General features: G+C 43.3%; 7 protein-coding genes across 12 annotated transcripts in view; 3 read left to right on the top strand and 4 right to left on the bottom strand.

The window, feature by feature from the left end:
• LOC128300393 (uncharacterized) overlaps positions 1-8,459 on the bottom strand; it is a 9,164-nt gene extending 705 nt beyond the window's left edge. The window contains exons 1-3 of one of the 2 annotated variants that reach the window (XM_053036427.1): positions 8,022-8,459; positions 1,872-2,444; positions 1-1,802 (exon numbers count right to left, since the gene is read on the bottom strand). The exon at positions 1-1,802 is cut by the window's left edge and continues 705 nt beyond it. In XM_053036427.1, coding sequence (XP_052892387.1) covers positions 730-1,802; positions 1,872-2,444; positions 8,022-8,115 — 1,740 coding nt within the window. In that variant the 5' untranslated portion in view covers positions 8,116-8,459 and the 3' untranslated portion in view covers positions 1-729. Of the gene's footprint in view, positions 1,803-1,871; positions 2,445-5,869; positions 6,287-8,021 lie in introns of those variants that run through there. The other variant, XM_053036428.1, reaches the window with a different exon arrangement.
• A 2,495-nt stretch (positions 8,460-10,954) lies between these two features.
• Positions 10,955-13,934, bottom strand: LOC128303727 (activating molecule in BECN1-regulated autophagy protein 1A-like). The gene is made up of 9 exons (XM_053040782.1): positions 13,473-13,934; positions 13,338-13,399; positions 13,171-13,241; positions 12,515-13,095; positions 12,205-12,425; positions 11,921-12,132; positions 11,712-11,822; positions 11,379-11,621; positions 10,955-11,297 (listed from the first exon to the last, which is right to left on the bottom strand). Exons 1-9 carry the CDS (start codon positions 13,752-13,754, stop codon positions 11,161-11,163), a joined length of 1,920 nt encoding a protein of 639 aa, XP_052896742.1. The 5' UTR covers positions 13,755-13,934; the 3' UTR covers positions 10,955-11,160.
• A 213-nt stretch (positions 13,935-14,147) lies between these two features.
• LOC128302628 (uncharacterized) lies at positions 14,148-15,822 on the bottom strand. The gene is made up of 2 exons (XM_053039494.1): positions 15,668-15,822; positions 14,148-15,594 (listed from the first exon to the last, which is right to left on the bottom strand). Exons 1-2 carry the CDS (start codon positions 15,820-15,822, stop codon positions 14,148-14,150), a joined length of 1,602 nt encoding a protein of 533 aa, XP_052895454.1.
• Positions 15,823-16,265: 443 nt separating this feature from the next.
• LOC128300788 (eukaryotic initiation factor 4A) lies at positions 16,266-22,585 on the top strand. The gene is made up of 4 exons (XM_053036979.1): positions 16,266-16,332; positions 19,474-19,708; positions 20,752-21,589; positions 21,667-22,585. The coding sequence occupies exons 2-4, from the start codon at positions 19,474-19,476 to the stop codon at positions 21,809-21,811; spliced, it is 1,218 nt and encodes a 405-aa protein (XP_052892939.1). The 5' UTR covers positions 16,266-16,332; the 3' UTR covers positions 21,812-22,585.
• A 687-nt stretch (positions 22,586-23,272) lies between these two features.
• On the top strand, positions 23,273-45,147 carry LOC128305820 (profilin). 3 transcript variants are annotated; one of them, XM_053043434.1, is made up of 4 exons: positions 23,273-23,436; positions 24,617-24,912; positions 42,513-42,684; positions 44,418-45,147. In XM_053043434.1, the coding sequence occupies exons 2-4, from the start codon at positions 24,802-24,804 to the stop codon at positions 44,513-44,515; spliced, it is 381 nt and encodes a 126-aa protein (XP_052899394.1). In that variant the 5' UTR covers positions 23,273-23,436; positions 24,617-24,801; the 3' UTR covers positions 44,516-45,147. The 3 variants fall into 3 exon arrangements, with proteins under 3 accessions (XP_052899394.1, XP_052899395.1, XP_052899396.1); XM_053043435.1 differs by lacking the exon at positions 23,273-23,436 and adding an exon at positions 23,964-24,036; XM_053043436.1 differs by lacking the exon at positions 23,273-23,436 and adding an exon at positions 24,107-24,128.
• A 6,107-nt stretch (positions 45,148-51,254) lies between these two features.
• Positions 51,255-143,263, bottom strand: LOC128301407 (mucin-5AC). Of its 3 annotated transcripts, none has more exons than XM_053037857.1 (17): positions 143,119-143,263; positions 112,041-112,232; positions 108,887-109,081; positions 96,699-96,891; positions 91,890-92,082; positions 87,748-88,373; positions 80,438-80,603; positions 79,997-80,357; positions 78,688-79,295; positions 77,282-77,437; positions 77,073-77,206; positions 76,783-77,003; positions 76,495-76,716; positions 76,304-76,428; positions 75,709-76,008; positions 66,879-67,049; positions 51,255-53,866 (listed from the first exon to the last, which is right to left on the bottom strand). In XM_053037857.1, exons 1-17 carry the CDS (start codon positions 143,157-143,159, stop codon positions 53,742-53,744), a joined length of 4,029 nt encoding a protein of 1,342 aa, XP_052893817.1. In that variant the 5' UTR covers positions 143,160-143,263; the 3' UTR covers positions 51,255-53,741. The 3 variants fall into 3 exon arrangements, with proteins under 3 accessions (XP_052893817.1, XP_052893818.1, XP_052893819.1); XM_053037858.1 differs by having other exon boundaries at positions 76,783-77,000; XM_053037859.1 differs by lacking the exon at positions 75,709-76,008.
• LOC128301408 (uncharacterized) lies at positions 89,971-90,951 on the top strand. The gene is made up of 3 exons (XM_053037860.1): positions 89,971-90,137; positions 90,220-90,533; positions 90,617-90,951. The coding sequence occupies exons 1-3, from the start codon at positions 90,005-90,007 to the stop codon at positions 90,656-90,658; spliced, it is 489 nt and encodes a 162-aa protein (XP_052893820.1). The 5' UTR covers positions 89,971-90,004; the 3' UTR covers positions 90,659-90,951.
• Positions 143,264-143,794: the final 531 nt, after the last annotated feature.

Raw genomic sequence — 143,794 nt, 5'->3', positions numbered from 1 at the left:
TTGAGAAAAACCAACAAAACTATTTTTTTACATATTTTTGCACACATTACAAATAAAAAAAACCATTTGCTTTGTTTATCGTCTTATTGTGTTATCCCTGATGCTAGATTCCTGACGTGTGTTGTATTTCTTTTGTCGTTTGTTTTAATCTTTGTCCTACTAATTATCTTTCTTGCAACTACTGCCGACTAGCTTGTGTAATGAGTTTATAATGTTCTCTTTCAATGTTTTACCGTTCGACATTTTTTGGACGCATTTCGCATTACAGGTGATTATAGCGAAACTTTAAAACCGTAAGGGATAAGCTTTAAAATATTAAAACAGATTTGTTTCTTGTACTTATTGCACTTTCGGTTTGGCTATTAATCTCACTTTAATCTAGGGTCTGTCTGTGCCAATCCTTTACTTCGCCATTCTACCAGATTCTTAAAGGAGTTCGACCCTATCGTATTGCACCTAGTGTCGCTTCAATTACGCAATAAAATCAACCGTTGCGTGGATATTTTTTGGCTAGCCTACTGGTGTCAATTTTACATCAGCTTACTAAGTAAATCAACGAATGCACTTAACATTAATGAGCCCTCAATGTTTAATTTCCCACGGCGATTCGGATTCGTATCCATGGTTAAATCATTCTCTTTATGGCACCTTTCCAACCGTTTGTGCGTATCCCGTAGGATGTACGATCGCCGCCTCCAATCAAACGCCATACAAAACATCCCATGTTCCTTACAAGAAAGCACAAGTTAACACAAGAATTAGCACGCTGACGGGAAAGATAATGTAAATGGCCATTCGCGGATGGCATGTCGATACGAGCATAGTAATATCATCATCCTCATGCTCGATACCGTCCCGGGTCGGTACTTCCACGATCACGCGCTCGTTCGACCAGAAAGTGATCGGGAACGAACAGTGCGTACTGTTAATGCATCCCTTCGAATCCGATATGTTCGAGTACTGGAACGTTGGTTTGTAGATGTCAAACATTGCGTGTATATCATTCTGCACGTAGTCGTTATCGCTGTAGAAAATGTAATAGTAATAACCGTCCGATACCACCTCATGCTTCGTGACGGTATGCGAGGCACCCTCGAGATACTGCACGCTCTGGCACGATTTGCTCGGTGGGAAACTGTGCGCGAGCAGTATGTCACCATCGTAACAGGACAGCAAACTGTTCTCAAAGCTCGATACCGAGTCGGACGTGTTGTTGGAATAGTTCATTGCCGTGCCACCATGATTGATCGCACGATCGTACACAAGATCGCGCCTTCGGCGACGTCGTCTCTGTCGCTTACCGGTCGCCGGTTGCTGATCCGATCGATCCACACTATCAGGCGGCACGATTTGTTCACCTTCCTTCGACGACACCGTTTCGGACTGCTGTCGATGGCCGGTTTTGTTGTGATTGTGACGCTTCCGGTGGACGCTACCATCGTCCATTTCCGCCAAAGGTCCCGCTTCGGTGGCGCGGAAGTTTCGATACTTTTTAACGAGATTTTCTGTCGTGCTTGTTGGCACCTCGGTGGTCGTGGTGGTTGTCGTTGTTGTCGTGCTCGCCTGCGTTGGTACATTCTTGATCGTAACTGACACCGGACGGCCGATGCGCTTAGTCGTCGCGTGTTGCACTTTTCTTCCCGAAGTGTCGTACACCGGTGCCGTCGTTCGCTTGCTCTTATCGAGCTCATTGTCAGTGGTTCTTGTGGTTTGGGCACGTGCCTCTTTCGAAGTGTGCAAACGATGCAACATTGAGGCCGTTTCCTCCGGCGAAGGGCGTTCATCCGTCACATCTTCCCCACCTTCAAACGGGAAACAAAGAAAACAATTATTCACAACCGTTCTATATGCACCAGCCTATCACCACTCACCATGATTTCCATCGGCAGGTAAATTGGACGTTCCCTTCTGCTCACCCGAATACTCGATAAACTCGGCCGCCGATTCAAAGGTGACCAGCACCTGGCCGTGCTCTTTGTTGAGGTAATTGTCAATTTTATTGCTGTTGTGCTCGAGCAAACCACAGGTACGCAGGTTTCGTTCACCCTTCACCACCAATATCCGGGAACCGTCGAAACGGGAGCAAACCCGAAGCGCCACCGTCGCCCCTTTCAGCAGGTAGAACCCCCAGTACTCGAGCGTATCGTCCGGCAGGGACATGGATTTTTTCAACCGTATGTGCTTCCTGTTCTTCGACACCTCCGGCTCGTGATCGAGCTGGAACGCATTGAACGTGGTGTTCATCTGTAGCGTGTGCTTCTGGCAGAACACGGACGAGATTCCATCGCGGATTTCGATGATGTCCGATTCGGCGATCGGGTAGACAACGTCCGCAAAAACCGTGTGCCGCAAGTAGAGCGGCAGTATGATGAGCGATGCCGGCAGGATCGCGGTCAGTATGCAGAACGCGATCACACGCTTGACGCCGTGCATGCTTTTGGTCTCTGTAGTGGGAGATGGCAGTAAATGGTCATTATTAACATGCGAGAAGAGCCACGTTCTTAAATTAATAAACGATCGATTAATAAAAATCACCACAAACATACCATCACCAATGATCTCAATATGAATAATTACAATAAAATTGATTGTCTTCTAATGAACTTATTACTTCTGCACAAAAAGCGGCCATCATCATCATCTAAATAAATAGCCGCCTAAAAAAAAATGCCGCGCAATCATGCACCGGATTTTTACAGCGGCGATAAGACAAACGTGCGCGCGCCTGTACGCAACACGATAGGGGCACCAAGCTTCTAAAGGACTTCATTTAAGACCACGAAATTATACTGCCCGGTTATCACCATCAGATGATCAGCAAACGAGTAACCAACGTCTTCGACGGTAAACCCATTGCCGTCGTCGTCACCGTCACCGTCTAATCTAATTGTGTGTCCGAACGACGTCAGTTTTCCAAACTGTTCCCGCACGAAACAATTTAATGAACGTGATAGTTATTCAAACCCACAATGCTACCAGGCCATTACACGCGTGTTTGTGGTGCATGATCGGTTCATGATCCACAAGCACGATCCGCTTTGGCTTGTGGTTACAGTAAAGTCTGTTGGTAACTCCATCTCGTCCGCCTATTCGACATTCGACAGCTCAAAAATGTCCCCCCCACACTTGAATTGAATGTTATCACACAACGAAACCACCTGGAGCACACCTGAGGACTGCGTGAGATGGGATGGGAACGTCGCCAAACGAATGCCTTCCTTTGTGAGCCTTTATTCCACCTTCAAAAGCGGGGTTGACGCAAATTGCGTCACACGTTGGGCAGAAGCACATCAAGTGACAGAGTGTCGGAAAACGCGGAACCCGGAACAGAGGCAGTATCAGCGTCCTCAACGGTCAATTATTATCTACAATAACCATTGAAATTATGTAGTTTTTCTGAGGGGCTTCCAATGAAGGTAGTGTTTAAAATGGAATGTTTTCTTCTCGACCACACATGCTTCAATATGCTCGAATCACACTTGTGAAACACACTTCACTCGGTTGCAGATGTCTCATATTTCGTAACGGTTTTATGTTTACCGGCTTGTTCGCCAACGTACAAGGGCAGATGTACAGGGTGTGTACGTTGAAAAGCAGTGAACTTGTTACAATAAATTTTTTTTTTCTTGTTGAAATTGGATGTTTAGAATTACGTTGGTAGCGATTTGAAGAAGATATCGACGAAGTGGCCACAAGTGATGGACATTCGATGCAATTCACGGATCGACTCGGAGGATTCCTATAGGTTTACCTCAAATTATAAGCCAATCTCATAGGTTCGAGGTAACGAGCTCGGATAGAACTAAAGGAACTTACTGGAACTCAATTCTGCTCCCTCTACGCTATTAACTTAATGTATTATATTGGAATCGTTGAACCTACAGGGCATACATTTATAACTACAGAACTTAAACCTAAACCGCTTCTAACCTTACATGTCCTTACGGACAGCTCCCTCTAAGTGATTTCTAACAAAAGTGACTAATTTTAAAAATATGTTTCTTCAAAACTGTCGATCTTTTGTGCAAAAATGGTCTTAAATTGATTAATCGATTAAGGTGTCTAATCAATCGACATAAACTTTTTCATTCTGATGTCGTCCACATGGACAGAGGAGGTGTGGTAGGTCAAGACTAAAAAGGAGTGATGGCGTAAGTATACCCACTCGGAAAATGAACCTGCCAGTCAATATTTGTGCAAGCAGTAGGAATCGGAAGGCAGTTATTCGTACCTTCGTGCTTCGTCTGCCATGAGGTTCATTTCTAAGTGCAAAGGTAGCCAAAAATCGTACGGTGTTAAATGTTACCGCTATTGTGCTTTAAAGTTATGTATTTCCCTCTATCATTCACCACTACTATGTGGTACACCCTGTACTTGCTCCAAACCGCGGTAACTACTAGCAAAACGTGAAGGTCGTGGAAAGAAAACACACCGCAACAAAGCAAGCCCTTGGCCATGGATATAACTGCATACGTAAAGAATGGGGCATTTATTATTTATAGCTTGATCGTGTGCCAAAATTATGAGCCCCATTCTGTGCTACATTGTTGTCTTCTGTTGTGCGGCATCGTGTGGAAGATGCCATCCATTCATCGATTAAATGTCTTGCACCGGGAGTCGGTTTTGCATAGGAATATTTTCTTGTGCGAGAACACCTTATAGCGAAACACAAGCTGGCAGCGGTGGATAAACAAATCCCTGCTGCTACACGTCGCTATCTATAGTTGTTTGTTCATCACACTTCCATGCCGTCTGTGGTGCTTGCTCTGTTGCCGGGCAACAGATTAAGGATGTTCTTCCGCGTCGTCTCTCTGTGTGTGTCAACGTATCATTCAATTAATTCCATGGCCATTTGACCTGCGTCTGTAAGTGGGAAAAATGGCACCAAGGGGCCGGTTGATTTATCCGGTTCGATCCGGTACGGGTGCAAGTTGACCCGAATAATAAACCCATCAAATCACCCTCGCTAGTAGACAGATGGGGGAAGCTATTCAATAATAGTCAACGAAGTTTCTACAAAACTCCCCACACCAGATGGAATGCTGCCTGGTCGCAGCTTCATCGCTGTGAGCAAAGTAGCCGACGATACCACAAGACACGACGAATGTGGGGGGTTTATTTTTATCATCGAGCGCATCTTGTTAGTGTCTCATCGTGGAGCAACGTGTTGCCACATAAAATCATCAACCCGCCCACAGTACTGCGTACTAGATGTGTTCCGTACCACCACATACCAAGCCCGGTCCGAGCATTCGGTTCGTTGGGCATCCCTCGGTTGAGTCTGATTAATGTGCAGTGAAATCGATACCATCCTCCCACTTATGATAAAGGGACGATGATGATGATGACGATGATACTTATTATTGCAACAATGTCACTCGTTGAGGTACGTTATTATTTTTAATTTAAGGGTTAATACATGGCCGGAGCCGACACTGCACATGTTACGGATTGTAATTCAACACCTCATGGTTTTTGCTCACCGAATTCATGCATATTTGTGCGTAGGGGACTTTTTACGATTTTCAGAACACAATGAGGAAAGATTTCTTAATGCAAATCACGGCACCATTCTAAAAAGGAATATGGGTATTCCCCAATTTCGCGTTTGAAGGTACTACACTGCCCGATAGACCGCACCGGGAACGTAACACACCTGCTGCACGGGGTTTCCACGCTATTTGTCTTCTAGAATAGCAAGAACCGGGCGAGATGATAATGTCATTCGGTTTCCCCGATATGGACTGTCTTATCTGCCACACTGTATCAAGTCACTAGAGTACGTTGTTCGTCTCACAAAATCCCCCTTAGGGTGGGCCACCAGCGTACTAAAATGTATGATATTTCAGTTTTGGAACGCCACAACTACCTGGCTGCTGCTGTGGTTACGTGTCACGCGTTTCACGATTGATACGCTGCGGTTCTGTGTGTTCACAGAATGATCCAGTGGCCTGCTGCGTTTCTGCCTAGCCAACACACAAATCTGCTTTCCCGTCACGGAGCAAACCTGCGTCTAACCCGCAGCTAGTGCCCGGTAAGCAAACAAAGCCATCCCTTGGCCATTGCTTTGTTGCAACACACTGCGATACCGCGGCTACGGCTGTTTGTCTCCGGCGTGTCGTGTACGTTGCTCTTTATCTCCTAACTCGTAGTCGAATGCGTTCCACGCGCACCATATTTCACGGGATCGTTTTTCGTCCCTTCACATACGCAACGCGCAATACAATTAGACAGTGCGACCACAAGCACACTGCATTGCACTGGTTAGAAGTTAATCGGATGGAAAGACAGCTTGGTTCAGCTGGAAACGTGAAAGTGAACGTAACGCGCAACTAAAAACTGATTCGGTACTGTTTGTATGCGCGCAGTGAGAAAAATCCTCTGATTCCATATCGCATGGTTTTCAAAACAAACCGCCCCAACCTCCCACCACTATCCTCTGCTAACCTTCCACTACGCGTGCTTCTACGTTGTATGCTTGACAGCTCGGTTTGACAGGTTGGAACAGGGTTGATGCGAATGCCTTCCGTGGGGGGTTTGAATAAGTTCAAAATTGTACGAAACGGTTATTTTTTAACTTAAAATTGAAGTAAGGAAAATAACAGGATTTTCACCACTGTTTTTGGTTAACTTGTTCTTAGCGTGTTCTTTCTATTTTCAAACACTTTTATATTGTTAAATTTGGAAATAGGGGATAACCAAAGAAGAGGTCAAGCTCAATGTCTAAAATTACGCCACGTACTCTTCTCAAGAAACAGTGCTACAACAAATTTAATTTTTCTTAACAAAGGATATAAACAATAGTTTTATTATTTCCTTTTTTCGTCCCTGCAACTATTGTCATCTGTTGAATGTTGCCTCCAATGTTGTGAAATCCAGCATTACTGACTATAACATTTGCCTGACTGGCGTCGTGTTCACTTTAGTTTAATACAAACATTTTAAACAATAATTATTTCCCTGCTTCCATTGTCAGTTTTCAATCCAATTGTGGCGTTTATCATGACCCAACCTCTTTATTACCACTGATTATCCTTATCGCAATGCTTTAGACATCACAAAGCTGCACTTAATCAAAAGGAACCCCGTTCAAGATAACAGCTTCAGTGGTAGCCAAGCAGCTCCCGATCACGCCCCAATAGCGTATCGAATTCTGGCGTTAACCCGACCCGTTCACGTTCCGACCATCTGTACCGGGTTGCATAATACCCCTTCAGAGTTATCACTGTGTATCATACATCAATGATATGGGACAGTCTCAGTTGTTTTTTTGCAAAGCAACAACGATAAAGCCGATGACGGTGCCAGTAACTAATGAAGTTGCAAAATAAAGCACTTCCAAACGATAAATTAAATCACTTTACAGCTCAACGCACAGCCTAGCAATAGCGCTTGGTATGCAAATGTGCTTCAGAACAGGATTTCGCATCCATTAATCCTTCCCGATGCCCCAATGCAAATGGACCTGTTGCCGTGTGAAACTGCGACAAACAATACGACACATCCACACTTCAATCAAATCCGTTGGCGTTGGTTTAGTTCAGAATTCGCTCATGCGAAAATCTGTGGCGTCTCGCTTACATATCCTTACGCTTCTGATTAGATGACTAACAGCCCAGACTATATGAAGCACTTGAGATGAAGCTGAAACGCAAAACACCACACAACGTGATTGCGCCCAAGTGTGTTCGCCTCGCCAATGTAAAGGATGGCTCTTCAAAAACAATGCACTCTAATGCGCGAATCTTCACCTCGGCTCTTGTTTGTGGTGCAATAAAATGGCTTTCCTCTGGTTGCAGCAAACAGTTCTAAATCTTAACCAGCCGTCACGGGTACTGGGTCTGTTGGCGACTGTCCTCTTGTGCTACTATTGAGAGCGGCACATATAGTGTTTACCATCAAACGCGTCCGCACCAACATGTAATGCGCAAAGATTAATGCATAACTGGAAATGCATCCCGTTGCGACTCCTCTAATATCTACAGCTATGTAAAGCAGTTGTGTTTTGGTTATATACTCACTATTTAATCGCTGCAAGGAATTGTATTTGTACACGTGGTAATACGCCACGTTGTCCGCGTTGTTCGCATACCGAAGTCGCTTGTTTTGCGCCATTTTCTTCAACTGTGTCCCACCTCTCCGTTAAGCAATCTTATACTAAATAATTTAACCCGCTCCAACACGCGTGCACGCTGCAAGATTTAGTCGGTCAATCACGATGAGCCATTCTAAACACTTTGTTTCCTTATGATACTAACATCACATAGAGAGTATTTAACTCATTGACTGCCACTTATGCACTAAATTCACAACCACAAATAATCTTCACTCGTTCCGCTCTAGTAATATGCCCTTTTTCTTCTATTTGTATTCTTAATGCCTTCCTATCATTAAATTCACATAAATCAAACACTGTGCAACCGAAAACAAAACCATATGCAAAAGTGGCGCCCTGTAAAATCGCCTAAAACACGCGCTAAATGTTGATAACGAATCGCGCCTAAAGTGCAGAGCGCGGTACCCGATTAGGTACTAAACGCGCGACTCGAAATCACGAAGAAACAACCATTCCGAACGCCGTCCAGACACCGATTGCGCTGGTGACCCGTCGCGTACGGTGAGCAAGCCGGACGACCTGCGTCGTTTGTTGTTAGGAAAAGCATTCATACAGACACACGCCGTGCGTTGAGGCGCGCAACTGTTTCGGCAGAGGGTGACACGCCAAAGGGGGAAGCGGCGATTTATTATCTGTTTGTCCCTACTACCCTAGCGCCCGACGCCCACGCCCACCCAACACCCCGCAATCTGGTGGCGATGCAATCGCGCTTGAGCTGTTTACTCCGGGGGCGCTTCTAAAAGACCCAGGCAGGGTCATCTTCTTCTCACTCCATACCCGAATTGTGCGACAGTACCGTTTGGTGATAATGCGACGACAACTGAACCGGATATGGGATGTTCGGGATCAAGCCGACGGGATCGTCAGACAAGATGCCTTTTATTCGCACACCGGGCCCGAAATGACCGCCCGGAACAGCACCGAGAGCTAGACAAGGGCGATATAAAAGAATCAACTATTTGCAAACTCACATCAAACAGTGAGACCGGCCGATGAGAGCCGGCACATTCAAACAGAACGCTATGTACATGCATAAGTGGCCATCGTTTTCTGTTTTCTTTAAGATTTGTGTAGGGCGCGACGACCCCCAATACCCGTCGTTACAAGTGATAAAATTATATCGTTCCGTTTCGTTCCGTTGCTGGAACGTTTCCGGAAGGACGGGGTTTTCAAATGTTGTTAGACGGTGGTTCGAAACAGCCCTCGGTTTGACCGATCGACCAGCGACTAATGAAGGTTGTGAAGAATTTCAAGTAGTTTTTGAGTGCGGTTTGGCCTTCGTCTTGCCGAAACTGGATTTTGTGCGACGCAACAACGAGGAACCTTTACATTGGAAAGGGCGGCCCTATTGCCTGTGTGTGTCGCTCGTAAGGGCCGCAGCAGTCTTCGCATTATGCCCACATGTATCATGTATGCACTACGGCTATTGGTGTTTTGTGTGTGTTCATGACTAAAACATGTGTCGATGAACCGATCCGCTGGTGCTTAGTTTACCCTGACGTTCGATAATGACTCAAAAGTTCCATAATCTCAAGCTGTTACCAATGAACCACGTTTACAAACAATAACTAATTGAGACTTATCGATAAACGAGAGGAACTTTCGGGTGCTTTGCGCTGCAGATGTTCTGGGATCACGAAATTTGATAAACATTATCTGATTAGCTGTAAGACAAAAAGGCGCTCCATTCAGCTCTAATTGCCCTCTGTTTGACAACAGCATCTGACCAGAGTGATCGATATGTATCGCAACATCTTCAGACAGTCCAATCAATTTCATACTGATTTATCTGAAATGATGTCTACACGGAAGGATCGCTACACGTAACGATATTACGTCTAATTTCAATCACATCACCTCAACCATCTGTTCCAACAAATGATTTCAGATCGGAATTAGTACACGATTGGGACATATGTTACGGACAACTAAACTTGTGTATCGCTTATCAACCAAAACAAGCTGAGAATGATTTACGTCTTAGCAGAAGATAGGACGACATAAAAGTGCGCCTGTTGGTAAACGCGATCGTATGCGATGGTATGCAATTAACCATTTGATAACTGTTTACCGAATCAATTGAAGAAACACAGGAAACTGCGATGAATAACATTGCACTCCATAAATAGCAGATTGTGTATTGCTAGAAGATGTCCCCCGATAAGACGCATGGTTCTCTCCACTTTAGAGTTAGCCCTCAGATAAGACACGCTTTCCCAAACGGCACGCTTATTTGGGGAACTTCAGCATACCTTCTTATCTGACGCCGAAAACAGCTGTGGTGCGATTAAAATGGTGTTAATTTACAATCGTATTATTAAAAGAGGTTGCAAATCATGTGTTTTTGTTGCTGCCCAATTTTACATTGTTGATGCAGCTCCAAGCGCAACATTGCTGCAATACCCTACGGATGTCTGTATTTGTGAAAAGAGGTCTCAAATATATGCCGTACACCATACTCTTTCAGCTCTAGTACCCTAGATAGTAACTGCTTACTACTGCAATTTCCTACTTACTCGAAACGAAACACTTCAAACCGGACGAAGTGGAAAGCGTGATGGTGTGGCGGCGTTTGTTCTCTATCGACGAAGGATCATGGCTTATCAGGTATTGGCATTTGTTTTCGCTTAATTTCACGTGATTATCACGCCCAATGAAAGCGTGTGTAAGGTGTGGTTAGGTCAAGAGCACATCCCATAAATACGTTCCCGTTTAGTTAATTAAGCTGCCCATTAAACTGTTAGTAAACCTATCTGAAGCTACTATCGGATGTTTTCGGAGGACGATCACAGAGATTACAATTCCTAACCGGATTGTAGAAATCTCCGGCTTCGGGGCTGTATGATTTATTATACAATTCATTAAATCGTGAAAATGGTTTATATCTTTGTGTACCGTTGCTACTGCTGATCTATGAATGATCAGAGGTTGAGTATCATATGAGTGCTTTCATAATAAGAGGATATATGTGTTAGTTTGTAGCTTCTGTTTTCTCCATATTACTTACTAGTATGCTGCTGCTGTTGTTGCTGCTGCTTGAGCAACTACCGGCAGACCTGAATGAAATTCGATTTCAATCCAAGCAAAAGCCCATACCCCGGTAAGGAGGCCCATTTTATGCAATTTATCTCGAGATAGTTATCGGGGTCGAGTGGTAGACACAGTCGAATTCCTACACGATCTACAAACAAACGAAGGGGAAGAAAAAATAAAACACCGATCAAACAAAGCTCAATCCGGAGTCCCGTTCGCTTCAACTTACCGTTCTGTGATACTGATTCCGTTTCCGAAACATCGTTCGAATCGTTCGAAACATTACATCCGACCCCTATCCGCCAGCGTGTCTCCTTATCGAGGATGTACGCATATTTGAGATTTCGGCGGCAACGCAACCCAACGGCAACGTACCGACCGGATGGTGAGAAGGAAAGTGATACAAAGCTGGCCGTAAACTTAAATGCATAGATCAGCTCGCCGAAATTATCCCTTCGAAGACTTCTAATTTCTGTTGTGAAACGAAATATGACAGACAGACAGATGTTGGTCGTAACAACCGGACTTACATTTGAGGGAATGAAATCAATGTGATACGTACCCATTTCATTCACGGAACGAAACCGTACGGAAGCGATAAACTGTTCACACTGTGAGATAGCAACGTTGGAGTCGTTGTTAATCAAACAAATAGTGATCACATTTTTCCAATCTGAAAATAAATTAATTACATCCGTGTGTATGTGTGTGAGTGTTTAAGAAAAAAAACCTTCGGAAGCTTCGAAATAGGGTCGTTGCATGTAAATGTACCTTCCTTGAAATCGGGCAAATCGTCCACATCGCCCTGGAATGATTCCAGATCCCAGGCTTGCAGGATGCAGTGTTTCTCGGGTGACAGAGGTCTTCCATAGAGCTGGGAAATGTAATCCCAAGTGTCCGGTAGTTCCGACGGAGCGAGGGTATACAGCATATGGCATACCTTGCGCAGCAATTCGCTCACCAGACTGAGATCAAATATGTATCTGAAAATGCGAGAGACAGTTGATGGTATCGATCGGGAATGTATTGGTACAGAGTCCAGAAAATATACTTACTTTATGTAGCTTCTATGGCCTTGGCAGATGTAATTTTGGCATATGTTTCTGAAGTAGATCAATGGTTGTGTTAACAGTACAGCACCAGGTGACCACAAACGCTGACTGATTTCCGTCGTGATACAGATTGACGTGTTGTGTGTGTTGCGTGTCAGTAACCTATCTTCCAGCGCATCGATCTTGCGGATCAGTGACATCAATGTGAGATTGAGATTAGATTTCTGCAATGAAACAAAACAAACAAACAGGACACACATTTGAGTTTTGTGTTATGGCTTCAGCGCGTCATATCACACCTAGCTATCCTTACCGTGCACTTATCTGCAGGACTAACGGTGGAACTGCATCGGACTTGTCCTCGTTTGCGGTTGATCGTTTGCAACAGATGTATCCAAATGAGACACTGTTTGTTCATTTCAAGTTGTAGCAGATATTCGACCTGCGTTGAGAGCGTTAGTTCGAGTTTATCCAACATTAAGCTAACACTGCGCAGGAACGACACCATCAGATACTCCGGTTCCACTTCCTCCACATTTTTGCCCACGCCCGCCATCAGATGTGTCTTTGTTTGTGTAATCCCGGTAATTAGCCGCAGGTCCTGCGTTACGTGCAGGAACCGACACTTGCAGTCACTATACATGCCGGTCGTGTACGTTTTGTTATTGACCCAATCCCAGAAGATCACCTCGTTCATGCTGGTGAGCAGCAGAAAGTTAAGCGTCGGATGAAAGCATAACGATCCAATCGGTTCCGGTTCGTTCAATGTGCCGGCAAGGCAATTATCGACGTACACCGAAACCGCACCACCGAGGGTACCAAAGGCGATAATGTTCTCGTTCGTCGGATGGAACGCCAACGTCCATACGGACCGATCACCGGTGGGATATTTCGCTAAAAAACAGACAAGCGCATGTTAGCACACTTACGGGATATTGTTTTATGCGCTGTGACTGCTTCATTTCTTACCAACTTTCTGCATGGAAGAAGTTTTAAACACGTTAACACTTCGGTTGGTCTGTACGGTAGCCGTCAGTAGTCTAGAAACGATAACAAATCAAGTAAATGATAAGCACGGGATCCAGTAGAACATGGAAAAAGGAAGCAGTACCGAAGCAGCGCCTTGACATACATACCCATTATGGCTTTGTTCAATGTTAAACACGGACTCCGTTTCACTGGCCAAGTCATCAATGGGCTTTAACGGTAGTTGCAAATGTGAAACATAAATAAAAACATTCGAAACTTTACGATCAACACCTCACACTTACCTCGCACAGATCGGTCGTTTTCAACCGTTCCATCAACGCCAACTCGGCCAGCTCGACGGCAAGCTGACGAAAGACGGGCTCGCCACATGCACCGCTGATGATCGTCGTTGTGGCCGACATCATCGACGCATTTCTACGTATTCGTCGCGTTCGGTAGCCCCGTTCACGGTTGTCCAACTGATACACGATATTCCGATCAATTTTTAGCATTTTTTCGTCCGATATTACTACGATTGGTGAATGTGGCAAGGGTAGTGTAAATGTGGTCGGTTGCACCATCATTATCTGCCTTATTTATTAAGTTCTGATGGAACTACGTAACGGAACAAGCGTGCACCAGGTGTAACATCCATCCCTACTACCGCGGGAAAAAACTAAAAACTAATTTTCACCCGAAGCAAGCCGATTTTCTGCTCTATAATCTCGCGGTGGTGGAAAATGTGTAAACAAAACCGCGTCCAACGGAGCCCTTTTATCAACTGACAACACGTCAAAGGGCGCTGTTTTGCACAACCTGACCGCGTTGAGAACTGTCAGTGCGTTTTGCGCGGCAATTCCAAACGAGTCGTTTGCATAATTGTAAACTATATGAAAACGATCGCTATGTTGAGGGAAATTCAGCTTTTCTACAGTTCAACTATATAATTCAGCATTTTACTACATTGCAATCAATAATTAAACGAAACTTTTAGAAGATGTTTCCGAACAAACATCGTCGAAATTTAAATCTTCAAACTGCTGTGAAATGTCGCTGTTTCGAAACGGGACATCTTCGTACTCGCACGCCATTTGCGGTATGCGTACTATCGGACAGTACCAGTTGTTTTGTTTTTCCAATGCCCATCCAATGTAATAGCAACGGAATTGTTCTCCATCCACGAAGGTACAAAGTCCGGGCCACGTTTCCGAAGTCCAGTACTGCATTCCTTGTTCCTTCCGTTCCCACCAACGTTCAGCCCGTTCTTGAAGCAGCTCTTGGTTGTAACCAGTCATGGAAAAAAACATGCCCGAAAGGCATCTGACGAGCGAAATGTTTGTTTCCGAAGCATCTAGATGACAATCTCGATGGGAACTGATTCTACAAATCAGTGCGCGCAACAGATTTTTCTCCAGCCCATTAAATTGTTTCACAATATGCGGTACCGGTGCTTCTAGGTTTCCGCTCAAGAATACTCGCAGCCCTTCCGTTGCTTCAAGCTGCTCCAAGGTGACATCTGGCAGCTCCTGCCACGGTTTGGTGCGTGGATTCTCCGACACCCAATATTTACGATTGTTTAAACGATTTTCAAGTTGTATTCGCTCAAGACGAATGCGCAACATCGAGGCAGTGGAGTGCACGGATAAATGTGAAGTGGCGCAGGGATCGGTTACCATTCCGGAGAATGAATCTTCAGATTCAGAGGAGGACATGCAAGATAAACGGTCGACCAATTCTGTGAGTAGAGAGGCTACGTGTAGGCGACAGAACTGTTCTTCGATTTCTCTGTCCACCAGCTGAAGTTGGTCAAGTATGTCATTCATCACCCACTGAGTTAGATCATCCAAAGATTCGGCCGTCAGCTGTGGCAAAATGCTCAGTGATTTGGTTTGCTTTAGAGTTCTTTCCAGCACGCCGTCGATAATGTTGGTTATAATTTCCGGATGTGTACCAACCACGCCGCGATACTTGCAGTACTCGACACTCTTGTCTCGAAGTTCCGTTTCCAGTACGTAATAATCGCAACCCAACGATCTCACGACGCCCCAAAATTCGCATGACTTTAGATTGGAGTTATTGTGAAGTGTTTGGTCAATTTGAGTGCTGATAAAATAATCATACCCTCTGGGAAGATCCAAACCCATCATCTTTAACCCGCGATCAACGAACAGGCTGAGCTTCGTATAATGGCACCCATTTTCGTATTCAATCTGGGTTAAGGCTTTGAGAGTTTGTTTGGCCAATAGCGCTTGTTTCTGCACTGTACTGTCGTTTTCGCGAGGTTGATCAAAAGGATTGAGGAATAAGCGATCCGGGGAGAGGAAATCGATTTGGGCTAGTCGGCAATATTCCTCAAAATGATCAACTACGTTTGGCGGTGTATTATCGAGCAAATTTGAAACTAGTCGTACCAGTAAATCATACCTTAATCAGAGAAAGAAATGAGAAAGTGCAAACTTTCGGAATTTTTTTAGCTTTTAAGCAGAAGAATACTTACAAATTATCACCATTTCTGCCAACCTGGCGACGCAAAAGCGCTTTTGAGCCGGAGAAATTACTTTCGAGCGAATAATTTTCTTTCTTTTTGATAGACTTCAGCAGTTCCTGTTCCGTGCGATAGGCATCACGGGAAACAAAGTCTTTACACGCCATGTTTTAGTTATCCTATTCCTAAACTAGTGCAGAATTGAATAGCTTCAATTTAATCTTAAAAAGTCCAATGTTTGCTTGATCGAAGACTGCAACTGTGGAAGATTTGAAGTATACATTAGAACAAGAATTAGAATACCCTTATTTCGTATTTTATCAACACATTTACTAGTGTAGCTACTAGTAAATGATAGTAATCTCTGGAATGGTATTTTTCTGCATATGGATTTTATTTTATCTCATTTGTATTATTACGAGCGAAATTTCGTCCCATCCCTTGTCAAACTACTGTCAAAATGACACCAGGGCGAAACAATCGCTGTTCACTCGACACGAGCGAAAAGAGCCACCTGTATTTCGCCTATTCTCGCCTGCTTCACCGCCCCTCGGGCCTAAAAGCTGCTCCACCGACAGCTTCTTGCTGCAAATCTTTCAATATGGCGACCTTTCGCTTGGTTTATAAAAATCCAATTCAGCACGTGTATAAAAGTGCCAAACTTCAATCGTGAAAACGTACGTGAAAAACGGGTGAAATTGGGTCGAAATTGGTGGCAAAAGTGAGAGAAAAGCAACGCAAATCGGTAGACGTACGAATACGGACGGAATTTGGTGAATTTAGCGTGAAAATTGCAATTGTAAATTTTCCCTGCCTCGGAACAAACCCAGAGTAAGCGCCGCGAAGGCCGTGTGGTGCAAACGCGGCGCTGTCATTGCGCTCGTGTTCTTAGCGAACTCTATCCAAAGTTGGATCTTCCTGGAAGCGTCTCGGCAGTAAAATTAAGGCATTTAGCGGTGCAACTAAGTTTCGGATGTGTTGTAAAGAAAGGACAGACCAGCCCAGGAACGAGATTCACATATGCAATAATGTGGCTTTTTATTCTAGCTTCCAGCGCTTCCTGGCCTTCCATCAGGCGCAGTTGCAGTGCGCACTGGGGTGGAAGGACCATTAAATGAAACGTACCGAGAAGTGGTTCTTTTGATAGTTTTTGGTGATATGGAAAAATGCACAAGCGGAGCATTTTTATTGGAGAAAGCCGCACTTCTTGATTAGAGACTTGTGTTACCATTAGCACTGTTGCGCATCTCGTCGAAAAGAATGCACGATCATCATGTTTTTCTTTGTTAGATTCCTCCGATTATCCTGTGGTCGTGGAGATGACAAGATGATGATACGGTCGAACGCTAATTTTAGCGCATTTCATGATCATGACTGCTACTCAGTCTTGCCATCGGGCTCCTTTGATAATGACATAGAAATTACTCGATACACCGTCGTCGTAGCTCACGGCGATTGAAGTGACAACGGTATAGCCTGAAGATGCTTGAGACCCCATATTCTGGGCGACTTGGTCCAAGATCTTCGCAGTGCGTGAATAAGCAATAAGCGTTGAACGATTTTGCAACCAAAACGGTCCAGAAGAGAGCACGACTTTCCGTTTCTTATGGATTGTACTTTGTGAGGTTAGGTTTTGCTGGATGGTACAGAAAGTAACTACCGCTGATGGTATAAACGAGACAGAAGCTATAGAAACGTACCGTGTGAAACAGAGAGAGAGAGGGAGAAGGAATGGAAAGTTACGATTCATTGGACGACGACGACGACGGGTAGCTTTGTTTCTCGTTCCATACTGCAGTCATAGCCGATTCATGTCTGTACCGTTATCGAAAAATTACTGATGCATAAGCCCCCCCGTTTGAGGGACTTCAGCTGAACATATTGTCAAATACGGAAAGCAATTCGAGGCAATGTTGCTTGAAATGTTGATTTTCGTGGCCATTGCCATTGAGCCCTTGGTAGAAGGTTTAGAGTAGTCTTTTGTGCGAACCAGAAGTATGTTACGTACCCCCTAACATAACAGCGCAAGATTTAAGATACTTGCAGAGATGTAATCGTGTTCTGTGTGTAGAGAAGAGCAACGTAGAGTGTAATTCAACAATGACTGGTTCGCTGTACTACTAGTCGAGAAATCTAGTACTTGTTCGAATAAGAAATAATTCAGTCACGTTGCTAGGTGCATATGATAAATCGTCTCCAGTGTGTGTGTAGGTCCGGTTAGTCATCGATTGCTTGGTCATTCGGTAAAGTGCAGTGGTCGGCACTTTTGCCAATGGACATGTTTTAACAGCATTGCAGTTTTCCATTTCCCTCCTGTTTTGGTCCAATTTGGTCTGGTATCGTTTGCCGGGAGGATAATGAGAATTTTCTCGTGCATTGCACTGGAAAAATATTCCGCAAAATGTGCATGTTACCCATTGTTCGTTACTAGCACCACGCACAACGGGCAGTTATCTTGGAACACACGAAGGTACAACCGGGTCGCGTGAAGAAAAGATTTGAGCAGGAGCAACGCAACGTGAGTGCGAGAAAGACAAAGATTGCACTACAAACGTGACAACTAGCGAGACGACGGATGTCGATTCCGGCCGGTATTGTGATACGGCAAGGAGGCAGCATGAAAGAGAAAACAATAGCGTTCAGTTAGTCCCAAATCTGATAATCGGTCCCGTTTCTTCGCCCTGTCTGTGAAGGATGTTGAGTGGAATCGCCCTTTCTCGCTCTCATATTAATTCTGGTTTGAGTCATGGTGGAAGCTATCTTCGTGGCTTCACCATGCTTAGCAGACTTTGACAGAACGAAGTTAACAAGGGTTACACGCTAAAAAGAGGTTTTGTAATAGTTTTCTTGTTATAGAAAAGGTATAGAATATTCACGTGGGTGTGTGAAATTATTTTCGTTGCTATTTTATGTTAATATAAAAGCATAATCACCAAACAGCTTGGGGTTGCTGGCTTTGTGTTGCGTTGATTCCGAGACCTGGAAACGGAATTCATCTATACCCGAGATGCAGAGGACGGATTGAGAAGCGATTTGATAAGCAGTGGAAATTCAACCTTTATCGAAAGTGTGAAATATAGAATAAATTAACCGGAGGTAGTGTAATTTCGCATCAGACGAACACACGTACTTCTCCGAGTTTTCGTATTTGACCTGGTACAATGATTAATACGTCATCACCCGATGGCATCGCAGTAGAGAAAGTCTATGCTTCTAGAAATGTGATGTGATGGAAAGTAACGATTGCACTTCATTCGCCTTGCACAAATAAGCAAACACGGCTCTTATATATTCCCATTATCATCCAAGGTCGTTGTGTCCGTGTTTAGCCGCTACAGCATTTGTGCTAAATAGCTGTAGAAATAAGTGGAATAGTTCAACGCTAGAAACATAAAATAACCATCGTTTGTCACATGCGCTAAACGGTATACCTCGCGCTAGTTCTTTCTTTTTTTCACATCATCTTCCAGCCTGAACAACAATGAAACGATGCCAATAAGTTGTAATACACACAACATAGTAGGCTAGGAATTACATTCAGTAGGGCTCTTCATACTTTTCAACGTATCGGTGCTTTCAAGAAGAATAGAACCAAGTGAAAGGATTGCAAAAGCGAGGTTGTTTCTTTAATTTAAGGTTGTTCTGAATCCGGTTTTGTGTGCTTTTTTCTCTACGAATCGCAATGGAACGGGGCCATAAAGGCAACATATTTCTCTGAGTATGGTAGATTCAATTCTAATATCTGTTATATTTATTTTCATTTTCGGAATGTGTTCGAATGGTACTCTCCTCGGTAAAATGAATCCTTGATGATGCAGATGGATGATAACCGCCAGGAGCAGCAATCGCACGATGGACCCGCCGGCATGAATCCAGATGGCGTTATCGAGTCTAACTGGAACGACTCGTATGATAACTTCGACCAGATGGGTCTCCGTGAGGAACTCCTGCGTGGTATCTACGCATACGGTTTTGAGAAACCGTCTGCCATCCAGCAGCGCGCAATTGTGCCGTGTCTGAAAATGCGCGATGTCATTGCCCAAGCTCAATCCGGTAAGTGGTGGCGTGTACCACTGGCGCCGCCGAGCGTGGAGTCTTCCAAGAAGCACGTTTATGTTTGTGGTCACGCAATGTACGGGCGCACACACACGCCTGAGGAAAAGGCTCACACAAGATTTGGGCTGCGAGACGGTATCGGAACGAACAAACAGGTCAAAATATGTGTAAAGCATGCGTTCTTCATGAATGGTATGTTTCGTGTGGTTCGACTAGAGACCTTAAATATTATCGATTTTCTTCGACCGGAATATATCGAAGAAATCACATTGTTGGAACCTAATACATCCATATTTCTGGTCATATGATATAGATTCTAGTTCATTCAGGCATTTAAGCATTTAAACGTAGTTCTTGCGGACCATAACGAAAGACCATGATTGGTCTTTCAGTTTTTGACATGTGTGGCCGAATTGTAGGACATGTTTAGGTCGTGGATACATGGTTCTCATTTTTATCTGACAGAGTCGGTATCTGTTGAGATATAACTTCATAAATAAGCTGATTCTGTTCTAATGAAGCGTAGAAGAACACAAACTAAATAAGTTTCTTTTTGGACAAGTTTCAAAATTTACGAAAAAGTCCAGATTTAACTCAGTACATTCTGGTTCTATTACATTGAATGAACAAAATGATACTTAATCTCGTTTTCGAATCGAAATCAATTAGATTATTGCTTTGCTATATTGATTCCGTACTCGCATACCAAATTTCTTGTGGATATTTTTAATTGGAGATGTTTCACTCGTGTCATGTGTGTTGCGTTGCTGCATGGTAAGCAAAACGTGTATATGTTTAGCATCATTTTTTGAACACATAGGTAAAATCGCTCTATCCATTCTTACCTCAAAAAGTGATGCAAAATTAAATAAAATAGTACGCTATTTTGGAAATGTATGATCCGCATTAGTTATAACATGGTCATACGTTTGTACATGCGTTCTACAGATTCTATATGTCTTACATACGGAATCTATTCTGGTCGAAAATAAAAGGTATGTGCTAATTCTCTCTTGATTGATCTTGATTCTCGATTACAGGTACCGGAAAGACGGCTACATTTTCGATCGCGATTTTGCAGCTGATCCAAACTGAGCTGCAGCAATGTCAGGCGCTAATTCTGGCCCCGACTCGTGAGTTGGCGTCCCAGATTCAGAAAGTGGTCATCTCGCTGGGCGACTTCCTGAAGGCCCAGTGCCACGCATGTATCGGGGGCACCAACGTGCGCGACGATATGCGTCGCCTAGAGCAGGGATGCCACATCGTCGTCGGTACGCCCGGTCGTGTCCATGACATGATCACTCGTAACGTACTGCATACGAATGAAATCAAGCTGTTCGTCCTGGACGAGGCTGACGAGATGCTGTCTCGTGGTTTCAAGGACCAGATCCAGGACGTGTTCCGGAAGCTGCCCGAGGATGTGCAGGTAATTCTGCTCTCCGCAACGATGCCCGCTGATGTGCTCGAGGTGTCAGAGCATTTCATGCGCAACCCGGTAAAGATTCTGGTGAAAAAGGAGGAACTGACACTGGAAGGTATCAGACAATTCTACGTGGATGTGAAGTTCGAGGACTGGAAGATAGGTACGCTGTGCGATCTGTATGATACGCTCTCGATCACGCAGGCAGTTATATTCTGCAACACCCGTCGCAAGGTTGACCAGCTGACGGAGCAGATGACGGCGAAGACGTTCACCGTGTCCGCCATGCATGGCGACATGGAACAACGCGACCGTGATCTGATCATGAAGCAGTTCCGTACCGGTTCTTCGCGCGTGTTGATCACCACGGATCTGCTCGCTCGAGGTATCGATGTACAGCAGGTATCCTTAGTTATTAATTACGATCTCCCAACGCTGCGGGAGAATTACATCCACAGGTAGGTCTACAAGCTAGCCATAAGGGCCGAAATGCTAATGCTAATGATGCTAATGTTCCGTTGTTTTGCCATTTCAGAATTGGACGTGGTGGACGTTTCGGTCGTAAGGGAGTTGCTATCAACTTCGTTACCGAGCAAGATAAGCGGGTTCTCGCCGATATCGAGAAACATTATAACACTACTATTGAGGAAATGCCAGCCAATCTGGCTGATCTGATTTAATTGCGGACGATAGTGTATTTGTTTTCCCTCTGAAGAAAAACTAGCAGCAGGCCAGCGCCGCACCGCAAAACAAGTGTGTTGTCTCTTTCTTCCTTCTTCCGTGTACTGTGGGTTGTGTGTGGGTGGTGTGTGGTGGGAGGTGGTGTTGGTGGTAACATTGTGTCCACGAGAGCGCGAACCAAACCAGGATTCCAGAGACATTACCGAAAGAGGGAAAGTAATACGATAGCGAAAGAGGAAGAGAGGGCGTAGGTGATTACAGAGAGGAACGTAAGGATTGTCCGTAGCGTGGAAAAGAATCGTGCGAAGAGCAGTCAACACCATTTTTTGCGATACAACATCAGCAGCAGGAGCAGCACCATCAGCAGGAAGGTGGTAAGGAGGTGAGCAGATAGAGGCAAAACCCGCGATTTTGGTAGCCGATGATCGAAGCAAAAACCCGCCAGCAAAAGGAAAGATACACAAGAAGAACATACATAACAGAGTCGCAGTAGCAGCGCCTACGGAACATCAAGAAAATCCACGTCCCCTCTATATAAACAAAAATAAAAAAGAAACAAGGTGTAAAAGGAATTAATAACAGAAACCTTAATCTACTACTTTTATTGCTAATAAAATTATTCAAACCAACAAACAGAACAACAACCAGATATCGTGGGTGTAATAAAGCCGGAGACAGAAACTGGAACCATATTGCGGCTGAATCGCACAAACAAACCGAAACCTCTGTGGGACTGAATGAAATAAAAGAAAAAGCATTGTACGGGGCGAGCAGTGTGAAATTGTAGCGCTTCCTGTTTCTTTTATGCTGTTTGTGCTGGTTGTTCTGAGTGGATGAATAATATAGTGGGTAAATTATCGTGCTATGATACAGTGAACGTTTGTGCAATAAATAAGGTATTGTATTGGTGAATGGTTGGGCTTAGCAAAAAATAACTTATTTACAATTTTTTTAGACCGTCGGGTTTGTGGCCAACCGACCATTTGAATAATTGATAGTTGTCCAGATATAATCCACGCTAGATGGCGCTGATGATTGTTGATTTGGAAATTCACTTCCGGTATCAGATAATCCTATGGGTTACCAAATTAATGATTATTCCATGCTAACGTGAAATGAAATTCTGATATAGTTCATCTATTTTAAATTACTTTTGCTTAATGCATTATTCTTAAATAGTTTAGTAACGATAATTACGCTTTAAGGAATGTAAAGTTACGAAAACGTGTGTTCGACTGTTGGAACGTAAATGTAGTTAGATTATTTTGAGCTCACACATTTTTGAAAAACATTTAATTACTGTTCATTATCATACGATAATTATTGTAGAACGATCCTATGGAAGTTTTGAGGTGATATATGGCACAAACTGTCATCTTGTGATGACCAATTTGACCGGATATCCGATGTTCAGACTTGGTGCTTGGTGGTGATATCCTTTCACCATGCAGAAGTGTGAATCAGATAAGAAAACAGTGAGCATTGCTGGAACGCTCTTCAGTCGCTTGGGTTTTTATTGAGATTTATAGTGGAATTCTTCAACTGAGCACGCTGTAGCAGAGTGCGTTGAATAGTGATTGAACAGTTCTGAGCAGTGGTGGTGTGCATATTGGTCAAAGCACAGGTAAAGTGTCGCAGGACGCACATTTCGCAAAGCAATTCTATTTCCTATGTCAGTTATTTCGGCAATCTAAAACCGTAGCGGCCGCGTACATTCACGCAAGTCATTGGGGCAGAGCCGGTTTGGATGGAAAACTGAGTGGGTATGGGTGAAGTTGAAGAAGAACTCGCTTGCAGAAAAGGGAGAGAACGATTTTTACCAGCGTGGAATGGAGAAGAGCGCAAATCGCTACCGAACGGCCTTTGGTGTGACAAGGAGCGAATAGAGAAAGAAGAAATGAAGCTGTAGAGCGTGAGCGTGTGTGCGTGAAAGAATGCGTACCCATGCACGCACCGTGGTGGTGTGCATAACAGCAACGCAGTAGCAGTTTGCCGTGGACCCGTTGCGAAGGTGTTGGTGAGGTGTGTTTCACACAGGGCTTGGAGTTAGTGTGCGTGTGTACAACGTACGAGTGAAAGAGAAGGAGCGAAGAGTGCGTGAAATTGTGCACAACAGCGGCGCAATGGCAGCTCGATTTGCGGTGTGGTAATGTTAGTAGAGAGTGATCCTTGTCATCGAACGGACGGCTTATTCCTGGCTCCGGGTGTTGTGCGCTGTGTAAAGGTCGGAAGATTTTTAGGTTATAAAATACTCGGGGGGTTTTCTTGGCCTTCTCCTAAAGTACGCGGCCGGCGAGTGAGAAAAGAGCAAACCGGGTCAGTTAGAAAACCAGCCCAAGCGTATTGGACTTGGAAGCGCATTGACAAAGTGTGGTGTGGTTGTGTACACGGTGCAAATCCTACCGAAAAGCCAACGTGGTGTAGTGAAGCGCAAAGACGGCATTCCCTATGTGTTCTAAGTAGGCGGGGATGTTGGTTTTTTTTTCAATATGGGAAGATATTCCAACTACGGGCACTACTATTTGTGAAACTGTGAGCGCCGAATACCCTTTATTGGACTTTGACTGTGTTGTGTGCTAGAGACCCGGCAAATGTACTTCTGGTGTGCACTTTTTTCGTGGATTGTGACGCAAACTGTTCTGCCCCATCCTTTCGCATCCTTCCCAATTTGTAGTCAACAGGAGTTAAATCGTTCATTTCCCCGTTTCCGTGTTTTTTCTCTTCTTCTTCGTCGGCTGGATTGATGTATGGTGCATCATCGATCTCCCTCTCTCTATCTCTCTTTCTCTCTCTGTTCAATATAGGCGATAGAAGTATTCGAAGTAGCGCTTTTGAGCAATACTGACCAAAAAGGCACAGTTTCCGGAAACTGAAACGATCCCTGGCAAACCGGAATCAGCAGTTAAGCACCAGCACCAGCACCAGCAGTGACAGCAGTACGTTATTTTTTGCACTCAGAACACCGGAGTAATTTAATACAAGACAGAAAATGAGCTGGCAGGATTACGTCGACAATCAGCTTCTCGCTTCGCAGTGCGTGTCGAAGGCAGCCATCGCCGGTCACGATGGTGGCGTTTGGGCCAAATCCGAAGGCTTTGAGGTAAGTGTGAGTGTGTGTGTGTATTTCGAATCGGGAGATTTATGTGATCCTTTGTTCTACGCGTGAAAAAGTGTAAGGAAGTGTGACAAGAGCGGGTTTAAAACGGTCAGAGTGGCGAAATGAAACAGTACGGTACGGTTGTAAGTGGAAATAACGCCCAAGGATCGTAGCAGCAAAAAAAAAGGATGTCGTCGGCATTTTTTTCACCAACTCGAAAAAAAATTGTCCAGAAGGGGGTCGTAAGACAAAAAAAAGTACCTTTCGCGTGAGTGAGAAGCGAGCAAAAGTGAGATAGACCTGACTGTACCGCTAGAAACGTTTCATTTTTGTTGGATTGTGCGTGAGAGCGAGCGGGCGAGCAAAGTGTCCAGGAAAGCGAGCGTGAAGGCACTTTTCTTCTTCTTTCTCCTTATTACTTGGGTTTGCTCAGCGCGAAAAAGAAGGAAAGGGATGGCTAAAAGTGATGTGAGCATATGAGAGTGAGAAGCGTAGTGAATTTTATCGTGGCCTTTGCTCATCAAAGGGTGTGACCGATGAGATGATGATGCGGCGGCGAGATGGACGAATTTTTGATATCTTATTCTCCACCAAAAGGATAATCATATAAGCAGTTCAATGAAGCTGTGTTATTGGAGTTACTTTCAATGGGAATGAATGTATCTCCGGGTGCAGTTAATGTCTCCGTTCTGTGACTATCTGGGGGAAAGATTGCTCATCCTGCAAGAGAATACGCTGATTCACATCCGGAGTTCCAGTATTGAAGTTTACCATTACGCGTTTTGTAATCGTCGTTTTATCGAGTTCAAAAGGATGAAGTGTGCATAAATACACCTTTTGCTGTAATGAGTAATATATACACCTTCTAATCGTGAAACGTGCACAATCGACAAGACACCAAAAACTGCAATAATGAGTAGTGAGAAGAAGAACGATCTTTTGCCGGCTCACTGAACGAATTTTCAAAATGGCGCCCTCTTCCCTCCGGGGAGTTTGGTTTGTGAATGATTTGTCTGTTCTCTGTTGTTCGTTAGGCAAAAGATGGGGCTTCAATACGCATTTTGTACCATAAATTTTGATTATTCTCCAAGCTTGGTTTAATTGAACTTTTGTAACAATTTTATTCATGTTTTCATTGCCTCCCCGGGGGTGTTATGTTTCTCACTCACGCGTTTTTTTCTGTCTCACTTTTTGCAACACTCACTGCTATTGTATTGTGCACGCACGGAACGATGATGTATGTGTGGTGCAGGATGGACGGCAAAAGTGTGTTTCTTTCACGCACACACCTCTGCTTGCGGTACGGGCCACAGAGAGTCACACCCATACAAACATTTGCTCAACACTGCTTAGCAACGAGTGCGCGCGTGTGTGGAAAAGGGCAATCTTTATGCTCCCAACACACACACGCACGGATTTTGAATTTCGCATACGGGGGGCATACAAAAGATGCGTGCGTGCGTGTGTAGTGGTGCGGTGTTCTGCACTAGCGAAAAAGAAAGAACGGCAAAAAATGCCGGTGAATTTGAAACCGGTTCGCCGCGTACTTGACTCTCTACCAGTTTGGAAGTAGCTGCGGTGCGTGCTTGCGTGTGTGTGGGGAGTATTGTTGGTGGGTTGGTTGGTTGGTTGGTTGGTTGGAAGAGAGGAGTGTCTGGTGGTTGGCAAGAAGGAAATATTCACCTTGATTGCACTGTCACATACTATCCAGGGGTCTAGATTTATATTTTCAACAAAAATTGAAATAAACATGCTTAGACTATGTTCGGGAATTGAAAGAGGCGAATGAAGCTGATAAACTCAAAGTCTATAAAAATAATGAACAACAAGGCTGAACTAATAGTCAACTTTCGCCCTTTGCAACGGCGCATTCGATGCGCAAAAGTACGTGTTTATCTTATCTACTCGAGAAGAGAGGTGTTGCTAAAACTGCCCTTATGAAAAGGCAGATAAAAAACGCATAGACGTGTGTGTGTGTGTGTTGAACAGCTAGAGGAATACATCGATTGCACTGAGAATATGTCATCTACGGCAGTTGTTAATGCAAGAGCAGTTAGCACTCATCGCAGCTTTACATTGTTTCCCTTTGTAGTGTTCCCCTCCGTTCGTCGTGCAACTGTAATTTATTTGCATCTGGGACCATATTTGATAAAGTGTGCGTGCCATATTTAAGTAACGCGTGCTGGCCCTTCCTTTCTCAACGGGGTGGTATGGTCCGCCCTTCCGCCTGTGTCCGGTTTTGAAAATAACACGCACAAAACAAACATGACATTCTCCGTGCACAATATGACTCATCGTTGAGTTGGATGGATGATTTTTTTTTTAACTGGATTTAAACACTAATCATGCTCTATATTCTATTTATATATTAACACTGTCTTCAGCTTATGAAAAATGGGACAAAATAGTATTTCTAAAGCTTCTACATCATCTTGGGCTCCGATGCTTCCTTTGCATGAAATTTAACAGCCTTATCCTTCTTGTTTTTAGCTCCCCTGTCTGCAGTATTCTATGGGGGAGTAGCGGCGTTACGGTACTGTGAGGAACACATTTATCATGTTCTTTTACCCCTCACTGAGCGAATCCAGGACCAGGCGGATGAACAAGAGTTAGCGAAAAATGTACCACCGGAAGCGGAATAAAATATGAAAACCCGTACAAAAGCACAAAGCGACCAATATTTGGTGTAGAAATCAACAATATCTTGTTTATTGTCTACATAATGCAACGCGATACGATTTATGCATACTGGCGATTGTCCTTGGCCAATAACTGTTGTTAAAAACGTGTCGAATGCTCCATTCATGGTTTAGATTGGCTTAGGAGCCATTAGCACTGAGATGTTATTGGCGTATAAGCATTAGCACAAGACCCATTCCATCGCTAAACAAAATCAAAAAAGTTTCTTGGAAAATAGATTAATTCAACGTCTCCGGAATTTGCATTTGATGAATGGGTGAAGGTTTAAGTCATTCTCGAAGGAAAGGAGACATGCGCCATGCCACTATAAAGCCATAAGAACCGTAAAGGGGAAGTGCAAACATTAACTGTTCATTACTTCCAGAAAGTGTGCTTCTAACGCACTTCCCAATGATTGTACGGGAATCGTTTGCTAACACATAGAGACAGTGTTCTGAGAGCTTTACGATTGTGTGGATCAACGATCCTCCGTAGCAATTGAAAACGTGAATCCATGAGGAAAACCTTGGCGAGGAACCCCCCACTTTTGCTGGCCACTTCTCTACATGGAAGAGCATCATTCTTTACCACTCACCCGGACGGACTGCCCCAAGTACCCTATTTGGTGCGATTAAATGAGTTTTAACATATGGTAAGCAAATTTATTTCCTTCTCCTTGCGATAGCATATTCGCTCTTTGTGTGCCGTCTTTCGGGTGCCGTTTTTCCCTTTGGTGAGGTTGTTTGTTCTGTTCATTTTTTCGCCTTTTTTTAGTGTGGCATTTTCCGCCCATTTGGTTTTGGTTAGGAAGCAGCATAGAACTGTTATTGGGTACTTCTATAGAGCGCTTTTTGGAAGTTTCTGTTGTGTGCCAGCCCAGGAGTGTTTGTTGATTTAGGTGTGTTCGGTTCCGTACACTGTCCTTCTTCTCCCCTGTCTGGATCGTCTCGTTAGCAATCGATGCTGCCGGGCTTCATCAATAGGGTGGAAAATGGGAAAAGAACAATATGCTGAAGTTTCGACGAATATTTTCTCATAAAACACACACACGACGACGGGGCCGTCCATATGGTTCCTTAACGTGGAGAAAAAACAGCGCTGTGGTGGGATCGGTGGATCGATTACTGCCGGCTGCCTGTCGTCGTTGTTAGCGAAGAAGAAGAGTGGTTGGGTAGAATACATGCACTCCCTGATAATGCTGCAACTTTCCATTCTTCTACTTCCACACACTGCCTGCTCTTCAATAAAGTGACGATTGTGCGAAAGGAATGAGTAATCCATTTCCAACCGGATCTATCAAGGGCAACGGCATAGCGTATCACAAAAGGGAAATGATTTGAGCATATCCTACTGCTACACTGGAAGGAGGAAATGGAGGTTACCCAAAAAAAAATCGTCCGTTAGAACGCCTGCATCGGCTGGTGGAACGGAACTCCCTGCGCCGCAGTCAATTTGTCAAACGTTGATTCAGAAAAAGAGCGATGAATAGTGGCCGGAAATGGCAAATACAGACTCTGATGACGGTCGGGAACACCAGCAACCACCAAAACGCACGGTTATCGCCGGGGTCCACACGAGCCTGATGATGGCGATTTGGTTTACTTGCTAAAGCGCATCCAATACTGTGGTGTGTGCTGCTTGCTCATCTATTGGAAGATGATATGTCGTGTCAGACTCGGGACAGATCCGTTGGGCTAATGAATGTGGAAATATATGACATGGACAAGGTGCAGTAGTACTAGGAGCAGTATTTTAGAGGAAGTAAGGTAATTTTTCATAGTCACCTATAAGCTCCAATATTTACTTCCAACAAAGAATGACTGATGATGGAGTTATTTTGTAAAAGAATTCGCTAGTTAGACACTTTTATTGACTGTTGCGAGTGTTTACCATGCAAACAAACGTGGAACAAACCAAACTGAGTGAGTGTGTGTCTGTTGGGTTGAGTCATCTTCATTTCGCATTCTCAATTTTGCTCTCTACGTGTTTTTTTCATGCATTAAGAGATGTGCATTTCATCCGGTGTATTCTGAATAAATAGCACAATTTCTCCAATAGCTCTCTTTGCCAAACATTACAAACCGGAACTGTGCTCTCATAAAACTCCATTTGTTGTCCGCTCCTCGGTAGAGAAAGAGTTACTTCCAGCAGGATCTTAGATGCGATTGGGGGGTTTTTTTTTGGTCGCGATTGCTTGCTCGTATGGAATAAGGAAAGGGAAAGAGAAAGTTACCAGCGCTTCGACAGTTTGGACGAAACTTATACACATAAAAGAAGGAGCGTACAGTGATGGGTGATTGGCGATTTCTTTTCCCTTTTTTTCTTGCGGTATTTACGGGCCACGTCTGTCGCCTCCGGAGGAGATCCAAAGGTTAGCCATCGGAAGTATCTAAAAGTATCCGGCACGCATTATAACCTGTGCGACACACGTCCCTCGGCTGACTTTTTCGTGTATCGGTAAAGGGATACACGTGGAGCGTATGGAGAACGTGCAACAACAACCGGGGAAGGGCTCATAAATATTCGAACTATTCGAATACCGGTTTGTCTTGTCTTTTCTCCATTTTTAATGGTTAATGGATGAGGTATGAGATGTGCGGTATATATGAGAAAAAGCAATCGTTTAAGTCACCGTACCAAATGAGACTTTTTTTTGTCGAAGTTTGTTTTGGTATCTTCAATCATGCGTTCGCTTTATCACAAAAAAGGGCGGAAGAAAGTTAGACGAGAGTTACAAAACCACGAACCATCCATATTCATGTCGGGTGTTTCGAAGGGTTGAGAAAGCTCTACACTTAATATGTCTCCCAGGGAATTAAAAGTGTTTTGGAGAATTATTAAACAATCGCTCAATATTATTTATCAATAGTAATTATTATTAGTATCATGTTATAAAAGCAATCTTCTCACGCTAGGTTGTGGTTAACTGCAATTAATTATCGGCTTAATCCTCAGAATGTCTGTAACGAGTCATCATCTCCCAAATGGGTTTTTGCGTCGCCTAGAACGGGTGGGGGAAATCCCATGACCAATAATCGTAAAAACAAGCACTGCATCGAATCATCGGCGAAGACGACGACGACGACGACGACAATGACTGTGTCTCTGTCAAATGATCACCAGGTTGGCCTCTAAAACGGGTCAGTGTGTTCATGGCACACATTGAAGTTGCACTTTCTGTTGCTGCACCCCATGTGCGATCGAAACCGTTTTCCCCCTGGTTGGTTCTGGCATAATACACAGTGTAGAGTAGGTGAAGGTCATAGACTCGAAGGTTGCTGCCTCCTCGCAGAACGCGCCGATATTGGGTGCAGTGAGACCTGGCCTATTCGAAGTCGTCAATTTCGACCTGGAAAGGTGCGAGTTGTGTTGTCTAGCCAACTTGAAGAAGGTGGAGTAAGGGATCCCATCAATGTGTGTAGGATGTAGGAATCGCGTGTCCAATTTTTATGTACATATTTTTACCATAGCCCGAAACAGAGACTATAGACTCGGGGAGCGTCTGTCTATCAGCTGTCGTAAGGTTATGACCCCCCCCCCCCCCATACCTATACATATATATTGATTTTGAACATTCTACTTTGCGTCAGTGTTAAGGGCCCGGGAGGGATTATACATTTAAACCGGGAAGGAAACGCGAGTAATGAACCGGTGAGTGGAAGGGCCAAGAGTGGGACGTAGGCGCATTTCTAAATTTCACAGGAAATCCAATTACCCTTGGGCAAGGTCGGCGATGTACTAGAATGTAGTCGAGTTTTTCCCTTGCTTTGAAGGCAATCGTTCCAAGGTGAAGAACCAAGCGGCCGCGGGAAACAACAAGCAAAATGGGACATGAGAGTGTGGTAGGTTTTGTGGGTCTCCTCCGTACCCGCATATATCAGCTGTGCTAATGTGGAGGATACACGGAAGCGAGACGGAGAAGAAGGAGTCGAAGGGCAATTGAAACAGAGCTAGAGATAGTGGCGAGCATCATACCCTTCTGGACATGATAAACACAATAAAAACCAGCATCAAACCAGCCCAGCTAGTTGTTGTTGTTAAGTAATGTAAGCCCGGGCCTGGAGGTGTTTGTGTGTGCTGTGGTCTGTTGTAAGTACTAATACCAGCAATATTGGTGCACTTGTGCCACCGCTATCGGTTTCGTTAGTCGGGCCTCAGATAACTAGTTTTGTTGTACACAATCGGTGTGTGTATTGAAGAACACAGTGAGATAGCTGCAATGTCAGTTGGGCAGCAATGTGCGCACTTGACACATTCTTGGGTTTCTGAGTCGAATTCTGGCGAGTCGCGCGCATTTGCTTATTACGTCCATTCTCCCGGACTGTCCATTGGTAAAGAATGCAGGGATGATTAAGGAAACAGTTTATCGGGATTGGGCAGTAGTAAGAGGTGGCTTATAAGCTGGCTCGAGTATGTAGATCTTCAATTCGTCTATGGGTATTTTCTATCATTACATTTATGTTTAAGTTTGGGCTAGGATTTGAAAATTATTCGATTCGCTTCTAAATTACTTCTGTTAGAGAATTGTTAAATTGAATATTCAAACATCTTCATCCATTGATCGATTGTCGGAAGATCACAATGGAGCGGACCGAAAAAGAACCATCATGCTTGAATTATCAAAAATTATTTCTGCTTGATGATGATTTTTTCTTCACTTTTGCTGTTTCCCTTGCTGCAATCGCTTCACATGTTCGATGGATGCAAGATCCTATCACTTCTCGCTATCGTCGCTCGTTGGTGACCTTCAACCGAGCAAAGTGAAGACGGAATTCAGACACAAGCGGAGTGTTCGTCGTGCAAAACAAAGGTGTCGCGTGTTTGCCATTTTAATAAAGAGCCGTGAGTGAACAGCCTAACGTAGCATATTGATTAGCGTATGTTGATGAATGGCGAAGGAAGCGGACATGGATCATCGCTGTAGGGGCGAGGTTGTCGAACGCGGATGATCAACAGATCGGACGATTAATAATGCGCCATGCATAGATGTTTGAATAATTACGGCGGGGAATGTCTAGCACACGAGCATCCCAAGACTAATGTGATATGTGTTGTATTTAGTCCCGTTTGGAGTACGCGTGTCGAGGTCGAGAAGTTGTTCTGAGACACAGCAGGGAACTTTAAGCTCCGGGTCCGGGTGGTGCCATTAACACTCACTGGGGAGGAGCGAGGGATGAATCGTATGGATTTCTCAATTAGTCCGACGGTGTCGATTGATGCGCTAATAAAGGGTGGATGCACAACGGTTGACCTTGTCCTGCGATTTTAGCAAGACATTATAGGCGTCGTTTCTAGGGTTGGGTTTTTTTTTCGAATAGTTGATGTTTAGATGTTGAATAGTCGATAAAGTTGATGTTTTCAGTAGTCACACATAGATTTTATCTCGCAACACGTTGTGTTGATGTGGATACCATTAAAACAACCAATTAGCTACTAGAGCCTTTTCACATTCTTCCTATGGCTTGGAGTAATTCTTTCCTATGTATAAAAAAGCCAAATGATATAGAAACAAACGATGCGAATGTTGCGTCTTTCGCATTTAATTCAATCCGTTCGACTGAGTAAACCGGACGTACATGTTTTCGTTGACTGCTTCATTTTACTTAAGGAAGGTTACCGTCCCACCGGGACGGGACTTCTTGTTCTTTCCGTCTCGCGGAACTGGTTGAACCGGTGTGTTCCGGTGGGAAGAGTGGAGACAAGCGATCAAAGATGTTTTTTTGCCTCATTTTTGCAGGTTGAGCTGATGTGTCACCCGAAGTATGTGCGCATTCAAAATGGAGCGCAACAGGGATGGGGAGTAGTTTGCTGGCTCCACCTGTACACGCACAACGCGGTCCTCGACCACCGCAACCCCTGAAGCAGAAATTGCAACGCATCATCGGTGGCCGATATGGGTGGTGTAGTAGTAGTGGTGTTGGTAGAGAGCCACCTTTGGAAATGGTTTTTACGTTGGCTAAATTAAAGTTGATATGCGGACGAAGGTAGAGAAATGTGAAGAAAGAAAGCCTTAAAGGAGAACTATAGAAAACCAGATAACGACTTTACAATACCTTACCGTAGTTGGGACATTTTGACGTGTCTGAATACGTATATGTGCGTGCGGGGTGCGCGCATACCGGCGTCACATGTTTTGCATTTGGTGTGGGAAGGAGGGGGTCCGTTGGGGGTGAGCTTTATGCAGTTGCAATATCACGTTTTGTTGCTAACCAATAATACCCTCGCCACGAACGACACAATACCCAGTGTGGATTGTTGTAGTTTTCATCAACAAGGGCGTTAAATGGTGGAATATTAATATCGATAACATGCGTCATCATAATCATGATTGTTAATGTTTCAAATGCACTGGAACACAAACATTGAAGGTTCCAAATTGCTTATCAGTATTGGTTACTTGTTATCTATAATTAATATTTTTTGAACGGTGTAATATACAGTTTTTAATACCAGTAGCGGATTTGGTTCAGTTTCATTATTGTTGTTGTGGCAAATTTCATCTGAATGTATTCTTCTTCATTTTAGGTGATCCGAACAGCAACGGTATTTCTGTGGTTTGGTTTTGCCCCAACATCAAAGATCAATGATCGATGATTGATCGATCGAACGAAAGCGAAACCGCGATGGGTTTGCGGTGATCGTGTGGGACGAAGGAATACATCAGAAAGTAAACCTTCCTTTATTTACCCTCACAGAGAAGAGAAATTTCCTTACTGGCAGCAGAGAGCACCACTAGGATACGGGATCATAGCAACGCGGTCGTTGGCAGAGACGATGGCGAGCGCTTCTATTTTTTGCCACACATTTTTGTCGAGACCGTTTTGCATATTCTTAGCTACGCACGTTGCGTTACCATTCGGTTCTGCCATGCTCACTGTAGCAATGAGTGAAAGGGTACGGTAGATAGTGGTTCGATTTTGATCTGGTATCTTACGCTGTGTGATTGGTAAAAATTTACCAAAGCGACCGATTGTGGTGATGCAATAACGTTAGTATCTACTGTGGCGCGTAGTGACATTTTGCACTCGAAATACGGCATATGACGTAATGGCCCCTTCGCAAGTGAGACATTCAACGTTCGATTAGTCATCTTCGCGCGGTGGCACTCCGTATCTACCCTGCATGGTGGATCGTTTAAAATCAATGAGTTAGCGTGTGTTGACTCAGGAAATGGTATTATTTTGTTGTTAAATTGTTTGTTATTCATACACGAGATGACTAACGCTTGTTTACGATAGCAGTTTTCTGAGGAAAATGAATATTTACTGTATGAATCTGATCATCGAAATGTGTACTAAAGCTGGGTGTTCTGCGGAAGGTTAATTCCCGTTATTGTGAACGTTATAACGTTATCGTAAAGAAACTTACATTTTGTGTATCAATTGCTTTGCCACGAGACGTCGTGGCACACAGTTGCAATCGGCGTCGAAACATGAAACCGAAATTATTCCATCGGTCTGGTGAGTTTCCTCTGGATCTTTTCCGCACCAAAGCAAAGACAGTTGGCAGACGGCGGAGAGATCGCTCTTTCTGCTTGCGAGTTGGTTGCATTTTTGTTTCCTTTCTACATCTTCACCACACACATCAACTTTCAAAAAATTACATCCCCCTCGATAGTGTGTAGAAACAGGGAGGAAGGGCCGTGATTTTCTTCCCTTCCCTTTCCCGACTTCAAGTGCACTGGATGATTAGTTAAAGAAGGAATGATTTTTCTTCCCCATCCGGCGGTGCCACATTCCTTCATCGTTAACCGAAGTGGTGGGACCATTAAGTCATGCTCGTTGAGTGCGCGGGGATGATTCTGCGCTAATGATACGGAAAAATGGACTTCCGACACACTGTGGCTCCACCGAAGCTCCATCCCGCTGCGGTTGGACAGTAGGAGCAGCGAACAATATTGCTTGCGTTTTTAACTCTTCTGTTCTTGTTTGTCCTTATCTACTCCAATTTAAGCTGTACGTGCGCATTGTTTGCGTTGTTTTGCACGCAATGACGTGATAATTGATTAAATGGTAGCGCCTAAAGACAACTCACTAATTTCTTCCTGTGTATCGAAGCGTCCTGGCCGAGAGTTGGCGTACTGCAGGTGCTAGTAATAAACGTTCTTTTTCCCTCTTACCTCGCTAGTTATATACTGAAGTAGTAAACGACCACGAATAAAAAAGAACACACGAAATGTGGTGTGCGCTTTGTGTAGATGCTTTGGCTGTTAGGCTTTGTTTTCTTCCTGGCACTTCACATAAATCCATCCGTGTGTGCAATTTTTATGAAATTGTTACAAAATAATAAACTCTGGTGCCGCGCTGCGCATCGATGTGGATGGTGATGTGTTGCTGCACGGTGAATGAAAAAGTAAAAATGCGCAAAGCTGGCGCAAATGCTGCGTTATGTGTCTCTGAACTGAATCGGCATTTTGCTTGTTTTGTTAGTCGTTTTTTACCTTCTCATTTCTGAACCCACCGCATGTATCCGCTATGTTGTGATTGAGGGGGTTTTTGGTTGCAGGAGGAGTTGGTCGGAAAGATTGAATTTTATTTATTTTGGAGTAACCCGTTTGGGTGCCTTCGAGCCGCCCCCCCCTTCTTGTCCAGACTTTAGTTATCCACCTTTTTTTTATCCGAGTTCATCGTGAAACGGTCAAGTGCCCCGAGTCGGAGTCGTGCCTTGGCTGCGATTTCATTTCTTTCATCCGATTCTTCATTACGGTTTTAGTTTTCTTGTGGCGTTTTTAACTCATTATCGCTAGAAAGTGGAAAGATCAGAGTACAATTTTTGGGGAGTGTTGATGAATGCGCACCGGTTGGCTGGAAACGGTGTCACGAACGCTAGCGAAGGGGTATCTTTATAGGAAGGTCATTGAATAGTTGTTTTTTTTTGCACCGGCAAAGAAAGAAGTTAGAAACGCGCAAGAAGATAGCGCACCCAGATCAAACAAAGCGCAGCAGACCGGGAGGACTTGTGGAATTGTCCTGTCTTTAGTGGGTTGGGAGGGAGAAGGTCAATGGTTGCGAAAGTGAAGTGTTATGACCCTATCAGAGCTGGCTGATTTTTGGACCATTTTTTCAGCAAGGTGAAGGTGGTTATGATTCATGCACCACGGCTGGCAAATATTCCATGACAACTATGCAGAAGATTCCTTTCAAAACGAACACGAACCCGATCGGCAGTAGTAGGTAGCTGTGATCTACCTGGAAAACTCGTTGGCCCAAATCGAACTTAATTGCCCGGAACGTCCACACGATATATAGCAGTGTGTGTTTGGTGCTTGGTTTCTTTTTGGTCTTTTGCCCGATTGCCGGTGGCCGAGTTCGTCGGCTCGACGAATCATCCCCCTTTCGATGTGGAAGAAGATGATGGTGCTATATCCTTCTTTTTCGACTTCGCGTCGTCGGTCGGCGAAAGCTATCGTGGCAGCGAGGCAAAGGTGGAAATATGATATCATGAGGCAAAGCTCTAGTTCGTTACGCTCCAAATTGCTGCAAGTCATAGACGCACCCGAGCGCCAGCAGTAGCATCAGCAGTTGAAATTGGACATCCGCACCAGCACGCGAAAACTAAAAGAGTGTGCTTTGGAGCACAAGTAAGAGGAGAAATGGAAGAACGTACACGTTTAGTACGTATGGATGCTTTCGAATGGATCCCATCTTCAGCACGTTTACGACGATTTAACCTGCTTTTTTGACGTACTTTTGTTTGTTTCACTAAAATTAGGACCACCTAGTAAGATTAAGATGATTTAAACTCTTTTATTAGCTTAGAGCTTTAAACTTAGAGGAATTTGAGAGATTGTGTGATCTACCGCGCGGAAGATTGCACATTCCACCGTGAATCCGTGATCCTGGTCACGGCACCACCATGGCACAATTAGCGTTCGTGTAGTAAAAATAGGACTAGCAGGAATTTAGTGAAAGTTGTTACCTCATGGTGATGCATAGAATTAACTTTTTTCTTGAATTGCTATCGCCAAGCCACTCTCTGGTGGTGCGTCCGTATCTAATGGGGAAAGATCGATCCTTAAATGAAAACGATGGTACCAGAATTGCGATGGAATGCCGCCGATCACACATGGTTACGAAAGTCTTCACCATGTGTGTGATGGGACCCCCTTCGGAGGCCAATCATTACTCCTTTTTTGGCATCCAAAAGACACAAAATAAGTTCCCTCTCTCACTCTTTCTCTTCCTAACATCCAACAGCGCACACTTCACTCCATTTTGGTCGCAGGAATTTGGTGTCTACCAAGAGCAACTTTCTTCACCGATGCCGATGACCTTCACAACAATCCTACGATGTGCGAGATCAGTGTTTCTGGCTATTCGCACTCCGTAACGGCTACACGCGGCTCCTGCAGCAGTACACGTTTTCCTATCCCGCCGGTTGGGGGTTGTTTTCTTTGGATCTTTTCGAAGCGTGCCAATTTCTTTGTGGTGTGCTAATTTTAGATGTGCGTGTATCAGTGGGGTGCGTTTTGCATTCGGCTTATAGCCCTCTGAAATTGGAAATGCTGTGCGAGAGTTGGTTTGACGAAGAGGAGGAAGATCAATGTGCAATCTCGTTCACTGTGCAAGAGGTGCGCTTCAGAGTGCCATAAATAGGCTGAATGCTGCTTTTTTGCTTCTCTAGGTTTTTTTTATCGTTTTTGGTGTCCATTACGGGGTAAACGGTACATCGACGGACGTCATCAGTCGGTGATTTGCTCCGTGTGTCCATTTCTTTTCTCCGTGTGTCCATCCAGCATCTTTAAATATTGCCCTTACACACGTATTGCCCAGGGGGGTGTGGGGGGGGGGGGGGGGGGGGGGGTGGTAAGGGAAAGGTATTCACTGGGAGAAAAATTAGCTACTTAAAAGGTAAAAAATGGGGACCTCCAGCGTGTGTGTGAGAATGGAAAACAGCGGTACCACCAGACAGTGAGGAGGAGGAGAGTGTGCCACACATAAACGCCCTTGCACGTCATTTAAAGCACGTTTCATTTCCCGCGATATTACCACATTTGGGCAGTGGAGTGCGCGCTCGCACTCGATCCGTGTGGTGTGACGATGATTCAGAACACGATCGCGTCTCGCAGTGGTGGAGGTCTCCTCTGTCTCTTTTTCAACCCACCACCAGCAACCAACAGCAGCGAGGGGAGGGTGTCTCTGGTTGGTTTAGCGTTGTTGTGCCAACGGCGCTTTATCTTCTGCGTGCGGTTCTGGTGTTTAAATCCTATTTTGTCAAACCCACAGCGAAAGAGAAGGCACAGGTCCCGCTGTCTGTCATCGTCGCCAGTAGGTTAAGACTCAGAGACACACTGTAGTAGAATCGAGGCGACGATCGTTGATCCCCCGTGTTCGCGTGTGTGGTGTTCTCATGTCGTAGGTTAGGTTCTGCTTAGGAGCGGAGGTTGGATGCCAGGTTTTTCTTCTCGGAAACAAGCGGCCCGTGGAGTTCTGGTCGGGGGTATGACACAAACAATGCTAAATATAGATGTATCAAAGAATGTGGATGGAGATGGACGTCGATGGTGGTGGCGGCGGTATAGTGGAGGTGATGGTAATGCCCGTGGAGTTTCTCATGTCCCGCTTAGGAGATGTTGGCCTGTGAGTCGTGAATGCACGGTTGATCAGTGCTATGTGTTGAACGGTATTTCTCGGCGAGGATCAAACCTTTTATTGTGTGTTGTTGCACTGGATGCTTTGAAGTTAGATTTATGTCTTAAAGCAGGGTATTAGGAATCTCACATTATTTTAACGATTTCTTTCTTCAGGGATCGATCAGTTATGATCATACGTTTTACATACATTGTAACAGATTCGACCATGAAAACCATGGAGAGAACTGGGTCCTGTTGACTTGTTGACCGGTTGACAGAACTAGCATTAGCATGAATTAAAAGAATCATATTTCAATGATAACATATAGCTGTTATCATAATCCGTTTTCAATTATGAAACAAGTTACTTTAAAGTTGATAGTCAGATAGTGCAGACATAGGATTGAGTTAAAGATGTATGTTATTGACTAAATAAAAGTAACATTGGATGTGTTTCTATTCCTACTGAGTTTAACAAAAGCGATCAGCATCGGTAAATCTGCTCAAAGGTAGCCACAAAAAAGTAAAAGTAAGGCCAGGGTCCTAGCTTCTCGCGTCAGTTGAAAATGTAACCCTTGCTGTGAGACATCCGTTGACCGAATGCGGAATAAGGTGAAAGTTATTACCTCTGTTCGCCTCCATCACAACCTTCGTGTGTGTATTGTCCCTCTCCCAAGAGTCGCCGGTAGCAGATGTTGTGCATGGAACGTAATGCTCGTTATATGATCAAGATATGATTAATGGTGAAGAGCTCCCCCTGGTAGACCACAGACCACAGACTGTCGTATCGCGGGCAGGAGAGCATCATAACCCGTTTCATGAACTGTGGACGTTACCCCTCGTCCACAGTTTACGCGCATATAAACTCTTTGATTTGGAAATTTGATTGAGCGAAATTTCTCTGCAGCAAATGACTGTGCGGTTGTCACATCACTATTTTATCAAACACACTCGGTCGCTCTCGCGGGGGTACCCTTGAACGACCTCGGCAATAGCAATGACTCCATCAGTTTCCAGTTGGATGGCATAAGAAATTGATGACTTGGCGGGTGGGTGAATAAATGGAGTAGTGTAGTGGGATTGTTTTGATGTGTTGACTTCACTCGCGTAGTTGAGGACCTCATTTTGGTCGTCTCTCGGGATCATACAGACATTATAAAAATAATAAACTTATGTGTTCTTCACCGGGTAGATGACCCAAGGTGCTCTAGAATATGTCTTTCAAATTGCGTGGTAGGACAGGCGGCACAGATTTACGAATTGCGGGAGTTGATGCTGTTAAAAATAACATTTCGTCGCTGGCAGTTCCCACTTTCTTCACGCACATATTAGTGTTCACGCTGTTTTCACGCTTTGCACCGCCCCGTATTCCGTTTTGGTTGGACTAAGGCACACCGCGCCCTAGTCTCTTCTTGAGGTTGAAATTCGGCGATGAACCACCACCTCCTCCAACACGTGAAAAATGTTGGATACGCGGTGCGCGCACTCGCGTGTCCGTGGAGGAGAGAGTATCGTGTGCAACGGCTCGGTAACGAATGACGTTTTGTAACCAACCCGTGGTTGTGCGGCACCTTTTGGATTTTGATTGCGATACTAAAAGCGGTAATAATTTAATGTGCGTTGAACTCCATCCTCCTCACACCCTCCTACCCCGTTTTTGGTGTAACGATCCAAATTTGTATGCCACACGAGGATAGAGTGCGGCGGAGGTTGAATTAATCGTCCGAAGAAGCTAAAAACACCCGACCGATAGAAAAAGTGTGTGTAAAAGGTGACAAAATGGAACGCGCGGAGTAGTACGCAGTTTCTGTTGTTCCTGCCGGTCTTATGCGTCCCCCATCATGCGTTAATCGATTTGTGTAACCAAAGGAAGACAAAAAGCTTTACAACAGCCAGCAGCAGCGAACGCAGTGCAAGACATATCATCCGTAAACCCCAATATCTTCGCCTGTTGTGTCTCTCTGCGAGTGGCTAGTAGCTTACGTGCGTGAAAGAAAATTGTGCGCACTGTTACAGTTCGTTAGGTACGCTTCCGTTACAATTCGCAACATTTAGCCACTAATGTGCACGCTTTTAGGAATTTAGCACGTGTGTGTGTGGCTGTGGTGCATTTAATTTACTTTGTTCCATTCGATAGGTTGAGAGATGAGGTCTGATATGGGGTCTCTGAGGATTAAGTGGGTGGTGGTGTTGTGGACAACTGGAAAGTGTCGTTTGATGTGGGAGATAAAGAAATCCAAAGACCAATACCATACGACATAAGGTTTTGATAAGTTGACAGGAAGTTGCAGATATTATTCTGTTTTTTGTATTTTTGTTTTAAATTATCTTTCTTATTTATTGAAATGTACTACATGTTGTTTTCCCCGCTTATGTGTTGATATTTTGAGCAAAAACTCCCTTCTTCTACTCACTCACATTTGCAAGAATGTTGCTGAACGTGAACCCCTTATAAATGGCATTTTAATTAGCTCCGTCCAAAAGTGATGTCCTTCAGTGAGGTCTCGCACGACGAGGGAAAGACATTAGCGGGGTGTGCTGTGTGGCATGTTGGTACACATGGTTTGAAGGAGTGCTATTAATGCTATTTTTAAAAACTGTGTCAATTGAAATGGTTATAGCCCTAGACCCAGAGAATAGAACGAGTGAGTGGGGGAGAGCATACATGAGGGATAGAATTTCTTCGTGTATTCAGGGACAATTATTCATTCGCCAAAGTACATTGAGCATAGCCTAATTTATTGTCACCTTGGCTTTGTTGATACACTTGGGGTGTGCGTGTGTAAGCATAAGGACCATTTCGTTATAAGTGGAAGCAACTGTTTTGGAAGTGAAGGAATATTTAAACACATTCATTGTGTCTAGCAAATGTGGGATGCAGATTCCGCCCTGTGTAGTGGGAATGAATTTCCAACAGCTGTTTAGCGACATTTAAATCATGTAAATGAATTGCCGTTTGTGTATACACCCTGTAGACATGGTCTCTGGATGGTCTTATTCCAACATCACTTCACACGGTTGATGGATCCATTTTTTTCATTAATTTCGAGGTAAATGAGCAGTTGCAAAGTAGGTCAAACCCTGCCACTAAACCCCGGGAGGGGGGAGGAGGCCACGAGTTGACTGATGGTGACATTTGTGGAGGTCTCTCTGGATTTTGGACGGGCGTCAGTCGTCAATCATTTCATCCTCAAGGTCCCGTTCCTCCTTTCCCGTTCTTGTCACCAATTCACGCGAACTTTAATTAATACACATTTAATGTTGTTTACCATCATTTTACCAATATGAATCTTCTTGTTTTACTAATCTCCTTTTTTGTTTTGTTTGGTGGCCCCCATTTCTTTTATTACAGGTGTCGAAAGAAGAGGTGGCAAAAATTGTGCAAGGATTCGACAAAACCGAACTGCTCACATCCGGTGGTGTGACACTAGCGGGCCAGCGTTACATATATCTTTCCGGTACTGACCGAGTGATCCGTGCCAAACTTGGCAAAACCGGTGTGCATTGTATGAAAACGCAACAGGGTAAGTAGCGATTCGGCAACAGACCGACCCCACTGTGGTTAAGTATCAGCAACAGCTCAGGAACATTGTATCGAGTCGGTGGAGTGGAAATTTTGAAACAAAAATTCCCATCAAAATTTGATTGGAAATGTAAATTTAAATTAAGCTTGTAAATTCATGACAAAGAAGAGGTCACACATAGGCTTCACTTTGCTGTCGAAATTGATTTGCTGCTTATACGGGCACAAAAGCAACGGATGTTGTTGACGAAGTGCGCTTGAGTAGGCTAAAAGATAGAACCATAATGCATTTGTCACGTTGCTATGTAATAATGCCAGTAGGATTTGTTTGCTTATCAAACATATAATGCTATTTTTTATCGCTCGCCCTCGCCTCTGTGCACAGCTTCTGAACATATTGTCTCCCCAAGCATAACAACAATCTAAAACACGTAGTGCAACGTGTGTGTCGGCACAATGGAGGCGCGTACCACCTGCACACGATGATGGTGGTTTTGTTTGACTTTTGTACCCATCACGACGAAGCTTTGTTTGTGGCATATCAGAATAGGAATGCAATCGAGTCGCTGGAACGACGAGTCGACGGAATCGAGACGTGTAAGATTTTTCTATAAGGGTTTAACACCATTTAGTCGCGCTGCACTGATAGATATAAATCATGCAGAAAAAACTGGTTAGAGAGCTATCATCATCTATAACATTACTCATCCTTAGAAGATGAACCAGTTATTGCTGACAGTGCGTTTACCATTTAAAGAGCCAGGGAAATGTTGCATTTTCCTCTTATTTCTTGAGAAAAAATGGGAAGATGTCATTGCCATATAATTGACTTAATGTGTGTGCAATGTATTCTTTTTTTTCAATTCTCTCACATCTGTGTACCAGATTGAAGCAAGGCAAGATGGGAACAGTTGTTAAGGAATGGGGGATTGAATCTGGATCCAATTCCATGATGGAACTCAAACATGATTTCTTGCATTTTTTTCATTCTCGAACCGGTTCTTCGGGGAAATATAAGTAGTAAAATACGAAAGGATTAAACACAGTAAGGATTTTGTTATGTTGCTTCATAAACAGTTAACGAAAAGAAGCTACATTATGTTTCAATAATTGGTGGGGTTCGTACAGATGCAGTCGTTGTGCTAGAGAATATAATTGTTTTATTTCAGGAATTATTGTGATTACTGTTTGTAGCGTTACCAGTCAAGCCTAGATTGATTTTCTAACACTTTGATATGTTTCTTCATCTAATCTCGTTGTTGAATGTTATTGTTGCTACTACTTGTTCCAAATGTTGTTTTCAACATGTTGCAAACTGCATTATTCATTAAGGTTGTTTTCTTTTCTTCCATTTTCTCTTTCTATTCTTTATTTCTGGATGTGTTGTTTGGGGGTTGGTGCATTGCGTTATCTCATCTTCGTCACACTTCTCGCCGTCACTGGTCGTCACCGGACACGCTGCCTTGTTTACTTCTTCATGGGAATATATCTACTAAACTGCCGGATCAAACGCAACTTGCGCCAATCCTGGCGAATAACAACATCATCGGTTTCGCATTAACAACGATTTCCCTCTGCTGGATTGGTTGGTGCCGTCTATCGTGTGGGGATTTGCGTGCGTGCGTGTATCTGCCGCGGGGTATGTGTATGTGTTTATGCATTGTTTGTTATGTGTTTAATTCGGCCGGTCGTTGCTGCTGGTGCTGGTGTGTGCGTCCGTGTTCGATAATGTAGCTGTAATAGTATCAATCTATGAGGAACCCGTGCAGCCCCAGCAGGCGGCATCCATAGTAGAAAAGCTGGGCGATTATCTAATTACCTGTGGTTATTAGAAGGAAAAACCAACCGTGTAGGAGGTGTGAAACGGTCGAGGAAATTGGCAGAAGTGTGTGTGTGTGTGTGTGAGTTGATAAGACGGAGGAGAGAGAGAAGGCGAGAGCAGGAGTGATGAAGGAACCTAAATAGAATAGAGAGAAGATTGCCGTGAAGAGGATTGCTGCCGCCTCCCCCCCCCGTGTCCGCGCGAGTTTAGTGTGGGGTGTGCGTGTTTGGTTGAATGTGGTTGTTGTTTGCTAAATAATAATAATAATAATAATAATAAGCAAACCGTTCGCGTGTCCCCCCACACAACGCCATGTGGGGGGGGTTTGTGAATGCACCGGGAATGGCACACATACACAACACTGTACAAGCACACATCATCATCACACCCGACATCCGCAACAGCGCCCCGTAATGCAGCATCAGAGCATCATCTTTGGGACGGGCATGATCTCTCGAGCATGATCAGCACAGCAGTGATCCAGGTGGAAGGGGGTGGAGGATGAGAGAAGGGGGGAAGTACAGAGGTGAAATCCAAGAAGAGAGCGCAAGAACGTACAGGCATAAAAAAAAACACAGAAGAGAAGAAAACGGAGAACGGAGTGCGGAGAATGGTAAAACACATGTGTGTGAGGAAATATACTTTCATACTGCTTTTTTATAATTTAAACACTAGAAACACACTTGAATAAAGAGTCGAAGGATGAAGAAGATACAAAACAACAACAACAACAACAAAACTTAGATCGAAACATATGAACCCATGCCATGGATTGGATATGGAATTTGAAAACTTCATCATCATTCATTGGTGAGAGAGTAAATGGAAGGAAAGAACATACTGTTTCGTGTGAATGTGCGCGCGCGTGTGTGTGTGTGTGTGTGCATGTTTGTAAGTGGAAAATGGAGATGAAAATTGGCTTCGGATTATCGGAAAGTTCGCTATCGACGAGTGTGTAGAACTACTACACGTAAGGTAGTGTTTGGTAGCGGACACTATCGGGCTATCTGCATGGTATTTCCAACCTCGTTCCTAATGATGACGAACGACAGCCATCTTCCAAACCCGATAAAACATGTGCCGTAAAAGTCTCTCGCTAAGCAAACATACACTATCATGCCCACACATGCCCACGTAATGCGCGATCACTAGTAGAATGGATTTGTCGAAATGACAGAACAAACTAGTGTTGTTTGGTTAGGAAAGGAAAAGGTAAGTTTGCAGGAATGTATGCTCTGCTTTACGCAGTACTCTAATGCACTAGGAGAAATACAATTAAAATGTAAAACATCCAGCAAGAAGGAAGAAAGAAACCATCTTGTAGCAGAGGAAGTGGTAACGATACCAACAAACACGAGAGCCAGCAGTTCAAGATCACGTTCAGATCTCTCTATAAACGCGGAAGTGAATATTAGGGAAAGGGAAACGGTAGCAGGGAAGGCTGATGAGTGGTGGAAGAAAAGGTAAGAGGAAGGTGCACAATAGATACGAAAATACGAATACAAAAGTGGACTATGGACATATTCTTCGACTACACACTACTATACAGAGAGCGAGAGATTGCATAATTAGGATGAACATAAACGGTGTTTAGAATACAGAGCGAAGACTGCGTAGAGGGAAGACGGAGGCGAGACGGACGAATAAGGACACACTCACACACTTACTGCTTAGAAAACGCGCAACAGAACAGGACAAGAAGGACACATTACGCCGGACAACGGACACTGCAGGACACGACGAGTGGAAGTTGGATGTGGAGTGAACACAGACCAAGACGCCAGACAGCAAAACTCCAGACGACACGCGAACGAGAAGAAGGTGTACGGTACGGAGAAGGGAATAATAATAAAAACAAAATATTGATAATACTGTGTAAGCTTAAAATTTTGTTTGTTTTTTGCCTAAAATGATGTGTAAAATGTGGCTAAAGCGAAGAATAAAGGTAATGAAAAGCTCTACAAAAAACAAAAAAAAACAAACACAAAAACCTGGTTGGTTTGGTCTGCTGTCCGAGGAAAGATAATGTTTTGGTGTGTGATAAGAAGTGAAGTGAGGAAAGGCTTCTCGAGGCCGATCTTTGTGGTGGTTGTTTTTTTTCCACCACTACAGACTGCAAATTGCATCATGTAAGTAACGATTTTCCCTTTGTCTATTTTCTCCAAAACACACTACCTTTACACCCTCATATTGAACTCCAGTTTTTCAAGCGTGTGATAAGCGCTGGGTCCATTGCCAGAAAGAGTTCCATTCCACACACGGTCATTTTTTCCCATTCTTCTCAAAACACTCTCTTCTCTTCCGGTGGTGCGGTGTCGTCTTGCTTGCTTCTTGATAGTTGAGATCGGGAATTTACCTTCTTGAAGGAACCGTTCTATTCCCTTACCCTATACAAGCTGTGTTTCTTGACGATTAACGGCGGGAAAAGATACACCAGATGGCGGATGTTGTTTAGCCCCACTGGTCAGAGTGGATGGGTCTCGTGTTTGTACATTTTTTTATTTGGGAGATTTCTAGTCAATTCTTCCCGTGAGGTGCGCGAGCACAGTGTTGGTTGGTGTGAAGTGAATTCTTACAAAACAAAAAAACGTGTGGGTTGTTTGTTTGGTAACTTTTTCCCAAAAGTGAAAACAATTGGAAAAATAGAAAACGTAAAGATTCTAGCAAAACAAGATTATAGAACCGTAAACTGTAACCTCAGACAATGGAAAAAAAAATAGTAGAAGAAGATGAAAAGATGAAAACCTCACATATACAGCAGAAAAAGAAACGGGAAGAACGAAATACTAACATTAAAAGACTAACACCATAGCGAAAACTAAAAACAGAGAAAGGGGGAAAAAAGAAACAGATAACATAAAGTGCGAACGACATATTACGCGCAGCGTTAATGAAATATGGGTGAAGAATGTGCGCAAAGTAACGCAACATAAAGAGCGATCATAAGCAAAACCACAAACACACAAATCGAGTGATAATATACTAAAAACAAAGAAAAGTGAAAAAAAAACGGTACGACGTTGACGAAAGTGAAAGTAAAAAGGGGGATGTTGATCATGGTGGGAAAAGCAAAAGAGGGCCATCGGAAGCAAAAGCATCAAACACAATAAGACAAGTATATGCAACAAAATACATACACTGCGTATAGTAATACCGCACAATGCGTAAGCGAAAAAACTAAAACAAAATCATCATCCATCTCTCCTAAATACGACAAACCGAACCGAACCGAACAAACCGAAAAACCCACAACAAAAAGAAGGGTGTTTACCACCGGCTGGTGAATGAAGGAGCGCAGAAGCGCGGCACATCAGAAAAGGTAATGTGAAACACTTGGCAGAACGGTGCTGCAAGTACAGTAAAGAAAATGTAAAAAAGGACCTGTTTTGCTCTAGAATTGTGTCACTAGTAAGAGAAAAGGAACATTCGAAAGTAGTTGAATTAGTTGCTAAATATGTTATGACTTTTGGGCTCATTTTTCCCCTTTGTTGTACCTTCATGTTTTCTTTCGCTGTGGCAGGGTCACGAACACACCTTTTAATCAGCTGATAAGCAGCACACATTCGACACACACTCTGCTGGTCATCCAAAGGTGTGTGCGCTGTTATCTAAAGTGAGTTTGATTTAGCGTTGGTCGATTTTTTGATAAGAAAGTTGCGATTGTTTCTTTTTTTTTTTGTTGGTGTTGAAACTTCGACGTAACGACGAGTCTTCAGAGTGTCTTTTTGGGGTCGACAAATGTCGTGGCTAAACGTTCGATTAAATACGTCGAAGATATGTGTGTGGATCGTATCTTATCAGGGTATATCCGGGTAAATCGGTTAAAATAACTCCCACTTATCGGAGACCGATCAAGATCAGCAGATCTGCTTGATTTAGCAGATGATCTTACACCTTTTGTTGTTCAATGTGTCGCAGAAGAGATCCATCAATGCATCGTAGAAGGGGAGCTCTCGTGAACCAGGCCTACTATGATGTTGGCTAGCCCTCGGGTGTTGTTCCTTTTTTCATTGTCGGAGGTAGAGGTGCGATTTATCGTCATCATCATCCACAAGGGAATATATAGCTCATATGGTATTATGGTCGGGGCACTAAGAGGTTGGGAATAATACATTTTTATTTTATTACCCTTTTTAATTTCATAAAAACATTTTAAACCGTAACGCTTACCACAATGTACCGAAAGAACAAACCATGCATGATTGTTCGATAGTGGAGCCTTACGGGTTAATGACACAATTCATCCCCCCGAAAAAATAAAATCCAATTCCACTCCATTACACGCGCGCGCACACACGTATGCGCTTTCCGATCGAATGCTTTTTGCAAACGCGGCGCACCCTCTACCAATCACGTGCAAAAAGATGCTTCTGCTTCCTTTTTTCCGATCACTTTTATTAGTTGGCCACTTGCTCATTGGCCTTCTGCTACCCATAACACGATGCTGTGGCGGCGGCAGCACAGCAAACCGGAAACAGCTTCAGTGGAATATTGATGTGGGTTGCGCTTCTTCCCAGCGTATCACTTTGTGCGTTTGTGATCGATATACCCTTGTGGTTTTGCAGTATCGAAGGAAAAGCTTCATCATCATCATCGTTACCTAGCAACCGATTATCCGATGTGGAAGGCAAAGAGTGTTCGCTCAGCCTGCTTGTGAGGGCGATCGGTGTGCTTTGAAGATATTGCTTACTAGATTATTTAAGGTCTTTCTAGATAATATGAAATAGGTAAGTAATGTTGGGTTTAAATCTCTTATGATGCTCCCGTCCTATATTCCTGCTTCGAATATCGTACTCAAAGAATCTTGCACGGACTCGTAATAAAATTACACAAACGGAAATTGGTTTCTTCTAACTTCTCTGCTATTGTTTATGAAAGAAATGTGATCGATTGCGTAAGTATGATGCAAGAAGCAGAAAGTAACGCCTGCTCTTCACCACCAACACCGTCGAATGCGGACGGGAAAATAAAGACTTCTTTAATCAAAAGAAATCTCCGAATGAGGTATCATCACACAGTAATATACAGCTGCTCTTGTTTCGCATGTTATCGATCGATCGTGATAAGGAGATTTTGCAACAGTTGTGGCTCCTCACTCTCTCGCATCATTGCCAAACGCACGATCGCTTGTGCTATCGGGTCGGGAGAATGAGAATATGTTCAGCATCTATTCTCTCGTTGCCACAAAACACAGTGCGTAACACGATGACATCAATGCTTTTGTCAAAAAAAAAATCACGGAAGAATGCGAAAAATATCACAAACGAGATAATTAAAAGCTTTAATCGGGCTACAAAATCATGGCTCTTATTATTTCTGTTGCCATTATTAAGCGGTGTATCATAATAAAACCAGAAATCATTTCTTAAATGGAAATAAAAAGATTGTACGTTTTTTGTTCAACGGTAAGTGTAGATGTATTTGCGTTACCGACTGTCGTCGGAGAGCGTCTCGCGTGACCAATGCGATCATGCATGCGAAAAAGAGTCAGCTAGATGAAACCCCACTGAGGTTGAATGTTATCTCTTCGTTTGGATGCTCCCCTGGTGTCTGAAAACGCGAAACGGGTCAATTTTGGAACGATTTCGCTCGACATTTCCAGGGATGCGGATGCGTGCCGCTTCATCAGCCACACTAACACTGGCGCCCACGCTTTGCCTTAATGGCGATGCGAGAGTGATAGGCGGTGAGAGGACGCTCGTTAGCTACGATCAATTAGCGAAAAGGAAACAGCGATATGGAATGCCGTGCTGCTCCGGATGAGGATTGTAGTTACCAGCTCCTTGGTTGGATGCTCTCTTGGTGTCAGAAATCGAAACGCGGGTCGTTTTCAAAGGTTTATTTTCTCGTCCGGTTCGGGGATTTCAATGCGCGTCGGAGAGACGAAGGAACAATATTTCCGATTAATTCTTTCAACAAACCTTGCTTGCTTGATCGTTTGGGTGATATTATTTGAACGATTAAACGATGTGGTAGAACAGAAAATACAAAATCTACAATAATGTTAACGTAATTATTACAGCATGTAAGCATTATTTCCGATCAAAGTGGACATATTGTTACCGGTTTTTTTTGGTAAAAAATCGCCATTTAACACACTTTCAGTATCTTTCAGTGTGTTTTATTTAAACAAATATTACATCGATTTCCACATGACAGTAACGGGTTCATCGCACTCCTCCTTCCTGCCCATCGTCGTCGCGTTTCGTGGCGGTTGATCCTTCGTCGGAATGCTTCTCACGAACGGTGGGGGAATACGGTTATTTCCCAAAGGATTCGCTCTCCAGCTAATTAATCCGTCCCGCTAGCGTGTGTCCGCGTTAAGCTTACATAAACCTTTTCTTCGGTGAAGGGATATGGGCAGCATCTTTACAAATCAGACAGATTAATTAGGCGTTGGGTTAGAGGCAAAGAGCCAACCGGTCAAATTAGTCATCATGTTCGCGTATAGAGATACTAATTCCAATCGGTATTAAACTCAATAGTGTGGATTGAGATGGGTGTGACAGTCAATCGTCGGCAAGGATATTATGCTGCGACCCGTCACCGACTTCTTGCGAGAAGAGTTTTCTTGCTGGAGCCTTGCTTTTCGGTCCTGCTAGTTCAACCTTATCTAACTCGTTGAAATAATCCTGGAATTTATATTTATTTTTTATTCAATACTTACCCAAGACCCAAGAGTTTGGATAAAACACTTATACAATATAATAATGGAACTAAAACACTCCGTTTTTTTTTTCTCTCCGAGTACTAGAGTTGTGATTCTTTATTTACGCTAACTGTTTTTATTTTGTTTTTTGTTTTTATTTTTTCGATACAAATGTAAGCAAAATGTGAGTTACATTTCTGTTTGCTGTTTTGGGGATTTTGTTTTCCTGTTTGTGTGTGTGCTTCCGTTTACTTCTTCTTGCGTTTCTCTCTGTTACCCCCGGTCACATAATGTTGGACTGAGCGGGAATGGGAAGGGAGAGGGTGAGATTCCGATTCGTTTTACGCAGTGCTTTGTTTTGTAATTTTTTTTAAGATTGGTTTAGTTTGGTTTGGTTTGGTTGGTTCATTTGCGTTTCGCGCGTTATTAATTAACATTATCAGTTTTGTTTGTTGTTGCTGTTTTTTTTTCGCATCCTATTTCGCAAATCTTTCCCTTTGTTACAAGTTTTATGTTATGTTATTGTTTAACTTTTATTTGTGTTTTGCTCTATTTACCGCGCATCTCACTTACCGCATCAATGTCTAACTTTGACGTTACTTTGAAAGCGTTTTTGTGTGTGTTAGTTTTGTTTATTCTGTTTATGTTTTTGTTGTTGTTGTTCGCTCTCTTCTCTAAAAGGATATACCGCTTCGGCAACAGGTATGTGTTATTGTGTGATTTTGTTGTGTTGGTTTTTTTTTTGAATGTGTGATGGTTTCGTATCGAGTGTGTGTGTGTGTGCAATAGCAGCATTCACTGGTTTTGTGTTTTTTTTTTCATTTCGTCTTGTTACCAACTTTGTTTTAAGATTTAGTTTAATGTTTACGTTACCGAATAGGTGCTGATAAAATTGTGGCTTTCTTTTTCTGAGGGACAACTTGGGAGATGTGTTGTGCTTCTTTTCTTTGTTACGAGTTCGAAATCTTTTCTTCTTCTAATAACTGTTTTCAATAACATAAGCATCATCAACTCATCATCTCACAAAAGTGTAAAGGAAACACCCAAAAGAAGGAAAGATAACAAACAAAAACCACTAAAGATGAGATTCAATTTGGATCGAAACAAAACAATAAAAAGATAATAAACTAAAACGAAAATAGCAAAACAAAAATCTTAACTCTTAAATATAACACATTTCATAACAGTCTGTACAATGTAAAATACATATAAACCCTAAGCAAACCACTTACCATTGTTTCGGTAGTAGTGGTTTTAATAATTACAAAAGACTGGGACAAAGTTTACAACGTTATCAAGAAGAGCAGATCGACCTATCCGATCGAAAAAAGAAGGAAAAAGGAAACCAAAACAAAGTAGAAAAATAACAAAAATTAATCCTCTGTCTTCACAAACTTTACATGACTTTTCTCACCTTCAAACTTATCGCATCCATTTTCCTATTTCTTCTGAAAAACAACAAACAGATAGATTTGAAGTGTTGTGCACGCAACGATCCGGACATTCTACGCCAAATCCTGTATTTTCCTGCTTTTGTGCTATTTTCCGAATTTCCCTTAACTGTACTTAGGTTAGAGTAGGGAACAATCAATGTTATCATCTTGTTTTCATCTATTTACCACTTTACGTTACCGTTTTCATTGTTTTACTTTCTTGCTTCGTATGCCTTATTTGCCTGTTTGATTAATATCTTTTCTTGTTTCCTTTGCGTTTTTTCTACTACGTGGTTTTTTGCTTCTCGCTTATCGCTTCTTTTTTTCAAAAGTAGCCTTTTTTGTTTTCTTTCTTTTTGCCTATTACTTGCTAACTCTTTTTTTTATCCACTTCTATCAATAGGACCGACATCAATGCTTCCTTTTCACAATCCACTTTCCAACTATTCTAAATCATTTCGATCAACACTCACTCACACGCACACGTAAACGCACTATGCAAATTCATATTAAACTGTATTTCTTATGCGTTCTTTCTCTGTTTTCTTTTGCGTAATATTTGAAGTGTTTTTTCTCACTGTTTCAGATAACAAAACACCGACAAAACCCAAAATGGCGAATGAACACGTTAACTGCTGCCCAATCAACAACATTCCGCGGAACTGGGACAGGACATTCGGGAGGGTGATGTTGTTTTTCCTTCTGCCTTCAAAAGAAAGTTTGACAGAACCTTTCGCTTTACAATCTCCTTTCGTTTCCATTGTTTCGTCTAAGGTTTTGAGTTTGTGTGTGTGTGTTTGTGTGGGAAGGTTTCAATGTTGTTGTTTGTTAAAATGTATATTCTAGTAGTTCTTTCTTTCATTTGCTTGCTTGTGTGTTCTACTCGCAACTAGTTGCACTTACACGTTAAATGTTTACCTCACACTACTAAACGCCTACCCAGGGCACGTTAGCTCGGTTGCCTGTTGCGAGAGACTTTGGGGGGGAGTTTGGAGGGGTGACACGTACACTACGCCGCGGCGTTGTAAAGCAGTGTGCCACTAGCCCCGCCAGTAAAAAGGGTCAAAAAGGGTACAGTTTACCTCGTCCACCACGTCCTGTCATTTCCTTTTCGTTGCTGTCCCGCGCATCGTTCCCGTAGTCGCGAAACCTCTTTACTGCTTTTCCAGCGAATAGTGGCGTGACTTTTTCCAAAAGCTCTTGAAGAAACCTTTCTTCTTCTGCGTCGTCGGTGTGGTGTGCTGGGACGAGTGTTGCGGGAAACTTCGCGAGTCGGTCACTGTGCGGGAGAGGTGAAGAAATTGGAATTGATTGTTTTAGTATCGTTTGGCAGTGTATTATCCAGTTTAAGTTAGTAGCAGTCAATAGAAATACAAACAAAACAATACAAAATTAGCGCGTTCATGAAACATCCTCCAGATTAGGCTTTGTTAACTCATAACACAAACCCGCATATAGTTAAATCAAATGTACAAAACAAAAGGCTTCTTCGAGGACTATTTTTCTTCAGAATTCTTAAACGAGAAATGCTTGAAATCTACATTTCTGCGTCAGTTATTTATGTTCCATTTCTCCAGTGTTACATGTGCCCCGTGGGCAAATGTTCTTGTCGTTGATATGGCGGTGGAGGGCTTCCACCAAGGAAAATGTGTACATATGTATCTGTTACTGACTTTCGGGGACCTTATCTACTTGATACTGATTAAGGCTTCATATAAACAACCTCTTATGTATCCCACGAAACAAGCATTTATGCATCCGTCTTTTTGAATCCATAATGTATTCCTATTCTTCTATTAATATCGCTCTACTGGTACTGTTATTTTGGTAAAAAAAATCCCCATAATTGAATCCATGGAATACTAATATGGAATCTGTAAGTTCCGGTTTGCTGTAAATACAGGCAGTCCCCGAGAAACGCTATTATTGCGGACCGCTATAACCCGGGAAAAATCCGCGTAACTCGAATTTCCGCGTAAGTCGAATCCTGGTGCAATTTCGTATATACTTCAAAGTCACAGAGTCGACTTCCTTCTCTGCATTTGATTTATGCAACGGATCAGGCGATTTTTAGAAAGGTTACATTAAAATAAGTTAGAAAAAAATGTTTTATAACACAAAAAAGGTTATTTCAATCAAATTTTATCCTTTTTGCTTATATATTGTGCTATAAACTAGCTCAGCTGTCAAATTTCCAAAAACCGCCTATCTCCGAATCCGCGTATAAGAGGAACCGCGTATCTCGGGGACTGCCTGTACTAGTCAATTTTCTTGGCCTTGGTCTGCTGCAGGTTTATCCTCTAACCCGCTTACGGTCGAGCGCCGTCGTCTGCCAGTTCATCAGCCTGGCCTTTCTGGCGGACACATCAACGCCATCATTCCATCTTAATTTGGGTCAACCACACCTCCTGCGTGACGCCCTAAAAGGACTTTACGGGTTGGATCGACCAGTGTCATTCTCATGATGTGACCAGCCCACCGGAGCCTGGCGAAAATAATCCACAGTAAGTTCGCCGTACAGCTCAAAGAGCTCGTCACTGCGAGGGCTCCTCCATTGTCCTTCCACACATACGGGACCAAAAATCCTTCTGATCATCTGCCTCTCGAACTTTCGGTTAAGAGGGTTTCGTCAGCTTTGGACAAAGTCCATGTTTATAAGATCTCTGCTTCGATCGTAGCGACAGGTGTTTTGAATGGACAAGTCGTCTCAGACTGTAGAAAGCCCGGTTGGCAGCCAGCACCATAACATAACGTTTAATAATTCATCAAATACTACTGCTGTGTGCCAAAATTTATTTGCAATAAACTTAAGTAATTAGCTTAGTTCCCTCATCTAACTCATTCAACGTCGTGCCAAATTTCTTCTCCTTTTGTATTGGTTTTAATACAGTACTTGTACCCTTCATAGCAACAGAAGCGTACTTTAAAAAATATAAAGGGGAATTTACATCCCCACCAAGCGGCCCGCGAGTTCTTTCACGTCCTTCAGCTCTCCACACAAAACAACGCGTGCAAACGAATCTAGTCCAATCGCAACCCAATGCCAACCCGAGCGTACGGTACAGCACGTTCGGCGCCACACTGCCACGAGATCAAATTGGAGTGGCCATTGGTTACAATGTTAGGCCCTAGGACAGGTCGGTCCGACTGCGGAGGAATTCGGAGGGCATACTAAGGGCAAAGCGGGACGCTATTTTCCATTCGGTACGTTCGTCTTGTCGAATGTGTAATCACATTTAAGCGCGATCGAACTGGCAAGACGGGATTGTGCGTACGGGATATGCAAAGTGGACGAAGAAACGTTAATTATTTCACCGGCACGTGCTGCACGAGGCGTGTGTCGATAAGTTGCTTCATTGTGATGATGTTGCTTGTTCGATGGTTTTTTTCCTGCCGTTTGCAATTCAATGTTGAAATGAGCGAACCTTTGTCGCTGTTGAGTTTTTTTTAGTAAACATTAACTTATCGCTTCTTTTTTATCTTCAATATGCTTGTTATTTTTCTGTTTCTTTATGTTCTTAGTCTTGTTCTTCGATGTTATATGTTAATATTTCACATTGCTTTTAAAGTTTCTGTTCATAATCTTTGAGAAATTTGCGTGTTTGAAGCTTTTATATATTTGAAATAATATTTTCATGTTTGTTATGCGTTTTTCACAACTGGTGAAACAAATCATTCAAATGTTTGACGTCCTTTCTTGACACACTTGCCATGATGTTTGATCGCCCTTACAACCATTTTCTCATAAATCATCAATAAAACGTGCCCTCGTAAAGGCGCACGAAAAAAACGTGCTCTTACTGCACTTTATTGTGCAACGCTTTTGGTCTAATTTCCGTCATAAGCTGATTTCCTTCCGGGCTGGACACTTACTGGGAATAGGCAGATAAAAAAAAAGCCATAGAAAGGAATCAGCAGCACCATCAATCATTACAGCCAGATGCCGGGTCGTCGAATCGGGGACAAGACTGTAGGGCACCGTGTACTGCCCAATCAAACCATCCTCCTTTAGATGGATGCAGAAGAAGAAGCAGAAGTGGAAGAAGCACTCTCAGGAAACCTACATTTCGGTTCACTTTCCGTTTGATATCGAGCGAAACCGTACGAAAATTACCGTACGATGTTGCCACCACAACCGGCGAAAGGCGTCGCTTGGAAAAAAGGATCGCCAACCATGCTGCTGCCAAGTGAGTCGAATTTTTGCTGCAAACTGTTCGGCATTCAAAACACGTGGTTTCGGTTCCGGTTCGTTTGGTACACGGTTAGGTTCTAGTTGCGTAGGGCCGCAGTGCCGCCCCTCTGTGTTTGGGCGCTTTGTTCGCACAGCAGCATCCCCCCCCTCCCCCCCGCGAATTCGAATCCTGTCAGATGTGAGCATGCGTGTTGGTGTGATGCCGGTGGTGGTTCTATTCCTTTTTGCGATGGATCGAAGTAGCCGAAGCACTCCATCCAAGCAGGCAAGGAATTAATTCAAAACTCAGCACTGCGTAGAGGGTGCAACTTTGGAGGAAAAACCTTTTTGCTACGGTACTTCCTTTGGGCAGCGTGAAGCACCTGGGATGGAGTGGCATGTTGAAAGCATCACTTGAAAATCAATTGCTTGATTTGAAGTTAATCGATTGAAAATGAATAATTTTCCCAAAGTGTATGTGTGCGGCTGAAGGGGCAGTTTTTACTGTCCGTGCAAGATTGTTCCTTTCAGCAGGATTATACAATGGCTGTACCGGAGGCTATACGTTCACGACAGCTACTAAGAATGATGATCAGTGCTACTACTTGAGTTTAATATTTTATTTTGTGCTAATGCCAGTAACAAAAGATACGATTGAATAGTTATACGCAATGTTCTAAAATCATTTAAAATTTGAGTTAAACCTTTTGCAATACAAATCAGTTCTAATGTTGTTCTAAGGATTCTAATGAATGAAAGGACAAGAATAGTTATCTCTATGGACAGCATGAGCTGGCAAGTGTGTATAATGATCGATAGGTTCTGATAGGCTGGTCATGCCATTAGAGTTACACCAAACTACCCAACCCGTTAAGTCTTTTATTGTCGTTAATATGGTCGGAAATGGTCCAACTTGAGATGGAGGAGCATAGCGCATCAGATAACTAAGAATTAACGAAGAAAAAGTGCACTCGAACCTGAGCGGATGAGAAATCTTATTGAGGAACTCTAGGCTATAGTGATGCTAGGGGGAAACGCCGGTTTTTACACGAACGGACCGAACCAAAATCTCATCTGGACCTATCATCTGTAGCAAGAACTGGCTATCCGACTGCGTAGTAAATTACGTCTAGTAAGCTAGATATGGCAGACATGACCTAGTAGGTCGTTACGCCAAAAAGAGAGATAGGGAGAGAAAAAAGAGAACCTATTGAAGAGAAATGTTGAAAACTTTGGCACAAATCATGTCCCTCTATAAGAGGCTCAGATCGGAACAGATTAACCGTTTCAACCTCAACATCTCTTCACTAGTCTTATCTACCAAGTGATTGTAGCGGCTTTGATAAGCAGATATTGAAGAGTGGATTAAAGAGTGTTTCAGTAAAACACAAAGTTACAAAAATGGCTAGGAAATAAGGTAACCTTAAGAGATGTCGAAGGTCAAATGTTGGTAATCAAGGATATATTTGTGTTGTGTTATATATCCAGTTCGTTACTCTGGGAACTGACAGCATCCGATGTAGCGAGGACTACTCGTACGGGCCCTAACCGATCGCTCTCGCGATCCTGACGATCGATCTCTTCCCGTTTGTGCGTCCGCTGGAGACAATCGTTATGCGTTATCGTGTGTGTTATCTTTGAGTTAATAAACGAGTTGCAAGGTGTAATGCAACAGTCGCGTTTTTTTTTAATTCCTAATTCCAACAAAATATGTTCATTGCGATTAAAAATGCAACTTTCGTTAGACTCTCACACGGCCAGCATGTTGTACCATGCAGAGAGTATATGAATGATTTAATAATGACAAAAATTTCTACTAATTGAATAAATTATCGACAAGCTATTTTAACTTCCTCGATGCACTTAACCCGGGCCGGTGCGTACATTTCACCCTGTCGCCCGACACCTGTGCGACACTGTGTCGTTTTTTGGGGCCGGTGTGGTGCAAGCGAACGCGCATCATTAATATTACAGGGTTTCCACAATTTTCCAATACCGAAATCACATAATTCACGCTCTATTGCTTCACATTCACACGGGTGCATGCACACAGGTCGCCCCGGTTTCGTTTTTTTTTTTTTGGCATGTGGCAGTTGAACTTTCCCTATCCGCCATCCGGGGCGGAGGGATGATTAGCAAAACAACAAATTCCGAAAAGAAGGAAGGTTTGTTGCTGGAGCGTTCCGTTACCATTCGATTGGCCAGATTGGTGTGTTGGAGCAAGTGGTATAGAATAAATAAATATTACCCAAAATAGAAATAGTTTTCCGTACACACACTGGGAGGTTTTTTCCGTTGGCTGTTGGCTGTATGCTGCTGCGTGCAAGTCAGTGGAACCATAAATCGTTCAGCGTAATTGAGCCCGCGAGTTTGGCGATCGGTTGGTTGGTTGGGTCGGCTTTCGCCTCTCACCTTCACGCTTTTTCTTCCAAATTTTGCTTGTTGGCGTTCTTTGGCCAACGGCAAGGTGCAACGGATTTACCAGCGCACGAGAGGAAGTCAATGGTGGTCAAACGATACCGATACCAGATGATGGCGCGATCATCATTGATCGTGATGGTGGTGATGATGATGGTGAGATCTAACCGGGGGTAGCAACAATTCAATGAACTTAGCCACTCAAATGGTGGGCTAGAAGAATGGACCGGTAGATCGGCGATCGCTTCCTTCGGACTCACCTACCTCACCGGCGTATCGCATCGGACCGGAAAAGAAAAGTAATTAAACCTGGTAGCCATCCGAAAGCGCTGTATTGGTGTGCACGATGGCTTACGAATGCTTCGAAAAACCTTCAAACTCTTTAGGCTCCCAGTGCGCTTTTGGTTCTCCGCTATCATTTATGATCTATTCTGTTACCTTTGTGTAGCTTTTTTTTGTCGTATTTATTCCTGTTCTATTCCACTCTCCTCGGAAGGGGTTTGTAACTGTTCGCACCTGTGCTCTGGGAAGCAAACCACACGTGGAGCAATCAAATGCATAAATGCAGTTTTATGCGTTATCGTTTTGTTATTTCTCGATTGACAATCTGTGTTCCATTCCGCTTGTAGGACTTGTAGGTTTGAGAAGTTTCTAAACCGCTAGAAGTTACAGCTACATTAAAAAACAAGAAAATCTCTTCAGGCTGTTTAATCTCACAGTTCCGCACAGCTTTGCTCATAAAACTCACAAAACCACTTTACGCCTCGCACTTCAGCGCAGCAAACAGGCGGAAAAAAAGAGATTCATGCCCGGCGCTGTTAGCAAACATTATTTTCAATTTCTGTTTCTCTTTTCGTTAATATTCCACGATTACCGAAAAATGCGAGGGTATGGCGTAAATGGCGCAGAGAGTTTGTCAATATATTGCAAACGACAATTCGCCGATTCGAGTGCTGTTTTTCGGATGGAAAAGCCATGTACTAAAATGGTAAAGATTTGGGATGGGAAGTTGTGTGCTGTGCTGGTCGACGCCAAAGGCACCGAAACCGTCGTCAGAACAGAAGGTCCAATTTCTAAAGGCGTCCGTAGAGATGTAAAGCAGAAGAAAGTCATTGCTTTGGGGGGGGAGCAAGGATATTAATATTTCTTGGTGAAATGGCCACACCCTAATTAAGGTTGACGTTACGCTCTTGTTGCGAGTGTAACGGTGAACTGAGTTGTTTGAAATTTTGCAATTTTTGCACACAACATTGGCACCACCTTTCGATCTGCATTCGTCGTGTTTCGTCAGCCAAACAACCTGGGGGCGGACAGGAAAAAAAAACCTTCGCTCGATTTAATATTTTTGTCACCGTTGTTGGGGCACGTTGGACATATTGTTTTTTTTTTATGCCACGCCACCAGTGCAATGGAGATGGTTGCAATTGTTGCTGTGTATGACAGCATGCATCGGCGAAAGTACGATCATCTCTCCGTTGTGTCACCCTGTATTTCCACCTACGGAGCAAATATTACATTTTCACCCTGCCATTGGGCCAGTATTCCACCGCCAACCGCGTGCGGTTATTTATAGCTGCACCAGAGCTGCAGACGAAATCGAAACTCATCTTGCGCCCACTGCGTACTGGGGGATCTTTGGAGCGTTGGAGATGGTTTTCGAAGGTAGCGCCCGGACGGGGGAATTACATGTTGCGGTAGATCTGGTGCATTGGAAACGAACCGGGGGGTCCGGGGTGGAATTGATCGAATGCAGCTACATATTTGTGCCTGCTAGGTTCAATAAAACTGGGTTGTGTTACAAGCGAAACAGTTGGAAAATGGTGTAACGGGCCAGGGTGCAGGGCTGTGTTTTATGTTTTCTGATGCACTGCAGAAAGCTTCAAAATTATGAGGTGAACAAGGTGAGTTAATAAAAGTTCTACTTATACTTAATGATCATTAATGACTAATAAAATAACTGTATTTAAGAAAAATTGGATTAGGATTTTGTAACTTTTCTTTAAGCTTCGGAACAAACAACAAGGTAAAAAATAAAGTAAAAAAAACACATAAATAAACACAAAGTAATATAAATAATAAGCACAAAGCACAAAGTATAAATAAGCACAAAGGAGACTGTGTGTAAAGTCAAAAATAAAATAAAAAATTCTTAAATAAGTACAAAGGAGAACATGTGTATAGTCAAAAATAAAGTAAAAAAAATACTTAAATAAGTACAAAAGAAAACATGCGTAAAAAACAGTAGGTAGAAGTATGATTTATATTGTGTATTACTAAAAAAGACGCCAATATACAAAACCGAAAACCGAAAACAAAGTGTAGAAAACTTTAACACAACGAGTTGATAAGCTAATAACTACCTAGTAGCTCTTCTATGTTGAAAGAAAAATTCCAATAGCAACAAGAGCAAACAAATTAAAATGAAGAAGGCCCCATTGCGCTTAATGTACCAAATGGCAATTCATCAACTCAATCGCTCAATTTCCACAGCACTCCGAGCTCATTAACTAGAAACACTTGCAACTTGGTCTCTAAATAGCTCTCCAGAACGAGACTTTGTGTGCGAAAATAGCCCCGCTCTCAGGTATGCAAAAGATGCACGAAATGAGTGCATTGGGTTAAAACGCACCCACACCAATGCAATTCTGCTTTTGTGACGGTCACTTTTATGACTAACGTTTGCAGACCCAAGTAAGTTGCACCCAACGCTTCCGGTACCGGACCAGTGGAGTGTCAGTTGGCGCCCCGAGAACAGACGGCGCTTGAGTGTTTTTGTAGTAATAATGGAAAAATCATTAAGAAAATTGACAACCGTAAACGGAAACGGCTGTGACACATACAGTAGTAGAAGAGGGGGCCCATTTTTTGCATTTTACGCCCCCTCGTCGTGCCAGCTAGCCGAGAAGAGTTTAGCAGCAGGGCATTCCAGCTTCTGGTCTGTGGTCGTTTTTGTTTCCAGCGCTTTGCTGTTGCGCAGCATCATCGCCATCTCATCGTCAGAGGCGTTGGGGAGGTAATCAACTGGAGGAGATGAAAAGACAGGGGGGGGAGCGGCAAGCAATACATGTTGCAACCGGCAACATATGGTATCGATTGGGTGGACGCGTTTAGAAAAGGGGTAGTTCCCAAGGAAGAAAAACTCGTATGACTCATGGGTTTGAGTAAAAATTTTATGAGTCATAGAAGCTAAAAATAACCATTTTTTTATTTTAATTACATTAACTTAAGCTTCGTGCATTGCAGAACAAGAAGAATTTGCTATTTCATATCTGTAGTTTGAAGATATAATTTAATTTTTTTAAATAAAATGTACTGTCCAGACTTTTATTTGAAATACATTTCTGTCCATTTCTAACCATGGAGTTCATAGCTCGCGTTGGATGAATATTTAACAAACAGATGTAGTTGGCACAATCCCACCGGACACAGCATCCGTTCCCTCAGGGAGGGTTTGAACAAGTTTAATTTGCATTCGGAATGAAAATCCCATGTTTACAGCAGTGGAGTTCCAACTCAATGATGCATACATACGAATGGGCGAACGAAAAACAAATGCATTTCATGTAAAGAAAGCAAAAACACCGCAATGGAATAATTTTGATGCTTCAACGGCATTTGTATCAGCTTTAAGAATATTAAAATATCACACGAGGCAATGAAAGTATCGCCCCAAAGTGTATATTTTTATATCCATACTTTTGCTATCTTTTAAGGGAAAAAACAACTTCCCAAAAACTTATTATTTTAGGGAGAGAAACAGAACTTTCACATTTCACCATATCGATTGCCTTGAAGCCGTTTCGTTATAAGTTATAATCATGAATGTCTTAAACTCCTTCCCGGGGAGAGTGAGCCAACTATCTACAGACACCGCAAGCGTGATAACACCACTTCAATCCTACGCATACAGTCACAGCAAGCATCATATAATGGGGTAGGCGATAGTCTATACAATCGAACCCCCGAAAACCCTTCTGGGCCACAAATTTGCATGTCCCTTTTTATCGTGCACATAAAAACTTCCTTTCTACCCAAAACAAAAAAAAAACTCACATTTCGATCATCATCGCTGTCGTTTGGTGTGAACATTTTGTGAGGAAAAAGTTTTCGTTCCATCAGGTTTTTTTTGTTTACTTTGCCTATTTCAATTGGCTGTGGAAAACCCGAGCGAATTGGCCACGGGGTGAGACGAGCTCGTACGAAAGAGCTAAAATTTTCTTTCGCCGATGGAAAAGTGCTCATCTCGTCAGACGCATTATATGGCCAAGTGCCATTGAACTCGAATGAACCCACGGTGGAAGGTGCCGGGGGAAAATGCTGCTTTCCACGGCAAGAAAAAGCTCATTCTCACGCCCAGACGACGAAAGTCGTCGATGTGGTCAGGAGGAAAAAGAAAGAAAAACAAACAACGGAAAGGTCGTTGGAATCACGTGGAACAAAAGGATACCAAACGAAACCGTCCACTGTTGTGCTTGTCTGGCCATTTTACCTGTTTTCTCCTAGGAGTGGCAAAGGGAAATAGTGGAGAAGCATTCCTGTAAGTGTTTATATTTAATACACCGCCCAAAAAAGGTCTGACTCGGCGTAGAAGTGACTTTCATTTTTCGCCTATTTTTAACTTTTTTCCGCAAAAATAAGTTAACAACACGGTTAGGACACGAACATTGACAGAATTCTGGGCGCGGCGTATCAACAGCACCAAAACAAACGAAAAAAAAATGCATCCCTCCGAGTAGTAATGCACCCACGGATTGCTTGGATCTCTCATTGCTCTCCCATCTCGCTCACTTGGCGCATATATCCTTTATTGCAATCGATCAGAGTGCAGCAGCCGAAGTGCAGCACAGTGAGGCGAGAGAAACCCTGAAGTTCTCGGCATCCTCGGAATCCAGGGGAGAAGCTTGTACCGAAAACTGGCCCGGGTGTGTCGGGCATCATCTGAGACTCTCCGTATCCCGGTGCGCTTGTATGTACGGAGCCGATGCGCGTCAATGGCACAGTTTGCCGGCCGGCACTAGAAGCACTCCGGCATTGGTTGCATACATAGGGCTGGGCTGGGGGTGTAGGTCGATGCCACTGAACACATAACCAAAGCGGGGGAGTTCAGCTTCGCCTGTATCGAGGATCGCCGCTGGGAGACGGGAACGTCTACAGACACATGCCGGGCAATACACACACACACACACATAGCAGCAGAGTAGAAAAAGGGATGAATCCACCCCGACAGCGGTGACTAAGCAAATGTTAGTGCAGTGTGGAAAACAGGTGGAAAACATGGAATGCATCCCTGTGGACGGATGATGCGGCAGCAGCAGCAGCACTGCAGTTCATCGTCTCGTTGATGGTTATGTGTGTTGGTGTGCGCTTCCGACACGCTGAAGAGAATGAAAATGAATCATAATACTAAAGCTGTCAGTGTGAAACGCATTCCTGTTTCCCATTTCTTCGGTATGCATTTTCCATTGCAAATAGTTTTGCTCAGACACATGACACATGACATGCGGCAGTAATGGCAGTGAGTTCTCGTTACTCGCGGAGAAATAGTTTAACAGACAGCTGTCAAATTCCTCCAGATCGTGTTCATTAAACTGTTGTTTCAAACTCTCTGTGAGACGAGGTATTATCAGTTACCTTTTAAAATGAGACCGAACTTCAATCGATCGTCCTTTAAAAAAAAAAAAACGCTCCCGCCCTTCCCGTTACCAGCTGCTGGAAGTTGCCCGTGTAGCAAAAGATGTCGATTTTCGATAAGCTTCCGAGCGGTGAGGGAAATCATATTGCGAAACTTGTTCGCGACACCACACCACTCACCAAACCCAGCACACATGCACTTGCCGTCCGGTACGATAAGGACACGAACACGAACAGCCACGGCCACGTACAACTTCTTATCGGGGGGACGACGGGTTTGAGGACCGGAGGGCCCCGGGGGGGTTTGGCAAATGGCATCCGGCAGTAGCGGAAAAGATAGCGTCATATCGCCAAAACCGATGCGCCCGATATGCGTGACTGGTGGTGGCAACTGTGGGTGATTCACACCGCACCGTGTGGTACGTGCGCGTCGAACTAACTAATCGAACGCCACCATCCCCCGGGTGCGAAACCAAGACTGGCAGATTTTTTTTCCTTCTTGTTCTCCTTTCTTTTTTCTTTTCTTGATAAGATATGGGCGTAGACTGGGATTTTTAAATAGTATGTGGCCATGTTGCCATAAAAATGCGGAAAAAATAGATGATAGTTATTCAATGCTACTCGCAGCATTTTTAGATGAACGGATCCAACTTCTTGAAGAAAAATGTCCATTGCAAGCAGAGAAAAGAGGGCTGAATTTGGTTTGGTAGCTTTGGATGGTAGACTTTTTAAGTAAAATGTTTTTGCTTAAAGTTATACTCGACGTGGAAAGAGAATCGCAATTACCGTCCAGATTTTTAGATATGATTGCTTAGCACTTGTGGAAGGTCAAGGTGTATGTACTTCAGATTTCCTCACTTGAGCCGTTTTACTCTTAGGAAAAATATAAGAAAAGACGATCATTAGACCAAAATCATTCATCAAATCATCAAGTGATATTCATTTTGCGCGATACTGTTAACAGATTACTATTTAAAACATGTATAGTATTACAATTAATAGAAACAAAGAAAAAACAATGCTTCTATAGAGCATTGTTGCATGATTTACTTCCAAACATATTTCAGCTGTTAGCAGTTTTCATCGTCGGTTTTGTGACCGAAAAATCTTTTAATCTTATAGCCGTGCGCATCAGTGTTGAGTCTAGTACTACGCGAATGGTTGAGGATCGAATCTCATTGGCGCAACATAAAAGTCATCAAATTCTTTGAACGTCAGAAGTGGAGTAGGGTCGTCAAGCCCAGCAGTTTTTATCATATAAACGCTGAGATTATTTTGTGGAAAATTTAGTTCCAAGAGAAAAGCCACTCCTTGCCTTTCCAAAATTTTTCATTGGAGCTATCTATAGCAGTCGATAAAGGTAGAAGCATTAATGTGAGCTTCCTATCTTCGGACTAGGAAAGGAAAACATTATGCAAGCGATTTCTATAATTTTCCACAAAATAAAGACCACTTTAAAATTATATAATTGATATAGGATTACATTGACTTTTAGCAAAAAGACAGTATAACACTTGAAATAATAATATCCATGTGTAGAAATTATAGTGTAGGAATTAAAAATGTAAAATAACTGTTCCTAAATTACCATAAATCAAAAAACACATGTCCACGTTCACGATTCATTTGCTATAAGATTGATTAACACGGTGAGTGGATTTTAGATCACGTTCTATTTTCGGTCGATATCAATCCACCTTATCGTTTAGCCCCGTGATAAAACTGATAAGGGTGGAAACAGTCTACAGGTGGACGTGCTCTGTCCGCTGTTTATAAACATTTGAACCGCTTTTGCCCGCAAAAAAAAGCATTACTTCACATGTTCGCATGTTATTCGCGAGCGCAAGAAATAAATCAATGTAACAGCCACCATTTGCCTAGGGTCAATGGAACACGCACACGATAATGAACATTAAGCGGTACAAATTAAATTAAACACCCAAATCGTGCATCGTGCAGCGGAGCACAATCACCAACATATTTTGCGCATCTTCGAATCAACTCCTGACGGGGCAAGAAATCAGCAATAAATGAGCGCAAGCAAAAAATGTACAAATATGAGGTCACTTACCGTCGGAACCGGGTGAACGCTGTAGGAAGACGGATGACGAATCACGGTGATGATGATGTTGCTGCTGCTGCTGCTGATAGTGATACTGCTGCGGATGTTGCGAATGATGATGCGGCGGCTGCTCCTTGTCCTTGTCCTTTTTCGGTTCCTTTTCCTTCGTTCCGGAATTGCCTGCAGAAACGGTGCCGTCGTTGAATGCGACCGATTACAAAGGGACAAAAGCAAAAACGAAACATGAAAACAAATAACATTTACGGCACATTAAAACAAAGACCGACAATAGAAAGGAGCGTGAAGGATGAAGACGATGTGATTAGCTTGCGGGATGGTTGCGTACGAGATGTGTTGAGAAGTGAGCGTGATCGATCGGGGAAGGGGATATGATGCTGCCGGAAGTGTGCCGGAATTAACAACAGAAAGCGCGTCCGATTTCCGGTTCTCGGTGTAATGAGTTTCATTAGTGTCAAATAATAAACATGAGCAAGCTTTGTACAGACGAAAGTTACAGCAAAAGAAACGACATGGATAAGGACGTGGTGATTAAGTGGTGATCACTAGCCGTTACATTGATAAACTCTCGATAAGCTGAGCAGACAGAAATGGAAAACAAAGAAACACAGCGTGCATCAGAGCAGCCTTATCAGCAAGGGAAGGAGGGCACAACATCAAAAAGTCATTTCCCAAAAGTAGCCGCTCCGGTTGCAACCCCGTCAATCACACTGCAACTTTTTCGTTGACAGCGGCTGCGTGCCGTAGGTCAACTGGTACGGATGCAAATTCTTCGGCGTGTTCATATACTTCTGTTTGTTGCCTACGAGCTCGTTCCACCATCCGTCAACCGTTGCAACCCCGTTGCGGCGCGCTTATCAGGGGCGGGATTTTGGAACGCTCTTTGTCAGCAACGCGAACACACAACAGAATGCACTTGTCGGACGCAAGCCGGAGGATTTTTACAGTGCTGGCCTTGTTAGATAAGAGTGGCGGAGTGGAGTGTTTTCCTTTCGGAGCAAGTGGCCTCGATACGGGCACACATGGTATAATTTTTGTGGATGGAAGAAATTGGTATTGCAAACTCGCAATGGAATGGTTTGCTGCCGTGACAGTGATTAAAGTTGAGTACAGTGCCTAGCAGCATGGTAAGAGCGCTTCGAGTTGTTGCCCAAGCAACGAATAATTAACCTTGTGAGCGTTAAATTCCATGAATTTCCTCTGGATCGGGAGATCTTTTGGAGCTCTTTGCTATCATCTACTGTGTTATTCCAATTTCCTGGAACTTCAATAATTATTAATAACAAAATAGTATGAGTTTCAGCTTAAGGTACTCTTTGCGAATTTCCACTTCCATTTTGACCCTACAAAACAGTGAAATATGTTGTAATAGTACTCAAATTAAATGTCATCTTCATGATTAACTTATTTATGTTCTCTTCTTCAGCGCTTTTGGCATTCAAGAGAAGCCTTGGAAGGAGTCCTTGGAACTGTTCAATGTCCAATCTCGAAGACTCCCGTATACATCAGTATACTTTGTAGTACACCTTTGCCCTCAACGCCCCAAAGTCTGTACGTTCTAGGTTGTCCGGTATCATTTTAAAGACATGACGTTATGCCCTGATGATTTTGATTCATTGCAAAGTAATGTGGACATTCGAGTATACTTCAACTTCAACTTTTGAACACAACCGGCCCACAGTTCATTCAAGAAGTAGTTATTATGGTTGTTCTGCCCAGTATTGCAATCTCAACAGCACAGTAATTTCAAGCAATTTTGTAACTTTACCCGTCCATACATCATTTCTTGCATCTTCAAACTAACGATTACATCCAGGAGCATTTACATGCGCTTACATTTTCACCCGCACACTGTAAGTTCTGGCCCTTTTTGAAGTGCCGCCAGCTCAATAAAAGTACCTACAATGCACGGCAATAACCCGTAATGCTTTCAATGTTCAATGGGAACTTTCCCTTGGCGTTTTATGAGCTTCGTGTGGCACGCTTCTCGGGTGCCGGTCCTTGGATGCTAGTAGTACGTGTGAGGCGTGGCATCAGTGTTGCCATATTTCACCATTTTCTAGAGAGAGAGAGAGAAAAGCGGCAGCAAGGATCAAAAGCCTTTGTCGAGAGCTTAAGTAATCGATCCAAAGAGGAGCCCAAACACCTCATGGTGGGTGTTACCGTGAGATGGGCAGACACCGGACCGAGGTGGTAATTTTTAAATATTAGCAGCGTTTGCCCGAAAAACGCGTAACCACAAAATAGCCTGCCAGCCTCCTGTATGATATACGGGGTAGCGAAATTTCACAGTTTTACTACAACACACTCCTGGTCGTTCGGTGGTCGGCATAAAACTTTCTCTCATTTTTTTTTTGTTCACCACCCCCGCCCCGTTGAATAATAAATGATGCTGACAGTAAAACAAACTTCTAAATTGATCTTCCTCCCCTTTTTATGCGGATGGGGCCACGTGAGCACGGTTTTGCACGGTGAAGGGCGGCACCGGTCCAAAAAAGTAAACAATCTCATCAAGCGCATTAAGCTTGCCGGGAGAATTTATTTTCTCCGTGGTCCCTGGTGTTGGACCGCTAAGGTGTGCTCATTGGGGAAGCGGAAACTTGGGGCGCTAGCGGGGGGAAACTTCTTTAACAACTTCTTCCGAAAAAGCATCTTCCGATTTGCGGTGAAAGTGTGGTTCCGGTGTAACCGCAATCGGGTTTCACCACTCAATTGGAACCATCCGCCAAGCGTAAGGACCTTTTTCCTGTTAATCGAAATGTGTGTTGGAGAAGGGAAATTAGAATAGTAAAGCCTTTTGATAGGAGCAGCAGTTTGGAGTACTTTCAGTGTATCGTAGAAAAGCAAAATCGGGAAAGTATCTCCACTATTAGTTTAGTATTTTGTTGTTTTGTTGGCAACACTGCCGACCCAGCGCGAATTGGTTCATCACGTATCAGCACTCGTTCAATGATCCTGTTGCTTTGTCTGCCTGGTGCAAACCGAAATGGGCAAGCAATAGCAAGCGAAACAAGATAAATAAAGATACGAGCCGAAGAAAGGTTTTATGGGCAGGAATGTCTGATGAGGACGCAACAGCTTTGGGGTTAAATGAACAGGAATGAGGGATAAAGTCCCCAGCCACTAGCCATTTCCCAACCTCCGGTCGGAACCTTTGCCGCCGACATGAGCGTGTGTGAGTGAAACATCCGTCGGGTCCAATAATCTCGGTACAAGGAAGGAAGCGCGAGTCGTTGCCGCCGTCAAGATGTGTGCAAAGCGTTCTCCGCGTACGCCGGAACCATTCAACCCCCGCCGCGGCGAGGGGCGATGATGCTTCTCGAGTGCGCGCGCACTATTGCGAAATGCTTGTACGGCCAAGAGTTCCGGGGGTCGGGGGAATGACAGCAGGGTGCGTTGGGGCAAGCCGTCTTACAAACGATCCGAAACAGGACACGTCCCTCCGAGCATTGACGCGTGGTGTGGTGTGAGTTGGCGAATGTTGTATTATCATGTTTTATTGTTCCTTCACTCCTACCCGTGGCGTTAATTCCTTACTCCAAGCCAAAGGGCGTCGAACGATGGGTGGACAGACACACAGACTACAGACATTCATAAATCCATTCATCCTTCCCCAATTCTAATGGGGAAAATTGCGGACATTACAGTGCGGACGTACCTTGCGTATGTGTATGTGTGTACAAGAAAAAGGGAAATGAAGTTTGGAGATGAAATATAACCGCAATCTAGCAATTTCCCAACATCATCGAGAGTGTCCTAAGTTTGCTGTTTGGGAAAGGACATTTTTATGGCCGCACCGCAGGCGTAACAACACAATCCTGTTGCTGGTAGTGTTTTTATAAATAATGGATGCCTTTAAAGGTTCGAAACAGAGAGAAAGAGAGAGAGAGAGAGGGAGAGTTCACGAGGGGAAAATAAGCATAATACAAATAAACAAAAATGCCCGCACACGTGCTACGTGGCTATTGCTATGTGTTTGTGTAAGGATATACCCTCCCATAGTGGAGGATTAATCCTTTTTGTCGTACCACACGCTACACGCATACAACGTGAGACGCAAAGCAAAAAAAAAAAACGCTTTTCCCGTCACCAATACACGCGCTGAAAAGCGTCACTTTTGGGCCAAAAAAGTAATGCTTTCGATGTGAATGTTGAAGTGAAAATCAATATCTGTCCCGTACGCACATACACACACACCCGAGCGTATATCCTTCCGAGCAAAACACTAACACCACTACCCCGGTTTATGTTGTACCGGCCTTTTTTCCTTTGCTCCTTTTTGGTAGTGGTTTTGTTACTAAAAGTTAATGCTAATGTCATTACACTCGCTCTCGCTTCGTGACCCTCCCTATTCCGGGGTGGGCACCATATCCGGTGAGTTTGCCGTTTTCTTTTCGCTTCTTATTTTGTATCCATACTTATATGTTTATCATTCCGGGCGTTGATATTTCCGGTATCAGCGTTCGCCATCTCTTTTTCTCTTTTGCTACGAGTCCTTTCATCCCTTGCAGGCAGTGACACACACACACACACACATGCAGGCAGGCAGGCAGGGACCCAGAGTTTGAGGTTTTTCCCGGTGCAAGGATTTTCTTTGTTTCCGCTTTCACGTTCACGGTTGCCAATAGCGATCCGGCTTTTTCCGGATGGGTGGTTGGGTGCGTTATCCTGTAGTTGCACACCCAACCGCTTTCCCGGGCATGCACGCCGCGACGGATGGTATCGGATTAACCGGATGGACCACATTGATAAATGGAAATTAATGGAATCACAAGGCTCGCTTAAATGGGTGTTTCGGTGTATAAAAAGAAGCGGAAGAAAATCGAAAAAATAAGGGAAAAAGAACGCAAACCTTAGCAGGCGAAATATAAAGGAAATCGGAGTTTTCCTTAAGCTTCTCAATCGGTATCAATTGTAGTAAGATTATGGCGCAGGGATTTTCTAAACCATCGCATCACAGGATCCCCGCTGGAAGAGATGCGTGCCAAGGGACCGTATTTACACCATCTTCAGCAAATGTCCCTTCCACTTTTTTAGGCTTTTGTTATTGTTTTACAAAAGAAAACTCGTTTCAATTGAGATGTGTGCGTGTGTGTGTGTGAGTTTTGCGCACTAAAAAGTAGGACACAATTAAACGATACCCACACCATCGTACCATGGTTTCCGCCTAATATAGGTGTGAAGATACTGGATGAAGCCATTAGGCTGGAGCATTTTGGCACCCCCTTCGGGTTCAGATTGTCACCTGAAATCTAAATCACTTTTTCCGCCACCAACCATCGGGCGTGGAGCTTGGGCGCACTGAGAACAAAGGGCTCTATTTCCGGCTGGTGGTGAATTTTGTTAACACCATTTTTAACACAACACAAGGCTAGGAATGAGGGGCACGATTGCGTGCCTGTTCGCCATTATGAGACGGATGCGGGGAAAGGAATTTTTCTGAACAGAAACGTACGTTTCGCTTTAATTGTTCTACCAATTTGGATTAACGCGCCGGTGCGATAAATGGCAATTGGCAATTGTATTTTAGCGAAATATTTAACCAAAAAATAATGCGAAAGGAAAGGCGCGCGATCGTGGCAGGAATGGGATAGTTGGGACTGGAAATGCGCCTTTATATTAATATCCATTTCCGCCCTTCTCATTGCACGATGAATGTAGTTATTAGTCATGGAATGAATAACTACTTGAGGAACAAGGTATAAGACCAGCCACCTCAAGATTCCCACAGTCATCGATCACACACGGTAGTGAATCACGACGAACTTGGCTCATCATCGCTCACGATTATTTATAAATTGCTAACAATTAATTCAAGCGTGGATGGGCGTAATCGTGTCCTGCCTTTTCACGATACTTTTGTCACCTCGTTTTCCATAACCCACAACTTATAACAGCGGCCAAACCATACGATTTAGAGACAAGAATGATGGATTATGGAAAACCCAGAAAGATAAATATGAAAATGGGAAAGAAAATTTACACAAACATTAACCGCTGAGTTGTTTGTAGAAGAAAGCATAAATTTAGAAACAGGGGTTTTTTTTTGCGTTCCATTCAAAAGCCACCCGATAAGCCACCCGAAGAATGATTGCACCCCTTTGTGTGGTAACCCGTTGGGACGCTCGGTAGAAAACATCTGCTTCCCCGCGCAGCAGTAGACACAGTCACACACAAAATTGCCTAAACGAGCGGCCACGCACACGGTCTTCGAAATATCATAAAAGAGGCAAAGGAAAAGAAATAAACAGTTCTCCCTTCTTGTTTATTGCCCGACCATTCCGCGATGTGCGATTCAAATGCATGTGCGTGTGGAGGCAAAACACACGACGGCTCATATTGGGGCGGTTGGTTTGGTTTGGCGAAAAGTAACGCAAATCGTAAGAATTGGTGCTGAGAACGGTAGGGGATTGGTCTGACTTTCATCTGGTATCGAGGTCATGGGCCAGTGTGGCCGAAATCGTTGGATGACGTCATGGAAGCGAATCAGAATGCATCGCGGTTACAAGGCATTAAGGCAGCTCTCCCTTTTTTTTAAGGTCCGATAGAGTATCCGATTTGAAGTCAACCACAATTCTGGATGCACAGCACCGTCAGAGGAAATGACAAATATGACGCTCGGAACGCGACCGGGGGCGCCAACTTCCGTTCGCTTTACGGCAAATGCAACAACGTGTTACGGCTACGCTAAGAAACTGAACATTAAATTAAAATGAATAAAAAGAACATCAGTCGTAAACGTAAATGTCAGCGTGTGCAGCGTACGCCTTTGGTACGCTTGGCGGGGTGGTATGACGCGCGTTTGGTGTTTTGCGATTTCCGATAGTCCGATGCCGGTTGAATAATAAAATGTTGGTCTCGGAACGCCAGCGTCGGGCGCGTTTTATGCGGATGCGATAACAGTCAGCACATTCAGCAGCATGAATAGCATGATGGGCCGAAACGAGATGTACCGGGTGTCATGGTGGTGACCACCCGAAAGTTATCGGATAAAGCGAAATCCAGCTGCACTTTGGTGGGTTAGATACGAGTACAGAGCTGGTGGATACAGTCTGCCGATAAACCGATAGATAAAGTGTACTTAGCACCGTTTTGTATCAAGCGTAACGATAAAAGCGCTCCCATTGTGTATCGATTTCGAACGCAGCTCAAGAATTCTTCGCTAAACACACCCAAACTATGCCAGAAGGAAAAAAAAACCAATGATCGCTTCATTTAAAAACGATTAATACTGTCTCGAGATACTCCAATCGATGGTGTGTGCGAGTCTCATCTCAGAAGCACGCGCACACGCGACACCCCGACACAATGGGAATGCGGGCAAACGATTAGAAGTCGGTAGAAGTTGATTGAATTAGCGGTGCGGTTTTGCCCTACCGCGCGAAACACTCTCGTTCCGCTTCATGCCCGGTTGGGGGTTCGCCCCACGATCAGTCGTTTCGCATTGATCGTTGGTGGTAAAAAGGCAACCATAGAGACATAGAGAAGCGGTGCAATGTACTCATTGACAGTGCGGGCACGTTTACGTATGATTCCACCACCCACCAATGACCCAAAGCGCTTACTTCTCTGCCTCTACATGTGGTAGAGATATTTTTCGTTGATTTTATATTGGCTAATTGGGGCTACCTCCAACTTGGTTGGTGAACTGTTGTTGCACTCATTTGAAGCTGTTAATTTTGTTTTCTGCTTTTTAAGCAGCTTATATGTGATGTATGAAGTGGCAGGGAAACAGAGAGTTAAACATATAGCAAAACAATGTTTCATAAATTACATAGAAAAAGCTAACCGATCGCGAAGTGATTGAAAGGATGATGGAGTGGTTTTATGCTTGTTTACGAGAGAATCGTGCATGAGTTGGTTACGAGTGAGGAGTGTGAGAAAATGGGTAGTGGAAGGTGCTCTATGTGACATGTGCGGCGGTGATCATTTTTAACAAGTCGTTTTGTGTGCGTTTCTTTTTTTTTACGGTAAGGACGATTTTATCCGCGTTAGGGCATTAAAAACGATTAGCACGATTTGTAATCGTAACATACAACGCTGCTCTAGTTAGTAGCTGCTTTAAGACATGCTAATGTTTAAGGTTTGATTTATCGCAATTTATGTGAAATGTTACGCGTCGAAGCTTTGTCGTGCTTTTAAAAACGAGCGCGTATTTCATACAAAAAAAATACTCGACCGGCAATGGGAGCGAAATACTGACAAAGGAAATAATTGAGAAAAGACACAATAACAAAAAAAAAACCCTGCATGGTTGAAGAATGAAGGAGAAAATGAAATAAACTCTGATCAAAAAGATGGTATCTCGTAATAACAACACCACGTGCATCCGCAACTGACAGCTCACCGAGGCGTAAAGTTTGCGCAATCGCGAGATTGCGTGCGATATTGCGTACAATGCATCGGGGTGGCAGTGATGCCAAATCAAAATACAAATTTTTGAAATCAAACGAACAGCAGCAAATCAAATACTAAAATGATTGAATTATTTTTTGCCTTATCTTATCCAATACAGGATAAAGGATGCACGTGAATGGTTGTAGAGAGAGAAAAAAGAAACAAAACAATAGTATCTTTAAGTTATCATAAACAACCTAATGAATTGTAAAAAAATTAAGGGTTAATAATCAAAACACGAACAAGGCGCGAAAACTTTAACGTAACGCGTGATCACGAACCGCGAATCACGAAGGATAATTTACGCACGGGCAAACTCCAGCAACCGAACCGACACGATTACAACGAGACAAACACGGCGGACATATTCGAGCAAAATTTAGGGGCCCTTCAAACACGATTGGGAAGAATCGCCCTACCGTACCTTTGCGTATGAGCAAACTAGTAACCCGGCGCAGTGCCTCACGCGGTGACTTGTTGAAAAATTTGGGTGTAAGATTTGGTGGTAGGGTGAGCGGTTTGCGGCTACCCGTACCCGCTGCCTCCCAGGCGCGCAGCGATCCCTGCGGATGTAGCCGGTCCAGGTTCTCGGTGGAGGCCGGTCTCGGGTGGCGCTGCTTCGGGTACCAGCCCCGGGCGGGACCGCCGGCCAGCCGCAGCATCTCCCCGTTGGCGAGCGCTTGGCTGATGCTGCGCTGTCGACTGCCGATCGTGGTCGAGGCACCTGTATGGCGGATGAAGAACGGACGAACAGACAGACAAAAGGCGTTACGATATGGTGAATGGAGTTAGTGTGAGAGAAAAAGAGGGGGAATTGTTGTTTGTGCATCCGGTGCACCAATTTCGTTCGAAATCAACCATCACCCAGGGGGAGAGGGTTTAGAGTTTGTATGTGGGTTTTATAAAAAATAATGGTGCAACTAAGCGTATTATTTACGTAGCGAAGATTCATCCGAGTGTGGTTTTGTTACGGGTAAGAGTATAACATTGGAGGTATGGGAGGTTCCTACGATACATACTGATACCGACGACGGACGATCCGAGACTACTGGTGGTGGAGTTTGTTCTGGGTGCCGTGCGACTTCCGCTACCGTGCGGTGGAACTTCTGGAGCGCGTCGATGTGGTGTTCTTGGTATGTCACAGCTACAAGCATATAACAAGACAATTAAACACTGTATTACACTCGAATACGAGGACCCTAAAACCTACCCTCGGGCAAAGATGGGCGTCTCCGGTAGGCTGCAAGAAGTTTGCAGTGATCTTTCCTCTCGGGGACTTTGTGCGGTGCGCTTCTGGTAGCCGCCGGTGATGACTCTTCGTCGCGAGTTGCATCCGGGCAAATCGGGAGGAAGTGTACCGGGGGCGTGCGGGGACGTCGACGAACCGAACGATCCGTTACGGTACGATTTACTGAACCCGGCATCCATCGATCTGCGAAGGGGAGGTTGAAAGCCGGAATGTATTATTTGTGTCTTGCGTCGATTCTTTGCATAGTACCTTGTTTTAAGCGTATTTATCGATGGTCCACGGTGTGGTGGAATAGCAGGCGGATGTTCCTCTCGGTAGCCGTGTATTAGCTGATCGTGCTTGTTGGAACCGTTGGGAGCACCGTTGCTACCACGGTTGCGGGAACTGATGCGAATACCGTGCATCTGATGCATGACCTCTGGTTCTTCCGTCGGGGATGGAGGCAATGGTGGGAACTCATCACTATCCTGCTGGAAATGAGACATTCGAACGGGTCATTAATAGTGACTTCCAGCTTTGATCACACCATTCTAACTAACCGGTTCCGGGCTGGATGATGGCGGCGATGGTGGCAACGGTCCGAGGCCTGCCTGCGACAGCAACATTTCTTTGGCACTTTCTGATTTATGAACACCTAGACGAAAACCTAGTGGACGTCTTGCTGGAGGTATGTCTGTGGATGGAAAGCAGAAAGGAGTTGCAATTACTTGAACAGCCCGGTGGTACATACACCGCGTTCGTCACTTACCGGCTACTCTAGCAACGGATATATCACCACGTAATAAAGCACTAATGTTATCTTCTATCTTGCGCAACGGAGCCCCTCGTTGTGTGTCGCTGTCCGCCTCTTCGTCCTCCTCGATTGGCGGGGCCAGCTCCCGTCGCGGTGTCGCTAAACCTTCGGCTGGAAAAAAGGAACACAAGATGGAATACAATATTGAGTACAAGTTTTAGACTAGGATGCAAACTTGTTTACCACACTGCATACAACATAACGTATTGGGAAAGAGGCGTGCAATCAACGGCGATGAGACTTGAATTTATGAAGAAAATGAGATAGATGACAATTGGACAGGTTTTTTTTTGTGATAGGCAAAATTTTACTATAACGTAACACCCTTTCAGAAAAGAAAGCAATAAGCAAAATGGTTAGTTTTGTAAAGCGTTTTTCAACCGAAATCAGAGCCATTAAAGAAATGGCGAAAAAGTTTCCCCCATTAGCTTAAAGTGACTGCACAATATGACACGGGTATTATCATTTTCTTTGCTTGCTTGTCATTCGAAAGTGGACAAAAAAAACATTGCAAACCTTTCCGTAGTACACCTTCCTCAAATGGCCTAGCTAGACGCAAACAAACAACGGACCAAGGTAGGCAGAAAGAAGGAATGTAACTGACAAAGAATGGACCCCCATCCTTTTGTCCGCTCTAATGGCATCCAATCTCTTTACATTCCTCCGGTACGAAGGCTGGTAGGCCGGTTGGACGATGTGGATGGTATAGTTTATATTTTGAATGGTTGCCGGTGCTGAATGAAAAATGTCTCCACTGGCCTAATCAAACCCCGAAAAGAGGGGTGAAGGGTTGGGTTTCTTTTACATCATCCTTTTTAATACCATTTACTTGGAGAAAAAATTAGCCAACGTAGGCTGTTTTGTACCACTTTCAAAATTAGGCTATGAGTTGGTTGACATTAGCTCTCCTTGAGTAAGGATGCCAAACCGAAGGTAGTGCGAAACACAATTTCGCATTCTTAGCGCTTCTAATTAACTGACGATGATGATGACGGTGTGTCACCGTAAGAAGCTTTTGCAGATATCGTAAGCAACCTAAGGCCCAAGTCAACTCTAATTAGTGCACAATGAGGGAGCTTTTACCAGCTCGGGAATGGATAGGTGACGGTGGTTAACTGCTGCAACATCATGACCGCTAGGCAATTGTAAATGATGTTTTGAAATACATGGCATGTTAGCGACCGCTGAGCTGCTTCCTCCTTATCGACTTAATCAATCTCCATCTCCACGGGGTTTAACGGACGATAGATGCCAAAACCGAAAACCGCTTCCAATCTCGCAAGTAATTTATTCCACTCCTGAAAGCAAAGCGATCACATACCCACCAAAGAGCACACATTGCACGGCTCGGTTATGCTTACCTGTTGCGGAGGATGTTAGCGGTGACGGGGTGATGGTAGGCAGCGAGGAAACGCGTAGCAACGGATTGTCGGAACCACCGGCGGTCGGTGCGCCCGATCCGCAACCGTTCAGATGCGTACCGGTCGATGTGCTTCCAGCGGAACCGTTTCCACCGTTTGCACCGCTGGCCGAGTTGTCCAGTGCCTGGAGCGCATCGAACGTGGAACTGTACGTCTTGAACTCGGTGTACCGGGCCGAAACGACCGGTTGCGATGGTGCGGCTGATTGCGGTTGATTGGCGCCAGAGGGTCCGGAACCGACGTTGACAATGCTGGTGCTGGCGGCACCGCCATTGCTGCTAACGTTGACAACCGTCGTCGGTGCTTTGGCGCTTTTGCTCAGGCTGTTGCTGCCACCAACACCGACCACTAGCGGACCGTTGTTGATGAGCCCGTTCAGGGCGGGTCCGTGGTGTAGGAGTGGTGCGGTCGGTGTACCGAGTGGTGAGGAGGCGTGATGGTGTGCCGATACTGGCGAAGGATAGCTTCCGGTCGGGGTGGTGATCTTTATAACATTAGTTGAAAGCTCTGAGGTAGTAGGTGAACTTAAGTCTAATGATAATCGTGACCTGAAAGTAAAGCGAACAAACAGAAACGGCGGTGGCGGTGGTTAAAGCGAGCGAGCATATAACTGTGGGCGTGTGTGTTTCATTTATTTTATTTTTGGGCGATTGCACAGCACAGCAAGCAACGCATTCTTGCAGCTCAACGATGACCCAAGGAGAGTATCAACAGAATCTCGATTAAGGTTATGTTTGTCCTTCCGGAAGACGAAACAACAGACGATCTCATCAGGCAGAATTACAGCGCTATTATGGCTACGGGAACGTTTACTTTCTGCCAAAAAAAAAAACAGAAGCTTTTCAGTGCATTCATGAACTATACTTTAGACCAGTGGAACTTTTGGCCATAAACGTCTGCCCAAAGGAAGGAACAAAGAAACGAACTATTCAGCACAAGAAGCTGCTTGTTGGCTATTTGTAGGGTGTTTCAGTTCGTTCCCATGCACCATCTATTAAGTGGGACGAAGATGATAAGAGAAGCCTTTTTGCCTCCATCTTGTACCAAGGCGCTTTAATCATGAAATTGGGATGGAGTTTATTCATTCGTGAAGGAGCAGGAGAATTGCTTCAAAAGGAGGCAAACCCTCGTGCCTGCCGGTGAAAGATGAAAGCACTCAACTGCTGATCTTGGCAATCGCAAGCATTGCTCCTGCGGGTGTAGGACGCCAGTGTTAACTTAAGCAACACCCGGGGAACCCTAACCTTACCTGGGGGAAAGTACGGCGTTGGGTAGTAACTTTTGGGGTACCGATGGGGACGATTTGAGAAGCGCTACGTTGGCGGCGACGGTGGCGGTCTTCGCTGCAGACAAACCCAGATCGATGCTGTGGCGTGATTTGGGCGTGATCATCGATGCCGGAAAGACCGGACTGGGAAGACCGCGCAGGATGTGATCATCGCCGAGCGAATCCGGACGCTGTGAACTCGGGGTCGTATCGGGTCCGGCGAGAATACCGTTGTTGCTGGCTTCCGATTCGAGACTGGCCAAACGTTGCCGTTGCCGGCGTCCCTTGCGTATGATGTACGTGCCGCGCCCGTTAATGTCCGGGATATGTGGGATGAGGTCGTCTAAAAATGGAGTTTGGCAAACAGTGCGAGTGTTAGGTAGATGAAGAAGCGAAAAGTGGCGGTGGTATGACCCTATTTACCGGAATCGGAATAAATGGAGGCCGCTTCATCCTCGGTACTGCAGATGGGTATGTCCGGCGGGTCGGGCCATTCGTTCGATTCGCTCTTGACGTTGCTTGGCGTTGATTCTAAACTCGACTGCGAACTGGTTGCGTGCTTGGGCCCAGGTTTCCGTCGGCCAATCACCTACAAAAAAAAAAACAACAAATCAGACATGAAAAACACTAAATCAAAACATTGAATTGTTGATGGAGAGTAAAACGAATAAAACAAAAAAACGCAATTCACTACACAAGAGTAGGCTATGATCATGCGTAGGGGTTGTTTCGGGAGCATGTTTGACGCTTGCATGAATTATTGCAAACACGGACCAGGAGGCATTGTACCGACGATGGATACGTTGCTTTGAATATTGAATATACTGAATCGCATCGTACGGTAGCAGCTAACAAAGCTTTGGGACGTTAAAAAAGAACAAAACATGTCAGTGTTCAATTTAACATGAGCAAGTAGCGCATGATTCTGCACAGAAACAGGAACATTGTACGTGGATAAGAAGGTACGGGAGAAATATTGGAACATTTCCCTCACTAACCTACACGCTGTGTCCGGCTGTCAATTTACATTAATTTAATTTTTAGCTTAATTTACCACCACACTAGCTTGCAAGGGCAGGATATTTACTCCGAAATGTAACGAACCGAAAGGAGACACTGCTGAGTACCACCTTCAGGGAAGAACACACTCCGGAAGGTAATTCCCTGTCCGCCCGATTGCTGTCGGAAATGCTGATGGGTTAGATTCCGTGGCAGGGCACGCGTGTGACCTTTTTGTTTTCCTCCGTCCATTCCATTTCCAACGACCATCGGCTGTCACTGTGGTGATCTTTTCATGGGCCACAGTCGGTGCATTAAGCACACGTTTCTCGACCGGCAGCACCGGGAAGTCCAGAGAATTCGGGGACATTGACAAATGAAGCTAATGATCCCGGTGCCGGTTTTGTAGCCCGGGAACATTTTGAGGTCACGTCAAGCGTATGTGAAATGTCGTCGCCCTGGTACCAAGGTATATATGTGGTTCGATGTGAGTTCTTAGACGACGGGATGTCCCAGTGGGCATTCAGGAACTTCACACGTTCTTCATCCTCGGCGGAAGGTTCTCCCGTCCGGTTGAGAGTGGTTTTTGGGAGGAAAATTCTCACCGAAACTTTCACTAACGTGTGGAATATTACAGCACCTGGATAGTTGGAACCATTTCCTGTCAACCACACTTCAACCAGGTAATCTAAATCGGTTAAGTGAGGCATTTGTGATGTTTGGTGGTTTTGTCGTTGGGATTGGGTTAGGAACGAGTCATGGATGAGGGAAAGCATTCTAGTGAAATCAATATTACTATCCATTGTGGAAAAGCCATTGGTTATTAGTCGTGAGAAAAATTGCTGTTAAATATGACTACAGGGTTTTCAATTTTGAGAAGTAAAGAAAGAACTATTACCGCGGAGTGTTGAGAGAGATATGAAATAATTTCACTTTTTGGATATTCTTCATCCCGAAAGAGAAATTATAATGTTTGGAAAGCTTTATATATTCCATTTCAACTTGAAAAATAAGAAAATGATGATGAAAATGATAAGAACATCATCAAATAATATAAAGAAAAGGTTGTAGTGACTTTTGGGGAATTTACTTGTCGTTTAAAATGAACACTTTCACAACTATGCTGAGAAAAGTGCAGCCACTGAACGAATTCGGTGGCTCAAGTGGTCACTAAATATGCAATTCCTAGCACAAAAAGTGAACTGTGTCAACGGGACAGCAGGAGTACCATCTAGAACTTCAAGAAAGCATGGCAAGTTTCACAAAAAAGGAACAGAAACAGAATAGCAAATAAACAGCGTACTGTTGCAGCAGCTTGTCCCTGGCTTGCGAGTGAAAACTTTGCAATATTAATGCTGACATTGATGTGCTAAATAACGGACTGTCACTCGATCGTTCGCGAGTTTCCCGGACAAACCCGGGAGCACCATTTCCATCTCCCCATCACATCCAGTGGTGCGCACAGAGCAACGGTACGAAATGGAAACTGTCATGATGTTTCGAACTTGCCCCCGCTGTTTCGCGATGGGATAAATTTCAGTGGAATTTCCATCTGTGCAAATTAGTTTGACCTATTGCCGGGAAAAGCCTCGGCACGGGGCAAATGCAACAACACACGCTGGAACTGACTTGCAGAATCAACAGATTGTAGCTGCATTATAAAATGCGATTCGTGTGAATAGAGTGAGCGAGGGAAAAGTTTTCAGCACACATTCGGTGCAAGATTTCTAAACTTTTCACCTCAAACTGGTTGAACTGTTTGTTCGCTAACAATGCAGCGTTAGATGCCGGACCGGGGGTGGCTTTTAATTAAACTTTTAACTCAAAAAAAAAAAACAAACCCCTGCAAAACCTTTCGGTGAATAGTTTGCCGAAACATGAGATGAAATGCAAACAATGCCGTGACGGTGTCCTAAACGGGAAGGAGTGTACGGAACTGAGGCCGCCTCAGTTCCACAACCACCATTTAAGGATGCTTTTAATTGCTGTTAAATGCAACAATTCTTCGATCTTTCTCTCGCGTCCCAAGCCGCTGCGGTGGATATTTATTTCCTCCGTTTCTTCTCCTTCTGCAGCGATGTTCTTTTGTTTTGGGGATGCTTTTGAAAATGCATTTGAATTCTCTTTCACTTTAATTTTGCCAAAATTACCCGATGGTGGTCCTGTGTCTGGCATCGTGCGAGATAAACTAACTCGCCCTATGGCCAAAGGGTTGGTTGCGCGCTGGGCCTGCCAAAGAGCGGGCAAACCGAAAGTGCATTATCTTCCTAGGTGCACCTCCGGTTGTGGGGAACCTCCTTCTCGGTTTACGACCGTTTCGTGTCGTCGGGATGCTACATTCGAGAGGAACAGACACACAAACACACACCTAACCGGCGAAAGTGGTTGAGTTGCATTATCATTCGAATATCTGGTAACGGTGCGGGTGGAATTTGCATTTGGCAGCAGACAACAAAGGAATGTTGTTGCTTCTGGTTCTGCGAAAGTTTTAACTCTCTCGCATAAGTTGGATGGTGTCTTTTTCAGGGGAGATGGAGAGGCGACAACCAAGTTTCCCTTCATTGCCTTCGATAAGTTGCTTGCTTGGTAAAGAGGCACATTTGCAAAATGAAATATACAAATATGCATTTTCGAAAACCACTGGTGGTGGTGTGTTAAATATGGCGTCGAGTTGAAGTTTTAGGATTGAAATATGTCCCAAACAAATGAAATATTTTATCCAAAGCTCCAATTTGATAATTAGTTAGATTATGTTTTGAAGAAGAATTACAATAAATATTTTAAAATGATACCAATTTTACACTGCATTAAATTATCCTTCCGATTATCCTTGTTTTCAAAAATAAAACATCACCAAACTGTCACCAAATATCTCTACCTTTTTGCCCTGCAAATCAGTAAACAGACCATTATAATGCTTCACATTTAACACCTTCAACTGAAGGTGTTGAAAGGCAAACAAAAGCCATCTCGAGAGAAGGTGTCATCTATTGCGAGTGCATATATACACCGGGGAAATACATACAAAACCAGGAGAAGCCTCCAGAGCCCTCCAGTTTTTCCCTCGTACGGTCACAACAGAGCCCAATACTGCCGCACAAACGGAGCGAATGTGACTTGACGGTGTTACCTTATCGCTTACGGACAGGTACAACCTCGGGGGATGTTTCATACATTCATTTGCGGCACGGTTCGATAAGCTGCTGCGTGCCAGACTGCGGTGTTGATGCGGATGTATAGAGTGTGCCCCAAGGTTTAAAGCTTGCGGGATGAACAACATGGACGAGTATGTACAAAAAAAAAAAACAGGAACCTTTCCCAAGGAATGGCGTATTCGTGACAATGCATTCCAATGAAGCCGAGGAAAAAAAACATAATAAGGCGTCGGGTTTTTGAGGTTAGTGCGGTATTGTCCGCATTGTTTATTGAACGATTCCAAACACCTGCATATAACATCAGGTGGTATGGTAGGCAAACAAAAGGTACCAAATCGTCACCTATGTTTTGAATATTGTAGCAATATTTAAAACAAGAGTTAATTTATGTACACAAAACGATTCGGTTTTTTTTGTCCAACTTTTACATCCATAGTTTTCCATAGTGCACTTCCGTTCCGGTTTAGTTTCGGGAGCACCATACCGGAACTGGCCGCACTCGAGTGGCGTGTACGAAAGATACAAAATCAGCGATAGGAAACCGACGTACCGGAAGCTGTCGCTGAGTTTTGTTTTGCATTGGCACACATATCGTTGCGACGAACACGAAAAAAAAGAGTCGTAGTTAAATATCGGGAAAGACGGTAGGCCGGAAATCGACTGTCCACCGGGGAAAAGCACTCGCCACGTATATATTTTTTTTTGTCGATTGTGGAACATTGAATAGAAAAGCAAAAAAAAACCATAAGGGAATCTTGCGTTCCCTTGTTTGAGAGGCCTGAACCGTACCTTCCCAGTGGGGAACTCGGTCGAGCGGTTTTGCAACGAACACTCACCATTCAGGTGAACGACACAAAAGTAGGCCAAACACGGCAGGTTTTCGGCCAAACACCTTTTTACCGGCGGATACAGATAGCTACCCGTCTATGTCGACATACGCCGAGGGTAGATCGCCTGGATTAATGGCCCCTCGTGTTTTTTTTTTCATTGCTGCTCCCATATTGGAGGAGCTAGTAGTGTATCTTGTTGTGTCTCTAGAGAGCGGGGAGGAAGAGTGCTTGAAAAAGTGTCCTCGCAAGTGCACGCTGGGACCTTCAGGAAAATATGCAAATGAATTATGAGAAGTCGAGTAACGATGCCAACACGGATGCAGGCAGGCAGGCACCTCATTGTTTGCCGATCGTGTGTGAAAAGCATATCAGCAGCGGTACCGCTCGATACCGTTTCAGAAAGGCATGCAGATATTGTTGCATGTTCAATGAATGTGCCACGTCTTGAATTGGCATGTCGCGAAGGAATGTTGCGGTTTGCATTGTATCGAATGGGTAAAGCAACAAAAACCAATGCAAATACCAATGTTTGCATAAGGATTGTTGGTCAAATGGTTATAAAAATGCGTTGATTTATGTCGCTAGATTGTATACAATTTTAGATAAAGAGTGGAGAGAAACTGTACTATTTCTATTTGTCCGATATTAGATAACGTCCATATGTCGTTTGGATACCCACATCACCATGCGTCTCCATCAACAATTTTGCCGACTGTCCACTTAAATATTTATTTATGCCACTTCCTTTAGGCAAACCTTTATCAAAAAAACAGTGGACGGTTACGGAACGACACAGTCCGAGGCGCAAAGTGAAGAAAAAAAATGTATCGCTTGTCCTTTTGCCCCAGCAAGCAGCTGGAACGAAGGTCATCAACGGTGCCCCTGATAACATGGAGAACCATCTTGTAAGAAAATTTATGCCGAAAACGCAATGTCCAATTTGAAGTGGATACAATTAAGTAAATGGTTCCGCCAGGCAGTCGGAAAACCTGCCAGACTGTTGACCCATCCGATTCGGACATTTCGCCGCGAACAACACATTTGCGTTAAGGGAAAACAGACAAAAGCGCCTGCAAATATGCAATAACTCTAAACAGCAATAAAACCAATGATTCCACACACACACAGGTTCATAATCAGAGCACCGATCGCATCGACCTCGTGGGCCGATCTGTTTCCTTTTTTTTCGCTTTTTCCTTAGCTACCCAACAATTCCCGTCCAATTTGTGACCGCTACCAGCACACACACACCGATTAGGCATTCTTCTCTGGTGCGGGACATAAATTTACGCCAACTTGCCAATAAAGCACCTCGAAAGTAACGACGTTTTGGGGCGAGGGGGTTTTCGGGAAAGTTGGGCAAAAAGTTTGCCGAAAGCGTTGGGGCAACCGTTCGGTGGTTGTTGCGTTCCGTGTCATATTTTTTTTCTTCTTCTGTTGGGATGCTCGCAAACACGGGAGATGAAACGTGGCCTCATATTTCACATCCCGTCGGTTTTATAAATAGAGATGAAAAGTGTGATAATACCGTAGTGTTGCAAGGGAGGATAGATGGAAAAATGGATCCTTCGCACGAAGCGAACATCATGAAGCTGATGGTTTGATGCGCGTGTTTATAGTGGCAGCACAAGTAGTTCGGTGCTTCGAGGCTTCCCAGGGGCTGCTTCGGGGGGTTGTTTTTTCTTGTGGTCGGTCATTTTCGCTTGTTAAAAACGACATATGAGAGCATGGAAAATAGGCCCAGTGGGGAAACAGGGTGGATGGGTTCTTATGAGACATGGGATACTTTTCGTAATTGAAATTGCCATTTTTTTTTGTAAACAGCACGTGCCTGAATGGTTTTCGAAGGCCGTGATGGTAAAGCTGTTTTAGGGTTGGCAGGTTGGACGAACTCAACGCGAAATGTGTTTAAGCTGTTATGAAAACTTAGTGATGACAAATTAAAATAATTTTAAATACAACAAACGGGTTACATTTTTTTACAAACTAAGAAGCAAATTACAGTAATTTTGAGTAAAAAAGTTCCACAAGAGCTGCAACAAGTGCGAGTTACAGTTGAGTTTAAGCTGAAAAAAATATAATCATTTGTATTGCTTCCCATTAAACCATTGTAATACTGTACGAAAAATTTACGTAAACTTCGACAGTCTGCAGTTATCAGTGATTAATCAAACAAAAACAAACAAACGCTTTGATAGCAATCAACAAAATACAAACAGCCATCAAATTAATCAGACAGCATACACACACACACACATACTGAATGTACAAAAGAATGTTTAGCAGAATACAAAGAATCATGATAATTATGATTAGAAGTGGGTCGAGCTTGTTTTCCCTTTTTCCAGGGGCTGTAAAATTCGACACGCAACAGTAAAACGCAACAGTGTGCTGGCGCGCGCTGGCACGTACAAAAAACGTGTTCCCGTTTGCCATTATAATCCTTTCCGTAAGGATACTTTCCTAACCAAAACAAAAAAAGGGTCTATACTAAAACGGGGTTAGCATGTAGATTATCGAAATCGGTTCCGTTAACACGCCTCATTAAGTGCCGAAGGAAAAGGTTTGTGTTGGCTGGAACTCAATTCCGTTGGTTAGCCGAAGTATTGAGTTGTGAAGGTTGTGCGTATTTTTTGCACCCATATTTACAATACTAAAAAGTAATAATTGTTGCCCGTAACAGGGAGTAACAGCTTCCCGTCGGTGAGGAAAGATTATGGTGGTTATTATTTACGTCCGGTTTGCTTACCTTCGAGCTGACCGCGGTAGAGCTTTTCGGTGTGATGATGAGAGGATCACCGAAGCTGGCCGGATCGTCAAGATTCACCTCCCAGGCAATGCTGTGCCGCTTCGACGGTGTTACCGGTGCGGATAGGGACGGCGGTGGTGGTACGGTCGGTGGACCGGGAGGTGGTGGAAGTGAGGATTCCTCTAGCGAGTCATCGGAAAACCGCTCATCGTCACTGTCCGGTCGTCCAGCGGTTCTTGAGGGTAGCCCCGGAATGACACCTGGCCCGTGAGGATTACGATGGCCACGATGGGTCGCACCATGGTGCAGATGGTGTTGAGCGGCTGCGGAAGAAGACGGAGGAGGACCGGTCGCATTTTGGTGAAATATTCGGCTCAACAGTGAGGTGACGGGCGTGCCACCTTGCAGCGGTTGCAGGTGACCGTGGGTGGGCGATAGGGACGATTCGTTGTACTCGGACTCGTTGTTTTCCGGCGAGGAGTTTTCCTGCGATGTGGAGGTGGAGTTATCTGACGTTGGAAACCGATGGCGTTCCATCGAACCGGACAGGGTACGCGGTGGCATGCGACGTGTCGGTGACGCCCGGCCAGGATAGATTGTTACGGGGTGCTCGTTAAGAATCGGTTCTGTGAAGAGAAAGAGGAAAAAAAAAGAATGTCAAATAGATAGTAGATATCGACCAATTCCAACTTGCAAATTATTTCTATCCATTGAAAAGTGAAATGTAACTCTGAAAGATATAAAAGAAGTTGTAGCGCATTACCAACGAATCAGACTGCGCTTTTCCCCAAACCTTGCCAGAAGAAACCCCACTAATGCGTGTCTCCTCGAACGGATAAGATTTCATTGTAAGTGATTCTTTTCCGAAACTCCGAAATGCGTCCCTAGTTTGCCAGTCGCTTGGATTTGATGTTTGATGAAGTTTGATGTACGAGGCGCCAAACCGACAATAGCTCAGTTATTTCCGAACGCATTAATCATGCTTACACCCTTATCATTCTAAAGCCCTCAACAGCCAGCACGGTACCTTGCGTTGCGTTGCCCTGTTTTGTCTACGGACGAATTGGAAACCCTTCTTGGGGTGTCAAATATCGCATCGGAGAGGGTTCGAGCACTGTGACCGCTTGGCGTGTGGAAACGCATAAACGCTTCTTTGATTTTCAACCACCGTGCGATCATGCTCGTCGTAAAACTTTATTAGCAGTCAGTAAATCAGCATAGACGCACCCAAGCACGAGTGCACGACGGGGGTTAGGGAGGGGAAAGGATTTACAATCGGTTGGAAGCGAGTGTCATAAAAGCAGGGAGTACAACTCTAGACGAACTCTCGGAACTCTGGTAGAACAGTAAAGGACAGTGCAGCTTTAAGGTTGTGTGTCAAATACATCCTTGGACGGAACGTTTTAAATTAGCTACATAAATGCACTGCCGCTTTGCGTGTTACTAAAAACCTGTGTTGTATCCGCTACATGTTTTGTGTTGACCTGTTTCGGAAGCATTGACAACGTTACATTATGTCACAGGTGTGTTTTATATGCAGCACACCTGGCACGTCTCTGATTATTTCAAGCTCTTCGATTAATGTTTAGGTTGTTTAGCATTGTATTGGGTGTTTAGCATCTTGGGTCAAGTGTGATCAGTAACTTGATAACCTGTTTCAATTAATCACCGTTTAAATGTTGTGGAACCATTGAATATTGCTCGCGATTGTGAAGATCAATTTCAAATTTAAGCGATAAGCATAAAGCAGTAAACAATTACCACAGAGCGATCAACTAAACAGATGCCAATACTTGAACAACATAACAATAAAATAATAAAACAATAATATAATTACAACAAGCAGGATACAGTAATAAATTAGCTGTTCTAAGCAAATAAGTTGGAGCTGCCAACAAGAAGCAATCGTTCATGTGATTAAAGTTGGTCTATCCGGCAAATATAGAACGGCAACATAGAATGAAATGGAAAAAAAGAACTTAATAGTTCAATCTATGTGCTCCACAGCAATTGCGAATCGAACGGATGATTAAACGATGATTTCGTTCACTTCGTCTTATCATCTGGGGAATTCCCCAGAGCACTGCTGACGGTGCCGGAGAGAAGGAAATGGTAAAAAAAAACAATCCCTCTGAGCTGCAGCCACGGACAACGTTAAAGCACAACGTTGCTTGAGTTCGACTGTGCAATCGCGCAGTGTCGTATCGATCGTTACGAAGACAGGTTGATTTTTGTAGGTTCGCCTTGTTTCTTCACGATGACTGGAAGCTGTTGTGAAAGTGGGAAATATTTTTTAGTTGGGGCCATTGGTGTACTTTTAATTGGTAACGTCTTCAGTAGTCCTTTACCGGCGAAGGACGGTTTTGGTGAAGAGTGGGAAAGCAATAATGGTACGTGGGTGCAACTAGCTGCGAACACGCTTGTGTCGTCATGTAAACGAGTGCATCTGATTTGTATGTTGATCTATTGTAGAGATCGACCAGGTGACTGCAGCAATCATCGAAGAAACCGACCAGTCAACTGAACGAACTACCACTACGACAGAACGAACGATCACTACCAGCAGTACTACGACGGAACAAGTGATCACTACCAGCAGTACCACGACGGAGTATCCTTACGCCGCAATAGCAGCTATATACTCGTCGCCTCCGGATAAGACGTTATATATGCAATACGCGTCCGGGACACACGATTTCCGCGTTGGTCACAATCAAGATGAGGTTAAGCGTACAATCGAGGAGTACCAATACCATTTCGAAAGGGTTGAAAAGGGCCTTCCACCGGTAAGTATCTGCATGATTCGTGAATTCGTCTTCAACATCTACAGCTACAAAGTTACCGTTTAAACTTGGTTGGTTATTTTCAGACGACTAAACGTGGTTTTCATGCACCTCCTAATAACTATTAAGTGTTTCAATTTTTGATAACCGAAACTGGTTTACGAAAATATGATTGAAAAGGAATAAAATATAGGTTTTAATTGATCTGTGCACAGGCCAGTAATCAAAGCGTTCGGTCAGTATACGGACGAGCGAGTAATGATGTCTAAAGGTTATCATCTATCGATTGCACCACTTGCGTTTGTGTGCCTGTGCTTATAGGGACATTGAAACAGAGCTGCTTCAAAATCAACACACTGAACCTTGCAGCTTGCATTAACTAGATCACATTGGTTTTTAAATAAAATTATCCCAACTTTACTACAGCATAACCAATAACGTGTTTGATAGAGAGAAAGAAAAGCTTGCAATCTAAATTTGGTACTGGTAATTAAGCTTAAGATAATGACGATCGCAACTCACACACTATTAGCGTCAGCCAGCTGCGTGCCTGTAGGCCATCTCCGTTAATCGTTGTTGCCGTACCGGCCATGCATCTACGGGTAGTTTCCCATCGATTGTTTGTTGCTGCATGGACACGAGCGAGCGAGCGGTTCTTGCTCTTACCATTTTCCCGTGGTGCACATAATTTCATCCTTCCGTGAAAGTGCACCGTGGAGAGTTGAGGCAAATGTCAATCCACCGCACCCACCACCCCACCGGGATGGGAAGAACTTACCGATTAAACTGGCCAACTGAAACCGGTACGAAAAGCTTCGTGTGAAGTAAGAGCACGAAATATAAATATACTCGCCAAATTCTTGTTTTTGTTTGTTCTGTGTTATGCTCGAAAGCAATTTCTAGAACGCAATACTGTTGGCGTTGGCAACGGTACACACCTGAGGGAATATCAGCAACCGAGAGGAACGGCTTAATACGGAACGAACGAAACGACACGGAACAAAAAGGATAAAACACCCAGCAAGGATCACAGCACTGCTATGGTGCACGGTGGTGGCTACTGATATGAAAATTTAATTTTTCAACCACAAACGCTATTAAGTGTGGAAACGTTGCATTGGTGTGTATTGCCCCTGGTTTCAGGGAATTTTTAACTGGCGGTTATTAACTGAAGCATTCATAATTGGGCTAATTATGGCGCAAATGTTATTACCAAAAAAGGTAGTTGTTTGATGTTTCGGTAGGAAAAATACACTTTATGTGCTTTAAAAAATTGATTATACTTATCGTACTTTTGTTAAATAACATTCATTAGAACAAACTAGTTTCGATGGATCGAAGACGATAACCATAACTTACCAGGCAATCGAGCCATCCCCCGTAGAACCGCATCGTGCACGGCACTGATACCGATACCGAGCTTGTTCCGGCCACCGTCGAGACTTCCGCCAGCGGTATCGTTTGATCCGGACAAATCCTGCAACTTGGGTGGACTCGAGCATGGAAGACTTGCGTAACGCTGGGGCATCGCATTCGGTGGACGCGTCTTTGGCTGGAGGTGTAAAAGCACAAGCACAGTAATGTGATTATTAGACGTATAACGATAGAAGGACGAAATAAAATTATGAAGAAAAAAATCATGGGTGGCGAAAATTGGGAATAAAAGAAAATGTTGTGTTGAAAGATTCATCTAAATTTAGCATTATTGGTGGAGGTTAATTTACGAAAAGATATTCAATTACAACTACTAGCTGGTATTAATCTTTCACCTCGTATTTTTGACAGCTGTCAAATGATCTTCTAGTATTTGACAGCTGTCAGTTTGGTGTACTACATTTACTTCATACAGCGGATATGGTTTGATGAGAAAAAGTGGTACGAAATATCTATCTTTTCCATGATTGCGCAATTTACGAAAAAGAAAATCTAATCAACAGAAATATGTACTTCTTTATGCTTTCCGTATATTACCGTTTTGCTTACATTGGTTGGCAATTTAATTTAGGATTCAATTCAAACTGGTTAGGATACGTTTCCTTCCGCGAACCGTGAAAACGTACCTTATCGTGAGTAAGAACAACACAATCTTCAAATACTTTCTACTAGTCTTTTGGCTCCATCTACTACAAAATATCATTAACTTCAAGGTTTTATATCTGTTTTTGAGGAAAATGAATTTTAGCATTCCATTTCTTTGGCGGAAAATACTAAATGAGTTTAAAACGATACTGGACACGAAGAAAATTTTGAGCAAATAATTCATCTTTTTTTTTTCATTTGTGAAATGTTATTAAAACCCAGCTGAATATTCTACGATTATCGAGCATTTCACCATTTCAATCATTGTAATCAAAAAAGAAGAACTTCAACGGCAGCCTTAATCGGGTAAAACGAATCAATCTCACAGCCGTTGCCGGTAACTGTAATGCCGAGCAGCGCTGCAAACAAATTGAAAGGAAAAGATTTTAAAACATGTTTGCATCTACTGCGCCAAACGAAACGTACGACGATGAATGCTCGGCTGGGAATTTATCTGTTTACAGCGAATGGATGGCTGCAAACTATTGGAACATCACAGGCAAAAAGGATAATCATTTCCAGCGAATTCATTTGCCTGTGAATAACGGTTACGAAACAGGAAGGAGCGTCGATAAATAATGCCAAGCAGCTAGGTAAAGATGCTCCCGAAAGAATGGGGTTGATAGGGGAGAAAAAAAAGTACCAACATCGAACGTTGCCTTTACATCCCCGCTGGAGGGGGAAAGTAAGGAGGACGCAAAAGACAGTCCCTCTTATTACTCGATAATAGGGTTTGATATCCATCTCGAAACTGGTTCCCCGTGTTTCCCAATGCTGCTGCACGTCGCACATAAAAGCGCATCAGCTTTTCCCTTCCATTTATCAGCACGCTAGAATGGAGAAAGTAAACAGAAGCTGTCTATTCCGAATTCCGTAAATATGGCGTTCGTTTGTGATTGCGGCAAGGGGGAGACCTTCTTGCTGGTGCTTTCTTATCAACGAAAAATAAGCGAATGTTTATTGAAAGAATTTTGTCTGTGGCATAAAATCTTGGTAACTATCATTTGTTTTATCCGTTTCATTTGACGTGCTGGGAGGTGGGGCTCCGCCTTGCTTTGGACAAGCGAATAGTTGTCCCGAGCGCAGAAGGAAAGGAAATTTATTTAACGTTTCGCCTCCTTGTCGAAGCATCTTTTCATGGGTGCTATTCCGATTACGGCCAGATTTTTGCCTTCATGGTGTGCTCGTCTAACAGCAGCCCACCGAAAACGGGCAGGATTTCGCTGGAAGAAATTACATTTTTATGTGATTTATGCTTCCGTCTGCAACGTTTTCATTGCTCGCTCCGCAACCCTCCAGTGCTTGTATGCTTGTTTGCGCAACATACAGATAGCGATATAGTCGGATGAAGCACACAGCTTGAACAGTTAGACATCATGTGGGTATGCTGAACTAGCAAAGGGAGGGAGAAAGAGAGAGAGAGAGAGAGAGAGAGAGAGAGAGAGAGAGAGAGAGAGAGAGAGAGAAGAGAACGCCAAGTTCAAATCTTCCGGAAGTCCGAACTTGTACGAAGGGACAGCAAGAAAAAGAAAGAGGAAACCAACAAGGACATTCCCTCGCAATCGCCCAAAATCTTCCTTTGCCGTTTTTTTTTTAACTGAAAGGGAAGAAGAAAACTATTCCCCCGTTCCTTTCCCGATCCGGCATATTCCTCTCCCGTACCGTAGACACACCACATTCCCCGTTTATGTTTGCGAGAGAATATCAAATGTTTTACTAAACAGTGGCCGTAACATGAAGATGGTTTTGTTGATGGTACTTAAGCTAAACTATCTTTTCCTTCCACCGTTTCCCAAGAAGCAGACGGATGGTCAAATGAGCGGGGGGGAAAAATAGTCTACCCTCGGAGCAAGATGCCGGCGGCAGTGCACATTCGCATGACGGAGCTATGGAGCTATTTTTTAAGCAAACACAGCGAAATTGCGGAGTGCGAGCTGGGTGCAATTTTAAATTTGCTCAAATTTATTAGAACCATTCACCGAAAGATAATATTTGTCGCCAATTCCAATTGCCACACTTTGGTCGTTTTTTTCGAAGCATTTTTTTTTTATTTTGGAAATTGGATTGTTGTTTTCCAGCGTAGAGTTCGTGAAAGTAGATAGCTGTTATGAATGTTTGTTTACAAGTAGTTATGAGGAGAAAAATTTATTGCACGGCATTGAGTACTAAGGGATTACTATAGCAATAGAACTGATATTATTTAACATCATTCAATAAAATATTCAAGTAATTGTTTTTATTGTCTTAAAATGTGACTTGAATTTGTTCCATACATTATAATTACTGTCTCACAGCGTCTGAAAGCAAGTGGATTCCAATTGGTGGGTAAATTTTTCCATCAATCGTACCACGATGTGCGCTCTCTCATTACAAGACAAATGCTAAGCTCGAGCGTAATTTCTGCCGCCATGCATTCATGGTAAGGTAAGAAGTATGGCTCTGCCTAGAAAAAAAAAAAAGATAATTTATTCAGGGCCACATGCAACATAGATAGGCCATTTGCCGATATGCCATCGAGTGAGGAAGGAGAAAACCGACCAGCACCGCACGAGGTCAATAGTCGATTGGTCGAACAGTCAGACCATACGAAGAAGGCCTCTGCCTTCGAGGACCACATCATCATGCTGCTGCTGACACGGCTAAGCCTTCATCAGTTTGGCATTGGAACGTGTCCGGGACCGGCAAAGAATATCAATAATTCACAACAGTTGTGTGAGCAACCGGGCGTCTCCATTTCCCCATACCGAAAAGGGAAAGGATTAACAGGGGTCTGTGTTGTTCGAAAGGGAAACTAGAAACCACTACGTTTTGTGCTCGGAAGCCTCAAGTAGGAAGAGAAATAAAATGAGTGAAACAAGAAAAAAAAATATCTATAACCCCACCACATCAATCTGCTTGTGGTTGGCTTTTCCCATCTATACGTTGCTGTGCCGACCGGCTCTTCATGTGTTGTTTCTTCTTCCTGCACTACCGCAGGGCCATTCATCTGATTGCTTCCATACTGCCGCCAAATGCAAACTAAGCGAAACAGGTGAAAGTTGTTTGCAAATAACATTCGCTTATTCGAAAACAGTAGTGCTTTCATGGGTCTGCCGAAAAATGAGCAAATTTGTAAGTAAGCTCCATAGGTCGTAAGCATGAACTGACCAGGGCAGTTGATTGAAAGTGACATACGGTTCACACTTTCGATAGCAAACAGGTAGATGGAGATACAAAAAAAAAACACAAAAAACTCGCACTGGAGGTGCTAATCCATCTCCAAGGACGGCCTTTGCAGGTGGACTTCGTAGGAGAAAAAGGTGAGCTCAAAGCGACGAAAGGATCATGCATGACGAAATAAAATAGAAATGTTGCGTGCTGTATGTGTGTGTGTGTGCGTTTGTGAGGTGTTAACTGATACGCCATCGGAAACATGACACGCATTTGGATAAGATCCGAGAGTGTGCTTAAATATACCCTTTTGCGTGACGTGAAAAGGAAAAAAACGAACAAATGAATCTTGATGTATATTTTTAAACGTCCTTTTGGGTCGTTGTCAAGGTTGGTTAGAGATTAGGACAGGATTAGGGGACATTCATTTATTTCGAGGTTCAAACTGTACCTTTCATAAAGGCTATCATGATATTTTTAATGTTGTTAAAATAAAGTTAAGGTTGTTGAACAGGAGATTTATAAATAGAAATTCCCCTTGGAAATAGAATAAAAATTAAAATGGAGGACTTTGCGACACCCCCAAATGTAATTTTGTTGAGATGTATTTAAAACTTTTAACGCCTAAAATTATGCAACTAATGTTTCACAAGCGATAGTGACAGCATCTATAGAGATCGACGTGCAAACTTTAAAAAATTGCATACTTTTAGGCGTTTGAGCTTTATGAGTGATAGAGAATATAAAATACATTTAAATCAAATTAGAAACTTCAGAACAGAATCGAAATTGTTTTAATGTAAAAATTGAGCTTCCATCCTTTTTTGCATGAGGTACCATGATTGTAATATACAATTCTTAATATTGAGCGCGTAAATAGCAAACACTTTCGTTTTTAAATACACAAGAAAGAATAATGTTTCTTCTGGCCGCACTTACCAGTGTTGTTTGTGTTGGACTTTTCGTCGTGATGATGGTTTCGTCGTGCGAGGACGGTTTGTTGTCACCGGAAGTGTCACTGTCGCCGATGCTGATCGCGTCCGAGGTGCGAATCGATTGATTCCTGCTGCGCCACTCCGTTTGACCATTTTCTGCCGCGAGTCGCCGTTTCGGCGATGTGTTGGGTGAAATTCTGGAAACGAAACGAAAAAACAAAAGAAAAGCGATAAAGAAAACTGGCAACTAAGAAAATGGTGGAGTCGAGCAGAGACTTTCGGTAATCGAATTGTGGAAGTTGCCTGTTTTTTGTGTTATTCCGGGCTAGCTTCCGTGATGAAAGAAGTGTTTCATCAGCAACCGAAAGTGGTTGCACCGGGTGCTTTTGTGTGTGTTTAGCTTGTTTTTTTCGTGTTCTATTATAACATGCAGTTGCAATGGTAGGTCCTGCTCAATGCTTTCTCTCTTTTCTCCATTTTGTCTTGCATGCCGTCAGACGACAGACACATAATAACTCAGACTTCAGACAATCACGGAACAGAAGATAAAGGGTACGCGTCACCCTAGAGCCAGATAAATCAGAACGTCTCGATCTACCACCGCAGGATGCACTACTGCCAACGTTCGGTTTGGTTGGATGTGAAGGTATGCATTTTTCGTTCCGCGTTCCCAGCTGCTGTTCGTACCACCAGTAAGGGATCGTGGGAAAAGTTTTTCCTTTCAAAGCGCTGTTCATTTTCTTTGTCGTCTGGTCGATGGCGTGCGCATCGTCGTCGCGAAAAACGCGAAAGCGAAACCGAAGCCGAGACGGCGTACTGGTCACAGACCCGGCACAATATCTGCGGTGTCTGGGAAACGGTGCAGACACGTGGCGCGACATTGCACTTTTCCGACCTTCGGCAATGGAGCGCGGATGCACATGGAGAGATAAATGGTTCATTGGTGTGTTTGGGTGTGCAAGTGTGTGTTTGTCTTGCGAGAGCAATCCACTTTCCGTTCTTACCATAAATCGGTCTCAAGGGTGTATTTTTCATGGTGAAACAGTAGTAGTAGTAGTAAGGTGGAAAGGATTTTCTTTCGCTATTTTGCTTAGTGATTAAAAGGCACCGATAAGGGAAGCTGACGTTGTGTGGAGTTGAATTCAAAAACCGGGGAACATAAAATGAAGCTGAAGACTGTTTGACAGTTTATTACGAAGAGCAAAGTGGGAAAGTGTGGTGGTGGTGGTGGTGGGAAAAAAATGCAAGCTGGCACGTGATTTATGATTCAAGGTGTTGTGGAAACTTGTTGCCTTTCTCTCACCAATAGCACGTCACTATAGATCACAACAATAAAAAAAATGCTATAGATGTAAAAGAATCGTAATAGGATTCCATGACACTACCGCGGAGCAGTTAGCAAAGAGGCTTAAAGCAAAGCGCATCGCATTCGGTCTGCCAGCACCAATTGTGGTTTGAGAAATTTGAGAAAATGGTAGAATCCAATATTTTCTGTCTGATAGTGAAATGGTACAGCACCCAGCATGTCTTGACATTTTGAACTTTCACGAAGCGCTTAATTACTGCCAGCTTGGAACAGTGCAGACGACATGGACACCTGATTTCTCGTTTTTTTCTGCACTTTTTAGGTCGTTTTCACATCAAACAAACTTCAAACTCATTCGCTCCCACCAGTACGAGCATTTGCTAACAATGAAATTGTCGCAACTGGCAATTTTTTTTGTGACAGGTGCAAATCGAAATAAGCACAAAAACAGATCTACGGCACCTTTAGAGGCTTCCAGCGTCGTTTGGGCTGCTGGTTGCATATTGCTGAAGGAAAAGCAAAAAAAAAAAAACAACACCTGCTGCTCGTGTGCAGATGCACTTCATGAAAAGAGAGCTTTCCAGTCGAGTCACATGGAGTCCCATCAAAGTTTCCTTAACAAAGTTGTCGTACTTTTATTTTTGCGAGCCAGCCACGATAGCATAAGGGTTTGCACAAGGTTCAATTGGTTGCAAAACGGATTTTTGAACACAGGAATCCTAGCGTGGAAGAATCTCAGTAGTTTGTGCGTGGTATGCAAACGCTTTTCGAGAGGGGAAAAAAACGGAAACCACTGCAAATTCTTGCCAAATCTTGTTGTCAGCGGCAGGAAGTGGATCGTTTTTTTTCTGGCATCGTTGAGATAAAGTTTCAGATGAAGTTTTTTTTTTTCTGAGTAAATCAGTGCCTGTGACAGTGTAAAAAGGATTTGTAATCGGATGTTATCCGAGAGGAGAACATACAAATTCTGTAAAAAGATCTACAAATTGATGTGTGTCGCTTCAATGAAAAGTTAGTTCGGGAATAGGTAATTCTTTTTTAAGACTTTGGATAACCTATTTCCAGGTTTCATAGTAAAAATTCAAACTAACTTGATATGATCACTAAAAACTGAAAAAAGCGCCCATCAAGTGCTCATACGCGTACAAATTGAGCTAAAGTTATGGTTTCCTTATATGACTTGAAAAATTGAAAATAAAATGTTCAATGTTAATTTTACCATAATTCACACTGTATCAACCTTTGCTTAGCAGATATAATGCCTACAAATAATCCTCACACTTTAGCTAATGGCACCTGAATTGATCTTTTGAACGTTCTTTCACCTGTCCAATCAATCAATCACAAATTAAGCTCTTCTTGTACTTTAACTTGAGATCCCATCTAGATGGAGGTAGCTGGGTTGAAGGGATAATTAATTTCCAAACCGTAATTTTTTAAAAACAACACCATCCGGAGGGATAAACGGTAGCGATCGAAACTTTTCCTCTTTAAAATTCAGCCTAAGCTACGGGAATAAAACAGCAAACTTAGAGTAAGTACAGTGAATCGAAGAGCTTGCTTTGTAACAAAACTTTTTTTGTAAACAGTCAAAAAACAAAAATCAATCAAACGCGCGAACGGAAACTTTTCCCCGAAGCTGTCAGGTTAAAGTGCTCTGGGATGGTAAACTGGTTGCATTTATTTTTCATTCCGAAACACTTAGGTAGCTCGTATAAATCAGCCCAACCAACAGTACGGTGGAATCCGGGCTGGTTAGTGTGATGGCGCCATTATCGGGCCAGAAAGCTACTGCCCAACTTGGCACAATGCGCAAGAAAACTTATCCGAACACGGCCGGGCAAGGCAAGCGAAGAAGTCTCAGCGATATAAACCAAACACAATTATCGATCAACTCCCGGTAATAATCCCGTCTTTTCCTCCAACTGTTCAGTGGGCGTAAAAAAGGCCAACGCCAGTACCGAGCGAGAAGGCTCGAAAAGCGCCCAAGTATTAAGCACTTGAGGTAAAGCGCGTGAGGCCGCCGGGTGGAAAGGTTTGCGATATTATTTTCCTACTAACCGAGAGTGAAAGAGGAATTTTCCTGCCACGATCCCCGAGAACCACCCTGTGCCGCGGGAAGCGGCGGGCAAATTCTCGTTTACCGTGCCAAACCGCCTGCCTGGCGGCAAAAGTGGATTAAAGTGCGAAACGGTAAGGGGCGGCAGTGAAACGGATAACGGAAGCGATTTGGTATTGTGTCTGTGCATATTTTCCAACCGAACCAACCGGTGGCTTCGGTAGGCTGCTTTCTTCAGATCCTACCCGGGTGGCGGGTCGCGGAAGAGAATGGAACGGTGGCCGGAAAAGCGGAAAAGTTCAACAACCGGTCCCGGGGTGGTTCGCTGTACTAGCGCGCACACACTGTTGCTGCCGCGTAACTGCGCTTGCTGCACTTTATCCTCGAGTGGTTGCACTCGGATTAAGGTTGCATTTTTAATCCATTCGAGATGGAACCACCCCAACGGTGGGGGAAGGTGAAGGGAAAGCAAAAAAAAAGAAGGAAGGGAGTCTTTTGGGTCGTGATATTTCTTTCGTGTTTTGTGTATCCCCTTCCAGCCCCCAACGAGCTGTCACGGGAACAGGGCGCCACCGAGTGACTGTTGATTTGCAACCGAGCTGCTAGTATGTAGGGTTGCGAACCCGTTTCTGGGGGTGTGTATTGAGAGGGTTGCTTGTTGCCCGAGTACAATGGAGTGAGTCGGAAATGAAAATTGGATCCGTGTTTTGTACCCGTGTTACACGGGGTGACATGTGTGCCGGCAGATGTTTTGTGGCGGTGAAACACGCTTCCGGGATAGAAGGAAGCTTTCACAGAGCTTTAACAACACCCTCCGAATTAATGGATGTTCTCACAACTACTTATAAATCAATTTATATTATTTTGTCAAGAATGTATGATCAAAATGCTAAATTATTAACAACTTTCTCGTAAAATATAATACAACATCTGGATGTATCTTTGGTAGAATAGGGCTACCTACAAAAAAATCCGTCTAGCGATAGGTCTACGATCGGGACAACGTCCTGACAACGCGAGTAGTTGGAACGTTAAATCAAATATTTAATGTATCTGCTGCACGATGATGGCAGAATGGTGGTGAAACTGTCAAGTCAGCCGACGGCTAAAGAACATACACACACACACAAACAGTGACATGCGGTGGTGAAACGACCACCGACGCGACATAGCACACGAGCAAGTGGCGGCAGCCAAAGCCTAAAGCACCAGACAGCCTATTTTCGCCGATTTCACCTCTTCGTGCCTTCATCTCCCCTGGTTTTACAATCGCTAGAACGGCACAAATTGCACTAGACCGGGTGGCCAGGGGTGAGGCTGAGTCAGGGGTTCGCATATGCCTTATGTATGAGCACGTTCAGGTGGCCCGATGGTACGACAGACGGATGTCCTCGTGACTTCGATATTAGCATTGGATTACGGGCGTTGTACGGTCTAGGTAACATCGAAGTCAAATCAGATCCGGTCGTTCGTCGGGTGAAGTCAAGGAAGCAGGACGGGAGAGATCGAATGTGGAACGGTTTTTTTATTAACGCGATATGTGACAGATTTTTCTTTACTCGTCTGAGCTGCTAGGATGCCTTCCGGGTATATTGGGTTCTATGGTCTGATAAGGTTATCTTCCTGTGGACAAGGCACACCGTACCGAACGCACCACGAAAAATCACGTAAAATTATTTGTAATATGAAACAATTTTCTTCAGCTAACTTTTATAATCTGACAATTCTGAGATTGAATCTAAATTCTAACAAAAACGATATTTTTAAAGTTAAAATCTGTGCATGATTTATCCTCTACTGTACATACATTACAGCTCCTGGGTGTATTAACCCCCAAAACCGTCGTAATGGATGTGAAATTTGTACAGTACCGCTTCAATATTGAACCGTTTGTGCATCGTTTCACATCGGTTGCCAGCTGCCACCGTTTCAAAGTAATTTCCGATCGTCAGAATTTGTTGAGTCTGAGCTGATCTGATCAATTGTACCATTTTCCACTTTGGCGTGCTCCTGGTGGAGTTGCCCTCCCCGTCATTCGTGCCATCCAGTCATGCTCACCCAATCATGCTCTCCATTATCCTACCGATCGATCCGGGCAACCCTATTGGAGCATCCTGGGAGGAAAATTATTAGCTAGCGGTGGCATTAAACTGCCATTAGTTTTGTCTGATGGAATCAGATTCGCGAAGGTGGTATCCCCGGCTCCCGGGTGGTTGGTGGTGGTGATTAATCTCCCCATGATTGCAAGATAAACCCCGAAGTTCAACGAATCCGTCTTTACTACCGTGAAACAACTCGTTACGATGCGGATGCCATATATCCTTGTTAGTGTTGAGCGCGCACTCGCTTTCGGAACCGGGTCCTTGATAGACAAGTGTTCCCGTCGCGTGTAGTTGTGTAGCGGTGTACACTACACGTATTTGGCTAGACCCATCCGGGTTTCCGGGTGGGCAATACTGGGTCGAATTGGTTACTTTGAATTATTTAAGCCCCAAAGGCACATGTGGCTTACGACCGAATCTTCAAACCGAATGCTGCACAAAGCCGATTGCCAGCAACCGGACTGGTCAGTTTGGACAAACGCGGAACCCTTGTAAAAGGGAAGGCCCACTTCCGGAGCATATACTAGTTCGGGGAGGCTAGTGAATAACGACGTCGTTGAACGATAGTGTGCGCGATTAAATATTAAAGCAAGGTAAAAAGACCACTGCAGGTGTTGCAGGGTATACCAGCAGTGCTGGGTTCTTCCCGGGGCACCAGGATGTCCTTCAAATTGTCGCTTTCCGCACTTTCTTCATGCTTAACCGAGAGCACGGATTCGAACGATCGATCGTTGCGGTTTGGATATTTGGGTTTGTTTTGGTCTAAAAATTCAATTTACGGCACGTTGCATCTCACCGACACACACCGGTCAATAAATACACCACATTTCGATGTGCAGTACACGGCACTGCGGTAAAATGGTGAAAGACCATGTTAATTGTTAGTACGAGAGGTTCCAGGTTGGGAGCTGTGGTGCGAGTAAATTCCGCAGCTGTATCTAATTATTTTTCGTTCATGTTCAAATCTAGAAACGATTGTGCCGGTTGTGTAAAGGAACGGTGTGTTATACTAAGTGTTATACAATTACCGGCTGTGGTGATTTGGTTTACTTAAATGGTAAAGTAGATATAAAACACAAAGCATAAATAAAGCTGGAATCGAAATTTAATTTTTATTAAACCGAATAATTCAGACAATAAATATCATCGGTTAGCTAACGTAGGTTAAGCTAGAATATTTTTAAATGTGTTATCAATTTGATGTGATTTGTTGCGGTTGTGGTTGAGAATTTGAATGATTCGAACTATTTGCAATCTAAAGGGATTAACATTTCAATCAGCTGTCCGGAGACATTTATTTGCCAACTCCCACAAAAACCACACTAAATCGAGCTGTCACTTGAACATGACATATGAAAAAAAGAGAAATGCTACTGAAGTAGATAGTAAAGAAGAAACTGCATACGAAATGGTTGACCAATATACGATCCCTTTGCACCTTGATTGTGTGATCTTAAAATAAATAATCAAACAGAATGCAATAGCTGAGGCCTCGGTCAGATCGGAACCATCGCCATACTACGTCGGATTCATTTTAATCGAATTTTGCGGTTATCAGAATTTCTCGGCCTGCAAACCTGCATGCATCATCTGCGTTTGGTAACGAAAAAGGTCACACAGGAAAGGAAATTTTTGCTGCCGTTGTGTTCGGAGGTAGCCCTCACGGATTCACTATGAGGAACACTCTCCCGTTTACCAAGCACAGGGACGAAATATTTCATCAGAATAGCGCTGGACCGTTGATAGCCATCATCACCACTACCGACGGTCAGGCTTGAATATCTGTGCAGCAAGTGGCGCATCATTGTGCCGTTGTTGCGGTGTGCCAGTTTTTTCTGCTGGAAACACACACACACACACACACACACACACGGATGCTGTTGTGTGCCAAAAGCGAGGCTACCGCTGGTAGATGACCTAATAACTCAATTTTCAATTTAACCAACCGATGATGATGGAACGGTATCCTGCGGTCATCGTCATCCTGTCGAGCTTTCGTACCGTCGTTTCTTGCCCACCGGTCCATCGCCATTGCGTCTTCCGAGCCCTTGACAGGTTATGAGAACTGATGGTGCCTTTTTGGTTCCGGTGTTCTGGAGGAGTAGTGCCGGGAAGAATCGTTCGGTTTTAGCGTTGGTCGATTGGTCGTCAGTACTGTGCGAACCGACGTTGCCCGTTTTGGTTTTGGCACTGGTTTTTGGCATTGATTGAGCGATCCGGTATTGAGTGTATCGGACAAAAATTGGGTCGCAAAGAAAATGAACTGCAGTGGCCGATTGGACGGCACAATGCGTGGACTAGTCCCGGTTATGGGATGCTGTGTTTGAAGGGAAAATTAGGTAGCGAAATGAATTACCGTACTATTAAATTAGATGATGCGTTCCAGCGTCAAGCGAGACAAATTAAATATTTGTCTGGCTTGGAAAATATTGATTTGGTAAGTATTTCCGTTTCTAATAAGTGTACAAAAATTGGAATCCTTCCATGGTTTTAGAATTGTGTTAAATTATGTCTCCCGGCTAATAATATTATAGCTTCCCAAGAAAAAGTTTTACAGAATTAAAATATTAAACTTTTTGTTTGAACGCATCCACAACTAGCTGAATTATTTAATTCCAACATGTTTGAAGCAATTTGTCATGTGGTTGTCACCGCTGGCCGAAACTTCTTGTGTGGCCAAGGTTGAAATCGCTATCTGTAATAGAAATGGCAAACAAACGGCTAGGTGTACCGGTGTTGCGGAAAAGTTTTAATTAAAAACAACACCATTCCTCAAACTATCTCACGTTGTGTGGAGAAATTATGAATTGAAAAAAACAAAAAAACAACAACATGAACACCAAAACATCACACCACATCTGGTGCAAAGCTGGTGGTAAACTCGGACTGCAAAGAGACAAACGTCATCGCTGCAAACATGCGCGTGTGTATTGTGCATGGGTGGTTACCTGAATAGTGAAGCGACGAGTTGAATTAAACTTTCTTCTACTACTACTACTATTATGCTGGAGGTGTGTGTTTAAGCGTGCGTTAGTGGACAATAAGGTAAGGATAGCGCGATAGAAGCGAAGGATGTCGATTTAAGGTAGTTTGAAACAAAGTTACTGAAAATGTTGTTTGATTTTTTCTGTGTGTGTCCAGAGCGACTGCATTCTATTTGCTATGTCAGCCGATAGCACATAAGCTGTATTTTTTTTAATTTAATTTTATTTATTCCTTAGGTTAGGTGTTTGGTACGGTTGCTTTCGAACTTTCTCCATCACAACCACTGAACGATAATTGCATTCTGGTGTACCGCAGGCTGAAGCAAATGGTGATCAAATTTAAAACTTTCTCGTCAACAGTTCGACCATCGGAAGGTCGTTTTGTGTGTTTGTGATTTGTTGTTGCGTCTTTGTTTATCATATTAAAATAGCCACGCTCGTTTATTCCTTTTGGTGGTTCATATTCTTTACAAAGTTATAAATCATGATAATTTTGATCGCATAAATAAGCAATATTGTGTAAACAGATTGTAAAGGACGGATTTTTCATTTAATCAAGTTTATTAAAATTTAAAAATGTATGACTTTTAGTTGCTTTATTGTTTGAAATTAATCTCTGTTGTTTATTTCGATTACGAAGAGACAAACAAATATTATTTCTTCCCGCCTTTATAACGCTCTACTATGTCAAACTTTTACATTGGATGCGTATATTTGTATATCAAAATGCCGACATGTTGTCAAGTTGGCCGCCTGGTACGGCATGTTTGACGACGGTCAATATCAAATTTCGACCGCAACAAAAATAAAGACTAATGGAAGGAACGATTTGACACTTTCCCTCACGCCCATTTGTCCATTGTTTATTTAGTGTTTTGGGGGAAAGGAATGTCAATCATGTTACACCGGTGATGAAAAAAAAAATGATTCAATCGGAAGCTAATCGGTGTAACCTTTAGCCATACCAACCCGCAGGCAAACGATTTGTGTTCGTCTCAATTACATGAACCGTGACCTTTGCCGAGTTTTATTTCAGCACACCTTTCTAGAGATTGAGAAAGGTGCAAGTTAATAAATAAATGGAAGTTTTTTTGGAATGAAGCTTTTGTTAACTTAATTTTTTTTTTGGTTTGAAATTAATAATGAATTATTTCATTACCAAATGGAGACGCATGGTGGTTCACGATTTATCACAGAAAAATCCACTTTTATAAGTACTTTAATCAAGTAAGAAAGACACTTTTTGCAACATTCGCTTCGTTTATAATCATACAAGAACAAGTGAGAGAAGCAACAAAGGAAGAGAGCGACTTATTTGCATGAAACACATTTTACGTAGTGCACTGGGGAAGGTTTTCTCATCAAACCCTACCAAAGCACAGAACGAGCACGAAGGAGCGTCCGTATATGCCCACTATTTATGCCCATCCAGACATATGTACAAAAGCGAATGGGTTCCACTTAACCGTCAGTCGTGTTGTGTTGATGTTTGCGTTTTTCATTCACTATGCAAACGAATGTACATAGACCGGTAAATTGTCGGCACACATGGAAATTCGAAAGCCGGTGCAGAGTACATACCGGCAAATGAAACGGGAAATGGTAGGCATTTTTTGTTATTGTCTGCTGCTTGATATGTGTTTTGCATTAGACTTTAAACATCCAAATGAATGCGTTGCCATTCGTAAAATTTTAAATAAAAATTTGATAGTTATTCCTTCATATTATTTATTTTTGTGTGAGTAAAATGAATAATAAATAGTGTGTTTCCAATAAACTTGAACCATTACTTCGTCCGTTTCACATCATGCAGTCGTAGTGTAACACACTCACGATATTGCTGCCGGTGTTTGCGTTTGTTGTAACGGCGGAACATGATCTGTGTAACAGATTGTACAGCTATCTACCCAGTAAGAAATGAAGCTGTTCCCCAACAATTTCATCAACAACATTCGTGGCAACAGTATGTCGTTGTTTGCAAGAAGCACAGCAACAGCTTCGGGTTTACGTACGATAACTAAAACTACCTTAGTTTTTGTTTTTACCTTTTTCACTTCTTCCAAGACAAAACTTACTCTCCATTGCTGTGGAGCGAGTATGAGCACCCCGGAGGGCAGATTATGTTGACATTTTCACCCATTTCCTACTACTCGTGTCTCCCCAGTAACATCATGCCGCCCGGTTGTCATTGGGGACGGATCTTGCCGGGACGACATTGGTAGTCCGAAAGCGTTACGCTGGGGCGTCTGGTGTTTCATCTTTGCTGTATATGTTTACAATCCTACCGTGAGTCTCATGGAGACCCCGTTCCAGTGAATGGAGTTGTACTACAGATACCTTTCCTGCTTATTACGACCTTTGTGTACGAGCATGATTTTTCATCAACTCAACAGTTCCCATCTTCCCATGCTCCCATGGATCTCTCGGAGCGTGTGTGGGAGTTGGGAGTAACAGGGACCGTTGGAAGCGTCAAAGTCGTCGGCTTTACCAGACGTATTTGTTTGTGTTTGTTTTTAATTTTTTTTTGTTTTACTTTGTTGTTCCCTCTTGGGGCACCGACTCTCGCACACCGGGGACACTTTCCATCATCCCTAAGTGGACAGTGATAGAATGGTAGGGGCTTACATCGCTTGCGCTGGAGAGCGGGATGTAAATGAGCGTTTCTCTGATTAGCCCCGAGTACATAAACAGCAAACAAAACAGGAAAAACAACACATAATGCTCTTCGCTGCTTTTGTTGCTTCACCGATGGGCGCTGAAAGCATCAGAAACCGGTTCGGATATCCTTTTGTTTGCTCTACGTACGGACAGCATGATGAGGGGGTTTATGTAGCCGGCGATTTTCTGATGCTCGGCCAGTAATTTGGAGCACAAAATAATACATCTTCCCGATCATGGTGCAGCTGTTGCAGTCGTCGAGTCGGGTGAGGTTTTTGGCCACCATGGCCACGTTCTTCGTGTGCGCCATAATTTTAATAGGTGTCAAAGTGGAATACAAAAGACACGAAATGGCATTACGGTGATTTTGCGACGAGCGACAATGGCAATTCGAATGAATGTGCCCAATTAATTTTAATTAATCCCCAATTTCTTAACCGATTGCCGATTGTGCTCCCGTCCAATTAATTGGAAACGCATTGAGCTGAAACGGGCTTGATATTAATATAAATTAATGCTTCAATGTGCAGCGTGACTGATAATTTACTAATGCATTCGATTACTACTTCGAAGCAGAAGTTCGTCAAGCAAAGAGCAAACTTTAAAATCCTTTAATTAAATAAAGCACAAATCAGAAAAACAAAATATTTCAAAGTGTATGAATAATTAACACACTCACGCATTTGCGTTACTCTAGCAGCTTTTGTTTTGGAACTGCAGAAAGGGTCCCTAGAGTGGTTCCAAACACTTGAAGAGCATTTTTGTGTTGAGTACTTCCAAAGGACAAAGAACTCATCCATCCGTGCTAAAGGACCTTGTTCGCAAACTGGAAGGAGTAAAAAAGTACTATTTCCTTTATTTAAACGATTCTTTCCACGTTTTCTGTTTTTGGTGCAAAAGCTTTCCATCATTCGCTGCTTCGTGTGGAAAACATTGGAATGTTATATTCGTGTTTTTGTCCATCTTCTAAATATGATGCAGCTTTGTGCGCATTTTCTTTTCCCCTCCATTCTGTGTCCGTGTCGTTGTAATCTGTGACCAACCAAAAAAAAAAACCCACCATTCCGTCCCATTTTGGCTTACCTTGGTAGCAAATTGGAAATGATTCGCTCCGCTTCCTCGGGCGATGGAGGCGAGTACGATTCGTCCGTCGGTACCGGAAGCGAATGTTGCTGCTGCGGTTGCTGGTGATGGGATGGTTGGTGTAGCTGTAGCACTTGTGGATGCGTCGGTGCAGTGGCCTCGTCTGTCGGTTGAAAATCAGGTACAAATTTGGCCCTGCGAACGTGAACGGATCGGAGAGAGAAAAAAAGGGGATGGAATTGAGTGTTGGGTGGCGTGCAGTTAACCCGCTAGCTGATTTATCGAACCGTCTGTGGTTTGGGAAATTGACGCTGAGAGGCTTCCGGTACGGAGGAACAACTGGTGATTTGTATTCACCAAGCGAGAGCTTTTTGAGGTGAAGGAATTTGTCTTTTCCGGCTGGTGTAGAGGGGAACATGTAAAACAGTACATAAGACTGGGCAAATCGATCAAGTGGCACTATAAATCTGATCGCCAAAGTGCCTACAATTGCAGGCTCCTGTAGCGAATTGCGTCGCATTGCTATTAGAAGCATACGTTTGCTTTTCCAGGGTGCTTTCTAAAATACTTTCCAAAAATCCTTTCGCTTACCATAAAATATGAAAACCCGCATTTCACGATCACGTAAAACGGGATGGTGGATATTGAAGCGGTAAAGCACGTCACCACTTGCCCGGGCGGATAAAATGGAAATAGCCATAAACAATCCATTTCCACCATTTCTTCTAGACGGTACAGTGCTATTGCAACACCAAACGCACACGACGAATGTGTGTGAGCATGTGTTTGTAGGTGTGCAGGACGCTAAATATTTGAACCCTCCTGGGGGGGCGGGACGAGATGACAGTTTATGTGACAATTTATTAAGCCTCCGGTACGTTTATGGCTCACTTTATTTTTACTTCGTGTGTCGCTCGTTGCGTTGGTTGATCGTAAAACAAAAAAGTTCACCACCGCTCGCGTGCGGAGAAACAAACGGAAAAGCACAAAAGCTGTCGCAAATGCAAGTGACAATTCTTATACCTACTCCGGTCTCGCTATCCTTTGAGAGAAATTGAGAGCGTGAGCCTACATTATGTTGCTTTTTTTTTGGAATGCTTTGGTGCTGTTCTGTTTTATTTTCGGCAAGACACAGACACAAGTGACACATCTTTAACGAAATGCAAGAGTAAAGCCAGAAAAAGGAAGGCCTGTACACAATAGCAAGTCATGCGAGTCCCTTTAACTTCGGTTTGGAGCACGGTTGATGTTCGGCAAAGTATTTGGCCGAATGGAAACGTAGACCAGGCTGCAAAATACGCCCCAAGGATTCGGAAAATATCTTCCAAAAATTTTGTAAAGGAAGTTTCAGAAAAGCGTATAAAACATGGAAAATGGCGACGAGCAGCTTTTTACTCTCATACCTCATGGTTGAATGTACCAATTCTCCACCAAAGCCATTGTCCTTAAAACCAAGAAGCAGTGCTTGTTGTTTGAGAGGACATCTCAAGAAACGGGGTTATGGACACGGTTTACGACCCGTGGATGGGTGGCTGTTTTTGGGGCCGAGTTAAAGGCTTCTTCAGGTTGTCGAAGTTGTTCATTGTTCTCGGGCGCGTGGTGTGTTTCTTTCTCCGGTTATTTTTTCATTTTTACGATGCAACAAGCACAACAAGCAAGCTAAAATGCGCAACATCTTTTTTAGGGAGCAGTTATGCACATTTCTTCACCCATTGCCGGGTATCGGGGAGGTTGTGAATGTTTGAAACATCATAAAATTAAATAAAACAGTGTCATGCTACCAAAGGATGCAGGACGAAGGAAGGTGGTGTTAGATCGTTGAATTGACACTTAGAAAGGGGAAACAAACGAACGAGAAGCGGTCGTGTTTTGGTTTGTGACGAAATATTCAAAGCAATCATTTAAAGCTCAACTGCACCGTTTGCTTAATAAATAAGCAGAATGTAAATATTTTTTGACCAAACTTTACTGATTAAATCTTAATGCTCAATGAGCACGAAAATGAGAATTATTATGAGCTAGGTGGACAATATTTGGAGAAAAAAGCCGCAAAATTAATTGCTCATAAACATTCATTTTCGACACTTCATTAGCGAATTTTAAATTTATTCACAGCCGTAAAGGCAACGCCATTTAATTTAAATCACACCTCTATATCGGCGATACATCAACAGCATTTGCTGGATGACAAAAATTTCACACCACATAAAGCTTCCACCGTGCGTTCGACCGAAGAAATGGAAAAACTTTTCACACTTTACGTTCCTCCCCGTGCGTGCCCATTGCCCGAACCATTGCCGAGATTGCTAACGAACCGTGCGGCGTGGAGATACAGCTCGAGTTTAAGGTGAAACAAAAAAACAAAATGCAGGCGCTCATCGTGGCACGCAAAATCTCGTACCCGTGTGGTGTTTCAGCGTTAAAGCAGTGCCGGGTAGGTTCGTTAAACATTAGCCTCATTAGGGTGTGTCGGTAGCACAAGTGCACTTAAGGTGCGGAACGATACGCAAACGAGCCGGGGGAAAGAGTGAAGCCAGAAGTGCCAGTGTGCCCCGTTGGTGGGTTGCTTCTTGAAATCTTGCTTTCAGGCAAGATATCTTGCTGCTTGTGCATGTGAGCACATCCTTTAGAAGCCTAAATGCCATAGGCCATGGACCGGAGCGTGTATAGAACAAAATAAAAGAAATGTAAATGCTTTTCCGGAAGGTAAAATTACAACGCGACCCTGCAAAAGTTTTCCATACTTTTCTGCCAAATGGGAGAGGAAAAAAAAAAGCACAGAAGAAAGCTCCTTTTTTCTGCACACTTTACAGTCTGTACACTGTAGTCATGCGAGCATCCGGATGTGATGCTATAATTGCACTCCGGAAGTCCATGAACGTAGCCATGCCGGACGCAGTGAGCCATTGAAATGGCCAGAGATTGTGTGAGCGTGTCTGTGTGTGTGTGTGTCTGTGTAAACTATGTTCCTGCGTGGAACGTTCCTGTGTGGAAGGCTGCATGACGGGGGGGGAAGGCTCGAGTGAAAATCCAGACATTGACTTCAAAAGTGATATTATACACGCTTTCTTCCTTTGAAACGATGATGCTTTATGATATTACAAATCATGTGCAAATGTGTACGAGCCGCTCTCTGCCTGCAGCACCACCTTACCTTCTTCCGTTCATGCTCATGTAACCATCGTCCTCGGATTGGTGGCCCTGCGACGGGCTGTCCGGTTCCACCGCCGGGTGATGATGGTGATGATGATGGTTGTGGTGATGGTTTGTCCGGTCCGGTTCCTCTTCGAACTCCGACAGGACCTTATCGAGCAGTTCGAGCGATTTTTCCACATCATCGGTTGCGCTGGAAGGCAGGAAGTTTTATTAGTCTCATTATCGATATTGCTTGGTCGGGGTCGCAATCTGCTAATGACTTTGAGTGAATTAATAATGTTCATAAATTAAAAAAATATATTTGAGGCTGTAAATGCATTGATCGGGCTGATAAGTCGCGTGTATTACAAAAAAGCATCAAATAAGAGTAAGTAAAATGAAAACAATATTTTTTATAACAGCAACAGTCATAATGGAATTATAAATAATTTAATTCACGTACAACATAATACAAACATTACTAGCAAAAAACAAGTTGAATAAAGAAACAGAGATACAGAGATAAGAAAAGCTCGTAATCCTCGTTTAATTTGGCACTCGGAAGTGCTGCACCACCTTGTCGCACTTTGATTGATTGCTCGCTATGCATGGCGTGCGGCGAGATTGACCCGCTGGTAGAAAATAATGTTAATTACTTCCTACAGTGTGATCCCCGTTCTTTTATATCTCATCTCCCTTTCCGCCTCTTAATAGCCAGGCAGCACGAGCTGGTTAAAGAAGAAAAAAAACACACAGGGAAAAGTGCCAGGACACCAGTGGTTCGTGTTCCTATACCCACTTGATCTAGCACAACCAACGACATTGGAGGTTGCGTTGCAAGTGAGGGCTGGTAAAAAAGGATGTGAGTTTGTTTTTTTTCCAGTTCGCTATGATCGCATTCCCACTAATGATGGATCGTTATGCTTTTAACTGGAAAATACTCCTACGGGCGTGCCACTCGCTCAGGATGTTGTAATGTAATACAACTATCCTGCTGTGCTGGCCCGGAACCGGGAATGTTTGAAAGGCAACGTCCGAAGGCAGGTTGATTAATGAACCTGTTACAGGCGGAAGCTTCCGCAAGGATATTCCGAATGGGAGCGAGTGCGCGAATGAGACACGATGTGAAACTTTGCAGGTGATATAAGTAATGTTGAAGCAAAACTGCACTAGAAAATGTAGCTTTTGTTTTTGAAAGTAAATAAAAATGTTGTATAATAAGACGATAATGGAGTTTGAATATTTGATTGCGTAGAAAGTTTTCATGCCTATTTCCCGTGCAATGAAATATTCAACAATGCATTGTGCCAATTGCATTGTGCTGGTGTTGAAAAAAAAAAGATAACAAATTCAACAACCACCTTCCCGAAACATGGAATGCATTTTACGCTAATGCGAGTTGTTTAATGGTCCCTCAACCTCCGGTTTCGGTGCGTTTCTTCACGCACGCGGAAGTTTATATTGTTATTTGAGAAATGTAAATTTTTAAACACCTCTCTAAGCGGGAGTTGGCTGAATGGAATATTCCGGGCGCTTAATGAATGGCCCGTAGCGTTGACGTACGGAAGTGCTCCACACACACCAGGATTGCATAAATTATGATCGAAAAGTAGGACGTCATGTATGTGTGTGTGTGCCCGCGCGCCAGAAAATAGGCTTTTAAGGAAATGCCAATCATGGGGCAGGAGGACAATTGTGCCTAAGGAAGAAAGGAAGAACCACGGAAGAGTCCGTGGATCGAAGATAAAGTCCTTAAGAACGCATATTTTATTCAAAATAAAGCTATCTGATTATGTTAATAAATTAAAATATCGAAGATAATATATGACGTTGTTGGAAGTAGGTAAAAGATATCGAAATTTATCTACCTTCCATTTCATTTAGAAAAATAAAAACTTCATATTTGCTTCAATGTGAATGCAAAAAAACTTCGTACTGTTTAACTGTTTCTTCAGCGAAAGTAAAAATTTTAACCTAAAATACCTGTCGAAATATTAGGGTCAAATTGTCACCGGTATCGCGGCACCCAGCCGGAGGTAAATTAATTCCACGTGATGACATAGACAGATTCAGGCCAAACTTCGTTGGCTGTACGTTCATTGTCGATTTGCTTATCGCCTGATGAAATCTCATTTTCCTCAATCTTTTGCAGCGGCGTTCCGCAAAACGTTATTACTGGGCGGAAGAGTGACCATATCCGGGTTCGGGAAATGTCGAAGGTGGCTCTAAGACACTCGACGCTAGCTAGCGTCACAAAATGGCTCCTCCCCTTATGAGAAGCCCTGATGGACGGAAGGTTCTGACAGGCCGTCACAATCATTATCTGACCCAGAATCAGGCATGTACATTTCGGAGTTTTCGTCCAAAGTGTTTGGGACAGGCCGAGTGCATCTCAAGCTAAATTGGATGGGAAGTTTTAAAAGGTTGCACCAGATGATGACGAAGGGTGGAGGAAAATTGTTAGAAATTTGTTATGAACGTTGGCTCAGGGTTACGTAAGGAGAAATTATAAAACGAGGATTTTGTTTTTTTATTCAACAAGAACGACCGTATTGCTATAAGTTAAGGAATTAATACACAGAAATTAGGATACACAGAAATAAAATAGATTTTTTATTTTAAATCCAACCTACTTCAGTCAAAAAAGCGTTTAAACGCGAATGATCTACGATAATTAATGTCCTCAGATATCGTCCTTGTGGAGAAAGATGGACAATAATTGGCCTTTTCCAGCAAATGCACCATCAAACGGGACCGACATTTACAGGTACGAGTCATTACGAGATCGAATGATAATAGCCATAACCGTTTAGAGAGGAGCATCAACATCTTCCCGCTGCTGTAATGTGATGCCCGCGGGTAGATACTAAACATATCTCTTTACTGTCCGAAGTACCGCCGTCCTTCTTTAAACCAATGCTGGGGTGCGCAAATCCTCCAGATACATTTAAGGATTCGTGAGAGATACAGGACGGCGAAGAACGCTCTCATCGTTCGGTGCCTTATTGAGGGTTTATTCGGGAGCGGTTCGTTGTGATGCGTGTTTTCAGAGAAGTGCTGACGCAGGATTAATTTCAAACAAAAGACAATTCATGACAGATAAACCACATACGGGGGAATGGAAAGAATATGCTACTCATCCTTACGCACCTCTTTTTTAGGTTATCTTGCAGCACAATGCTGAAACCACAATGCTTTCATGGTCGTCCATTCGGTAGCCAAACCAACTACGCCTGCATTCGGCTCCCTAGATTGTCCCCTTATTTTGGCACTCCATTAGCTTTCCGGGTAAATGGTACTTCTGGTCGCAAACAAAACCCACTTATACCGGGATTAGGCACCCGGCAAGCTAGCACCGCGTTTGGCGATGGAGTCCGTTCCAGTCCCATAACACCCGAAGCAGATCGATTTTGCGAAGGTTATTTTCGGAATTTGTACAATTGGTTTTGAGTGAACCAGCGTGGGACGAAACATTGTCGGAAGGATACGCCAAAACACATTGGATTGCGACGTGTGTGTGTGTGTGTGTGTGGCAAACTTGTAACCGTGCGTGTAAAAGTGCCATTTAATATCGTGTTAAATGTGGTTTGCATGCAAAATGACCGTTTCTGTTTAGAGTGGTGTCCTTCGTGGTAAGGATGGTGGGCGTCAGAGTTACTACTGCTCCGCATTCCAGCATCAATGTTGCAATGTTTCTTTATTTTATATGTACGCTTGGGGAATGTGAATGCCATTTTGCTGCTATCGGATGTTTCTCTCATCCTTCCGTATTCCGCATTCCGTATTCTGAATAAAATTGGTGCTGGGGATGTGAACGGTAAGCAGTGCTGCTTCCGGAGAAGCGTTACTCTTCAATGATCTGCATAATCTTGGAGGATAACAATTGCAGCATAACTGCAGTAGAGCAATTGTTATGAATTGAGAATTATGATTTGTTATAATTCTTTTTTATATAACAGCAGCAATAGAGAAAACTATGAGGCGGGGTAGGAATCAAATTTAAAACTAATGGCGAGCAACGCAGTGCTGCAAAACGGAAGCTCTAAACATCTTCAGTTCTTCTTTATGATTTTCACATGATTTTATGAAACAGACGTAGCATGCTACTTGTAGGAATGACTTCGACCAACGTGAAGGTGAAGGTGGATAAAAAATCCTTTATAGATTCTATATATATTCTTGGTATATGGATAATCTAGTTGGGTGAGCTAGTCTGTCTCTGCGTCTGTTTCTCTGCGCAAGAGGTCTGAATTGCGCTAGAAAGAACCATTCAAGACGTGATTTTTGAAACACTGGAGATCATTGTGTATATTTCAGTACTATAAGATAGTTTTCATCTCAACATCATTGAACATCTTGAGATAAATTAACGAGATAAACACCAATTCCAGTGGCCTCTCACAGATCACAAGTTTGTTCAATATCAATTTCAGTTGGAGGTTCTTCACTGAGAACTTAAACCACTGTCTTATTGTTACTTTCACTGTCACATATTTTCACTAACCGGTAACATCTCATGCATGTCTGAGAGGAAGAGCCCGTATATGTTTAAGGACATTGGGTTATCGCAAGGAACTGTTGCTGGACTATAATTTATACCTATATTACCTACTATATTAATCAAATAATCATACATTTTACGTTACTAGATATGTGTATTTATAGATAATTTTTTTCCACTCCAGGAAGTTTAAAGCTCCATCAACACTCGCTGGACTGTTCTCTTTTTGTCTCATGTAGCATCGTGCAAACGCATACGTGAGAGATTTCGTGATTTATCACGATTGAATTAATTCACTAGTCTATCGTTTCATTTATTTCGCCACCGTTGGCAGTGACACATTCGCCCAACAACGAAATTCGACACAGAGTTCGTTAGCGAACTGAGTACCCCAAAAGTGTGATTCATCGCTGGAAGGACTCAGTTCCGTTGCCTTGCAACTCGTGCAAACATATTTGTCCAATGCGTTAATTGGTCCAATTTAGAAACGATGTAGGCGCAAGAAGTGAAACAGCGTTTGGGAAAAGATGGGCGAACGAACGACTCAAGGTGGTGGTGGAGGGCAAATTTTACGGCGCAAATGGTAAAAAGCTCAGAGCAAATGGATCGTTCAATGAATCGATTCATTCGCCTTGAAGGACTTCAAATGGTTTCCCATAGCGCAACCTTCTCGGAAGCGAGGGACAGCAGCTTTATGGCAATAAGGCGCTTAAAGTTTGCTCTATGGTGCCGTTTGCAGCTTTACCATTTCGCAGGTGAGTGAGAAATTAATGTTTGTCCCTTTTATTTTATTACCTCACAAAAAAACGGGGGATGGGCGGTGGAATGATGGGACGATCAAGTTGATTACAAGAAAAACGGAACGGAACATGAAGGTGTACGTTGGATCAAACGAAGCATTGCTAGAGCAAGTGAGCGTAAAAACGGAAAGGACACCGGTAGAAAAAAATCACCGGTTGTAAATGTTTTCCTGTTTCATCTCAAGGACGAACTTTCAATGAATGGAACGAACGTATCTGCTTTTTTTTATTTTTATTAAGCGTCAAACTAAAGTGTAACCTCGAAAACCAGCGGCTCCCTGGACAGCAATAGCTACTTTAAGTTGTCCCTTAAGCCCCCGCGGAATGAATAAGCAAGTAAGGAAACGGAAAGTAAAAATAGCCTCACGCTGGTGTCGATTCGTTTGGCAGCAAACAGACTAACTTTGCGGCAAGGTTGTGTTCTCCGTAGTCTTCATGCCAAACCTTTCTTGTGGCGCTGTTCTCAATGCGCCCGAAGCAATGATGGTTGTCGAAATTCAATTTAAATTTTGTTTGCTCAGACGAATAGACGGGGCGCGCTACATGTGTACACCGTTTCACCGTTCAATGGCACCGAAAAGTTTCGGTATCAGTTGGGTGGGAAAAGTTGAAGCTTTTCAACACCCGCGCGACGGCACAATGTTTTTATAGCGCGCTACGCAAAAAGTAAGTCGTTTGCGGTAGGGAAAGCAGCAACCCGCACCGGTGCTCGAAGCGATCACAAATTAAAACCGTGTATCAAATTGCCGGGTACTTCTAACACGTCTCGCAGACCGGAGCTGGATCGTCAAATATTTTGTTCTCTTGCTGTGGAACCCTTTTCTGTTGATTTGTTGTCTGGCCGGTTGCGAACAGACTGGAAACGGGCAACGGGGGCGTTGCTGTATCGAGTGTCGGCAAAGTTAAGATACTTTCCATTAAATTTTCCCAACTATTGGACGACATTTGGCCAACGTGTGCCGGAAACGGTTGATAGTCAAATCGTAGCATGGACCTTGTTTTGTTGCACATTTGACGGCGTGGGCGAGCGCGGCGATGTTTTGAAGCGATCGTAATGCGACTTTTTATATACCGTCCGGGCCGACTCGACACCGGAAGGCTCGGTCGGGAAAGTTAGCGATACCGGTTTGTTGACGCGCGAAAGGGGGAAAAGTTGCTGTTTGTGCCGAAAGGTTGCACTAGCCATCCACCATCAACCGTACGCAGACCGATGGCATGAACGGTTCGTTACTCGGCGACGGCGAATGATGAACTTCAGCGCAACAGACAGAGTTGTGGATAGGATCAGAATCAAAACTTCAAAATTGCCAACCAATGCCAATGTTGGACAGCGACCGTGTCTGGAGTAGGACCACCCGGTTGTTTGTTTCGGTTGGGGCGGGGGTGCGCATGGAGGACGGATTTAGAATCGCCGTAATTGGCATAATACCGAAGAGTTTCACATTCTCCCTCGATGTCAAGTACAACAGTAGCGTACCTTTGCCTTTTCTATCGCTGTTATCGATCATTGCGGAAAGCAAACACAACGTACGATATAACAACTATCATTCTGAGTTGTTTACTAAAGCAAGACGGATGGTTGGAAAGGTAGCTTGATTGGCATATATTGCCATTGCTTCTGTTTGAAAGGAGTGGGTTCAAAAGAATCGTTAATATATGGTTCCAAACATATCCTGAGCGCTATATTAATGAGAAGGAAAACAACGGTATACTACTGTGTCCGAAAAATAAAGTGACTTTCCGTTTTTTTTCTAAATGGTTTTTTTATTAAGCCAAATTAAGGTCATTCCATTCGAAGTAATCCTCTTCCGATGCAATGCACCTCTTCCACCTCTGCTGCCACTCCTCGAAGCTGGTGGAAAACGCGGATGCAGGGATGGTCTTTAGTTCCGCCGTCGCTGCGGCTTCCATCTCCTCGATAGTGTCCAAACGGTGTCCCCGAAGCGGCCGTTTTAGCTTGTTGGAAAGCCAGAAGTCGGCTGGTGCCAAATCTGGTGAATACGGCGGTTTCGGAACAATATAAGTGCCAATTGTTGTGAAAAACTCCCTCAAAATGATGGCCGTATGGGAGGGCGCATTATCATGGTGCAAAAACCAACTGTTGTTTTTCCACAAATCCGGCCGCTTTCCGCCGGCCGGAAATCCCAACACTTTCCGAAAGGTCTCGTATCGTCAACAGACGATTGTTGACCACCAAATCCTTGATTTGGACGACGTCGGTCGAGGTGGATGGTCTTCCCGGACGGTTCTCGTCTTCGACCTTCTCACGGCCATTCTTGAAATCACTGTACCATTTGTACACATTTTTCTTCGACATAGAATCTTCCCAAAAGGCTTTTTGTAACATCCGCAATGTTTCCGCAGCGTTTATATCATTGCGCAAACAAAATTTGATACAGGCGCGCTGTTCCACAAACTTAACAACTTGATCAATATGGACAAAAACACATGGCGCAGCTCCGAAAACAAATTGTCACTACTAGCCGGGTTGATGTTTTGACTTGAAACTTGGCAGATCTATCAAAAACATACATATTGACAAACGAAAAATAAAAACAAGGGGCTTCTTTAGGTGCACGAAATTTGACATCTAGTGTCACCTTACTTTTCGGACACAGTAGTAATTCCATCTATTCTGACAGTAAGTTATTGCAAGCTTTTTTATCTTATTGATTTACTTTTATTTGTTGTTTGTGATAGAGTTTTCAAATATGTTCATGGGTTCATTTACTATAATATTTAAATTATTTAAAAATCAATTGTTGGCAAAATTGTAATTGTAATTTATCAAAGTTTTTGACACAACCTGCCCATCTAGAGGATCGGAGCTTAGAACCAATGACGGGAGAGGGCGCCACCATCAATGCAAATAAAAAGGGCTGCATTTCGAGGATCGAGCCCTTTACCTGTTGCAATCGAGAAAAAGACCAGTAATAAATTTTGAACGTCTCTCATTATAAACGAGGCTGTTAACATCATTATAAATAATTATAACTCATTATAAATCTACTGATAAAATCCGAAACTTTGCAACATTAATTGGTTTATTAATTAATTTAATGCAATTTTACAGCTCTGAAGACGACGCACAAATTACATTAATGTGGTTCAGAAATACCGAATACTACATTCCAAGCTAGAATACCTCAATCTTCAATGATTATATACAATTTTTATGTACACAAATGGTTATGTAGTAGTGAGGTCATTTTGTTATTCCTTCTGGTGACTTAAAAAATCTGTTTCGTCGATGATTGCTTGGGACGACAACTAAAGAAATTAATTTATTCCATTATCGAACATCCCTAGAAAGCTTTTCATACCTACAATGAGCTTCCATCTTAAAATAGCATAACACAATCGAAGGACACGACACTAATGTCAATCTGTTGTTGGCTCAGTAAGCTCAGTAAGCTTAGTCGGTCTATTTTTCCTTGAAGCCACACAGGGAGCAGCTAGCTTTCTGCTTCAGTGTGGCGTAAAATGGCTGTCTATTAGAGTGCACGTGTACGATTACCTTACAGGCGAAGGACACGGTAGATTTGAAGGATATTTTTAGCCTACCCTGTTGCAGTGCTGGCTTCGAAGGTGTTGAAATGTCTTCTTCACACATCCTTTATAACCGAGTGACCTTCGATTGTCACCATGGGGAAATGGGGATAGCGTTCAATATCCCATATTATTCTCTCTGAAAGCTTCACCCAGTGATCGATAAACCAGTGACAAAAAAAGCTTTGAGGGGCACAAAAAATGAACGAAACTGTAGCACGATATTGACTGATAATTATTATATTATCTGATATTATTACTGATATTATTAATAATTATTAATTATTATATTATAAATTATTAAAGTCTTAAATTCAGAAAAGCTGCAAGTAAGATGGCTCCACCTATCCACCACCTTTTATTCTTCTTCAATTAATCTGGCAAATCGTCACAGTAGTCGACTTTCAATTTAGATTTAAGTCACTCTATCTACTGCAGTCATGATAAAGTTCCAACAACTGTGACTGCTTTTGGTTCCGGACGGCTGGTAGAGTTGAAAGACGACGGAGACCGTCCTAAAAATCAATATCCAATCACACCGAGCAGATAAGAAAGAAGTTAAACCCGCCTTCGGATTCCAGCAGACGGCGTAGAGCATTTTGCTAGAAGAAGAATGTCCTTCCGATCGAACATTGCTGTTGTAGCTATGCGCCTTAATGTGTATCACAACAAACAAGCAACAATCAGACAGTGCCGGACGGTGGCAAATCGAATTAAAATTCCGTTCTCGAAAAAAAATCGCCATCGTCGGCCAACTGAGCATCGTAAATTGAGTTCACTGGTCGCTGATCTCGGCAAACGGGAAAAGCAAGAAATGAAAGAAAAAAAAAACAATAACAAAAGGTACAATTAAGAGGTGGGTAAAAGCATAACGCATGTGGTCACAGATTTTCCAACATTTCGTTTCCTTTTTCCAAGCGCGTGACCGCACGACACCGGGGGGACCCCCGCAAGCGAAGTGGGAAACGCTCGGAATCGGGTCTGGTTTCGAAGGGTTTGCGGTTGATGGTGGGTAGGGCAGCATTTTACGATGCCATAAATTTATTGGCGGAATTACATACGGCAGTACTTTCGCTTTTAACGACTTCCGGATTTTCGGGTCGGCCGGCGCACAGTAAGCCCGACGATCGGCCCGACCAAACCGGAAGCGACCCAGAGATGCTGCCACCTTATCCGACCACCTACCGCCGTAAGGACAATCGATATTTTGGCAATGACCCGAAGAATGAAATGGCAGCAAAGAAAAGGCGCGTCCTCGAGACCGCGGGGTCTCTCGCGTGGTGACGACGAGGTGAGGTTGGACTCCAACGAAAAGATTACAGTGAATTGTTGTGACCAGGGTGTGAGCGTGCATGCTGTGGCTATGTGTGCTTGCTGTATGGTGCCGAGATTAGGAGAGATTCAACCGAATGACGATATTTACCGGCTGGGGTATAAACACGTTGATGAATGTGAGTGAACCTTTCTTCACCAGCGAGAAGAAAATTCGAAACACGTACCAGGGTTGGCCTTCGGGGCCATTGCTCATGTCGAGATAAAAAAGCGGCTTATTTTCAAAACGAGTAAAAAACCAGGAATTCTGAACTGAATTCAGTACTGCGAAATGCTGTGGAGTTACGCTGCATGGTGGAAATTCGAAAAAGAAACATTGTGGCAGCATTTTATCGATGGCATGGAGAGGTCTGCCGTAAAACGAATGTCGTGTTTATTTTCCGTTCGGTCGTTGTATTCAAATCGATGTAACTCGGCGGGAAAATGGAATTCTGATTGTTTGATTATCGTGTCACCAAATCTTATCCGGTAAATAAATATAAATCACAATATCGTCTGAATTGCGAAAAATCCCTATGGAAATTGGGATCTTTTGCATCTATTAAAGAAACCCCTCTACAAAATGACCGTTAAATATATGATTTTAGCATCAGAAAATGTCTGTTTGGATGGTAGTATTTATCCTTAGTCGCTTTTATGATGCTTCGCTTGCCTAACCGACTACCCCACAATAGGTTGTAAGGGTACCCAAAACGGGATGAAAGGAACATGCTTTCAAAATCCTGATCTGAAGTCTGTGATTTAGCAGAGCGATGGAGTGAAGAACATTTATTAGCGGTCAGACGAACGCCTTATGCGGTCCAAGCTGTGATGCGGCAGGCGTTGATATCATCTTTTCCAAATCATCCCACAAGATAGATCAAGACCGGACCTCTTAAGTCGAAAGAAACTTCGGAAGGGTTTGCTGCTAGTTTTGGGTGGAAACTTTTCTAATTAATACAGTGTCCCGTGTTGCTTGTCTTCCTAGCTCACAATGGGGGCTTTGGCCGCCATATTACCTGCACAGTCCAAAAATCATCATACGAAGTCATCAATAACCTAAGCAAGAAGGACAGAGAGCTGAAGACCTCAACACCGGAAAGCCGGACACCGGAGTCCAAGTGTTGAAAAGTTTTGTCTATAATAATTAATTTTCACTTTGTTCGTGGGCTGTTCTGGACTTTTGAAGCATTGTGCAGTGTGTGCACTATATCTGCTGCTAGGAGACAAAAGCTTGGTGTGAAACGGATTTATAATTCGATTCCGAGAGCCCCGAGCACGAGGGAAGGTGCTCTGATGATAATTTGCATTTTGTATGCAAAAAAAGGGAGTTTGAGGATGTTCTGGTTGTGAAAAGCTGAATATCTACCTATAGGAATCATTTAGTGGCTTTAAAAGATCTTCCTAGCTGTGCTATCCTTTTCCGTTCCTGCAAAATGGTGCGAAACTTGAAGGTTCTACTGTTCGTTCCGGTTGTAATTGGGGGGAGGTGAGGGCCACGACACAGGAAAGATGAAGTCGTGTGGTTTACAGCATAAGCAGCCGTCTGACATGTTTAATGAATGTTTCTACTGCTACCCAGATTATGGTCGGTTTCGCAGAGCTGCAAAGACCCCACCGTGTAGGCTCCAAAGCTGCGTATCTCGACCGGTTTCGCTGCAAGGTGGGATGTTACCAAAAACTACAACTAGAAGAACATCATCGTTGGGTTGTTTCTATCCCAACCGATGGGGCAAAAGGAATTATGGCTTGTGGGTTTTGGAGCCAAAACAGGCAACAGAGTGCGGGGAAAAACATTTCTAGCAAAAGGAAGAGCGGCAAGTAAATTATCCTTCAGGATGACAAAGTATTGCAGTGCGGGAATATACAGAGACGCGCAGAAGGGGCAACGCCGTAGCCGTTTATGGGGATTACTCCAAATGGCGAATATTTAAGCTGCCGTCTAGGCACGAGTCGGCTTTTACAGCGCTGCAGTACATTCATCCACCATTCAAGGCCATTTTATTCACTTTAATGCCACATAGTACGGGGAATGAATCTGGACAATTTTATCTCCATTACAGCACGAACAGCATTTCCAACAGTTTCATGTACGCACCAGACCCCGCCTAAACCGTTACTAGTGGCGGTAGGCCCCATTAACATTGACATTCGTGTACACGACGCTGGTGATATATATAAAAACGCGTCGGCTATTCCCCCATTTTGCCGGAACAAATTGAACGTTAACTGGCGTTTTATTTCGCCATGCAAAGCAGAAGTAGCCACCGAACACAGCATCCTTTGTGCTGGAGGGACCGTTTTGTTGTATTTTTTTTTGTTTCGTTGTTGGAAAATATTCTCCTCGGACATCATGCATCATTCTGCATGCCGGAAATCGAGTTGGATAATTTACGATCCGGGACCGCTTTGAGGAGGGCTAACATAAATGTTAATGGAAAAATGGAGACTTTTCCACGGCCTGGCAGGGGCCACCAAGAAGGCATTTTAACAACAGTATCGATGCTCTTTACACCATTCGTCTCCTCGTCCCGCTTCGCCCATGCTTCGCGCATTGTTCCTAGTACGGTGGGCACACTCCATGCTCGACAAGAGCGACCCCTTTTTTTACGACAACGCAAACCGTTGTACCGTTTGGTGGTTTAATTAAAACATAAATATTCATTCAGCAGGATTCGCTTGCAGGGGTGATGTGTATTTTATTTAAGTTTTTGTTTTTCCCGTGCATGTATTTGAACCGCTTTTTCGGGGGATGTTCTGTTTTTGGGGGCGAGCAGTATCGGTACAGGTTTAAAACGCACCAACACAAACCGATCAAGTGGCCGTGGGTTAATTTTCGGATCAGTTGGTTGTTTTGGCAAAAACACAGTTGCTTTCTCTGTTTACTGCTGGGTGGTTTCCAACGTATCGCAGTACCTGAAGGTAATCTGTTTTTGAACGCAGAACAAGTAAAATGGTAAATGGTTTCGTGTTTATTGAGTGCTCGCGCTGCATAAATGCTGCAGTGGTGTACGTGTCGAGAGATTTTATGCATCAATTATTTTGCAATAGTTTATCGAATTGCAATTCAAAATATTATAAATGCGGTGGTACGTGGTGATCTGGCAAAGAAGTTCCACCGAAGTAATTGGATAGCAATTAGAGTAGCATCACAAAGTTTCAGTCAGTTGAAAAGTAAATCAATACAAGTGTTGCCAATTTGTAATACTTTGTGGTACACATTTTAATGTCTAGATTTAATTAAAGCATCAATTAACGGTAACAAATAGGTTGTTTTAAAGTTTTAATCCAATACGACAAGGTTTTAGGTAAAAAAAACGGCTCATTGTTTAATTTAGTCAATCGATTAATAACCCTCACCAATGTGCTTCGAATAGAAACAGACAGGTCAAGAATTTTGATTGGCCCCCTCCAATCGGTTCCATTGCTGCAAGTTCTCTTTGAAGAGTTGTTCATTTCGTATCACACCTTTCAAAAGTAAGAGGATTTATGGAGCCATGCCCACCACCACCACCGCCACCACCGACTAGCATCGGCCAACGATTAGCAGACAATTTTCCACCGGTCACGGTTGGAAAACCATTATTTACGGACAAACCCCCCCCCCCCCCCATTGTCGGATGGGGGGGTAAACGAGAGGTTGTGCCACCGTACATGCCGGAAGGCTCGAACGGCTTGACTCCATTATTTACGCCAATTAGCGTGTTTTGGGCAGTGCGGAAATTCGCGACCGGCCCGTGTTTTGCAAGGAATGGGGATTAAATTAATGGGTTTTTGAAATGGTTCAGCGATGGTTGGGGCTTTGCGAATTCGTTTCCCGGGATGCGCAAAGGATAGATCTGGTCGTGGAACGATACGACCAACGAGTCTAGCATTTGAGGTGCGTAGTACTTTGGGAAATCAACTTTTTATTGCGAAGAAATTCAACCCTATCATCAGAAAAGATGGGTTTGACGGGGATGGGAGCTCCATCCCGAGTGGCAGTGTCACGTGCTGCTGCATTGCACTGAGTGCAGTTGAATCCATTTCATGATGCGCTTGATGCGCGCAGGCAGAACGTTGTGGTGTGCTATTGATTGATGCGAACATTGTAAGCAAACTGTGGGAGGTCGATTCATCTTCGCAAGGTCAGGGTCACACGTTTGTCTGGTATGATTGATCTAAACTAGAGCACATGCAGTATGAGTTATTGCTCTGTGGACAAAACTCTGTACAATTTACTTTTATCGTTGGATTAGTAGGATCCCTCATAAATCAGCTTCTCAAAGTATGCAATGTATTTAAATTTCCTAAAGGTTTAATGACGTTTAGTCACTATTAATATTTTTACCAGGCAGAGAACTAAGATAATCCCATCGTGCTATCGCACAAAAGCGTGGAGGGATCTTCTTCGATCCTTCTCCATGAAACAGCAGACACAAGGGTAATTTTGCAATTTGATAGGCACTTGAAGCCGTGCATCGAAGCACATCATCTCTGTGTCAAAGAGCAGTATGCTTGCCAGTTGAAGAAAGCAAACAGTCAGGGTAGTTATTGTATTGAAATCACACGTCTCACAAATTGGTGTTATATTACCGGGCGCAAGTTAGAATTGGAAGCAAAAGGAAAAAGGGATTCTAAATGAATCCTTTCACTGCTTTAAGCGTCCCCACCGTGCCGTGAATGGGAACTGAAACGCAATATCACTTACGGCCGGCGTGCTGTTCGAGCGACAATACGAACGATTGCATTGATGCAAATACACCACACCTTTAATCGAGTGCACAACACCACCCTATTGTGGTTGCTTCCTAGCGTTGGCACATTCGATGATATCATCGGGTTGAAATGTAAAGCCACTGCACCTAGCCAGCGTTTTACAGCTCCCTTCGGATTGCATGGTCATCCTACCGCTATCGATGCAAACGAGCATTGACATAAGCCTGTCGGTGAAGCTCTGATTTATTTCCAATCGAACGGTTGCTTCCAGCGGGTAAATCGGTACTGTACCGGGTACACCCACTTCATCATGGCCCACTTCAATGCCCTTTGCCACCCCCTTCGCCAGCCAAAGTTGATGAATATTAAAAATTTAAATTTCCATTACTAGTCCAGTAACACCTATCGGAATCGGAAACTAGCGCCCACTCGGGTGGGAGATGGCTGAGAAACTGATTAAGTCAAGTGCCGCTAGACATTGCTGTCAAGAATGCATTCCTTTATCGATTGTAGTAGCAACCGGTTCGATGACAACAGGATTGACAGGATGCAGCAGCATTAATTAAGGGCTTTATTTGAATTTCTTCCACAATGGGTGTTGCCTGACGCTCGGGTGAAGATGCAAATTGTTTACCCTTTGGAAGGAAATAATGAAGAAGGTGAGCAATTACTAAGATATTACGGAAAAGTAAACATTATCAAGAACGTAATGCAGCAGGATGCAAAATAAATCCTAGCTTTAAGACAATTTGGTGCGGAAATACCTACAGACAACTGCAATTCAATTAAACTGGAAAAATCTACTGCGATCCATTTTGTAATGGCTGTTCGCTAAGCTCGTTTGCTATATATTCCTAAAAACACTATTTTACAAAACTACAAATACATTTAAAAAATAATTGCAGCGAAAATGCACTGCTTTTCGAATGACTAAGGGCCGGAAGTATTAGATATCCTGGGACGGATTGATAGATGACCCATAAAAATATAACACTAAATATGGAAAGTACGACTTTAAGATACGACTTTAACACAGAGAATTTCATAGAATTGTCTAACTTTTTTTTAGCAATAAAGAACCTTATTCAAATAAATGTTATGTATTTGTTGTTGGAGTTTGTTGGAGTTAATAAGCCATTTTAAATACCTCGGCCATGAAGAAAGACCTGAATTGAGCACTTACCTGAAAGAGAAACAAAAGTGACATGTGAATTAGAATATTATAAAGTTGAAGCAATGTAAATATAGGTAAATATAACAATAAAAACTACTATAACAATTATTTAATTTCAGATGTAGATTAGCAATTTTAAAAATCCACAACAATTCTGAATATATGTGTATTAAGGTCTATCCATGGTGTCCAAGCATTTCAACTTATTAAAGTTGTTTTAACATTAATCAAACTAATCATTACTTTAATAGAATCGATACTTCCCGTTTTCCAATGCAAGAAGAGCCATTGTATACAATTATCATTACTATTTATTTATGATAATAAAATAAAACAAAATTGCTGTTGAGCCTTAGACATTACGGCAGATAAAGAGAACATCGAACAGCAACACATATTCATAAGTTCTCGATGCGAAAAACATAAATTGTCCGAGTCGTGCTATAAAACATAAGTGACTGCTCATAAAGAAAATGAAACTCCTCCACTGCGAGGGACTATGTGGATATAATACGGCGAAAAAACAGGACCTCTATGTCATGTCATCCAATTGATCTCGCACTGTTGGTCTTCTCAGGATCATATTTATTTCCTCTCAGAATGTCACTAATGTCATTTGACGTAAGCGCAGCTCTCGCGTGCCAAGTAGCGTGAAGCCAAATTGTAATATCTTCGCTATGTTATTGCTTTATCTTTCACGGTTTAATCTTAACCCGATGGTTTGTGCCGGTTTGCTTCCGGCTATCATCGATTTATGTGCAACGATAAACGGTTTAACGATTACGTCCACTACATTGCCACTGAAGTGGATAAGAGTGCGTCACCCAACCACAACAACACTCGGGAAAGAACAACCGAAACAAAGTGTGTGGTGTGGTAAAAATTAATTGTCTTTATTTTTACGATGAATATTTCCGTGGAGCAAAGGTGGCGGTTGCGTTGAGTTATCGCATTTCATTCCGGAGAACGTCTCAGTCTCATAAGCGGTATCAGGTTCGAAGTGAAATCGGAGACGAGATCACCTTCACAGAACAATAAGTAAGTTATTCCAGCTTCTTAATTTTCGATTAACTCGTAAGAAAAAGATTCTCGGTAACGGCAACTCCACTGGATGAAGATGCTCGCTCGTATGCAACCCCTTGCTAGAAGAATGCTTCACTAACAAAATGATGCAGCGATTTCTTCCGCTGGATAACGCTGAAACGGATGCTGAAGTTTTTATCCTGCCGGAAATAAAACAACATCGACCCGTCACTGGCGTACAAGCAATTCAGCAGCATCATAGTGTCTGTTCAAGCGTTGATAACAAACAGAAACGCTTTCCTGCTAGTTGAGGAGAATATTTCAATTATGTTGTGCTGCCGAAAAGTTTGCACGAACACGAGCTGGCACATTTTCCCCGATACCCCGATAGCTGTCACCTGCCTGCCAGGAACTTCTGGTACACGTCTCCACCGGGAGAAGCTGAACATTGCTACCAGCGAATAGAGTGAACGAATGATTTCTGATTATTTCTTTGTCTGAAATTCTCGCATTAAGAAAGTCCACAGTCCGAGGCAAAAGTTCCACCCGAAAGGCCCTTTTGTTCAAGGGCACTTGCAGCGAATTGGAATTATGATAAATGTACGTCTTGGGAAGGGCGATGAAGCGTAAAAACAGAGATCTCCCAACCAGGTCCGGGAGTCAATCTTGGATCGAACGCTGAGAAAACAATACCGGATATAGACGGAAAACTGCCCACGGCTTGCCACTTTGGCTTGGAGGATTATGAGGACAGCTCGTGTAAGCTGGTCTACAGAGCGACTGGACTAAACTGTGAGGCACAGGCAGGAAGCACTCGGAAACAAAGAAAGAATTGGGGAAAAATTATCACCGACGTCTGATTGACTTGGAGAACTTTCGAGTGTGAAATGTTTGTCCCTTGCAAATGGTGCTTCCATTCTGAAGATAGTAACAAAGCACGAACAAGGTACGGTGGTGATGATGCAAATGATGAACTATTCCTTACGGACCCGTGGTCTTTTTCGGCCAGATGTTTGATGGATGGAGAATGTCAAACAAATGACATTATTATTAAATGTCACGATACCTCAATAGAAGAGCTCAATCATTTGAAGATAAAAACACACCTTGAAGTACATTCTTACATCATGGAGCCATTTTACAAAGAAAAATAGAAGAATTATGTTAAGGTTCTTATATTTTTTGTTTCTCCCATACATCATGCTTGATACGAGAAACGTTACCCACAAAAAGTCTGCAAAATGCCGCTGTAATAAGTCATCCAGTCACGTGTCGCACGAAACGATATAATTAAGCACTGCATGGCTGCATACAGGCGGCCCAACCAGCGATGTAACGGCGATGAAAACTTCATTTTATATCATCTTCTGGAAAGAATTTCAACAAGCCACGCTGAAGGAAGTGCCAACGCGGACGAGCATAAATTAATACTCGAGCTGTCACATCCGGCACCGGTACCGATAGAGGAGGCGCTTTTCCAGGCGGGAAACTTTCCATCCACTTTACCTTCCCGGGGGTGTTTGCACCACTCGGGTTTGCTTGGGTTCCACCCGGCTGGTACCACCTGCCAGTGTGTTGTGGTTTGGAGTGGGGGAAAAACTTTCCAAAACTTTCCTTACTCTTCATTTATGATCCCTGCCAAGGGATGCGGGTGACCGAAGGCGAACGTAGGCAAATATGAAACGGCTAGGCAAGTGTGTTCATTCTTGCGACTTGTCGTTAACCGTAGCTATACAGCATCTTAAGCACCCGAGGGATGATGAGGGTGTGTGTGTGTTTTTTTTTCCTTTTGTTCGTTACTTGCAAAGAATGTAAAAATTTAATATCATCATGTTTTATGTAAATTAAACACTGACACTGTTTCTACAACATCACTCGAAGAGCCGGTCGGGCGTCCAGAGTGAGACAAGTTTCAAGAAATCTTCCGATGTAGGATGATATTATTTTTCCTAAACTTTAAGACTGGTAGGTTTTATATAGTTTTGAACACAAATTTGACAAAGGACTACAAATTGATTTTAATCAGCAACAAATTACCAATTAAATGATATTGAATATTTATAGCGATCAGGAGAAGCAAAGTCCAAAATTTTAAAAGAAAAAATTAAATCATCATCATCGTTAGTCATCTAAAAAGTTACAGAATCAGGCTACTGAGCAGACATAAAATAGCCTACTGAATGATTCGTTTTAAGTTCACAATTTTTTTTAAGGCGTTGTTAATGAGACTGTTCAGCTAATGAACGAATCTTCTGTTTGACGCCGACTGCTAGATCGAGCCTGTTCGGAGCAAGCGTTCGTAGCCCTACCAACGGTTTGCTGAGCCGATTATACAGCGACAGTTGCGAACTGAAAGGATATGCTGCTCCGGTAGAGTGTTATCTGTCTGTGTATGGGTGTATTTTTGCATTACAAGCTTTTCAAAAAGCTCGTCGGTGGGACACGAGTTTTCTTACGCAGGGGCGCGCAAGGGCAGCCACTTCTACGGGGAATAATTAAATATCACAACTTTATGAATTCGCACAAGTGTTTCTTGACGATGCCGGGAGACAAGTGTGCGCCAAGCGCGTGCAGATAGCGTTAATTGTAGGTTAAGTGAGCAACTGTAACGGCACAACAGCACCTCGGTCGGGAAAGTTCAGTTTATCCGGCAGTTTGAGGCAGCTGCCGTGTGTAATACAAACGTAATTAAAATAATACGATCCCGTACATGAGTCTAAAGCGATAACGTGGCCGCGAGGTGTGCAATATCATCGCAGGAAGTACAGGAAACAGATTCCCTCAAGACATCATTTCCCTTTCCGAATAAATCTGTCGTACGGCAGAGAGTGGCAGAGAGACGCGCTAAGCTGAAGTTAATTAGGACAGGATTTGTCTACTCACCGGAATGATAAGATAATGTTTAACAAATTCCAAATCATGTCGATCGGTGGAATTGGGGGCAAAAATGGGTTTGGAAAGTTTTCCTAAACGCTCCTTTGAGAACGATTTTTCATTCCGCAACTTGGCCGTGTTTTCAGGCGAGGAGAGTAGCAAGGATTAAAATCCATTCTCAAACTGATGAGCTTTAAGCGGTTGCCTTTTAAAATGTTGCCTGTGGAAGCGAACTCGATCAAGTGCAGAAGCGTCAGTAAACGAACTGACTGTTGTTAGACGAATAAAGCCACCTGGGAATTGCCCGCTGGGGGAACGCGTGGTTAAACGAAGAAACGATTATTTGATTTGTTGCACAATATTGCACCACTTTCATTTGTCCAAAAACTGAGACGTTTGACGGTGGAGCAGCAGAACAAAGCCGACGGTGCTTTACGGTGACTGATTTTAGCCACAGCACTGTTTGTTGATGTGTTCGACATTCTTCGACCTTTTTGCTCCAATTGCGCTCGAGTGTTATATTTCCGCATGCAGAACGCTCCCGACCGTGTAAGCCACAAGAAATGAAAGTCTTTAGCGAAACTGAACGGTCCCATTCGTTCTGGTTGCCGTTCTTTTGACCGAGAATATCGGCACACAAAGATGAATAGAGTGTATGGGCTCGGTTTCCAACCCACCCGGAGGGGATTTGTATTCCCCTAACGACATTCGGTCAGGCTCCGAGTGTCGAATCGTTTACAAAGTCACCCAATCGCAAAGCTTGTTTGTTTATTGGGTTTCTATTTTCATTGAGCTTCGGTTGACGAGCGCCGGTACAGAACGTTCCGGGGGATTTGCTGGTGGATAGTTTCCTATTGCTGCTGGAACCAGCTCTGCGGAAGAGGAAACACACAGAACGAAGTGCCTGGTTTCTTTCTTTGCAGCACGCATTACCGTCTCGAAGTCAATGGAGCTCAAAGACGAATTTGTTTCTGTCTGTTTTTTTTTTGTTTGCTAGCTTCCACCCAGTGAATCAGCGCTTCCGGGTGTCAGTATCGTAAGGGAATCCTGGAATTGTTATTTATTTGACATTTGTAAGACATGGTAAAATGCATCTCGGAACTCAACCCCTGCTCTGCTGTGGGAGCTGTAAGGGGTTTTCTTGTGGAGAATGGAATGATGTTTTTTGTTTTGCACCCTCTCTGGTGCGTAATCGGATCTATCGGAGTTGACATGTTTTGGGGAGCAACCAACCGAAAAGGTGTTAGTTTATTGCTGTTTGTCAGGCGGAGCGATTGGCAGAAGATTACATTTTGCCCTGGGCCGGTTGATCAAGTGTGTTGATTGTTTCATCAATTATATTGAGTTATCACGTTTGATTGTCGGGATGCTAGTGACAGTATCTGAAGCAAGTAAATGAAATAAATTATAATTTAATGACAAATCAAATATTTTTCTATCGCAAATTAAACGAGATATATTGAAGACGTTCTGAAGAGGATGTCAGCCTAAGGAACTCTAGACTGTAGAAGAATCTACTGCTAAAACTAATTCAGGATATTTCAAATCACGGCTTTTAAAAAAATGATAATACAAAATTAAAAAATTAAAAAAAAATAATTATAATTAATTAAAGGCCTTTAGAGACCTTACATTTTTTTTTACAAATATATAACTTAGTTTTACATTAAGGTTTATATTAATTAGCAATCGAAAACTAGCATTCTATAAAATATCACAAAAATGTACAATATCATTTAAATTCCAAAAATACATACTTTTCCCAAACCATCCCATAATTGTCTGGTACTAATAACACAACCCAGCGTAAGCTACCGTTAAACCTTGTTTCCCCTTTAATCGATGCAAAACAATCCACGCATTAAGCGTGATAATAACGAGCGTGTGAGAAATGTTGTCATTTATCTGACGGCCCAACGATACAAATTCGATTGGTAAAAAATCACTCGTATGGAAATGATAGCGCAGGAGCGTGCCGAGAGATTTATCTGGTGGAAATATCTGTCATCCACATCGCGAATCAGTGAACGATTTTCCCAGCAAGTTGTGTATGAGGTAACACGATGTGCAGCAAGAATTGCATTAAACAAACCAAAATTATTGGACAGCAAAAAGGAGATTAAATATAAAACGCAAAGGACCAATCATGGAATATCAATAGAAAATACCTCCTTTAAATCATAAGAAGTATTAATTTCAACGCATATCTAAAATCAAATCTCAAGCATCCCTGCTAGTGAATCTGATGTATGTGAGACTCCCATTAAGGTAAAATCAGACCCCAAGAAAGGAATGCTTCTTACGCAACAAACAGTAAAGGTGATCATTATCTTAAATATAATGATATTCCTTTTCCCGACGATGTAGGTTCCGAGTGGTACGGTATTTGCTCGAAAGTCATAACGTTCGAGTGAAATTGCTCGAATCGCTATTCTTCGTACTGCGTATCGCTTACGGAACATTCCCAGAGATACAAGCAAACCGGATGTTATCGTCTTAACCAGCATACGTAATATTTTTTTTTGGGACACAGCATGTTGCTTGTAGTCTGTAGTTTATTGTTATGATCATGGAAAATGAGTATTTCTTGCAACCTGGTAACGGCAGGAAATGCAAAGCGATCCCTGTCTCAACAGCGTACGCATGCAGGCTGAATATGTAAAAAAAATCATTTAGGAACACAGGACACACAGTAGGAAGAGACAGACTTCCTGCTCCTGTTCTGCGGTATGACCTGTGTTGTCACAAACGTTGCGCATGCTCCAGCTCCACCGACTCGAGGGTGGAGAGGAGTGAACAAAAATTCGTTTCCTGCCGAAACCCCCGAAAGGGAAATGTTTATAGATCGACGGTCAAATGTGTGCGCGTGGAACATTCTTTGTGCTATGAACAACGGTAGTAGATAATGGCACAACACGCAGTGGTTGAGGCAAGACTTCACAAAGACTAACGCACAACCGAAAGGAAAGGAAAACCAACCCTGCGGGTGAATATCCTCCACAAAACACCAGAGTACCAGAGTTCACGGATGGACGTGAACCGTGAATAAAAAGGGACAGCTGGGACAGGGCTCTGCCGAGACGAGGGTGTTTGATCGAAGCTTCATTCATAAGTTTGCCGCAAAAGTTCTCGGAGAGTGTGTTCTCTGAAGCTGCTCGGAAACTTCTTATCACAGCATCCATCCACAATCTCGTCTCCGTTGAAAGAAGGGAACCTGCTCGATATCTCTCACACTCTCTTTACTCCATGAAACATCATTATTGCATTGCGTTGCGAGGCCGTCTCGGCAAGTCCTTGTTGTGAGATAACATGTACTTGCGCCGGAGAGCAAATAAATGTTTCCGCATTGTTTTCCACCCAAGTGACTTGCTGCACATCGCGCTCAGGATAACTTAACGCACACATAACCACACACAATCGTATATTAACTGCCGGTATGCTTCGTTTTTCATGGTCACATGATAATGATGCTGATGATGCTGATGATGACTACGCTAGTTCGTGATTCACACGATTGAAAGGGAAAAATTGTCGAAAGAGGGAAACAAAGACCTAAAATAGACAGTTTTATCCTCGCTTGTGTACCGTTCGGAGAGACATTTAAAATGAAGTTTCCTTTCCACTTCCGGCGTAGTGCGGAACGTGTGCGGAATTCGCAACCAAAAAAAAAAACACTGCGCATCTTAATGGTTCAGAGCCCGCATTTGGTTCGTGGTTGTGTCTGTCACGAAAGCTGTGACGACGTGACGGAACGGTTTTTCGACGATCACGAACGATTCGGTATGGAAATTATGCAGACACTTTTTCGACCATCCAACCCGTCCCGGCTAAAGTTTTGCCGAGCGCAGCACCGTCTGGCCGGTGCAACAAAACGAATTGAAAAACGTAACGCTCACATTATGCGGTTGCATAGCTGGTACAGCTGTGTGAGTGTAGGTACTGGATCCTTTAAGGAAGCGAACGAACGCTTCTAGGATTATCGCAAAACGCTCCATGCAGGGCACGCAAACCGGCACGATAATGAGCCAGACGCCCCGGTTGGATCGCAGTTCCCAGTTTTCCCAAGCGTGCACACACACACACACACACGCACACTACATTTAGAGGTCGTGGTTATGGCCATGTAGCGGCATGATGGAACACCCAAACGATACCGCCGGGACGCACAAAGTTTTCTGGTGAGATTTTTATAGCACCTTTTTTTTAACCGTGGGTTCGTTTGTTTTTGCTCGCTCGTTCGCCCGCTCACGTCGTCTTTCGTACACGAAATTTCTCACGGCCATCGACCCAACCCACCCCCCGCCCAAACGGCCCGAGGTCGGCAAAATAATTTAATTCATTCGACTTTGAAATAATACGACACGTTGAACTGGGATTTGCCTTACCTGCAAGGGGGCAGGGTGGTCTCGGAGTGATCCGTGGAAAGCGATCATGGAGGACTGGGGTTAATGCTAAAGTAGCCATACCCACCCACCGTCGGCCGTGCGCCGAGCGAACGAAGCTGAGCTGATGGTCATTAATGCAAGGAATTTATGCAAATGTTGCCGCCGCGAAAGAGTCTTACCAAAATGGGATTTCGAATGGCAGGGAAACAAAATGGTTGGTAAAACTTTTACGTTCTCAAATAAAGTCTGCGGTTGTTTTTGGAACGAAAAATAAAGAATTACTCTAACACAGGAAAAAAGGGTCTGGAGGCTAAAGGTTAGTAACATTCTCTTCCTGTTCATGCTTTAATGGTACCGCACTATAGAAGTGCAAAGAGCAATAAATAGAACTGGTGAAGTGTTGGCCAGTTTGTCGGTGTTGTCGGCGACATTTTATCATTGTCGTTTTGTTTTATTGAATTAAATATATTTTTTATCAGTTTGGAACTCTCTCTGTCTTCCTCTCTCTCCCGCGTCAGTGAAGACTTGAACTTCACGCACACAAATTCGGTAGCATACCAGACTTTGCGTATCAAGCCTCACACCACGAAGGCACGTAGCTTTTTTCGAGCCGGATCCGTGCGATAAGACACTTCTTCGGGGGAAAAGCTAACCTGCTGGGCTGTGTGTATATGTGCATGTGGCCAGAAAGCACACCAAGGTTTTTACAAACATTTTATGGCTTTCAATTAGGGTAAAGGGGTGCGAACAGCTTTTTTAAGCTGATTAATTAACTGATAGCGTTTTGCGGTACAGTGGGACCGGAACGGTACAGTGACTAGCACGAACCGTTTGTTATTTTTCCCTGTGCTTTGGATATTTGCTGTGGGATGGAAATATTTTCTATCTGGTACAAACACAGATAAACAGCAAAAAAAAAAAAAACGTTGCAAGAAGAGCTAACCCGAAACGGAAAGTTACGGGCAGGTGTGATTCGGCAGGTGACAAATTGAATTTAATCCTTCTCGCGTGTGCGTAGGGAAGACCCTCTGCACAGCCCCAACCACCCACAGTGGGTTAGTATGCAAGGGCAGCATAATTATTTTGTGGTGCGGAAGCATTTTGTTTTCAGTGGGTGTTACATGAATACAGATGCTTTAAAAATGTGGGATGTTTTGTGGGGAAGTTAATACAGTCCGTAAGATAGCTGTAAGATCACGATTTTTTAAAATTTGACATCTTTGCAGGTATAGATAAAAAATGAACAAAAAATGCTTAAATAACTAAAAGTTATATAGACGAAAATGTTTATGCATATGCAAAGTTAAATTTGGTACTGTTGTTAAGCAATGATTAAAACGTTCCTTGTTCAACTTTAAACTTTAAAATGATGTTTATAATACGAAAAGTTCTCTAAGGGTTTTGATTCTCGTGTTATGTTATGCATGATTAATGTAAACTAGAAATTTTAAACGGCAACGCAGTTATGCATTCTACCGAGCAGCAAAAAGTGATTGAATAGATACCATTTACGCAAGCGAATGAATAGAGCAGAAGCACTTTTAGCACGTTTGGTACATTCGATTTGAAAGGATGAGTTAAAGCCAGGATGATTTTAATGGATTGTGTTCCACTCCCCGTCGACCGATGGAAAGGCCATGTGAGCGTGTGAATTATCCCTTTTTTATGGAATGTGCCATCCCATGGAGCTTTCGCCTTGTAAAAAGCATGTTTACTGTTCCCTCCTCGATTGTTCTCCAAGCCAACAAACATTACTTAGATTAGTCAAAGGACCTTTCAAAATGTATCCCACTCTTTCCTGTTTAACCACCTCCCTGGTCATCTTTTTTTTTATTGAATCTGTTTAAAAACAGAAACTTTTACGCTTTATGCTCCCCTTTGTACAGCGATGGCAGCTTCCGTCCGTCGTAAATCATTTCATATTGTTTGAAGAGCGATCGACACGGTTCACTTTGCACGGACGGATGGGATGAGATAAACAGAACGCGGAAAAAATAACGCCCCTTTACCAGCGTTTTCCTTCCCATCGGTAAGGATAGAACGAATAAACAAAAAAAACACGCAAACACACACACAAAATCAAACCATAACCGTAACGCTGCAAAGCATCAAGCAAAAGGAAAAGCGAGAAATGCTAAACAAACTTTTCCGAAGGCCCTCTCCCGCCGTTGGGATTTTTCCAACCGCGTGCTTTTGTTTTTCCGGGTGATGGCACCGGCGGTTGAACCGGAAATGAGCACCAGCAAAGTTGGGTTCCCGGTTCCTTGTTTACCCTTCACCCTACCCCTCCTCCTTTCCGCCGCGGTTTCCTTATTTTTCACGTGCCGTTCGGTCGAGTGGCATTGAAGGAATGGGGAAAAACAAATTTCCATCCGTTCAAAAGGCTCAACAAAGCTCCACTACTATGTAGGCGGTAGACAAAAGGGACCAAAAGGAAATGGAGGATGGTGAATTAAAAAAAACCCTTCCTAAAAAGAGGAATATAAAACAGATAAAAGTAGTAAAATGATAACACAAAAAAACCCCACACACACACGCACACATGGAGGGAAAATTTAGATCCTTGACCAAAAATCCATCGTCACACACCGTTGGGTAAATGATCAAGTGGGCATTTCTGTATGGCTACGGCTCCCAGGACACATAAACGCATTTGCGTCCCACACACGCACCCAAACAACCACGGCACGGTGGCCTCTTTTGCATCAACGCAACCTTTCATTCTTCGACGGTCTTCCCATTTTGTTTGATGGATGGAAAATGATATGCTTCAGCATGTTTTCGGATGTGGTTCATCTGCATTCAAATTCAACAAACCTCACCCACTTGCGGCGCGTTTCAACCCGTGCCAAGGGTTCTCTATCCGCATGCAACCGCAGACAGATTTGGCACCTTTTCTACGGGTCGGAAACATGCCCAATGCCGTACGCAGAGACGGACAGAGCGTACCATCAGCGTTTGGACAGGAAATTGCAGGAAACTGCCGACCCTGGCTGATGTATGTGTATCCTTTTGTCTGGCCATAAGTCGGACGGGCGAATGTGTGAGTAAATCAATTTGCATTCTTTATCAGTGCTTCCGGCTGAGGAGATGACCTCCCCCCCACTAGGAACGTTCCCTTATCGTAGCCAAGGGAGAACACTGACTGGATGCGGTGTATCTGCCCGCGTGCTACTGGAGCAACCGGAGCCCGAAGAGAAAAGCCCTGTAAGCCTGAATGAAATTCACACACATAATAATGAATATTGATGCAGTAGTCGTTCGGAATCTAGTCCCGCCTATGGGCGGTGGTGGAAGTGTTGAAATTGAAAATGTGCAAGCGAAGGGATGGAACAGCTCTGAGTCTGGCGCGGTAAACTGAAATCACTTTCCGTGTAAACCGTTCATGGCTTACACGGGTGAATGTTTATTGTAGTATAACGAATTGTTTGAAAGATTCATAAAATTTCAAATTCGAAAAAAAGAGGGATTTTAAAACAATATTAAAATTAAAAAACCTTTATTTGTAACATTCTCTTAGATGAAACTGATACCTCGTCGCTTTCTGGAAAACAACGCAACATTACAGTCTAGCCTCTTAAGTACCACAAATTACACATGATTGGCCGTCTCTGGACACCAATTTTCCTAACGGCATGGTTACACGCAGTGCGGCACGAATTATTCCACACATCCACCATTTCGAATTCGCACACAGTAATGTGTAAGGGGCGCGCAAAGCGATTCAACCGTCACGTGCTCGAGAGCTGTCAAGCATCTGGCAGACTCTTAACTGCAACGCAACATAGAATCTGCAACATCATAACGACCAATGACACCCGCTAGAGAAGTGGAAAAAAAACTGAGGGAAACCCCTTACCCATGTAAACCCCGTAAGCCCCGATTTCTAGGCTCCAACCCTTGTACATTATGACATTTTACACATTGAAGTACGGCATTGAAGTACATGCGCGCATATTACGGCGACAAATCGTGCCAATGAAATTGTCTCCCTGGTTTTTTTTTGCTCGGTTCGGTACGAATTTCCCTCCCCAGCTTGATTTTTCCAGTCCGCTAGGAAGTGTAACTTGTACGTAACAATTCCGTGTGTACGTAATGCGAGGCTCGTTGCAACATTTCGCGCATCGCACTGGGGAATGTGTGCGAATGATGCTGACGGTGGTTTTGGACATTCGTTTCAACGCAATGATCAAAGGGCGTCTCGTTGGCGTCTGACACAGTGGCAAGCACTTAACGTAAGGGGGAAGTATGATTTATGGTTTGTTGCTTTTTCCTTCCTGCTTAAGATTATTGTAAATATCAGTGGTTGTTAAATGGATCAATACAACATAGTACAAAAATAAGGCAAAAATCAATTCCAACGCCAATAATGACAAAGAAGTATGGAAGGTGTAATTAACATTTAATGTTTTAAGCAGTAATATTTTTTAAAAATAGTTTGATTAATAAAACAAATTAAACAATAACACAACGTCGAGTAGACAAGTATTAGTAAAAGTTACATTTAAACCAAAACAAAGCTAATTATGTCACTAAATTGACACCGGACAAACTAGCCGCTTTACTACAATTTTAGAAAAGATGTGAGAAGCAAGAGAATAAGTCATAAAGAGATTTAAATCTTACATTTAAATCTTTAAATTTAAATTAAAAGAATCAAACGATGTAGCAAGAAAATGAATTTTATCTAAAAACCTTTGTTTTTTGTTTTGCTCCATAATTGAATAACTTATACAATTTCAACACGCGATAAGGCAATTTGAAAGGAGGAAATGCCTTCTAAAATTTGGATATTTGTATTTGTTTGTTGATATTGGGTGAAATAAATAAATAAACATAATTTCCACACAAATATCACTCTAGTATTTAATTGCTTAAATTATCATTCAAGCAAGTCAAATTTAGAAAACAAAACAAATAAAGGTTACTATTTTTTTCCCATTTTATTATCCACACCCTAATTCAGCCGACTGTGTTCCTACAAATCGAAACCAATTCCTCTGCCGATAGGTGACACACCGAAACACTCAGATTAGGCACCGTGACAACGGTCATTAGGGACAGTTATCGTCAGCACTTGCAAGCACTAACCGTACCACCAACTCACGTACGATTGTGCTGGGAAAGGTTGGAAAAACAAAACTCAGACACCCATGGTAGTGACACATCCAGAGCCCTTTAGCACGTGTTCGGTCTCGGGATCATGGGGACGCAAAAAAAAGCAGAACGGATATCAAATTCATGCGCTGTAACAAAAACCATCAATTATAAAACCGATCATGTGCTGAATATGTGTCTGTCCCACTAACCACTGTCTGTCCCATATAACCACTAAATATTTGGGGTAAAAACCTTACCACCAACCGATCGGTGGAACGGCACACAAGGAGAACTCCTTTTAATGGGTGCTTTGTGGGGTTTTTTTTCTGTTGCAAGTTGTTCTACTGTAGACGATGTATAATGGTTTAAAATTGTTATAAGTGAAAAAAGCTATCTTAACGTCTGGTAAAATCAAAATTCAGACTTATTGATTATGCTACGTGCTTACGACGCTGGATATCCCTAGGGAAAGCATTTATTTTTTGGCTAGAGTAATATCCCTTTTATCGTTCCCAGTACAATAGCAGATGCAATTGCAACCAGACGGTGGCGAGAAAATTGCCAAAAGTGGCAAAACATAGTAATTCCATTCCTTTCCCTTTTCCTTCGCCCATATCCCTGCCGTAGACGATTGGCAGCTCTACAGGCTGCCAACAGCCGAATGTCCCTAATGATAACGTCGGCTAATTTCTTTCTCACACGAAACTGACCCAACAATATGCGACGGCTGGTTGGAACGGATTTTGCCAAACGGTAGGTTTTGTTGGGAAACAGACAATTTCGTTTTTCCTCCTACGCCAACAGCAGCACAAAATGGTGCGGGCACTGTGGCTCCGATACGGGCACAACGCGGGCGTCGAACTTCTCGATGATAGCTTTCCATGCAATCGAACGGTAAATTGATGTCTAACTTTAATGGGAGTGTCATTGCTTTGGAAAGTTTTTCCGTGTCCTTCAAGTCGGGAGAAGAGCAAGAAAAACAGCTTTCGCTCGAGCTATAGCTATCGGCATCGTTTTTTTTTATCCACCTCACCAAAAAGCACAACAACAATGAACAGGGAGGACGAGATGTGTCCCTCCCAAAATGCAATCCCAGACGGAGGCATCTCCCTCAAAACTGCATCATCCCATTAGAGAAATGGTATGTGTGTCCATCTAAAGGCTCTGTTGCGATATATTGCCCATTCGGTTCCCTTTGTTCGGGTTCACTGGATCCCAAAAACTGATCGCTAGTACTGGTAGTACCTTCGGTGCGGCATGTTTCGTGTCCTGGGTGTTTGGTTGACCGTGTGAAATGCATCCACAATCGCACCGAAACCGAACACGAGAGGTAGATAAACGACACCGGTTTCGACACGGGATGATAAATTGATTCGGGGACTTAGGTAGTGCTGGGAATGCACGTAAAACTTTAACTGTGCGCCACCGGACGACAGGGTGGTGGTTTGTGCTAAGGTGCTTAGAAAGTTGTTGAGTAGAACATTAGTGCATTGACGTGGAGAGCACGTCTGAATGGGTTGTCAAGAAAATGGGTTATGCTGCACGTTCGGTGTCGTAGGAATTGTGTTTTTCTTTTAAGTTATTGCCAGACTGCAATTACTAGCAATTTCGACTGCGGCTGTATATAAAATATAGTGTACAATGATGCTTTCCTCTAAGCCATAAATAAATAGACTACTCACTCTGTTTTTATTCCATTATGTATCGATTCTGCCTTCGCCATCGCTAACACCAGCCAGTTCTGTTTGGATCAGGAATTAACGTCGCGAAAAGTGTCACCCAACTACTTTTGCAGGTTTTATATGCCTGATGGTGTCGTGTGATTAAAACAATCTATCCTGAAAAATGAGGAATGGGAAGAAAATGTTAATGTTAAATGGTGTTGGACATTCAGTGGGCAATTTAAAATCAGGACAGTTAGCAGAGTGAAGATAGAATTGAATAATAAAATAATGCGAATATTAATAGACCTGTTTGATTTGCAGATTAGTAGATCTATTATTTTTAATGGCAGTATAAATTAATCAATAATAATAAATTATTCGTCTAACTATTTTTTTAATAAACACTTAATGCTTCTGCATCTAATATAACCATTTGAGAATATAAATGAAGCAAAAAGCGCGTTAACGAATCTGTCAGTCAATGTGCAAAATATACAGGAAGATTAACATTTTTTCAACAACTTGCCCTTTCACTTGAATCTGTCCGAGCGTGTTCGAATTTTGTAGCATTTTCAGCTGAAGGTTGCCCTGTATCCGTGAAATCTCATCACTGCCGAGAAGATGACAGACGAACGAGCATTCGTTTTATACAATTTTTCTGTGACTCCACTCCAACCACTCCCGGTTACTGGCT

This window comes from Anopheles moucheti, chromosome 3 (genome assembly GCF_943734755.1).
Source record: "Anopheles moucheti chromosome 3, idAnoMoucSN_F20_07, whole genome shotgun sequence".
Classification (NCBI taxonomy): domain Eukaryota; kingdom Metazoa; phylum Arthropoda; class Insecta; order Diptera; family Culicidae; genus Anopheles; species Anopheles moucheti.
This window is presented reverse-complemented; position numbering and strand designations above follow the sequence as displayed.

What these genes read in the sequence shown, in the direction of transcription:
- LOC128301407 (XM_053037857.1), bottom strand. Translation starts at nt 143,159, where the DNA reads ATGGCGAAGGCAGAATCGATACATAATGGAATAAAAACAGA. An exon ending in GCTAACATCCTCCGCAACAG is followed by an intron (nt 77,438 to 78,687) that starts GTAAGCATAACC and finishes CCTTTTTTCCAG; the next exon opens with CCGAAGGTTTAGCGACACCG. An exon ending in GCGTTCACCCGGTTCCGACG is followed by an intron (nt 53,867 to 66,878) that starts GTAAGTGACCTC and finishes TCTCCCGCACAG; the next exon opens with TGACCGACTCGCGAAGTTTC.
- LOC128300788 (XM_053036979.1), top strand. Translation starts at nt 19,474, where the DNA reads ATGGATGATAACCGCCAGGAGCAGCAATCGCACGATGGACCCGCCGGC. An exon ending in CATTGCCCAAGCTCAATCCG is followed by an intron (nt 19,709 to 20,751) that starts GTAAGTGGTGGC and finishes TCTCGATTACAG; the next exon opens with GTACCGGAAAGACGGCTACA. An exon ending in CGGGAGAATTACATCCACAG is followed by an intron (nt 21,590 to 21,666) that starts GTAGGTCTACAA and finishes TTGCCATTTCAG; the next exon opens with AATTGGACGTGGTGGACGTT.
- LOC128302628 (XM_053039494.1), bottom strand. Translation starts at nt 15,822, where the DNA reads ATGGCGTGTAAAGACTTTGTTTCCCGTGATGCCTATCGCACGGAACAG. An exon ending in GGCAGAAATGGTGATAATTT is followed by an intron (nt 15,595 to 15,667) that starts GTAAGTATTCTT and finishes TCTCTGATTAAG; the next exon opens with GTATGATTTACTGGTACGAC.
- LOC128301408 (XM_053037860.1), top strand. Translation starts at nt 90,005, where the DNA reads ATGACTGGAAGCTGTTGTGAAAGTGGGAAATATTTTTTAGTTGGGGCC. An exon ending in AGAGTGGGAAAGCAATAATG is followed by an intron (nt 90,138 to 90,219) that starts GTACGTGGGTGC and finishes GATCTATTGTAG; the next exon opens with AGATCGACCAGGTGACTGCA. An exon ending in TTGAAAAGGGCCTTCCACCG is followed by an intron (nt 90,534 to 90,616) that starts GTAAGTATCTGC and finishes GGTTATTTTCAG; the next exon opens with ACGACTAAACGTGGTTTTCA.
- LOC128303727 (XM_053040782.1), bottom strand. Translation starts at nt 13,754, where the DNA reads ATGATGGTGCAACCGACCACATTTACACTACCCTTGCCACATTCACCA. An exon ending in TTCTTCCATGCAGAAAGTTG is followed by an intron (nt 13,096 to 13,170) that starts GTAAGAAATGAA and finishes TCTGTTTTTTAG; the next exon opens with CGAAATATCCCACCGGTGAT. An exon ending in TTTGCCCGATTTCAAGGAAG is followed by an intron (nt 11,823 to 11,920) that starts GTACATTTACAT and finishes ATTTATTTTCAG; the next exon opens with ATTGGAAAAATGTGATCACT.
- LOC128305820 (XM_053043434.1), top strand. Translation starts at nt 24,802, where the DNA reads ATGAGCTGGCAGGATTACGTCGACAATCAGCTTCTCGCTTCGCAGTGC. An exon ending in CCAAATCCGAAGGCTTTGAG is followed by an intron (nt 24,913 to 42,512) that starts GTAAGTGTGAGT and finishes CTTTTATTACAG; the next exon opens with GTGTCGAAAGAAGAGGTGGC. An exon ending in TTGTATGAAAACGCAACAGG is followed by an intron (nt 42,685 to 44,417) that starts GTAAGTAGCGAT and finishes TCGATAATGTAG; the next exon opens with CTGTAATAGTATCAATCTAT.